The 105,016-nt window shown below is 36.0% G+C and overlaps 13 protein-coding genes across 17 annotated transcripts; 8 read left to right on the forward strand and 5 right to left on the reverse strand.

Moving 5' to 3' along the window:
• The first annotated feature begins 5,673 nt into the window (after window positions 1-5,673).
• LOC126633315 (LRR receptor-like serine/threonine-protein kinase ERECTA) lies at window positions 5,674-12,811 on the forward strand. 2 transcript variants are annotated; one of them, XM_050303891.1, is made up of 27 exons: window positions 5,674-6,285; window positions 6,918-7,059; window positions 7,193-7,264; window positions 7,375-7,446; window positions 7,539-7,610; window positions 7,697-7,768; window positions 7,863-7,934; window positions 8,073-8,144; window positions 8,253-8,324; window positions 8,421-8,489; window positions 8,572-8,643; window positions 8,751-8,822; window positions 9,047-9,118; window positions 9,263-9,334; window positions 9,421-9,492; window positions 9,571-9,642; window positions 9,795-9,866; window positions 9,943-10,014; window positions 10,097-10,168; window positions 10,277-10,348; window positions 10,462-10,530; window positions 10,636-10,707; window positions 10,832-10,905; window positions 11,058-11,186; window positions 11,272-11,622; window positions 11,716-12,086; window positions 12,177-12,811. In XM_050303891.1, exons 1-27 carry the CDS (start codon window positions 6,183-6,185, stop codon window positions 12,552-12,554), a joined length of 2,982 nt encoding a protein of 993 aa, XP_050159848.1. In that variant the 5' UTR covers window positions 5,674-6,182; the 3' UTR covers window positions 12,555-12,811. The 2 variants fall into 2 exon arrangements, with proteins under 2 accessions (XP_050159848.1, XP_050159849.1); XM_050303892.1 differs by having other exon boundaries at window positions 5,675-6,285; window positions 11,275-11,622.
• Window positions 12,812-17,319: 4,508 nt separating this feature from the next.
• On the forward strand, window positions 17,320-31,513 carry LOC126633313 (myosin-15-like). Its single transcript, XM_050303890.1, has 38 exons — window positions 17,320-17,854; window positions 17,966-18,112; window positions 18,680-18,825; window positions 18,922-19,084; window positions 19,400-19,458; window positions 19,983-20,139; window positions 20,415-20,564; window positions 20,669-20,805; window positions 21,156-21,302; window positions 21,399-21,500; window positions 21,924-21,981; window positions 22,079-22,180; window positions 22,663-22,700; window positions 22,792-22,918; window positions 22,995-23,168; window positions 23,740-23,871; window positions 24,296-24,405; window positions 24,670-24,730; window positions 24,816-24,993; window positions 25,119-25,324; window positions 25,608-25,727; window positions 25,815-25,913; window positions 26,362-26,583; window positions 26,973-27,112; window positions 27,279-27,390; window positions 27,579-27,626; window positions 27,723-27,812; window positions 27,961-28,131; window positions 28,383-28,526; window positions 28,711-28,887; window positions 29,460-29,585; window positions 29,905-29,975; window positions 30,069-30,168; window positions 30,256-30,312; window positions 30,401-30,457; window positions 30,575-30,655; window positions 30,740-30,822; window positions 30,942-31,513. Exons 1-38 carry the CDS (start codon window positions 17,735-17,737, stop codon window positions 31,063-31,065), a joined length of 4,536 nt encoding a protein of 1,511 aa, XP_050159847.1. The 5' UTR covers window positions 17,320-17,734; the 3' UTR covers window positions 31,066-31,513.
• A 1,052-nt stretch (window positions 31,514-32,565) lies between these two features.
• On the reverse strand, window positions 32,566-33,783 carry LOC126633322 (putative disease resistance protein RGA4). The gene is made up of 2 exons (XM_050303904.1): window positions 32,859-33,783; window positions 32,566-32,757 (listed from the first exon to the last, which is right to left on the reverse strand). Exon 1 carries the CDS (start codon window positions 33,779-33,781, stop codon window positions 32,927-32,929), a length of 855 nt encoding a protein of 284 aa, XP_050159861.1. The 5' UTR covers window positions 33,782-33,783; the 3' UTR covers window positions 32,566-32,757; window positions 32,859-32,926.
• A 4,260-nt stretch (window positions 33,784-38,043) lies between these two features.
• On the forward strand, window positions 38,044-51,968 carry LOC126632638 (protein FAR1-RELATED SEQUENCE 5-like). Its single transcript, XM_050303083.1, has 7 exons — window positions 38,044-38,124; window positions 48,642-50,805; window positions 50,891-51,057; window positions 51,163-51,285; window positions 51,377-51,436; window positions 51,511-51,577; window positions 51,664-51,968. Exons 1-6 carry the CDS (start codon window positions 38,044-38,046, stop codon window positions 51,556-51,558), a joined length of 2,643 nt encoding a protein of 880 aa, XP_050159040.1. The 3' UTR covers window positions 51,559-51,577; window positions 51,664-51,968.
• A 3,319-nt stretch (window positions 51,969-55,287) lies between these two features.
• Window positions 55,288-56,794, reverse strand: LOC126633324 (protein OXIDATIVE STRESS 3 LIKE 1-like). Its single transcript, XM_050303906.1, has 2 exons — window positions 56,322-56,794; window positions 55,288-55,953 (listed from the first exon to the last, which is right to left on the reverse strand). Exons 1-2 carry the CDS (start codon window positions 56,591-56,593, stop codon window positions 55,476-55,478), a joined length of 750 nt encoding a protein of 249 aa, XP_050159863.1. The 5' UTR covers window positions 56,594-56,794; the 3' UTR covers window positions 55,288-55,475.
• Window positions 56,795-60,240: 3,446 nt separating this feature from the next.
• On the reverse strand, window positions 60,241-64,052 carry LOC126633316 (endoglucanase 16-like). The gene is made up of 6 exons (XM_050303893.1): window positions 63,615-64,052; window positions 62,300-62,509; window positions 62,017-62,217; window positions 61,814-61,891; window positions 61,563-61,712; window positions 60,241-61,140 (listed from the first exon to the last, which is right to left on the reverse strand). The coding sequence occupies exons 1-6, from the start codon at window positions 63,837-63,839 to the stop codon at window positions 60,553-60,555; spliced, it is 1,452 nt and encodes a 483-aa protein (XP_050159850.1). The 5' UTR covers window positions 63,840-64,052; the 3' UTR covers window positions 60,241-60,552.
• Window positions 64,053-65,286: 1,234 nt separating this feature from the next.
• On the reverse strand, window positions 65,287-69,027 carry LOC126633318 (fatty-acid-binding protein 2-like). Of its 2 annotated transcripts, XM_050303897.1 has the most exons (12): window positions 68,865-68,998; window positions 68,636-68,775; window positions 67,788-68,356; window positions 67,474-67,681; window positions 67,295-67,370; window positions 67,092-67,194; window positions 66,820-66,888; window positions 66,393-66,429; window positions 66,235-66,309; window positions 66,105-66,156; window positions 65,891-65,935; window positions 65,287-65,732 (listed from the first exon to the last, which is right to left on the reverse strand). In XM_050303897.1, exons 3-12 carry the CDS (start codon window positions 68,255-68,257, stop codon window positions 65,635-65,637), a joined length of 1,233 nt encoding a protein of 410 aa, XP_050159854.1. In that variant the 5' UTR covers window positions 68,258-68,356; window positions 68,636-68,775; window positions 68,865-68,998; the 3' UTR covers window positions 65,287-65,634. The 2 variants fall into 2 exon arrangements, with proteins under 2 accessions (XP_050159854.1, XP_050159853.1); XM_050303896.1 differs by lacking the exon at window positions 68,636-68,775 and having other exon boundaries at window positions 68,865-69,027.
• A 2,020-nt stretch (window positions 69,028-71,047) lies between these two features.
• On the reverse strand, window positions 71,048-75,548 carry LOC126633319 (guanine nucleotide-binding protein alpha-1 subunit). Of its 2 annotated transcripts, none has more exons than XM_050303899.1 (14): window positions 75,182-75,548; window positions 74,487-74,593; window positions 74,301-74,373; window positions 74,038-74,075; window positions 73,853-73,942; window positions 73,613-73,684; window positions 73,299-73,406; window positions 73,056-73,157; window positions 72,837-72,892; window positions 72,394-72,528; window positions 72,149-72,242; window positions 71,957-72,016; window positions 71,791-71,870; window positions 71,048-71,405 (listed from the first exon to the last, which is right to left on the reverse strand). In XM_050303899.1, exons 2-14 carry the CDS (start codon window positions 74,547-74,549, stop codon window positions 71,228-71,230), a joined length of 1,149 nt encoding a protein of 382 aa, XP_050159856.1. In that variant the 5' UTR covers window positions 74,550-74,593; window positions 75,182-75,548; the 3' UTR covers window positions 71,048-71,227. The 2 variants fall into 2 exon arrangements, with proteins under 2 accessions (XP_050159856.1, XP_050159855.1); XM_050303898.1 differs by having other exon boundaries at window positions 74,487-74,652.
• A 4,564-nt stretch (window positions 75,549-80,112) lies between these two features.
• Window positions 80,113-82,579, forward strand: LOC126633317 (serine/threonine-protein kinase RIPK-like). Its single transcript, XM_050303894.1, has 6 exons — window positions 80,113-80,315; window positions 80,590-80,990; window positions 81,260-81,395; window positions 81,483-81,622; window positions 81,844-81,967; window positions 82,055-82,579. Exons 2-6 carry the CDS (start codon window positions 80,592-80,594, stop codon window positions 82,489-82,491), a joined length of 1,236 nt encoding a protein of 411 aa, XP_050159851.1. The 5' UTR covers window positions 80,113-80,315; window positions 80,590-80,591; the 3' UTR covers window positions 82,492-82,579.
• Window positions 82,580-85,731: 3,152 nt separating this feature from the next.
• LOC126633321 (G-protein coupled receptor 1-like) lies at window positions 85,732-89,271 on the forward strand. Its single transcript, XM_050303902.1, has 9 exons — window positions 85,732-86,081; window positions 86,450-86,481; window positions 86,586-86,755; window positions 86,951-87,045; window positions 87,704-87,805; window positions 87,902-87,958; window positions 88,154-88,297; window positions 88,441-88,511; window positions 88,661-89,271. The coding sequence occupies exons 1-9, from the start codon at window positions 85,899-85,901 to the stop codon at window positions 88,764-88,766; spliced, it is 960 nt and encodes a 319-aa protein (XP_050159859.1). The 5' UTR covers window positions 85,732-85,898; the 3' UTR covers window positions 88,767-89,271.
• Window positions 89,272-89,956: 685 nt separating this feature from the next.
• LOC126633323 (uncharacterized) lies at window positions 89,957-92,099 on the forward strand. Its single transcript, XM_050303905.1, has 3 exons — window positions 89,957-90,281; window positions 91,248-91,406; window positions 91,579-92,099. The coding sequence occupies exons 1-3, from the start codon at window positions 90,015-90,017 to the stop codon at window positions 91,945-91,947; spliced, it is 795 nt and encodes a 264-aa protein (XP_050159862.1). The 5' UTR covers window positions 89,957-90,014; the 3' UTR covers window positions 91,948-92,099.
• A 3,508-nt stretch (window positions 92,100-95,607) lies between these two features.
• Window positions 95,608-97,454, forward strand: LOC126633320 (probable protein phosphatase 2C 72). 2 transcript variants are annotated; one of them, XM_050303900.1, is made up of 5 exons: window positions 95,608-95,778; window positions 95,921-96,265; window positions 96,430-96,544; window positions 96,867-97,090; window positions 97,210-97,454. In XM_050303900.1, exons 1-5 carry the CDS (start codon window positions 95,608-95,610, stop codon window positions 97,387-97,389), a joined length of 1,035 nt encoding a protein of 344 aa, XP_050159857.1. In that variant the 3' UTR covers window positions 97,390-97,454. The 2 variants fall into 2 exon arrangements, with proteins under 2 accessions (XP_050159857.1, XP_050159858.1); XM_050303901.1 differs by having other exon boundaries at window positions 97,191-97,315.
• Window positions 97,455-99,772: 2,318 nt separating this feature from the next.
• On the forward strand, window positions 99,773-103,476 carry LOC126632258 (vacuolar-processing enzyme-like). The gene is made up of 9 exons (XM_050302576.1): window positions 99,773-100,057; window positions 100,845-101,009; window positions 101,099-101,255; window positions 101,663-101,751; window positions 101,824-102,023; window positions 102,157-102,205; window positions 102,390-102,599; window positions 102,718-102,924; window positions 103,028-103,476. Exons 1-9 carry the CDS (start codon window positions 99,833-99,835, stop codon window positions 103,208-103,210), a joined length of 1,485 nt encoding a protein of 494 aa, XP_050158533.1. The 5' UTR covers window positions 99,773-99,832; the 3' UTR covers window positions 103,211-103,476.
• The last annotated feature ends 1,540 nt before the right edge of the window (window positions 103,477-105,016 follow it).

A 105,016-nucleotide genomic window follows, 5' to 3' on the forward strand; every position in this document is an offset into this window, starting at 1 on the left:
TCATATTTTCAAGATAATTTAAAATACCAATAATAGTTCCCATTTTATTATCAATTGTACTCAAATAGTATGTCAGTAAACTCAATTTTTTTTTATGACCAAGTACGATAAACTCATTATTCAACAGGAGAATTTAGAAAATTCATGGAGCTCATTTAGTTTCTTTCGAAAAATAGTTGGCTTCTTCTTACATGTCGATCAATCATTTTTGTACATAAATCTTAATTAAAAATTTTACATGTGATTTAAATGGCTTCTTACGATCATTTTCATTATTTTAAAAGATAGAAATTCTCAATACAAGTGGTTTTCCTCCCTCTTCGCCTAAGATATCAGTGTTGATTATATACATTGTAAGCCAAACAATTTACATGTGTATTAAGTTTAAATTACTTCACACATAAGTACGTGCGTTGAGAGTAATTTCAACTTCATTTTCTATCCTCTTGCATAAGAATTATACATTGCATTAACATTACATCAAAGTAACGCAGATACAGACTTTGCTACAATCAATTCAAGTACTCAATATAATCACTTACTGATATTTAGTACTACAGTTTAATGGTATTCTTCTTCAATTATAAGTGAGAGGTCTTTCTTAGGTTCGATTCTCGTTAACGACAAATTTAAACCACATTATTACTACATTGTGAGGCTAAGCTCATCCATCTCTTAGTGTAGATAATATCGTTTGTTAAATAAATATATATATAATATCACTCGTGACGATTTAACATGATAAATGACTTCAATGTATCTTAACCAATTCTCACAAATATAAGAATTGTGATCCTCTTTGAATCTTTGTGTTTGGACCACTCATTTGAATCCCACAACCTCTATTAGCCCATCCACTGGCCACCTCACACAAACCAAATGTATGAATCTCTATTTCCCTCTCTTGAATGGTCCAAATTTTTTAGTTCGTCGACTCTAGTCTTCGAAATTTAGAAAGGATCTGAATTATGAATACAAGATCATTTGAATGCTTTTTAGCCAAAATGGTCCATAAAATTTACATAACTCTTCACTTTGATATTTGGCATTAAAGATCGATATAAGTGGTTTTTGAGTTTGTCCACCGTCAATTATTTTGGTTATTATGTGAAAATTTTCTTTTAAATTGAGGTCGTTTTTGGTCAATCAACTCCTTCACTTGCTTTTCCAATTAACGAAGATTTTTCATGGAATGATCAAAATGATTGACGGTCGGCAAACTTATAAACCGCTCATATTGATTATCATTATCAAAAATCAAAATAAAGAATTATAACAAGGAAAATTTTATTTAAACCCATGTAATCTCTTTCTACACCCAACTTAAAATTTAAGCGTTAATTGTGTATTTTACCCTATTGCATAATTACTATTAAGTACAAAATGAAATTAATAATAAAACTCAAATTTCTCAATAAACCCAGACACTATAATTAAACCCTAGCATCACCATTTGTTTATCCTACGTCCATTCCAGCTAAAACCCTAATAGTTCTGATAGAGAAAAACAAGCTTTTTTTTATTGATGGATAGTGATTTTGAAGTTTTGAATCATCCAACTACGGTATGGCTTAATTTATAGATATTTTGTTTGCTTACTTCTTCTTTGGATTAAATTTCATACTTATTATATTATATTGTATTTGTTTTTCTCTGACGTCTGTTTGCCCCTAAAACACCATTGCAAGGACTTTTGATTAGTAGTGTAAAGACATATAACTTGATGTGCAAACAACGATTGCCCAACCTCATAAACCTTGACCACTCACTAGCGGGTGGCATGTCTTCATCCAAATCCAAAGCATCAAGGTCAAATGTTTTTCTGGCAAAGTGATGGACTGAACTGGAGCTTACATCGCATTCTCTAGCAAATTCGAATATATGAAATGATCTCTTGGATCCCAAGTCTATGGATGGGTTTGGTAGCAGGAAAAAAAAAACCATGGAAATGCTAGTCATATGTAATTATACAGGGGCAAATGACGCCTCTTTGAAGAAAAAAAAAACATTCAGTTAGAGATGTTATTTTATAAAGAGAATGAGTGTAAAGATGACTTTACATTTTGAATTGGGTTTGAGAAGATAGTTTAGGTAATACATTTGAGTTTATAGAGATAATAATTCTTTAATTAAAAAAATATGAATGAAGAAAATAAATTAGGTGTAAAAAAAAATTAGATGAGTTGAAATAAAATTACCCTTTCGATTAGCCGCGCGTAGGCATGGTTGATGCATTTACATCAAAACATCACCTCACCGTGACTTACGAGGTCAAAAAACACTTCACTATGACTGCCATTTCCCTGCCCAATGCATGTGCTATTGGTCAGATTGTACTCAGATTCTCATCCCACGTGGCGGCCTCTTATTGGCAAACTGAATTTTGTAATTTCCGTTGGATAATGATGGGTTATGTTGCTTTGAGAGGAACATACTCTAATCCAGGAAACATTCGCGGATTAGCGAAAAGCCCGAGGCTGTTAACCTCAAAAATCAATATTATAATACGCAGACTGGACAAATCAATGAAACGACGGCGTTTCGCGTCAACGTTAACGGAGGCCGTCAAATGGCTGTCGTCACTCGACCAGGCTTTTGCCATCGGGCGGGACCCACACCATAGAAATCATGGCGGGGCATCAGACGGCGAGTTAAGGGATGAGAGGACGGATACAAATTGCCTTCCCGAGGCAAAGTGATAAAGGCGGGCACGCAAACAAAATTGTATCGTGGCAAACGTGTTATTGTAATAGGTGATTTAATATTATGCAATTCGTTAACGAGTGATGTTGTTTTATATTAAAAGATAGAATTCTTATCGGATCTTTTTTGTGAACATCTTGGAGATTTTTTAATTACATTTGTACATCGTAATGTCAATTTTTGTCAGGTATTATTTATATTCAATTTTAAATAAAAAAATTTATAATGATTTATAACCATATGTATGTACAATGAACGAATATGATTGAAGATTCTCAAAATCCTTTTTATCATTTTTATTTTTATTTTTTTATCATTTTTATTATTTGTATTTATTTTTGTTATAAACATACATATTGTAATTATGAAAGATAAAATGATGTGAATAAATAATTTTTGGAATTTACCGGAATCCCCCACTTTCACCCGCTATTATATTATAATTAGCAAGAGTAAATTGGGTAATACTCTATTATTCTACGAATTTGGATCCTCGCTGGATCCCCTCCTTGAGGATCCTAAATATCAACGCACGTGAACCATTGATAAAAAATCGTGTGATCATAATTTTTTCATTTTTTTATATTTTTCACGCAAAACAAATATGCTTTACTTTTAATAATATAAAAAACATTTAATTAAAACCGCACGATTTTTTATCAACGGTCCACGTGCGTTAATCCCTAAGATCCCCAAGGAGAGGATCCGGTGAGGATCCAAATCCTTATTCTACTTTCCTTTTGTCGCTTTATTTAATTTACTAATTCACCACTGCAAGGTATGATTTTCTATTTATAAATTAACAATTGTAAAATTAATAATTTATTTTTGACTATATGGAAGATAATTCTAGTTAAGTGGTCCCCTGCCTGTGGCTGGACCAAAGCATGTGTGGTTTACAAGAAGGTTGGAAGGTCCATACTTTCAATGGCATTGCATCTTAAATTCGTGGATTCTCTAATCATGATCAAAGTTCTATGGTTTGTTTTCAGTATTTAATTTGGACCTTAATGGTACAAAACATGTGTGGTTTACAAGAGATTTTCAATGTGTTCGGAACACAAAACAGAACACCACATATCATCATATAGTTAGAGAGACACTTGAAAAAAAATTCCTCCAATTGTAGACTAACATTTAGTATTTCGCCATACGTTCCAAACACATTGAAAAATCTCTAGTAGTTTATTAATCATTACACATATTTATGATCCTATTTTAGCAATGCTCTTGACCTTTGGACACTTTGCCCTGCAAACTTTCAGTTTCGTTTCGAACCCCTTAAGTATTCAAACCTTGCAAATCTTCCCCAATCATCAACTGTGTTACATTTTTTTGGTTAAGTTCGTCACATACAATGCATGTGACTAACTTTTAAGGGCATATATGTTAAGAAATGTTGCATTCATAAGAAAAATTAGGAATGTCACAGTATTACAGTTCATTGATATCCCTCTTGAAGGGTCTTACATATAATCTTGTGAATGACGAGTTCGTAACTAATTTATTTCCTCATACTATTAGTTTAAGTATAGTATATCGCTAATTAAAAAAAATAATATAGAATTTTGATATTGAAGTTATGAGAAAATTTTCAAAAGGAATTCAATGGCTTTTATTGTAAAAATTGGACAAAAATAACTCTATATTAACAGAATAATCAACAAAACTAATAGACAAAGATACATCATCACCCCTTAAGAACTTTGTAATAAAATTCCAACAATGTTGTGGTAGCGGGTGGTTAAACGAAATGTAGACATCTTTTATCATTGTGGAAGACAAAAGCAACTCAAACCAAATTTTAGTTGGTGATTGTTTTTTTGGATTGAAAAGTGAAACATCCCGTTTAGAGAGCGACTACTTAGGTTGGATTGCTACATCAATGTCGCTTTCACAAACATGAAGGTGAAATAAGAGAAATGTTAACGGACTCTTTTAAAAGTTGAACGCTTTATATATTTTTTGTCATCTTATAGTTTAATATTAATTTTTGTGCCAATATTGTAAAATATTGTACAAAAAACATGAGATGACAAAGAGTCTATCGAGAGTTCTACTTTTGAGGGAGTTTTATTAGCATTTCCCGTGAAATAAACTTTAATTTGAGAGATTTTGTGAAAACATGATAAATTATATGGAGTTTTCTGTTTTTAATTAGTGTTTCTTCGTTCCTTATCTATTTTCAAGAAATACAACTGTGAACTTTATTCCATATATCATGGTCCATAAATTGAATTCCCTTTCATCAACACAAATTGTCTTTCCTTATATGGTATTTATTCAATTACCATATGTGTTGAGTGGATGTATTTTATGACATTCCAAACCATGATAATAATTTACTTCAATTTAATGGTGAATGCGGAAAGCACTTCAAACTAACTTTGAGCTCGTTTAGAAATATTATTAGACTGATTGAGAAAACTTTTAGAGAAAATGTTTTTAGGTTTCAAAATCATTTAAAGTGTTTCTTATAGGAAGTACCAGTTATCTGCATAAGTGATGTGCTTCTTGCAAGAAGCATAAGATGTCTTTCTTATACGAAGTATTTCAAATGTTTTTTCATGATTCACTTGCATTTTTACTAAAGATTGATGTGAAAATATTTTTTACAAACAACGCTTTTAGTCATTTTAAAAGTACTTTCAAACAAACTCTTAACTTTATAATTAGTTTTAATTATCGATGTTAGTGTACTTTTATGTTATCTACACTTGTGCTACACATAGATTGATCATTGACTGGTGCGACAAAATGAAATGATAGGATGAAAGAATAGTGGTTTTCACACTTTGAATTTCTCTTTTTTTTCTCGCTTTTTATCAATTAACAATGATTTGATTTACTAATTCAATCGCTAACCAAAGGTGTGCAAGTTAAAAATAGATGTGAGATTACATTTCACAAACCATAAGGTAGCTCGGGCATAAGGACTCATGAAGACCCCAACTTGTGTGTGAGAGAGAGAGAGAGAGAGAGAGAGAGAGAGAGAGAGAGCAGTAATGTTGCAGAAAACACAGAGGGAGACTGAGACGTCTGCCATGTGGCTTCTTAACTTTATCCATGAAAATAATTCTCCTTTCTCTCTCTAGCTCCTCACTCTCCCTCTCTAGTCGGTACAGTTGTATTTACAGGCCTACGCAGCTGCCAGAGCGATGTGATTGAACGATTGCAGGCTTTCGTTTTATGGGTTGAAGAAGAAAAGCTCTCTCTCTCACATTCTGAATATCTCTCTTCGAATCGAGGACTTTCGGGAAAAAGGAAAGGGAAAAGAAATATACCACAGCTTAAGGGGTTGGAGAATTTTTTATTGCCCAAAATGTTCCTCAGCTTGGGAAGCTCTGTTTTTGTAAAGGTAGTTCAATGTAGGCGGGTCCAAGGAGAGGAGGAGGAAGAGGTGGGATTCTTTTAGCTTTTGGGGGTGTACGGATTCTCTGTTTTCTTTGGGGACTGGAGTTTGGCGGGTAGTTTGTGAAATGAGGTTTGATGGGAGGGCAGTAATGGCATTTCAGGTGGAGTTTGTGCTTCTGGTTCTTCTTCTTGGGTGTGTGAGCTTCGGTTATGGGGACTCACAGAACGGTGAGTTGCAGACTCTGTTGGGATTTTTCTCTGTTTGGGTACCCAGAAAATGCAAGAAAGTTTTGAGCTTTCCTCCAACCATTTTATTTTCTACTGCCCCCTTTTTTCTGCAGCCAAACAATGGATAGCCCATCTGTTTTCCCAACAATCTTGTGAGATTATTTCTCCGGGTTGAGTACCATTGTAGCAAGCTTTGTTTAGGCTTTTACTCTGTTTGGCCACCCAGAAAATGCACGACTGCTTTGAGCTTTCAACCAAGCATTTATGTTCTTCTACTGTTCCCTCATTCTGTGCAGCCAAACAGGGTTGTGAAATTGTCACCAAACAAGTTTGTGAAATTCTCTCTGGGTTGAGCTGCAAGCTCTGGTTAGGATTTTCCTGTGTTTGGGTACCTAGAAAATGCACCAAAAATTTGAAATTTTAGTTCAACCAAAGCATTTTTCTGTCACTGTTCCTCTTTTCTCTGCAGCCAAACATTGGATAAATATCTGGGTTTTATTTATGTGGAGAAATAATAAAAAACTGGGATTAGCAGGGTTTAGTTAGTAAATTAATTCATAGGGTTTATCACTTTATATACATTTGTATATTATTTTGGAGCCTGAGATTTTGAATTTTTGTCAATATTTAAGATCAAGGAAGAACACTGCTGGGGATAAAGAAGGCATTTAGGGATGTGGACAATGTTCTCTATGAATGGACAGATTCACCCTCTTTAGATTACTGTGTTTGGAGAGGCGTCACATGTGATAACTCTCTCAATGTCATTGCACTGTGAGAAAACACTATCCCCTTTTTTATTCCCCTTTTGGGGCTGACTTATTTAATTAACATTCTTAAATACTACCTTAAACATGTGTTCTTTTTGTTTGATTAACGTTTGATTATTTTAATGTTTTGTGTGCAGTAATCTATCAGGTTTGAATCTTGGAGGGGAAATCTCATCTGTGATCGGAGATCTCGAAAGCCTGCAGTCTATGTAACTCTTTGTCTCACATTGTCATTTCTAGACATTGCAATTGTTTTAGCTTTTCTAGTTTGTGGTGGGATTTTAGGTTGAGATTGATTGTCATTTTGTTGTTTGATTAGTGATTTGAGGGGAAACCACCTTTCCGGCCAGATCCCGGATGAGATTGGTGACTGCGCAGCACTGCAAAATCTGTAATTTCTTCGAACTTTACCAGAATTTTGTTTAAACATTCGTCATTTTTAATGCCAAGTTGATTGAATGTTTCGTTAAATGGTGTTATTAGGGACTTGTCCTTCAATGAGATATTTGGAGACATACCATTTTCGATATCCAAGTTGAAACAGCTTGAAAATCTGTAAGCTTCTTCAAGAAACTCACTTTTATACATTAATATTACTTACATGTGTTTTATATTATTCTTAATTTTAATTGGACTGGCAGGATTTTAAAAAATAATCAATTGATCGGACCACTTCCTTCAACGCTGTCCCAGATTCCAAACCTGAAGATTTTGTAAGTTCTTTATACAGTATCTTACATTTCATCATATGCATTATTGTTTTATACACGTGACGGAATTTCTCATATTCTGGATTGCTCCTTCCAGAGACCTAGCACAGAATAATCTCAGTGGGGAGATACCAAGGCTTATTTACTGGAATGAAGTTCTACAGTATCTGTGAGTAGACTGTAGACTGATCAATTGCTGATGCTAAATTTTCGTTTCATTCTTCGTTGTGTAGCGTTTCTACATTCATTCGGTGATGTTATTTCTGCTTTGATGCCAATTCAACTACCATTTCCTTTACCATTGCAGTGGCTTGCGAGGGAACAATTTAGTTGGAACACTTTCTTCAGATATGTGCCAGTTAACTGGGTTATGGTATTTGTAAGTTAACATATAACCCCTTCGTTCCACTAGCCTCCTTAAAAATGTTATATTTCCTGTGTAAAGGATAGTTTAACAGTCTAATGTTCTTTCTCTACAATTTGCCAGTGATGTGAGAAATAACAGCTTGACTGGTAGCATTCCTCAAAACATAGGGAACTGCACTGCCTTCCAGGTTTTGTACGTATTTCATCTCACATTCTCACGTATGGAGCAACTTTCTACTATTGCGTTTGTTGGGTTATTCAAATAAGATTCGTCCGTTTTGATTTGCAGGGATCTATCCTACAACCAGCTAACTGGAGGGATTCCGTTTAATATCGGGTTTCTGCAAGTTGCCACCTTGTATGTGCATGGAATTTTCTTTGAGATTGTCCGTATCTTGACATGTCATCACAACATTTGTTGTTTTCTTTGTGCTTGCAAGGTCATTACAAGGTAATCAACTTTCTGGGCCTATCCCATCCGTGATTGGCCTGATGCAGGCTCTTGCTGTATTGTAAGTGCTTAACTGTATACTTCTGGACCTTGTAGAGTTTTATTAAGTCTCCCTTGCTGTATTTATTTTATATTTTGTGGCTTATCTGTTCATCGTCCCCAATCCAGGGATTTGAGCAGCAACGCTTTAAGTGGACCAATCCCTCCTATCCTAGGGAATTTGACTTATACAGAGAAACTGTAAGTATGCATGTAATATGAAATAGTTACAAAGTATGTCGGCGCATGACTCAATAAATTTCAGATCGTAGGCCTCCATCTAATGAGCAATACATTACGAACAATTTTCTATCAACTGTATATATTGAGCGTTATGTTATTTGATTATAATTGACTAAACAACTTTATTGAAAAAATTATATGTTGCTTGATGCAAGTTCTCACTCCAACTATTGTCTGCATAGGTATTTGCATGCTAACAAGCTTAATGGATCAATCCCCCCAGAGCTTGGACAGATGTCAAAGCTTCATTATTTGTATGTGAACTTTCTTACTTCCGCTTTTGGATGTATTTCTTTGGTAGTTATTTGCGCGTATGATTTTTTTATTTGACGAATGGTCCCATTTCTGTTTTCACCTGTAAGGAATGTTCAGAAAAATGAGTTTCGTTGCCTATGCAGGGAGTTGAATGATAACCATCTTACAGGACATATTCCACCGGAACTTGGGAAGCTGACCGATTTGTATGACCTGTAGGTTCTCTTGCCGTGTGAGGTTTGAAAGCGAGAATGGTTTCCTCATGTCCTAAATTTTCAGTAACTAATCAATGTTTTTGCAGTAACGTTGCGAACAACTATCTTCAAGGACCTATCCCTGATAATCTCAGCTCGTGCACAAATCTCAACAGCCTGTAAGCACGTAACCTCAGTTTTTACTTTGCCTTATCAACCTTGTTTAAGTGGCTTATCCCTTATCATTCTGATATCAGCAATGTGCATGGGAACAAGTTGAGTGGAACCATCCCGCCTGCTCTTCAGAGGCTGGAGAGTATGACTTACTTGTAAGTTCCAACAATATAAACATTGGTTTACGGTTAAAACATACCTTACTTTTTGTTATACATTTATCTTCGTGTTCCTCGTGTTCATGAAGCAGAAGTTATGAATCACGGTTTCTGTCTCGTTGCTCTGACAAAAATGTTATCATTTTCAGAAATCTGTCCTCCAACTATCTTCGTGGTCCAATTCCTATCGAGCTGTCTTTTATTGGTAACTTGGATACCTTGTAAGTATCAAGTGTCCTAGTATTTTCCTCTCGTGTTCCTTTCTTTTGTTAACATATATGGATACTTTTCGCACAGGGATATCTCAAATAACAAAATAAGTGGAACCATTCCTTCATCACTTGGGGATTTGGAACATCTTCTAAAGCTGTGAGTTCAACTGCTTGGTTTTCTATTGCAATGGTTTTTCTTTTCTTTTTATGCTCTGACACCTGATATTTTTATGTGGTAGGAATTTGAGTCGAAACCATTTAACGGGATTTATTCCAGGGGAGTTTGGTAATTTAAGGAGTGTTATGGAAATGTATGTATTTGTTAATTCGTAAGATAATTGATTTTAATGAATCAGATCGATAATCTCTTCTATTCTTTCTGCTTTTTCTTCTGTAAACTCGATGCATTTGTTTTGCAGAGACCTTTCAAATAATCAGCTCACAGGATTAATTCCTCGAGAGCTCAGTCAGCTACAGAACATGAATTTATTGTAAGTTTTACCGATCTCCATAATTTTGACCAGTGTTTTCATTGAAAGAAGAGTAGAATGTTACTGTATACATTTATTGATTTTATTTGTGTCGTTAATGCACAATATAACAGGAGATTAGAGCACAATAATATATCCGGGGATGTGGTATCACTGATAAACTGCTTCAGCCTTTCTGTACTGTGAGTCAATTACAATCATTCGAGTTTCTGTTTGATGTCCTCAGTCTGATGGCAGGGTTATCCAGCTTTTATTTTGAAGCACTAAATATCTCTGAATCCTTGCAGAAATGTATCTTACAACAACCTGGCAGGCGACGTTCCCACGAGCAAGAACTTCTCAAGGTTTTCACCAGACAGGTTAGAGATTCTGACTATATTTCCAAAATTTCATTAACATTTAGCTTAGCTTTGAGGGGTTCAGGCGACTCCATTTGGCTTAAATTTTTCCCCATATTTGGCTGATATAACCTCTTGTTTGCAGTTTTATTGGAAATCCTGATCTTTGTGGCCCTTGGCTCGATTCTCGATGTCATGAGTCTCGTCCAACAGAGCGAGGTAAATATTACTATCAGGTGGCATGCTGAGCTTCAAAGAGAACTGATACAGTTTGGACCACAATTTGACATGACCGACTACGTAGTCTGTCATTGAATGTCATACTTTAGTACAAAGAATTTTCACTTTTTTCATTTCTCCTTCTTTTGCAGCCACACTATCTAAACCTGCTATCCTGGGAATTGCTCTTGGGGCCCTGGTGATTCTTCTCATGATTCTTATTGCTGTATGCCGGCCATATAATCCAACTCCTTTTTCTGATGGTTCATTTGACAAACCCGGTAATTTCCTCTGTAAGATAATTATTCTGCACTAAATGTAGTAATAGAAACTTAAGCTAATCAATTCCATTTGCTTGTGAAATAGCAGTTAATTACTCAAATCCGAAGCTGGTGATCCTTCACATGAATTTGGCACTTCATGTGTACGAGGACATCATGAGGATGACTGAAAACTTGAGCGAGAAGTATATAATTGGTTACGGTGCATCAAGTACAGTGTACAAATGTGTTCTGAAAAATTGTAAGCCAGTGGCCATCAAGAAACTCTACACCCAGTATCATCGGTGCATGAAGGAATTTGAGACAGAACTTGCGACAGTTGGAAGCATCAAGCATCGGAATCTGGTGAGCCTCCAGGGGTACTCCTTGTCCTCCTCCGGAAACCTTCTCTTTTACGACTACATGGAAAATGGCAGTCTTTGGGATCACCTTCATGGTAGGTTCACACGTTTCTTGAATGCCGTTGGCCTGTTGGTGTTACAAAGAAACTAATTTTTAATTCCTTATCTACTGAGTTTTTTCACCTCAGGTCCTTTCAAGAAGAAGAAGCTCGACTGGACAACTCGTCTACAGATTGCCCTTGGAGCAGCCCAAGGGCTTGCCTATCTGCATCATGATTGCAGCCCCCGAATCATACACCGGGATGTCAAGTCGTCCAATATTCTATTGGACAAGGATTTCGAAGCTCATCTAAATGATTTCGGCATTGCCAAGACCTTATGCCACTCAAAGACCCATACGTCTACTTACTTAATGGGCACGATTGGCTACATAGACCCTGAGTATGCGCGAACTTCCCGCCTCACTGAGAAGTCCGATGTGTATAGTTACGGAATTGTTCTGCTGGAGTTGCTGACAGGAAGAAAAGCCGTAGACAATGAATCCAATCTCCATCATTTGGTAGGTCACGTTCCTTATTGTCTTGTATTTTGACAATGCATTCAACTTAAACAATGTTTCTCACATAACGCTTCGTATAATTTGACTCAGATATTATCCAAGACGGAGAGCAATGCTGTCATGGAAACCGTAGACCCCGAGATCTTGCCAACATGCACGGACCTCGGACTAGTGAAGAAGGTCTTCCAGCTTGCCCTTCTGTGCACAAAGCGGCAGCCAACAGACCGGCCAACAATGCACGAAGTAACTCGCGTGTTGGCCAGTCTCATGCCTTCCCCCGCACCACCAAAACAACCAACCCCTGCCAACCCGCCATCGTCACAGCTCCCGATCACCAAACTGCCGTGCTACGTGGACGAGTACGTGAATCTGAAAACGCCACACATGCTGAATTGTCCATCAATGAGCACCTCGGATGCCCAGCTGTTTCTCAAGTTTGGAGAGGTAATTTCTCAGAACAGTGAGTGAAAATGAAGCATTTGGAGAGGAAGTATTATTATATATTATATGTTATGAAAATCTTGAAAAAAATAGTGGGAAAGTAGGAAGGCTGAGTAGGTTGAAAATGTGTACAAAGATTTGGCTTTTCAGCTTGTCGTAGGTGGAAAGATGGGAGAAAGATGAACAACTTTTTAGTAACATCTGAGTGTAGTAACTTTGTTCTCTCTTATTCGAGCAATATTCTAATACTAATTGAAAAATTGGTTGAATAACCGTACATCAAATATTAATTGCTAAACTGATTAATCAAATACGAATGCATGAAGAAAAATTTGACGACATATCAATAAGATATTAGAAGTTGAATCATTTCGGCAATTGAAATTTAAAAGATGGTCATTTTAGCCAATTTTTGGTTCTAAAGCGCGGGAGGGGAATTTGTATTTTGGTTGATGGGGGGTGGACATTGTTTTAGTCAACTTAGCTGCTAAAGTGTAGGAACTTTAGCATTCTTATGGTAGTAATTTTGAATTTGACTTAAGCCAATTGGGGCCCACCAACTAATGGGCCGGCATAATGGATGGATTAGTTATCACCATTGCCGATAATTTTTATCATTTTATTTATCATTGTTGGATTAGTTGAATTTTGAGATTTAGGTTTATTCACTATACCGATCTTGAAAATACAGTGTGAAACGGTCCTCAAAATATAAAGGTGAGCATTAGCATCACTTAAGAATGGTGAGTAAAAATATTCTGGCGTAGTGGGGTCAGTATTACTAGGGTTAAACAAGCCCGTGGTCCTGTTGGGGGGTGCATTATATGCCTGCCGAGCAATAATGGAGTGTGGGACGGTACTTGGGTGGACAGTGACAGTCTGAGAAGTTGAAAACTCCAAGCAGGTTTGCCTCTTGCCATTATTCACGGCGCAAATTATTTTTTAAAATTTGAACGTTGGGTGAAAAACTAACGGACGGATTAAATTTAAACAAAGTAGCAAGGATGATATTACAACAACAAAAAGTTCTGCAAGGGTTAGAGTGAAATATAAATGTTTGTGTGCCCTTTTTATTTGAACGGGACTTGGCTGCTGAAGATTCAGCAGTACTCCTGCTGATCATCAATCACGGTTGAACACAGTTCTGCAAAGGTTAGAGTGAAATATAAATGTTTGTGGGCTTTTTTTTTGAACCGGACTTGGCTGCTGAAGATTCAACAGCACTCCTGCTGATCACCAATCACGGTTGGACATACTGTGATTGGTGATCAGTAGGGGTGTTGCTGATTCTTTCAGCAACCAAGTTCTATCCTTATTTTTTGGGGCAACATGTATCAAGAAGGATTATTTTGGTCTTAAACTTGAGATCCAAGGCCCTTAATATGGAGAAATTCTTAGATCCGAACATTCGGACCATGTAAAACCATCTAGTACTCCTCGGAAAGAAAGCGGAGTCCTCAATCTAATCCCATTGAACGCCACATTCTTTCAACGCTTTGAGTCAACTGCTCTACATGGGTGTCATCACACAAGAACCTCTCATGAATGTGGCCCTTGAACTCATACATTTAGGATCTCGTACCTACATTTAGGATTCGAAAGTTGCATTTGATGTGCTTTTAAGTTCATTGTGTTCTCACACTCCATATGAGTTTGCTGCCTTATATAGGCGTCCGCACACAAGAAACTCTCGGGCTCTGAACTCAAAAACGGAGACCCGCAGTTCTACTCGATACCAATACCCTACATTTAGAACGTTGAAAGTTATATCAATCATGAAGCCCGCCGTCAACACGGGCCTTGGTAAATGCGGGCCCACAAATAATCATTTTTGTTATATTTTTTGTAAACAGTATTTTACTGCAGTGGCCTATTTGGTTTGCAATTTGTAAACTGTGTTATTTGAGGGTTTAATGAAAATTCAAATTGTAATATCGATTTTGTTAAAATGAACAATAGGGACCTTCCATGCAACGGAAGAGTCATGCTCTCCTAAAGTCTTCATTTTGAGGATCTGTGAGGAGCAAGTTAGAATTGTATTGGCCTAGATTTGTAAGATAAGACTTGTAACATATGTATAAAAATATGTTAGACAACTCACTCTATTGTGGATTCTATACCTCATTATGCTCAGTCCTGTTTATCTCACATTTTGACACAACAAACAACGAACTGAACACAAGTCTATTTTAATTGATCACAACATATACCATCATGCCCACCAAACAGGCCATAAAGGTATATTAGCCACAATATTATATTAGTTTAGATCAAAAGGCTTAAAATATTTGACAACTTAGTAAAGCAAAACCAACTTAAAATCCATAAACCATTAGAAAACTCTTATTAAGTTGTCAAATATTTTACAACTTTAAATTTAAGTTAATACAATTTTGTGGTTAATATGCATTTGATACTCACAAGTCCTCAAAATGAGAACCTTGGAAGAGTAGGACTGTGCGAAGGAAATGATTTTATCCTCTTGTTTAGAAATATTGGGGATAAAGGTTACATGGAAATAAATTAAAGGTTGTTTTATTTTCCAATAAATGCTTTCATAGGCAATGGAAAAAAATTCAAGAGGGGATAAGCCTATAAGGGTTTCCCCATCGGAAAGGGATCATTTTTGGATTCCTTTATTATAATCCACCAAATAAGGGAATTCATGCTATTAAAATGTAATCAAACGATTACAAACAATGGGAGCAAATGGGAGCATCTTTGCTCACCACCATTTAGTGTGGTGTATGCTCACCACCCTATTTATTACCTTTAAATGAGTTTGAATTTCAAGATTCGTGTAGTGGATAAACACAAATCTCAAAATTCAAACTCATATAACCATGATAAATAGGGTGGTGAGCAAAAATGCACTTACAAACAAGGGCTCACTTTAAAAGTTATAATAACTTTAGCCGTTGAATCAAATTTCAATAGAACGGATCCCCTAATTTGATTGATTAGGAGGAAGAGATCCAAAGATGATCCATTTCCTTCCCCCTCAACTGAAGTTTGAAATCCATATAACATGTCTAACATTCCTATTAAATATTAAGAGTAAACTGCCAATTTTTCTTTTAAACTTTCACTTAGTTTTCGATTTTCGCTTTAAACTTTGTAATTGAAAAATCAAGGACTTAAATTAATTTTTTTGGCCAATTCTCCCCCGACTGTTAGTTTTCCACATATTTCATTTAAATTAACTTTAGCTCTTTTCACATGCACACCATTTGACTCTTTTAAGGACAAAAGTGTCACTTTGTTGGACCTTTAGACACAAAAGCTGTATAATAGCACAAATTTGCATAGGTCGACATTTTAGAAATCTAGGGGTTTCAATTATTTTAAAGATCAAAGCGACCAAAAGAATTGGATGACTTGTCATTCCCCAACATGGAGGGTGCAAAACCTTGTTGCATTCCTCTTGGATCTAAGAAACTAGATCATATTGGGCCTCTCTTGTCCAATCCTGTTGAATCTCGTTCCATTGTTGGTGGTTTACAATATCTAACTTGGACTAGACCGTATTTTGCCTTTGCTGTGAACTAAATCTGCCAATTCACGCATGATCCCTGAGAGCAACATCTTCAGGTAGCCAAAAGGATTCTTAGATTTCTCAAAGGTTCTCTTTCCCATGGTCTGTGGTTCACTAAAGGTCTTGTCCATCTTTCAGTATACTCTGATGTTGATTGAGTTGGCTGCACATTTGACAGGCGATCAACCATTGGCTATTGTGTCTTTTTGGGTTCTAATCTTATCAGCTGGAGTGCCAAGAAACAAAGTACTGTTGCACAGTCATCTACAGAGGCTGAATATCGCTCCTTAGCTCACACAGCTGTTGAAATCACTTGGGTTTGCAAAATTCTCAAAGATCTACACTATCCTCTATCTATATTGCCTACTCTTTGGTGTGACAACATTTCAGTAATCTCATTAGCATCTAATCCTGTCTTTCATGCTAGAACAAAGCATGTAGAGATTGATTACTACTATATTAGAGAATTGGTTCTAGCAAAACTCTTTCAAGTACGATTTATTTGCAGTGAAGACCAATTGGCTGATCTTCATACCAAGTCCATATCTAAAAACATATTCACCTATCTGTGTTCCAAGCTTCCAATTGGACTCATTTCTAATTCCCCTTCTAGCTTGAGGGGGTGTATTAGGGAGAATGACAAGTCATTCAATTATGTTACTGTTAATAATTCTATAACTGAATGCAATTAGTTGTGGTATCTGTTGAGATTAGTTAGGACATCTATAAAAGTAGTCAGGGGTATCTATGTAAATAGCCAAAGGCTATATATATATATATATATATATATATATATATATATATATATATCTACACAGTGTGTAAAGTAATCATTCAGTCAATACAATTGAAAACTTACAGAGGAAGTTTTCTGATTCAAACTAAAATTAATGTAACGTTTCGGGTTCGATACTTTGGATTTGGATTATCGCTGGATCCCCTTTTTGGAGATCCTAGAGATCAAAGCACGTGGATTGTTGATAAAAAATCGTACGGTCACAATTTTTTTCATATTTATATTTTTCACACATAACAATTGCTTTACTTTTAAAAATATAAAAAACATTTAATTGAGACCGTACGATTTTTGATTAACGATCCATGCATTGATCCTAGAATCACCAGGAGGGATCCGGCGAGGATCCAAGTACCGATACTCTATCCATCGTTGCTTGTTTCACTAAAACAAATAAAACCAGCAGACAGAGAGAATCTGTACTTAAAAAAAACGATTTATCTCGAAAACGAAATTGAAAGATTCGGCAAAATGCAAAACTTAAAAACCGGAAATTTCGCAACGTCTCTCTCTGTAAATACCGCCATTAAATTATCCAAATTCTCTTTCTCTCTCCCTCCTCAAGCCCCCGTCTCTCTCTCTCTCTACCTGCTGCGTCCACAGTCGTTGGAGGGTGACGTGTCGAATACGCAATTTAAACCCTCGGTCTCCGCCATTTCGGACTCCTACTCTATACCTGTTAGGGCGGGAACCCAAAATTTTCACCCAAAACTCTCTTCTCTCTCCTCACTTTCTCTCTCTACTTTGTCCTTCTCTGGTTCTTTCTAAACCTCTCTCGATTTCCGCTCTTCCGCCACTTGTCGTCTTGTCGAACCGAATTCTAGGGTTTCTGGTTCTCTGTCAGCAGCTGAAATCTTCTGCCGGGGGTCCTCCGAGATGAGCCTCCGCCGGGGCTCCAAGGTCTGGGTCGAGGACCGGGATTTGGCCTGGGTCCCGGCTGAAGTCGCCGACTGGAAGGGGAAGCAGCTCCAGGTCGTCACCGCTTCGGGAAAGAAGGTGAAGTGAAACGTTTGCCCTCGGTTTTTGTGTGTAATTACTGATTAATGTGTTTGAGTGTTTGAAATTTGGGTAATTTTGTGTTGATTGTGGGGGGTTTTGGGAGTGTAGGTTTTGGCTTTGCCGGAGAAGCTGTTTCTGAGGGATGCGGATGAGGACGAGCATGGCGGAGTGGACGACATGACGAAGCTGACATATTTGAACGAGCCGGGTGTGCTGTATAATCTTCAGAGGAGATACGCTCTCAATGATATATATGTGAGTCGATTTTTGTGTGCAATTTGTATAATTGGAGTGATACGGCTAGTTTGTGAAGGGGCTTTTATGTGCCACATTGTGCTATGTCGTCTAGGATTGATGATGATTTGTTAATCCGTGGATCGGCTTAAATGCTTGCGAAAATTTTCAAATTGGCTATTGATTGTCTCATTGATGGCTTACACTTGGCGTGCTACTGGTTTTCCGTTAGCCCTGGATGAGGCTTACTAGCAGACGAGTTGACGTGAATTGACTTATTCTAGAAATGTTAAGTATAACCCCAAAATATCCTTGATTTCAACCGGAGAGTTGGGAGGACTTAAATTGACTGCTGTTAAATGTATAGGAAAGTGATCATATTGAGTGTTATAATGGAATTGGTATTTCACTTGTCATGTTTGACGCCTTCATTTCTAGATGAGATAATGATAAATTGAGAATATCATAAACCAGCGTAGAAAATGTGGTATACTAAAAATTTTTCCTTTTAAATTTTCATATTATTAAAATTGGTTTACACGACCTACTTTCGGAATTGAAGTGATTGTTTTCTTTTGTCGTTGGTAGACATATACGGGGAGCATTTTGATTGCGGTTAACCCATTCACAAAGCTTCCCCATCTATACAATGTCCATATGATGGAGCAGTATAAGGGAGCTCCATTTGGTGAGCTAAGCCCCCATGTTTTTGCGGTGGCTGATGCGTCTTATAGGTATGCCAATTTTATGATAATCGAGTCTTGACCTTTTTTGTACTTTGCTATTCCATTGAATGACTCAAGTTAGCTTTTCTGGATTTTGTAATCCAGAGCAATGGTGAATGATGGACAAAGCCAATCAATACTGGTCAGTGGTGAAAGTGGAGCTGGGAAGACTGAAACGACGAAACTGATTATGCAGTATCTTACTTATGTAGGAGGCCGAGCTGCTGGTGCTGGTGATGAGAGAACTGTTGAACAACAAGTTCTTGAAGTAAGATCAACCTCCATTCAAACAAATATCAACTCTGAATAAGAGTAGAAATAAATTCACACTGTTATAGATAAGGGTTTTTCATTTTGCCACTAAATTTTGGCAGCGGAGAAGTTATGGTTGAGTTAAATAATTTTTTTTGACCAGTTTGGTCTTCGTCATGGTCCAACACTTGAGAAAAAGAATTGATCTTCTTCATTTTTACTGAGAAAATTGGTCAATTTAGTTTTCTATATTTTTGTTAGAAATTGTTTTTAAATTTTATTGTCTTGTTGCCTTTAATGTGTCACTGATTCTTTTTGGTGCATGGTTCAGTCGAATCCCCTTTTGGAGGCATTTGGTAATGCCAGGACTGTTAGAAATGACAATTCAAGGTGTGCTATATGTTTATTCTTCTCCTGAAATATCACTAATTTGGTATGTAAAAATTTGAAATTCTCACACTTTCGGTTGAGGCACTTGTATGCTTTCTTGATGATAAAAGAATGGGGTAAAAGTTATGCTGGTTAGTTGAAAATTGAGATCAGAGAGTGAGGGCAATGCAGGAAGAGTATGGATTAATGAAAAGAACTAGGTCTTGGCTTTTACTTAGTATAAAGTAAATACCTTGAAGGTAATTATAATTGGAGGATGTAGGGGAGGATATAGAATATAATTACTGAACTGTTTCTGCCCTTTTTAATAGATAACATTATTCATTAATGAACTGGTTGTTTACTGTATCCAACAATAATTGGGATATTTATTATTGTAATTGCTAATCAGTTTAGTAGTATATCATTAACTACTAATAATGATTTTAGTTTTTCTGGCAATTTGGTAAATGTCATGCTTATTTTCATTTTAGTTTTTGAAGTGAAAATGATTTTCCTTCAATTGTCATTCTTCTTTGAGGCAGTCGTTTTGGCAAGTTTGTTGAGATCCAGTTTGATGCAAGTGGTAGAATATCTGGAGCTGCAATTAGAACTTATCTACTGGAAAGATCCCGTGTTGTTCAGATTACAGATCCTGAAAGGAATTACCACTGTTTTTACCAGTTGTGCGCATCTGGAAAGGTACTCTTTGTGACTGTGATTGGATGGATTTATCACACAGTTACCATTGTAAATATCTGAGCATCTATAGTCAATTAGCTGTTTATCATTGAGTGTTTGTGCGTATACATGCGTCAAGTTTTCCTTATGCATCCCAGGATGTTTCAAGTTGTGTATGTGTGTACATGTGTTTTTTACACCCATTTCTATGTATCATCATGGTTCACATATGACCATCAGTCGTGTACTCTATTGAAGCTCATGGATATTGTTCTCTGGATTCTCCATACGTATAGGATGCAGAGAAGTACAAGTTAGACCACCCAAGCCACTTCCATTACCTGAATCAAAGCAAGACTTATGAACTTGATGGAGTGAGCAGTGCAGAAGAGTATACGAAGACAAGAACAGCAATGGATATTGTTGGTATCAGCCGTGAAGATCAGGTTTAAAACTTAATCCAAGTGGATGGCGCTTTAAGATGAATACTTTTTTTTCCCTTCACTTCCGCTCTTGGGTGTTTCTGAGATTCATTTTTCTACCTTTTTAGGAAGCAATATTCCGCACCTTGGCTGCAATTCTGCATTTGGGGAACATTGAATTTTCTCCTGGGAAAGAGCACGACTCTTCAGTTCTAAAGGATCAGAAATCGAACTTTCATATGCAGATGGCTGCTAAACTTTTCATGTAGGTGATTTATATAGCTTGAACTTGAATTTTTACTTTCCCTTACTAACTTTGAACAAACTGAATGGTTTAATATCCTGTCGGTTTCTTTAATATTTTATGAGTGAACATTCAATTCAGAGATTTTTTGTTTTTTTTTTTGTAATTTACTGAGGGAGTATCTTCATGGACTATATAATGCAATCCGTGCATATTATGAGTCAGGAGATACATCTCTAGAATGTTGCCTGTAACTTAATCACTCTATTGCATTTTGTGATAGGAACATGCTAAAGAAAGTTCCTGCCCAAACTATCTCATATATACAACTTGCATTCGATAATTTAATTTAGAGTTGCTTAATAAATCAGGTGTGATGTGGACCTCTTATTAGCAACACTGTCTACTCGTACAATCCAAACTCGTGAAGGAATTATTGTTAAAGCTCTCGACTGTAGTGGTGCTATTTCTAGTAGAGATGCATTGGCAAAGACTGTTTATTCTCGGTTGTTTGACTGGTATGGTTTCATCAACATTCCCCACAGGAACTTCATTTTCTTAACTCGTCTGGGAAGATTCTTCTTTACCTTATTTGGGTTTGGATATTTTCACAGGCTTGTTGATAAGATTAATACATCTGTTGGCCAAGACTCGACTTCCCAAATGCAAATAGGAGTCTTGGACATTTATGGTTTTGAATGCTTTAAGGACAATAGGTGAGATCTTTACCCATATCTATTTCAATTTTAAATATACGAGTCTTAAATTTGGATTTGGAATACTATCTAAGTGCCATTGAAATTTTGTATAGTAAGTGGTCATGTCACTCTTAATTTGCTTGACTTGTCCAGAGGGTATATATGTGTATTGTAAATGAGTTAGTGTCATGTGTGTTTCTGCTTCTTGTTTGTCACTGTAATTCATAAGGTGATTGGACTTTTGACATCCCAGCTGATCTGTTAGTTGGTGATAGTCATAGTCTCTCTCTACTCAAGTTTTACTCTTTCATCCTATATCATCCTTATTATTATTGTTTTATTTCTGTCTTGTCAAAAGTCAAACTCTAGTCTATTATTATAAGAGTATCCTTGCGATTGTACATTATTCCTTTGGTTAATTTAGGTTTTCCTTTTCCACAGTTTTGAGCAATTTTGCATTAACTTTGCAAATGAGAAGCTACAGCAACACTTTAATGAGGTGTGCGGTGCATTAATGTTTTATGAAATTAACATACTCTTATCATTTTATGTTATTAATAATTATTGTATTCTAACTTCGTTCCCACTTGTTCCAGCATGTGTTCAAGATGGAGCAGGAGGAGTATAGCAAAGAGGAAATTGATTGGAGCTACATTGAATTCATTGACAACCAAGATGTTCTGGATTTGATTGAGAAGGTTTTGCCCATTCTGTCTCCTTTTTTTTGTTGACAAATATTTATGAAATGCTGCAAGGCCATCTTCTTCTCCCCTCCCTTTTATTATATGATTTTAAAAGGATAATTAGTATCCTGGATTGATTTCATAGTAGCATGTATGCAAGGAGTTGACCTAATTTCTAGTCATATTTACGTGGTAAGGAATGACCATGTTCGCGAAGTTGTACATATTTTCTGGAATTTGTGGTAGCATGTATGCAAGGAGTGGACACAACTAATTATATGTCATTGAAGCTACCACCCTGCTTTTGGGAAAAATGCATGACGGGCAATTGTAGTCTGAGTTTTGGTAGCCCTATTGCATGGCAGAAGTTGACAATAACTGTATTTCTTCATTTTTATAAATGTTTTGCCTAATGTTATTTTCTATAGTTTTTTGTTTTTATATGCCTTGAGAGTCTGTAAGGCTTGGATCTTATGTTCTCAAACATTCATTTGCAGAAACCTGTTGGGATAATTGCTCTCTTGGATGAAGCTTGGTACAATTAAGTTCACTATAAGTTGGTGCGTGTTACTCGATATAGTATTTTCTGGAATTTTATCCTTATCCTGATTTTCTTATTTTTTCAGCATGTTCCCAAAATCAACACACCAAAGTTTTTCAACCAGGTTGTTTCAGCTTTTACGGCCCCACCAAAGGTTGGAAAAGGCAAAATTTTCGGAAACAGATTTTACCATGTCCCATTATGCTGGAAAGGTATATTATATGTCAATACATATTTGTGTGCAGCATCTTGATATTGGATCATTTATAATATTCACTATTTGTTCAGGTTACTTATCACACAGATACCTTTTTGGATAAGAATCGTGATTATGTTGTCGTAGAACATTGCAATCTGTTGTCTTCTTCCAAATGCCCTTTTGTTGCTGGTCTTTTTGGTCCACTACCTGAGGAATCTTCAAGATCATCGTACAAATTTTCTTCTGTAGCCACTAGATTTAAGGTACATTCCATCTCTGTCCCTTATATGTGATGCGATGTTGATTGGTTGCAACTGCTTAAAAGACTACAGAAGCTGATACATGAAAAGATATTTAATAGGAGAAGGCTCCAGCTGGATATTTTTCTGTTCAAGAAACTCACATCAGATCATTAACTAATTCAAAACTTTATGGTTCAATGAAGAAAAAAATGTCTGTTGTCTGCTGTCTTGCAGGATTTTGGGCTTAAGAACTTTTTTTCACAAATGAATGTCAATTTGAGGATGTCATTGTTTTCTGATTTGGTCTTAGAATTTGTGTCAATAGCTTTAGGTTGAATCTGTACCTTTCTCTTTTCTCCGACTCTTGCGTCCAACAAAATCCTACTTGTTGGATATTGTTCGGATAATGCTTCACGATGTGGTTATCATTTCTGCTTGTATTCAACTGATCATTTACTTTGACCTATTATTACTGCCTTTCGAACATTAGCCTATTTCCCTGATGTAACTCCCTCCTGAAAGCTTTGTATTTAATTACTTGTTTGATGGTCTTTAAGCTGATAATTCCCCCTTCCTGTTTTGGTTATTGTAGCAACAACTTCAAGCACTTATGGAAACCCTCAATTCAACAGAGCCTCATTACATACGCTGTGTTAAGCCGAACTCATTGAATCGACCGCAAAAGTTTGAGAATTTGAGCATCTTACATCAATTACGCTGCGGGGTCAGTGCGTTCAAAATTTTTATGTTTCTTTATGTTGGATCTAGTGTCATACAGAAAAAACAGGGATTGACTACTATTTTTTTTTTTCAGGTTTTAGGGTAAATTAAAAATAAAATTTGAATTTTCATTTAAAGAGAGTATTAGAATGATATTTCAAGTTTAAAGTGAATCTGCGAAAACAAAAAATAAATAATAAATGAAAGAAACAATTCATATATGTGTGCTATCTTTCATATCTTTGTCATATCTGTATTCTTAGTTTTTGAAGAGTTATTTGTATTATCAATACTGAAGCAACGTAACACACGCCTGAACCCAACCACTCTACCTCATGTACTTGTAGGTTTCTGCTTACGCCCACATTGTGTAGTGTTTCTTATTGATGTCACGTTCTTTACACTAATGATTCTTTTATTCCGCTTAGGGTGTTCTAGAGGCTGTTCGGATAAGTCTGGCAGGTTATCCCACACGTAGAACTTACTCAGAGTTTGTAGATCGATTTGGATTATTAGCTCCTGAATTCATGGATGGAAGGTGGGTTCATCATAGTCCTTAATCTTGAAGACTTTGCCTAATAAATTTCAAAGATGTTCTGGTTATATTTATCACATTTGATGTTTTTAGATATTTACTTTACGTTTTTTATTGTGCTGCAAACTAGTGTTACTAAGGTTCTAATTCTCTAATTTTGTTTTGTGCTTTTAATATTTTTCTTTTAAGTCTTTGAAGCCTTTCCTTTTTCTCCCTTTCCTTTGTTCTAATATCTTATGACTTCTTTGATTCGCTATGCTTATGTAGCTATGATGAAAAATCTACAACTGAGAAAATTTTGAAAAAGTTAAAGCTAGAGAATTTTCAGGTATGAATCGAATGATCCAGTAGGATGGTATTCACATTATATTACTGCTGACAGAGAATTTGACAAGGTTGTTCTTTCCTTGAAGTTGGGTAGGACCAAAGTATTTCTTAGGGCTGGTCAAATTGGTGTTCTGGACTCCCGACGGGCAGAGGTTTTGGACAATGCTGCAAAGCGCATTCAACGTCAATTGCGAACGTTTGTTGCTCGCAAAGATTTTGTTTCCAAACGAGCTGCTGCATTTGCACTCCAAGCTTTTTGCAGAGGTCAGATGTTTCTGCCAGACTTCCATGGGAAATGCGAATTCTTATTACCGACACTTTCTTTAGATCCATGACATTTGCTTTTTTTTTATTTTTTTGTTGATGTTTGATGTTTATTATGGTTGAAGGATGCCTTGCTCGAGCGTTGTATACTTTAAAACGGGAGGCAGCAGCTGCTATTTTTATACAGAAACATGTCCGAAGGTGGCTATTAAAGCGTGCTTATGTGGAATTATATTCAGCTGCTACTGTCATACAGTCCAATATTCGTGGTTTTTCAATTCGCCGAAGATTTTTGCATGGAAAGAAACATAAAGCTGCCACCTTGATCCAGGTAAACTTAATTCATAGACTTTTCCTGTGTAATAATTTGCATTGTGCAAGCATGTAGAGTGATGTGTTCTGAATCTGTTGTTTAGAAATTTAGGTTTTTTGGAATATTTTTATATGTGGGTGGAATGTTGTTAGGAATAGCAATATGTTCATTGTGAAGTTGGGTTCTGTTCATGCATAAATGTATTTCTTCTTTGTAATAATTATCTGGCTGGTTGTCTGCTTGATATGTCACTGTCACTTACCACTTTGTTTCTGTTTTGACAAAAAATATATTCTTGTAGGCTCGGTGGAGGATGTGCAAGGTTCGCTCGGCATTCCAACATCACCAAGCTTCTGTTGTAGCAATACAAGGTCTTTGGAGGCGAAAGTTAGCAAGGAGAGAGCTCCGAAGGCTTAAACGAGTGAGTGAAATTATATTGCTGCTCCTGATGAAACAATATGCATGAGAATTTCCTTTATATGTTTATTTATTTATTTACTATTTGCAGGAGGCAAATGAAACCGGTGCCTTGCGTTTAGCTAAGGGTAAACTTGAGAAGCAGTTAGAGGACCTCACATGGCGGTTACAACTTGAGAAACGATTACGGGTATTTTTTTTAGTTGTGTTAAATTTTGTGTTGGGTGGTTTGTGGATTCATCCTATTAAGGTATTAGGTAACCTGTTTTGGGGGCACTCCTGTTATTACTCTGCTTGTGCCAAATGTATGTCAGTAGAGTTTGTAGCTTATTGGCAATGTTATGGCTCATGGACTAAATGAAGGTTGTTTTGACATTACCTCCATAAAATAGCTTGAGCGCTTGCCAATTTCTCTTGATAAAGAACTATATATATTGTGAGTTCGCAAATTATTGATTCCAACATATCTTTATATGCTTGTCACATTTCCTCAGAAAATCGTTATAAAGGTGTTATGTGCTTTTCTGTAAATTATTAGTTGCAAGACTTAACCTTATTTCTTTTGGTTCAGCAACTTGACAAACTGTTGTATGGGTGTGCAGAAGTTTCTTTCTTACTGCAAGCTGAATTGAATGCAGGTATCTAATGAGGAAGCTAAGTCAGTAGAAATTTCAAAACTTCAAAAAGTGTTGGAATCCTTGAGTCTTGAGTTAGATGCGTCAAAGCTGGCTACAATTAATGAGTGCAACAAGAATGCAGTGCTTCAAAATCAATTGGAGTTATCAGTGAAAGAAAAATCATCTTTGGAAAGAGAAATCATTGGAATGGCTGAATTGAGAAGGGAAAATGCATTTTTAAAGGTGAGTTTTCTGATGTTTGTTAAATTATGTTCTTATATCAGTTTTACTTTGTGGGATTTTGTACGCTACATCTTATCTACTCAGAAATTATATCTATCTCAGGCAGGAAATCTAGAGGCACGATGTAATTAGTTGGATTCTCGTAGATTTGATAAATACAAAGTTACGAACTCATTGTTTCATTATTTTTTAAAATCAATTTAAACTTTGCTTTTCTTGACCGACATAGGTATTTGACATTTACTGAAGTCTATTGTCTCTTTTTCTTGGCATGTCTTTCCTTTTTAGAGTGTTTTCCTTTTTCTTTACCCTATCCCTCCCAACATTAGGGGGATGGTTAGGACATTTGCTGTGTCCTTTGAAAATTTTCTCATGTTTTTTGTTTGCAGATTTCCTTGGATGCATTGGAGAAGAAGAACTCAGCTCTTGAAACTGAACTTCTCAAGGCTCGAAAGGACAGTACAGACACCATTCAGAAGTTGCATAAATTTGAACAGAAGTGCAACCAGCTCCAGCAGAATGTAAAGAGGTGTTTTTCCGAAATTCATAGCTATCTTTCAAGTGTTTATTTCAGCTTTGTTAAGTACTTTTGTACATCAGTTTTAGATTTATTTATTGTCACTCCAAATATGTTGTCTTATGTATCGAATATACTACATTTCATTGATGCTTGCTATATTGTATCTAAATTACAGCCTTGAGGAGAAACTCTCTGGATTAGAGGAGGAGAATCTTATCATGCGACAAAAGGCCCTTAGTGTGCCTGCAAAGAGCACTCGGCAAGGTGTTGAAAAGTTGGTTCCAGAGGTAAATGATTATATACATGCAACATATGATTAAACAGTTTGATCTAAACAGTAGGTTGAAAACCTCTTTATATGCAGTCTGATTTTACTGGTTTCAAACTTTGTTGCTTCATAAAATCTTATACCATAGATTTGTGGGTCTAGTCTCAAGTGTTAGTTTTGTATTTTTTTTATTTTTTATGTTAACAGAAAAACCTTGGTGCGGTTATTCCCATCACTGAACAGAAGCCTGCATTTGTAAGACATGATCTCTCTCTCCCTCTCTCTGATTTTTTTTTTCATCTAACCGTCACAGCAGAATATCTTCTTCATGTGTCATACCATCTAATGCAGGAGTCACCCACACCTACAAAAATGATTGCACCCTTTTCACATGTCTTGTCAGAATCACGCCGATCAAAGTTAGCAGTTGAGAGGCACCAGGTTTTGTCCCTTATTGTTTATTTGAACCTTAGCTTTATATTTTGGTATCCACTGTAATCTTTTTATGGACTTTCACTGCTGTTATTTGTCATTTCCATTCTGGGTAGTTGTGCTTGTAAGTTTAAGCATGTCTCTTTGACGTGTACAGGAGAACTATGAATTCCTATCAAGATGTGTTAAGGAAGATTTGGGGTTTAAAGACAGCAAACCATTGGCGGCTTGTATCATATACAAATGCCTTCTTCAGTGGCATGCCTTTGAGTCTGAGCGTACAGTTATTTTTGACCATATAATTGAGGGAATAAATGAAGTTCTGAAGGTAATTTACTTGCTTCAGTCAAATTTGTTTTGGCTTTATGATTTTGTTTCCACTTGAGGCTCGAACTGATGTTTGTTACTGTACCTGAAATAAATTATGTGGAGAGATACAGATATTATGTAAAAGCTATTCTCGATCAATTCTCGATCAACTGTGGAATTTACATGTCTTTTAAGGTTTTTTAGAATTTGAATAAACTACTTGCGAATGTTGTAGAATATTTGAAATTTTTTGTACTACCATTGTTTCAGGTTGGGGATGAGAACATAACCTTGCCCTATTGGCTGTCCAATGCATCAGCGCTTCTATGCCTTTTGCAGAGGAATTTACGACCAAATAGTTTCCCAGCAACTCAGCGTTCTGGGTCTTCTGCTTTAGCTCTCAGGATTGCACAAGTAGGTTATAGAATCAAATGATGGGCTTGTTGAATATATATTCTTTGTATACGTAATCTGTTTATCAAATGTTCAACCAAAAAACAATCTCTTTAGATTTCCCTTGAACTTTACTGAGTTGCAATTACAAAATCATTATTTCATTGTAGTTTATTAAATGTCCTCCCCCTACTTTCATTTTCAGGGACTGACATCTCCTTTCAAATATATTGGTTATGAAGATGGTATGTCACATCTTGAAGCAAGATATCCAGCTATATTGTTCAAACAGCAGCTAACTGCTTGTGTAGAAAAGATCTTTGGCTTGATGCGCGACAGTTTGAAGAAGGAATTGGCTCCACTCTTGGGCTCATGCATTCAGGTGAATCTGATTTATTCTGATCTGGTCAAAGATTCTAATTCAAAGTATGGGTGCAACGTTTACTATTGTTCGCTTTTGGGAAAATGGTAGTTGGTCCAGAATGTTTGTTCATGTTTGTGTGCATTTTTAGTGGTTACTGGCTATAGTTTAGTTAATTTAAAGCAATGGGACAAAGAAGAAATGAATGAATGTGCATTTTCCTTCGTTTTTAGTCATGGTACACCAATGCTTGGGGACAGAAATTATTTAACTCTTGCTTTGAATCAATCACAAGTATTGACCTGCCATCAGCAATTATCTGAGCAAGAACCCATACGTCAGGTAGTACTTTAGCCTTCCCATGTATAGAAGGGAGAAAAGAGATGGATTGTTGCTCAGCTCATTCATATAGAAGATTTACAAAAAAAACCCTGAAGATTCTCACTTCCATTTTCTTGTAGCTGGCTTTCTGAAGCCTAATGTTTGATTTTAATTTCTGAATGCTATCTTTTGGCCAATAGATTTTGTTTTGTCTGTGTTTGATCGATCTACATACTACTAACATGTTATGAATATTCATGGAAAATTTTAAGGCACCCAAAGCTGCGCGAAAGTCATCTAGATCACCTGGGAATGCTCCTCAGCAATTACCTGGAAGTCAGTGGGACAACATAATCAAATTCTTGGATACCCTAATGAGTCGATTATGTGGGAATCATGTACGTGGGACATTTTTCTGATTTGTTTCTTTAAATCTACATTGCTTTTCTGTTTTTATATTATCATGTATTGCAAAAACTGTTGGCATTGGTCACCTAAATCACCAATTTCCATTAGTTGATGTCAAAGCTTCATATCTAGATCATGTAATTATTTGCTAAATTGAAGCTTAATATTTATTTTGTAGTTCCCCGTGATGGGTGAAAACCCAGAATGAATTACGCTCGAGCGCGTATAAGAAGTTGCAGTTGTACTCTGTTATTTCCTTTGTTGACTTTTTCTTATTCTTTTCTGACCTAAACACTGTACTTTACTCAGGTACCTTCATTTTTTATTCGCAAGTTAGTCACACAGGTCTTCTCTTTCATCAATATGTCACTTTTCAACAGGCAAGAGTTTATTGCTATTCCAGCTTTTCATTGCTAATAAACGGAATTTTTAATGGTTTATGTATTAACTCTACCTTTTCTTTCCCTGGGCAGTCTACTGCTGCGACGCGAATGTTGCACATTTTCGAACGGTGAATACGTAAAATCAGGTCTTGCTGAACTGGAGAAATGGATTGGCAACACCGGGGAGGAGGCAAGTATATAACTACCATGTTGCAAGCGTTCTGCGTTTAAATGACTTTATTATGCATTTGTTGGTCTGACTCTTTGTGCAATGCAGTATGCAGGAACCTCTTGGCACGAGCTAAATTATATCAGACAAGCTGTTGGTTTTCTGGTACAAGCTAAAGCTATTTTCTTTGAATTTTAAAATGTACAATCTATGAGAAGTTAGGAACCTTTTCTGTTTGTGCTATTTGGTATAGGTAATACATCAGAAGAGGAAAAAGTCTCTCGACGAAATTAGGCAGGATCTTTGTCCGGTATGATGCTCTTGCATGTTTAGTTTGGCTCAATTTTCTCTTTTACCCGTCACTGGCTTCATGAAAAGTGTTTTTACCTCCGAAATTAAGTCATTTGGCATTGTGAACAATGTACAGGCATTGACGGTCAGACAAATCTACCGAATAAGTACAATGTACTGGGATGACAAATACGGCACTCAGAGTGTGTCCAACGAGGCATGTTTGCATGTTTAGTTTCTTTGTTGTTCCGTAAACTTTGTGATTGGAGTCCCATTGTTATCTGAACGTTATTGCCTGCAGGTGGTTGCTCAAATGAGGGAGCTTTTGAACAAGGACAACCAGAATCTGACCTCCAATTCGTTCTTGTTGGATGATGATCTGAGGTAATCCGCTTCTCGTCCAATTATCTCATCTAATTGCATACAAAACAAGTATTGCTTCTCGTCTGATAAAAAACAGAATCGAAAACCTTATCCTATTTACTTTAACTTTCTCATTGCAGCATTCCATTCTCGACTGAAGATATCGACAAGGCAATTCCTCTAAGCGATCCTTCAGAAATCGAACTTCCATCATCCTTGTCTGGTTATACCTGCGCGCAGTTTCTTGTCCAGCCCCAAACTTAAATCGCGCGCTAAACTCCCAAGGGTTGCGGTGTAAGCTTACGCCAGATGGATGTAAAGGGAAATGTCTTTTATAGGCTTAGAAGTTCAAAAAATGAGCAGCAGTCATCTAAATATTAAGAGGATGACTTGTTACATTGCTCGAATTCGTTAATTAGCTTTTCGGGTTTTTAGGCTTCATCAAGCTTGATGAATTCATTCCCCTCCAATCAGTTGCAGGTTTAGGGATTGGTCATCGTATTGTAATTAAACTACATTTCTCTCCAATTCTTTTGTTTTCTTTCTCTCGGACGACGGGGCCGGGGCCGGGGACGTCGGGGAGGGGTTAAGCTTGGCGTCGAGAGTGACATGTTTGTACTCTTGAAATCGCGTCTATGTTGTATCACGATGTTTCTGTAATTCTTATTTGTACATTCAGAAAGAGGATCAAGGAAATTGCAGGATTCCTTTACCTTTTTAATTTTTTTAATTTTATGCCAAACAGTTATTTGTACTGGTAAATAGTATATCACCACTATCGATCCTTTGTATGAAAAAATAATTGAACGAACTATATTTCTCAAAATTAATGTATGACATTTCGAATATTTTTTGTCATCCAAAATCAATATCGATCCTTGTTGCATAAAGAAAATGCATGTGTCTTTGTAATGCTCATGAAAGATTTCTCTAATTCTGTTCATGTCACATTTGGCGGTATATTTCTTTATAACTTGAGATAAATCTCTTGGGTCATGTAAATTCCTCGTCCAAACATAGCATGTGAGAGATGTTTAATGTTTAGATGATGATACATTAAGCGTCACATGTAATCATGTCTTTGAGTGCTAAACCAAACTTAAAAAAATCAAACCAAGTTTAACTTTTTTTTTCATTAAAACCACAAAGTTAATCCTACTTTAGCATTGTTATTATGAGAAGTGACAATGAGGTATCTTTATTAAAAATACGGAAAATACAAATTGTCAAGGGGGACATAAAGCCTAACATTGACCATGATAACACTCGTAACAAACAAAACTTCGAACAACCAATACAAGATATAACAAGGCCAACAAAAATAATCTATCTAAAGCGGTAGTGTGGTAGCCCTACATAATCATGCTGATAATACGGCAAAATGAAATCAGGAGGAGAATACCACCAAACAAGACCAGCAGAAGAGGAACCGTGATTTGCAAGGGCATCAGCAACTAATCAGATTACCTTTCCTATAAATGTGAGAAGACCGAAAATGCGTTTGTGAAATTCTACGCAAGCGATTCTTCCACTCCACTCTCAATTGCTAAGAAACCAATTAAGGAGAGCGCTGTCATTGCATCGGTGAAGATGATCAAAATTTCAGGTGAACTTCAGTAGGTAAGGTTGATGGTTGACATCATAACTTTTCGCTTCGACAGATTCCCTGAAACGACAGACGGATTCCCGATTCAGCAACATCTCATGAGAAACTTTTGGTGGCTTGATGAAGGCTGAAGGTGAATTCAACTGGCAGTCCTTAATTTGTCTCACACCCAGCTCAGTCCCGTATGTTGTATTCTGTGAAAAAGCTTGTGCAAACTAAGATGAGCTAGCAAATCCTGCTCACGGAAATTTGATATCGAATTTGGTAACCGTATGATAGGCGATAGGAGTACTTTCATGGAGTGATGAATAATTACGTAAAAGCGTCATCCATCTTGTCCGAAGAACCATCTGAAGAGATATACACAGAAGAAGAAAAATAAGCAAACAACATGAAGATAACCGTAACTGATGCATACGTAAAATTTTGAAATATAGAGCGCATATGTTACCAGGAGATGACGTTGGTAGACTTGGCGTGCTTCTCACTCATCAGTTCCTTGCTCTGCTACAAAACAGACTAGAAATTATCAACTTGGATGCTTGGGATGTGAGAAATCTTGGGCCACTCCTCTCCACTGCCTTGTTTACAACGATCTGCAAGCCTGGAACAGTTGTAGATGGCAAGCTCCTGCAGGGGTGTTTTGCAGAGGAAGTCTGACAGTGTTTTTAAGGATCCACAGCATCGAATTTCTAAGTAGGAAAGCCATGGCATGATTGAAATTTCAGAACCCTCTTTGTTCCACCCTTCCGGGCCGACTTCCCACTCTTCCAACTCATCCATTGAGTGAATTAAGAGTTTTTTCAACTTTGGGAAAAATGAGGATGATGATGATGTCAATGACGTTTCATCTTTGTCTATTCCCAGAAACTCACCACTTACCTTTTTCACCTTCCTCATTCCCTGTAGAATCAGTTCTTCAAGGCACGGCAGTTTCCCAAGAGGAGGCAAATACTTGCATTCACTCCATTCATATAGATCGAGCTTTCTTAAGTTGTGCAAAAACATCAACCAACTGGGCCAGGTGTTGCCCGAATGAAACCAAATGCTCAAAGATTCCAGATTTTCGTGCGGTCGCAAGACATTCAGTATTTCTATTGTGCTTCCTGTCTGCTTGTATCTGGCATGCTCACAATTAATTCTGAGATGATTGAGTTGTTTTCTTTCCCACAGTTGTGCTTTTTCAATCTCCCTCTCATCCTCCACATCCCCCTTCAACTCTATAAAGAGATCGCCTTCAAAGTTCAAGAGTTCCAGATCTCCCAGTTGTAATGCTGCTGTAACCTCGTCGCCACCACAAGACACAACACGGTGATCTATTTTTTTCAATTTTTTTGATCTCCGAGTCCCTTTTGGCAAGTACTCCAGCCTCATACAAATTGTACAACCCACATATACTGTCCGGCAATTTTTTCAAATGCACATTCCATGACAAATCAATATGCCTCAAATGTATCAATTCACCAATTTTCTTTGGGACTTCATTTATGTCAGTCCAACTCAATTTTAATGTCCTAAGACATTTCTGTTGTAGAATTAAATTTGAGGCTGTCGTAACAATGGATGAATAAAGAATTGTGAGCGTACGTAGATTTTTGCAATTGTGATATGCATTAAATGGTTGGAATGGCTTACCACGTTCCAACACTAACGTCAAATGGTGAACTTTTTCACCTAAAACCTCTATTTCATTACCAACACCTTCAGCATTGATGATCAAACACTCGTTCTTGGTGAGAGATTGTACAAAGTCATGAACGATATCATGCATTTTTTACAATTGACAATATCTTTCTTAAAATCTTGAAAACAAGATCGTGCTACTAAGTTATCAAAAAATGCTTCACCAATTTCTCCCTTATCTTTATTCTCTTTTGAATTAAGATAATCTTGTGCCATCCAAAGATTAATCAAGTTTTCTTTCTCAAACTCATAATCTTTAGGAAAATTAGCACAGTATAAAAGACAAGATTTAATTGATGGGGCCAAATCATAATAACTTTGTAACAGTGGTTGGAAAACTTTTTGCTCCATCTCTTCTCGATCCCCTATCTTACTATTCAAGACACCTAGCCATTCCTTCTTTGTTGTCTTGTTGCGCATGAGACTACCTAAAGCTTTTGCAGCCAGAGGCAAACCCTTACATTTCTCCACCATTTTCTTACTAATATCTTCAAACGTCTTAGACTCATCTACATGCCCACCAAAAAAGGCCATGTGGTTGAAGATTGACAAACAATATTCGTTACTCAACTCTCCTAGATTGATCATGTCACTTGTTGCTCTCATCGTATCACGTTGTCATGTGGTAACTAGTATTCTACTGCCTTTAGCCCCACTTTGGACAAGTGGTACCCTTAACTGTTCCCACTTTTCATGATCATGAGTCCACACATCATCTAGAACAATGAGAAATCTCTTGCCCTCGATGGATTTTGACATACACTCCAAGACATGGCTCAACTGATCATTTGAACTTGGAGTGTATGAGACACAAACCCACACTCTCTTTTCAAAATAGGCAATAACATTGTCGTCATGATAAACTAATTGGGTCAAAGCTGTCTTACCCATTCCTCCCATCCCTAAAACAGGGATGACAAGGACTCCCCTATGGTCTTCTCTACCATCACTCAACAACTTTGTTATCAATTTTGTTTTTCTTTTTCTCGACCAAATACCTTGGACATGTCAACAAAGTGAGAAGTCTCTTGTCGTTTAGGTACTTGTTGAATGCCGTTTTCATTGGGTTGAAACACAAGCGTGTTTCTTCTTTGCTCATCAATCACACTTAGCCTATCATTCAGATCTTTTATCTTAAGCACAATGTCATGGCGAAAGATTACCTCTCTGGCTTTGCGAAAACAAAAGCAACTAGAGGAAGCAGAGAAAGTTACCTTCTTCTTCTTCTTCTTCTCAAGAACAACAACATTTTCAGCTTCTCATTCTTGCTGCTCAACTTGTTGTCTCAGCACATCAGTGTTCCACTCGTCCAGCACGTCCACCATCTCGAAGGATATGTTCTTCAACTTATCCAACCAGATTCTGACGCCGGCCTCCTTCACTTGTCTTCGCTCCGCATCCTCGAGAACAGCTTGAATGCCTATGAGTTTAGCAGTGAAATCTTCAACTTCTTTGGTGACGTTCAAAAAAAGTTTCACCTCTCCTGCTACGTATTCATAAGCTGTTGAAGTTAACCGATTCAGGAGCATGGAAATGAGCCCGTCATCCATCTTTCAGCCTCTCTCCAGAAATGGGGTGACAGTGAAAGAAAGAAATAGGAAAGTCTGTTAGACAGAAGGATGGATGAACAAGAAATGCAGTGCAGGATATGTGGGTGTGCTGCTGCTTTTGCCTGGCTGTGGCTACTTATATAACTCCAAGTCAAATTAATTTTGAAGGGGACAGACAGGTTTCCGCCTTTCATGGATCTCAATTGGGTAATGTTAAATTTAGAGACTAAACTTGCAAACTAAATGATGTGTTACTAATATAAATAAACACGTTTATCAATATTTAAGTAAGACTAACTAGCCAAAATGATCCCCGAAATGTGCATAATCAATAGAAATGGTCCCTGAGATTGAAAATCAAAAGAAATGGTCCCTGAGATTGTCCACAATCCATGATTTTAGTCATTCCGTTAAAAACTCTTTGGGCAATTTTCAAAACTTGGTAGCTCAATCGTTTCTTAATCAAATTCAACCCATAATATATCAAAATAAAGATAGGAAAGTGTAGAACAAGATTATACCTATTTGGAAGCACAATGGTTGTTGGAGATGGCTGGAAAATAGCTTGAAAGGTGACTGGTTGGAGAGAAAACTGGAAAACTCGCCGGAAATTGGATAAACTTTAAACGTTCATAACTTCTTCAATACTCAACGAAATTGAGTGATTTAAAAACGAAAATCATACTTCTTGATGAGATGAAGAGAAAGATACTTTTCTCGATGGCTAACTCCTCGTGTTTTGGACGGAAAACGGCTCGAAAGTGGCTAACTCGAAAATGGTTAGCCATTTTCGAGCAGTTTTTCGACAAAACCACGACTAGTTAGCCGTTGAGAAGGTACCATTCTCTTTGTCTCGTCGAGAAATATGATTTTCGTTTTTAATCACTTGATTTCATTGAGTATTGAAGAAGTTATGAACGTTTAAAGTTTAACCAGTTTCCAGCGAGTTTTCCAGTTTTTCTGTTGACCAATCACCTTTCAGGATATTTTCCGGCTATCTCTGCCAACCATTGGGCTTCCAAATAGGTATAATTTTGTTCTAAACTTTTCTATCTTCATTTTGATATATTATGGGTCGAAATTTGGTTAAGAAACGATTGAGTTATCAAGCTTTGAAAATTGCCCAAAGAGTTTTTAACGGAATGACCAAAATCATGGATGGTGGACAATCTCAGGGACTATTTTTATTGATTTTCAATCTGAGGGACAATTTCTATTGATTATGCAAATCTCAGGGACCATTTTGGCTATTTAGCCTTTAAGTAATAAATCAATCATCAACTTTTTAAGTATTTTAGTTTTCAAAATTTTGTATATGAATTTAATTTCCTTAATATTACTTATCTTAATTATAATATAATCCAAAGTTTTAACCTTTTTAATGACAATTACTTGAAAGTTATGAAGAAAAATACAATAAGGAATATAATTAGGGAACTTTCATGAAAAGGGCTTGGACTAAGTTTATTTTAATAAAAAACCATGCTATAACTTTATTTAATTAAAAAGACTTAAATTTTAATGAAAAACCCTTAAATTTTAATAAAAATGACAAAAGAACTTAAATTTTAATGAAAATGACATAATTTTAATATTAAAAAAATTTAAAAAAAATCTGATGCGCGGACTCATGTCCTCACATTGTTTATGAAACTTTTACACTGTTTATGAAATTTACAACACTATTTATGAAACTTATTGCACTGTTTATGAAAACTTATGACACTGTTTATGAAACTTACTACACTATTTATGAAACTTAACGCTATTGCACCACTGTGTTGTGTTTGTAACCTGGCCCACTCTGTTTTCTTCTCCTTTTCTTTCTTCTTTTCCTTTTCCCCCGTGAACACTCCAGAACTCTCTCTTTTCGAACTCTCTGCATTCTCTCTAAACCACCATAGCCAAAAAGAACTCCAAGCACCATCACCACAACGGGGCCATCGACAAAACGACCCAAAAGTGAAGCTCTTGCTCATCACTCAATTACAATCATCTACAATGCATGATATTTCCAAGAAAATGGACTGCCCTTCTAATTGCGATATCTTTTGCCTGGGTTCCGCTCTGCAACTACCAGATCCAAACTAACTCCGTGGTGGATACTCGGTTTGTTTCGAAACCGCAGTAAATGCCGGCTCAAGATTTTCGTTCACACTCTTCTTTGACCTCTTCGGCCTCTTGGGTTTCGTAGCTTGTGGATCAATATTTGGTAAGGTATCATCCAACTCATATGTATCAAGTTCGTCCATGCTTTGTGAGTTCTTCGACCTTGTAGTTTGCTTGCCGTTGCCAGTTTCCTCTGTGCACACGTGATAATAAGCAGAACTCAAAGGAACATATATAAATACCAATTATACTTTGCCAGTTGTTATCCTTATACATACAACGGATTTCGTCGCCATGGCGGTTGCTGGTCGGGAATCGGAGGCGAAGTTCGGGGAGGGTGGGGATGCCGGCGGTGAAGGAGTTAGTGCGGAGGAGGTGAGCTTCGAATAGAGGAGGCTGAAGCACCAAACTTTTGTTATGTATTTTTTTATTTTTTTTTCTTTTCTTCTTATCATTAAATAAAGTTAATAGGTGGTTTTTGATTAAAAGTTAAAATTCTGAAGCCCTTTTCATTGGTTTTCCTATATAATTAATGAAACGTGAAAGGTCACAGAAATTAAATGAGTGCCTGTGCCGACTACCGAGTCCACTTTTGGTCCTAGAAATTGTTTAACAATTGAAACCGAAAAATTTGAGAGAACAGAGAAACGCGTGATGGTTGTGATGTCTTATTCTATGGAGGACAACTCCAATTCACATCACACCCTAGTAATAATGTAATTGAATAGATTGAGGTTTTTACCGTAAAAACAAGGTTATTTTTCTTACATTGTGAAATTTATTCTTAACATAACTCTTCACGCCTTGCGAATTTTTGAGTGACTAAATGACGGGTATTTTTTGGGTTGTTTGGATTGTGATAGGATGAGAGCACAATTCGTGAGCCAAAATCTTGAATTTCATGATTTTCACAACCTGTTAATCCAGAATACGTAAATCACATACCTTAATAATTAGCTTATCAAATGTGATCTACAACTTGTATCACGTAGACGAGCCGTTAGTGTGGAGGAAATTGAGTTTCTCTCTCTACCCTTGTTTGCATGCTAAAACTCTAATACGTGTTTTTTAGCATATAATTAATTATCATCACAGCAACAAAATTGGAAACCAACTTCATAATTTGACCAATAAAATTACTTTCAAATTAACTAATGGTCCCCAAAGAATGTTATTATATTATAATTTAGATCCATCAAAGGCGGAAGGCTCTTGTGAGAATATGAGCACGCCTGCTTGTGTAAGAAAATTTCAATATTTTAGTGTGGTCCATATGGAATAATTCATGTGTGATATATTAGGTTCAACGAATATTGATTTGGAACACTTAGTATTATAATCTTGTAGTATTTTTCTTTACTTGGAAATGAGAAGTTTTGGGTCTGAATCTCGTGGAAGGCGAATTCGATACCAAACCAGGCTGCTCATTGTGTTGTTTTGCCGAACTTCCCCTCCTCTTAGTGTAAAAATATCAATGTACTTAAATTAATCTATGGTTCTATACACGCTTAAGAGAAATAATACAACTTGTGTTACAATTTAAATAGATAATTAAATTAAAAAATAATAATTTAATTTATTCGGTTCGGTTCAGTTCAGTTCAATTTTTAGACCACTGAAACCGAAACCGAACCAAAAGAATTCGGTTCGGTTTGGTTTTTTTAATTCGGTTCTGTTTTTTCAGTTTCGGTTTCGGTTCGATTTTCGGTTTTCAATTTTTTGAACCCACCCCTAATCTCAAATATACTAAGATTTACACAATCATATTTCTATATTAAATATGACTGCAACATATTTGTCAAATTAGATGGATTATTCAATGATTTAATTGATAAATGAGTTTTAAATAGGGCCATTGGTGAAAAGAGATTAAAGAAATTTAAAACACAATTAATGCATAAATTATGGTGCAAGGTGGTAAGTCCATATGGCATCCATTGAGTGGGAAATGCAAATAAGAGAAGGTAAGTGGAGAAAATAGCTAAAATTCCTCTTTCCACATAATTAATTTAATCAACGCAATAATAAAATTAAAAAAATTTAAAAAAAATTGCCCACACGCCAAGAGGCTAGCTGTAATAATTTGAGAAAACCCTTTGACAAAAAAAAAAAAAAAAAAAAAAATTGAGAAACCGAAAAGATCAAGGAACCGCACTTTTACTATCTAAAAAACATTGAGTTAATTTTGCATTCAATTTAGGAGTTACGCAGCAAAAAAAAACTGTTTAATTTATTTGTCATTATCAAGAGTGCTTAATATATGAAGATCATTCCGAAGCATCTTACCTTAACAAAAGAAAAGCATCAACATACATATATAGATATATATCACAAAAGAATAAGAAAAAGAATGGGAAGATTAAATAGTTCTTCAGCTACTCTTACGATCTTCATTTTCGTGATTGCACAAGTAATGTTCATTCCAGGATTTTCAACCTTAACACCTTCTCCATCTAGTTCTGAGTCTTTAGACGAATGCAAGAGACATTTTTCTACCACTTGTAAAGAAGAAGTATTTGATTATGTACGCATTGAAACGCCATGGCGTGTGGATCTATGGTGTTGCTTCGATCTCATTGACCTTGGTCAATCTTGCCAGAAAGCATTAGTGAATGAAGCTCTTCACAAAATTCATGCCAAAGTAAGCAAAGATTATGCTTTGAAATTAAGTAAAGAAATGTGGGATAATTGTGTTGAAACAACAGATGCTTACTTGGGTTACCACTAATTCGATCATTGCCTATATAATAAAAATCTTGCAATGACATATTATTCTTATCCTCTAACAAAGAATAATTGATTGTGAGTTACTTATGTTACTGCATTCTGTATGAAGTGCTTTGAAATTAATGATGAAATGTAAGATTTTGGCCTGAGGACTACAATATAAATCTATATCTTTTCCGTATATTTCCCTTGCTTCTTTTACTTGGTGAGCACTCACTATGTTTGGGTTTTGGGTCTTATATTTGGTAACCTCAGAGGCTATAATCTTTCATTAGAATCCCAACTTTTGTTCCATTTTCATTGCACTCGATCTCTATTGGTGTTTCGTGTTTTCTTTGCCTTTTTTCATACGTCTGTCCATTATGTCACTCATTTATAGATGTTGAAATATACGTCTCATATCGAAAATCTTATAAGTGAATCTTTCTTATATTGGATGGTTCCATTACTTATTTTATTGGAGAATTGATCATATCAGCCATACAACACAATAATACACGATTAATAATAAGAGTTTTTCAATATAATGACTTAACTAGTTTACGTTGTGACTCCATGCACTGGAGGATCCATAAGGGGCAAGGGGAGTTAGCCGATCCTCCGAACTTTGATAAATCTTTATACATGACATGGATGCCCTTCGGAGGTTGGAGTTGCCCTTCATGCATGTCCTCCAACTGCTTAATAAAAGGCTTCAAAGAGGAGTTGCCCTCTTTTTTTTTTCTTTTTTTTTAATATCAACTTGGGCATGTATTCTTGATATGCGTTTGAGCAGTGAATTTTCCGAGTTGAAAAGAATTGGCAGTTGTTGCAAGTAGTTTATATTGAGAGCAATGTTTTTTTTCTTCTATTGATAATGAAGCTACAATGTAGCGTTTTTATATTTTAAAAATGCAACATGGACAATTGTAAATTGTATTGTTATTTGTTCTATAAATTATGAATTATGGAACTATGTTTTAGTTTTTAAGGCTATTATGTCTAAGAAATGTTTGAAATTTTTTATATGTGACTCTCCAAATAATTTTTGCTGGATCTGCCATTGATCCCATGGGGCCACTCGAGAGATAGTGTGTTGGAACAACATCAATGATGTTAGTAGGTAGACATAACAAAGGGTCACAAAATATTGAAAATTCGTCACATAATGATATATATGACGAATTCGACGGTCACAAGGGTTGTCACCTATTAGTCGATGCGACAAATTTGTGATTCATTACCCGTTCTCAATATGCGTGACGCCAGATAACATATTTTAAAGCTCAAATACCAACCTGAGTCATATTGTGGCGACCTAGGCACTAGGCGTCATAGATCCTTTAATTATGTGACAAATATATATATCGTCACCTACTCCTTCGAAAGTTTCCTCTTTTATTTTTATTCATTTATTCTTTTAAATTTATCATTTTAATAATTAAATCAGCATTTCAACTTACTGTAAATGGAAAGCGAAGTAAATACTATGAAACTTCAATGCAAAAATACTCTGTAATTGAAATATAGGTTGTTTTTATATTAGACTTTTTAGTTAAAATGGTCATTACGATTTGCATAACACATCACTTTAGTCTATGAGATTTGAAATCAATAGAAGTGGTAATTGAGATAGTACATCATCAATCATTTTGATCATTTCGTGCAAAATTATGTTAAATAAAGATCAAAATGGTAAATATACCCTCAATTTAATAAACAATGAGTCAAAATAATTTGACATAAATTAATGGTATTTTGGTTTTTTCACAAAATGACCAAAATGATTGATGGTGGACAAACTCAATAACCAATTTTATTGATTTCAAATCTCAAAGACCAAAATGAGAAGTTATACAAATCTCAAAAACTATTTTGGCTAAAAAGCCTTTATATTAATGTGCCCAAAGTAATTAACTCGAAGACAAACATCCCAATCATAGCTTAAAAAGATAATATCATAACTAAAAAGAGCCCACGAACTAGAGTTGGCCGATACAAATGTGTAGCATCAATAATACGCAACCTAGAAGAAACTAGCCCTTGAATAAGTTGATCTTTAACTGCAGATGCATCATCACTTTTCATTTTGTAATTCATTCCAGTATACTTATTAAAAACTTTTTCACTCAAACAAAAAGATTAGGTAACCCAAATGTTGTTCAAACGCATATATAACTAACAAAAAATCATTATAACAAGAAAAAAAAAAATGCTGATACTCAAGATACATCACATCCCTCCTACAATACACCTGATCAAAAGGTTGGCACCCATTTACGTTATAAATCACTTTACCTGTATATATTTGTCACCACACTTGGAAATATAGGTGGTGGTCAAACCGATTACCATGATCGATCTCCAAATAACAAAAATGAATTTGCACAAGTTATTTGATGCCCAAGTTATTAAACAAGAAGAGGCCGTTGCTAAAAAACAATGAGACCCAAATACTCAATCATAAACGACGACTAATTTATAAATCAAGGCAAGCAGACTTGGTGAGAAACAAGAATTCAAACAAAAATTCATCACAACAAAGAGAATACAACACACACCCAATTCCTCATATGAGCTAATAAAAGGGTTAGAAGTCAAGCAAAAAATGAATTAACTAAACACCCAGAAAGATCCAAATGTAGAAGTCCAAAACCATAAAAAAAATAATAATAAATATTGAAGATCATGGATTGATAGTGATCCCAAAAAACGAAGGGAATTGTTATTAGAACTCCAAAAATTTCATTTGGCACTTCAAACTTTCTATAATTAGAAAGAAAAATACACTTGTGATGAGTGTAGAATGAGATTTTTGGAATGCTAATAACAGTTCCCAAAACCAAATATACCCAATAAATTTCCATCATTAGTTGAAACTGATCAATTCATTGATTTTCTTATGAGTGATACAAGTATTGGTATACACAAGTTATATGAGGAGTGATGAGTCCATATTATACCATATATTTTACCATATTCTTAGTATTAATTTATTTGTTGTTTTGGTAGAACTTTGATACTTTGTTATATATTTTCAATGTAGGACATTCGATTTCCTCTGGAGCAAAAAATAACCAACCGGATGACTTTTGGAGTATTTCCAATTGGAGGATGTTCGTGAGTCTTTCAAGATGATTGTATCAAAATTCCAGATTTTTCTACCAAGTCGTTTGACCGTGGCAACGAAATAAAGACCCAGTGTGCATCTTTCTCAGATTGACATTAACGGACGTTTTAGGTATTTTGGAGGTCAAGATGGCATATTTTGAGGAAGATTCATTCTGATGATTTGTAGACGACATCTTCAGCTTTCAAAAGAGACCTTTTGGGACTAGATCGAAGTTGATTTGATTGGTCAAAAGTGTGATTTTCTGAGAAGTTCGAAATTTTAGTTCAAATAGGAAACCTTTTATTTTCTGTTTTATGATTTTATTATGTTTACTAGTATTATTCTAAGACATTTTCTAGGTAGGGTTTTATTTTGTATTAGTATAAATCAGGCTTTTTAGCCATTAGAAAAAGGGGGGGGGGGAGAACACACACACTATTTGGAGAATTACTTTGGACGATTCAAGTTTATTTTCAAGGTATTTTCTATCCATATTCTTAATAATATTTTATTTTATGATTGTTAGTAACTAGTTTCGTTTGCTAGGGTGAGGCCACGAGCCTTAACAAGAATATGTAGTTTCTTTTTAATTTTCTTATGATATTATGCATGCAAGTTTTGAATTATTAATCACTGTGTTTGAAACTATCTAATTTTCTTGATGACTAGTCACCATTAGGATATTTTAGAAAAGTAATTTGATGCAATTTTGGCTGAGGGCTGTTCCTGGAATTGGCACTGGCTTCTTGTGATTAATATGTGTAACTTCTTAGGATGGACGACACGTCTTAAGGGTTATATGGTTTGTCAAAAGGATTTCACAAAATTTAATGAGTCTCGCATGTTCACATTCAATCTAGATGCCACGGACAGGTTACATGTTAGATATACATTCTATGTTGGAGGTTCAAAGTAGGGCATACTTTAGGAAAACCTTACCTTCAAATATGCATGTGTAATGCATAAGTAATTAGAAGAACTACGTAGGATGGTTAAGGTGATGGCGGAACCTAGTGCTCAAATTTATTTTCAAAACTATTTTCTTTTGTTTTCTTTATTTTGCCAATTTATTTAATCGTTTTTAATTAAATTCATTTTCAATATTTTAGGTCATAAAATCAACATCTTCCAAACTTTGTCTTCAAATAGTTAATTAAGATTTGGTATTTATATAAATTATTCATTCATTTCCTGTGGAAAATGACCTTACTTGAGCTACTATACTATGATAACCTTGTTCTATTACAAGTGTGTTTAAGTGTTTTTATCCATACTTTTATAGGTGGTAAAAATCTCTATCGATCGGAGATAAGCCTCCAGGACACGTAGTATTACAATGCAGAGCAACTAGAAGATAAACATTACAATTGAGAGCATATCCTAATATTCGATAATTCCACAATATATAGTCCCAATCTTAATCAACAATAGCTTATGCTTTTAATTTTTAATTTTGTCAGATACTATTTAAGTTAATACTACTCAAGTTAAGAGCACTCACTGCTCTAGATTCAAGGAGAACCTCATATTATAAAATCGCTTCTCCATAAAACATAAATGATTAGCTCTAGCAATTGACTGCATAGTATAAAGTGGTAGCTTAAACAATTATGTACGATTCAATTTCATAGCATCTACAAAGACAAAAAAAATACTAAACCTTCTTTTTAGATTAATTTGTATAAGCAACAAGCCGAAAAAATTTACGTTTAAACAGCAAGAAAAATAAAGTCATCCTACAAGTTCACGATGATAAGCTCATATTTATACATATTTTACATCAAATTCACTTGTCTTTTCTTAGTTTGTTCCTTATATTTTTGAACTATTTACCTTGTTTTTGTGTTTTGTGGGATTTGTCAAGCAAAGAAAAGAAAAATAGCACAAGTGAGATTTTAAGTAACAAATTCGTCAAAACTGCATGTGCAGATCAGCTGACTTTGAAAGCAAGTTGAGAACAACTCAAAATGAATTAGAGAATGAGCCTTATATGCTTAGAAAGTTACGGATGTTTATTTTCTAGAGCATTTCACGGATTGTTAATATCATTTGTCTAGAAGAAGCTATGGCCGTTTTAACACTGAAAGGTTACCAAGAGGCTGAGCAGTTTGTAACTGCAATGAAAGCAATAAACACAATAAATCTAGCAGCCAAAACTGATGCAGCCAAGAACAAGTCAGCTGACACGTATTCAAATATAAAAGTGAATGAAATTAAAGATGAGGATTAAGATGGAGTAATTGGCATAAAGGCTACCCAAAGAGTTACAATTGTTTTACCATTTCCTCTCACTTATTGTCATCACTAAATGGTTATTAGTGGGTGAGTTAAGGAGAAGAAAAAGAATTGGTTTAAAAACAGCGTTAGGGAAGGAAGGAAATGAAGGAGGAAATCTTGGCATTCTCTTCTTTCGGTTTTATCTTCTCAAACTCATGTCTTTCTTTTGGTTTTATTTAAGGATTATGTGTAACTAATTTTTATTAGTTAGGGGCTGTTTTGAAACCCCGAATATGATTACAAGTTTGTTATGACATTTCATTTGAATTACTTTTTTGAATGGATGAAAATTGGTTCACTACTTATGTCAGTGATTAATGCTTTATTTGTTTTCTATGGATGCATACTTAGTAAGCATATCTAGGATTCTAATGCTATGAATATGTGTGTGTCTGCCCTAGTTGAATGAGGACCTACATATGTTCTAGAGTAGTATTTATTAATTGCGATTAACATGTGAACTAATTTCTATGATAAGTAAGACACCATTAGTACTTACGATACCTTATTATGACTCAAACTCTTTTCGTTCTTAATGATTTCTACTTGTTAAATCTATGAACACGTCATTCTAGATTGCATGCTAGAGACTAAGTTAAGTTAAAAACGTCATTCTCTTAACATACTACATAAGAAAGAGCAATAGGTTGAGTTCTAACATTGAGCTAACTTAAGCATCTTCATCCGGAAATAAAAGGAATTTGAATGAAACATAACATGTTTGCATGATTATTTGGTGGTGGATAACAATTCCCCTAATTCGTTTTTTTTAATTTGTGAACTATTTAAAATATGTTTCTGTTTTGTTCGATTTAATCTAAATATCAAATCTACTCCAATAATCCCAAAAATTTGTGTGAGTGTAGCTCTGTGTGTCTAGTGTCTACATATAAATTTTCATAGACTTTAGATTAGTGTGAGTCGGTCTAATAATTATTTTTCGGTGACTAGTCAGTAGGGACAGCAACCAGTTTGTGTGACATTTTAATAAAACAATCTTCTGTAGAAAGATCCTTATTTTCATATGCTACAATTGACAAATCTTAGTATTAATAAGGAAAATCAATAGGACATTTGTGTGCTACTTTGTGGTGTGCTTTTAATTCTATCACACAACAACAAGAAAAATATCAAAATATAAAAAGCAATTAGGAAAATTTATTAAAAATCCTCCAATAATAAATCATGTTATGATCCCTAACCATATAATAAAAAAGCCAGAAACATAGAGTTGTTTTATTAACACACGAGAGAGGAGATCAGCTTCATGTGTGAAAGAAGTGAGTAATCCAAAAGACAGAGAGAAAGAAAGAAGAAAGTGAATTGGAAAGGTCTAGATTTCACTCATTTGATATTTCATGGAGGTGCTATAATTTCCTGTTGTGGGCATTTGTAAGAGAGGTAAAAAGTTTATCTGACGCAAATTCTATTTGTCATGTATTTCGAGAATACTTGATGAATCCACTCGCTTGGTAGCCGAGTAGTCATTTGGGACACAATTGAATAGTTTATCACGTATCCTTACAATAGGTGACAAATTTTTAAGCGCCACAATAAATTCCGTCATCTAATCCATATATATATTTTTTTTGTGGTGATCTCGAACGCTTGAGGAGTCACCAACTAACGTCAACCCACTAGAGTCAAAGAGTACCTGGCTTTCTACACAATATCCCCAATAATAGAAGATACTCTTCAATGTGTCCGGAATACGGGGCGGTATGTTATATGCTATTATACGAGAAATTATTAGATGGTACAGTATTACCACATGGCACTGACAGCTGGTAGTACCCACCAATAAATTCATGACATGTGGCAAGTTAATTATTAAATAAAAATTAATGGCTGGGTTTTACAAGATCCTAACACCGTTAGGTCTCTGCTAAAAAACTGATGTGACTGTCTGCCTCTCCTCCTTCCCGATGCCTTTCTCCTCCTTTTCCACCAAAACTGATTTCTCGTATCCCACCTTTTGGTTTTTCACCAAAACCAAAAGCTTTTGTTGCGCTCCCAATCGAATCTGTCCTTTCTCAAGAAAAGGAAAGCTCTGCAACGTTCAAAGAAAAAAAAAAAAAAAAGAACCTCATCCCTGTTTACTTGAATCAAAACCCAAAAATCTCATGCTACAGGTACTGGAAATTTTTGCTTGAATCTTACTGCAATTTGGTATTTTTTGCTTGAATCTGACTGCGAAAACCAAAAATATGTGTTTCTGTTATTATTTTCTTCTTAAACCTGCAACTGCAGGCAGTGATGTAAAACCCAGGCAGTGTTATATGTCATTTGGTGTTGAATTTGATAAGCTAGTATGTGTTTGTATTGATCATAAAGAAAAGTAGGACAAGAGATAACGCATACATGCAAAGGAGAGAAGGAACAGACTCCTTCAATGATTTTCAAGAAATTGTTGCTTGAATCTTACTGCAATTTGGAATTTTTTGCTTGAATCTTACTGCAATTTCTTGCTTGAATTTTGTTTTACCCTTTTTGATTCCAGCTTGTTTAAATTCTGGGACCATTCTCAAAAAGTAGGCTCCGCACCATTCACAAAAAAGCAAAGCTTCACCAAGGAAGAATATGGATACTGGTAAAATATTTAACCTATCAGCCTATTTGGTTTGTCTTTTTAGCAATTTCTCTTTTCATTTTTAACTTTTTATTCGACTGCTATCATATGTCTGTTATTTTTGCATCCATTATTTAACCGTTCAATTACATACAAATTTTTCATTCACGTACAAATTTTTCTTGTACAATATTCATTGATACCGATAGTGATGAAGAAAATAATCAGAAAGAAGATCCAATCATTGATATAGAAAGTGATGAAGAAAATAATAGAGAAAAAGATCCAGTCATTGTGAATCGAACGGAGAATTTCGATGACATTTTCGTGGGAAAAGTTGTACTAAATGAAAAGGAAGCTTATGATCTCTACAACAACTATGCTACGACATTTGGATTCAGTGTTCGTAAGGGACAAAAGAGATATAATAGAAAGAATCAACTAAGACAAGTTTGTTATCTTTGTTCAAAAGAAGGTTTTAAGGTAGATGGTGACCCGTCAGAAGCAAGCAATTCTTATAAACTAGAGACAAGAACAGGATGCAAAGCTGGAATTCGATTTGCAGTACAAACGGATGGTACGTTGAAAGTTGCTCAATTTTTTACTCAACACAATCACGAGCTTGCTAAACCAGAAGAGAGGCAGTTTTTGAGATCAAATAGAAAAGTTTCTGAAGCCCAGTTGGGTGTGATTAAAACCATGGCAGCTGCAGGAATAAGAACTACAAATACATATTCTTATTTAGCAGAAGAAGCTGGTGGGTCTCAGAATGTAGGTTTTACACAAAGAGATTGCTACAATGTTGTGAATAAGGAAAAAATGGTCATGTTTGAAGCAGGGGATGCTCAAAGTTTGATCAACCTTTTCAAGCACAAGCAAGCAGAAGATCATATGTTCTTTTACACTGTGCAAGTGGATCAAGAAAATCGAATGACAAACTTTTTTTGGAGAGATGGAAGGTCGCGACTTGACTATGAGTGCTTTGGGGATGTTGTAGTATTTGATACTACATATCGTACCAATAGGTATAACATGATTTGTGCTCCTTTTGTCGGCGTTAATCACCATTGGAAAAATGTATTGTTTGGTTGTGCATTTTTACTGGATGAGAAAACAGAAACGTTTACTTGGTTATTTGATACTTTTTTGGAATCAATAGGAGGTCAAAAGCCAAAGACAATTTTTACTGATCAGTGTCAAGCTATGGCAAATGGCATTGAAAAAGTTTTTTCTGGGGTATGTCATCGTTTATGCTCGTGGCACATTTCTCAGAATTGTGCAAAAAATATGTCAAGTCTCTATGCGAACCCTGATTTTAGACGTTTGTTCAATAAATGTCTTAAATATTATGAGACGGAATTGGAATTCCAGTCGACTTGGGATGAGCTTGTTGCAGAAGTCAACCTTACAGGGTGCTCACGGATGTGCTCACGGATGAATATGTTGTATGCGCTTCGTGCCAAATGGTGTCCGGCATTTAGCCATGATACTTTCACATGTCGGATACAATCTTCACAAAGAAGTGAGAGCACGAATAATGTTTTCCACCAAATTTCTACCAAGACAATGAGACTTATTGAATTTGTGCATCATTATGATAAACAAGCAGCAAAAATGCGTACAAGTGAATCAGAAGAGTCTTATTGTTACAATCAGGGTCTCCCTTCTAGAGTTGCCCAAATGAGTGGAATTTTGAAGCATGCTGCTACTGTCTACACTAGGAAAATGTTTAAAATATTTGAAAAAGAGTTTTTGAATAGCTTAGCAGTGACAATGCATGAATATGAGAGTTGTGGTACAATACACTCTTTTGAACTTAATGCGGAGGGTCACATAAGAGTTTACCTTGTCCAACTTAACTCATCAGATGGCACGGTTTCTTGTAGCTGCAAAATGTATGAGTTCGTGGGTTTGTTGTGTCGTCATGCTCTAAGGGTACTAAACGTCAAATCTTGGACTGAAATACCTTCACAACATATATTGAAGCGTTGGACAAAAGATGCAAAGAAAGGATTGCATGCAAATGAGCATAGTCAATTATTGCAGGTAAAAGGTGAACCATCTGTTACATTGCGTCGAAATGCTTTGATGCGAATGGCTTATAATATATTGAGTAAGGGAGCAGAGTCCGAAAGTGCTACTAGAGTTGCCATGAAAAAATTGGGAGAGATGGAGGAATTGATTGAAAAGGATATGATCAAGTCAAAGGGTGAAGTTAATAAAGAGAGCAATGATAACAATGATGATGATTGTAATGAAAATGGTTGCTCAGGTGATGAGCCACCAATATTGAATCCTCCGTTGGTAAGGCCGAAAGGAGTAAGCAATGCCAGATTAAAAAGTGCTATGGAGAAACGAAAAAAAAAAGCATCTAAAGATACTGTCTCATCTGGTAAATAAAATTTTATATTTTTATTGACTATTAGATGTAATTCTAATATTCTTTTTTACTTAAAAATTTTAAATTTGTTTTGTAGGGAAAACCAAGAAGCCAAGCAATATAGGCCCTTCACATAGTTCAACACCATATGATTCAAATTTTCTTCAACAACTCAGTGTACCCACTAGTACAAATGTTACGCAGGTTTACCCAACTATGAGCTTGTTAACAACAAATAGTCATGCATTGCCTCCATCAAACCAAGTAAACTAATTTGTTAGTTTACAGTGATGTATGTTTTAAGACCTTGAATGCTCTTATCTTCTCTAAATTCGACTAATTGCATATCATCTTATAAATGTTACACAGGTCTTCCCAGCTGTGAGCTTGTTAACAACAAACAATCATGCATTGCCTCCATATAACCAAGTAATCCAACCTAGTTTTTCATTTACAACTATGCTACAAGATAGTCAATTTATGGCGAGTCAGGTATTGATCGATTTACTTTGAGAAGGCGGAATTTATGAATACACATGGCAATTCTTGTTTGTTTTATACATTTGTTATATACATGTGGCAGAATTCATCCTCAAGTTTTATCGCACACGAACCCTTTGGACTAAATCCTCAACTCAGCCAGGTTTGATTTGTTTATCACACAAGGCATATTTGTTTTTTTAGCATTTAGTTAATGTGAAGCCATATGTAATGCAGGACTCACATCCATATGTTTATGGGCGACAACATAATCCAGAGGAGTAATTTCTACAATACATTAAGAGTAAATCACTTTTAAATGCTTTTAAGTTACCCTAAGATTTTTCTTGTTTTTCACTACTAAACTTGATTTATTATTTTTGGGTGCAGGTGGAAGGTGATATGTTTTGGGTTGGAAACCTTTAAATCTTTTTTTTTTTAATTAGAAGCCTTTACTTATTTTGATTTTGAACCGGATGTATATTGTGGTGAATATTTGTTCGACAACTTTGTTATTTTGGAGGGAAGGAAGCATTGAGATTACAGTAACTGGAAACAATAACTTTGCTCTTAATTTTTTTCCATATCTTTCTCGTTTTAAGATAGAGTGCGCATGTCATTTGAGTAATGTACTGTCATATTATATATCATAGTGAATAAAGCATATAAGGAGCAAAGCGCTAAGGCATAAGAAATCATGTCAGCCATACATTGAGTTGTATAAGATACCATTTTGTCTCATTACAATTTACAACCACATGCTCACTTGTACTTACAATAGCAAAAGTCTATTAACACTTTGTATGTCACTACAAAATTGTAGCATTTGATACAACAAATCCAATTCTATACATCTAACCCAAAATGAACGGTAGCTATAGCTGAAAGTAGTAATCTGAAGCAACCCAAAATCCAATTCAAGCTGTCTTTCATTCTTGCAATCTGAGACCTCCCCCCCCCCCCAACAAAAAAAAAACAGTAGAGAGAAAAGCTTAATCAAATGAAAAAAAATCCCATAGAAGTTCTCTTTTAATCCATAGGCATTATACCCAAAGGACATAGGGCATTGCCTGGAGTTTCATCAGATCTTGATAGACATTCTTTTAATTCCTGGTACATACCAAAATCCCACTTAATCAAATACAATGAATTAGTAAGAACACATCCACTTTATGAGTGTAGTTAAACAAATTGCCAATTCATAAGATTTTGTCTCTTGTCCTTCTTTTCTTTAAGAAGAAAATAATAACAGAAACACATATTTTTGGTTTTCGCAGTCATATTCAAGAAAAAAAAATACCAAATTGTAGTAAGATTCAAGCAAAAATTTCCAGTACCTGTAGCATGAGATTTCCGGGTTTTGATTCAAGTAAACATGGATGAGGTTTTTTTTTTTTTTTTTTTTTGAACGGTGCAGAGCTTTCATTTTCTTGAGAAATGAGGGATTGGATTGGGAGCGCAACAAAAGCTTTTGGTTTTGGCGAAAAAGGAGGAGGTGGGATACGAGGAATCAATTGCGGCGGAAAAGGAGGAGAAGGCGTGGGGAAGGAGAAGAGGCAGACATCAGTTTTTTGGCAGAGACCTAACGGCGTTAGGTTCTTGTAAAATCCAGCCATTAATTTTTATTTAATAATTAACTTGCCACATGTCATGCATTTATTGGTGGGTACTACCAGCTGTCAGTGCCAGGTGGTAATACTGTACCATCTAATAATTTCTCCTATTATACAAGTAGAGGAAAGTTTTTTTCAAGTGTTCATTCAATGTATAATGACATATAATGTATGTGCCCGTGTTCCAAGACAAATTGAAAAATATCTCGAACAAGAGATGCAAAATGTTTTAAAATTGACTTTTAGTATTTTATTTTATTTTTGTTCATTGGAAAGCTCTCCAATGAACAGAATATGAAATACACGTTTGATTCATAAATGTAAATATAAAATGTACACCAACTCCTTTACTAGTGAAACCTACAATACTTAAACTTCTTATCCTCAAAAAAAAAAAAAAAAAAAGCATCGATGACTCAGAAAACCGAAAAGATCAAAAAACAGCATTTTTACTATCTAAAAAATATCGATATACTAAAAAAAAGCATTGAGTAATTTGGCATTCAATTTGGATTGACACTAAAAGGGTTTGGGGCTTCAGGTACTTAATCCTTTATTTTATCATCGTCAAGAATGTTCAACAAGTAAATAGTGTTGTAGACATAATTTACCGAACAATCATGGAGGCCATAGAGAGAGAGGGGGTGCGACACATAGAGAGAAAGAGAGATGTGTAATTGTGGGTGTGTGTTATTCCACCTCATTATGCCTTTATTTATAGTAGTAGGAAATGTTAATTCATTACCCTTTAGGATTACAACATTTAATAGGTAATCTACTCCTAATAGGATTATAAGATACATTCACATATTTACTAGGACTTACACAATCACATTCTTATTCTAATAGGATTGCAACAAATAGATATTTTTTGCTTTTTAACTTTAGTCATCCCAAAGCTTTTTGTAAACATGAATATTCCTGTGATGAATGGAACAAGAACACATGTACAAAATAATATTTTGTATGAACTTTGGGGTTACAATCTCTTTTTACAATTTGATCATATGAATCTATCTTCGTAAGGTGTAGATTTGTGGATGAGTTGTTGATCCAAAGGGTCGTCGATGCTTGATCTAGGGATGAATGGTAGTGCAGATTTGTTGATGTTGTTGATCCAAATGGCTGTCGGGGCTTGATCTTAGATGAACGAGGATGAACGGATCTTCAAGGGCCTTCGGAGCTTGATCTTGATGAGCAGTTGTGTGGATTTCTTCAAGGGCCTTCGGGACTTGATCTTAATGAACGTTTCTCCAAGATTTGACGAAGAACAAAGAGAGCCTTCTTGATCCTTCGGGGTTCTTGGGAATTTGGGAGGTTGGGTGCTTGAAAGCTTTAGAGTTTTAAAGCTTCAAGGATTTGGGGAATTCTCTTCCAATTTGGAAGTAGAGAGGTGTATTTTGTCAAGTGAATCGGTGAAATGAAATGAAAGGCTTGGCCTTCTATTTATAGAATTCCAAGACTTGATCTTTTTGGATTTAAATAATCAGATCAAATAAATCATTTCTGCCAAGTAATGACACATGTCCTTTTTTATGACTTTTCCGATTTTTGTTAAGTCACACACTACTTGTACAATTTATACGATACATGAACGTTGAAATTTTAATGCATTGGTCAACATTTATTTCACCGAAATTTCGATGTCTACAAATGCCCCCACTTCAAGGCACGTCGTATACATGTGTTTGTCACATGTAGAAGATGTGTTTTGAAGTCCCTTAATGTAGGTGCCGATCCAAGAGCTGTTGAGTCTTGATCTTGAATTGGGCTGGAAGTTTTTTCAAGAGCCATCGAGGCTTGATCTTGAATTCAACTGAAAGATTTTCTGATTTCCTCCCATTGTTGATTTTCCACAAGCTTAATCTTGAACTGGGCTAGAAGGTTTTCTGGTTTCCTCCAAAGTTCGCAAAGAAATAGGGTAACTTGCTTATGTGGATTCCCAATCTATGGACCTAATTCAGTAAGGATTAAAAATTGGACTGTTCCCATAGAGACTCCTAAAAATGGACTTACATCAAGTTTCTGTGTTTTTTTCAGTAAAGCAATAGTGTTTTAGTGGGTTAGATAGTTAATTGTTAAAGATTTAGTAGAGCGATAGTGTTTTAGTGGCAGTATGTTTTTTTTCAGTAAAGCGATAGTGTTTTAGTTGGTTAGATAGTTAATTGTTAAAGATTTAGTAGAGCGATAGTGTTTTAGTGGCAGTTTGTTAGACAGTTAATTGTAAAAGATAAAATAATCAGCAGAGATTGAGCGCGCACTATTATGCATAGAATCGGTCTCTTTATTGTTAGTTAATTGTTGTTAGTGCTGCCTAATCCATTGCTTCTGTCAAAAGCTCCCCTCTTGAGAAACATTCAAAATTCTAAGCAAATTAACTATATTCGTGATTGCAAATCAGTTGTTGTAATATTGGGTTCTTCTACTCATTCAACATATGTACAAATAACATCAGATTTTTGAAATTCTTATACCCCTACACTTTCAATCAAAGGTTAATTAGACAAGAAAAACCATATTTCCTGACAACACCATCGCAAACTCAGCTCGATACAGGCAAGAACACCGGCAAGATTCAAGTTAGGGTTTCTACACGTTCGGTTTCGTCATGGAAGCCGCCGAGAATCGTGAAGTATTTGCAGTTGTAGCAGTGGTACATTCTTGCAGATCAGCCAATGAATACGATCTCCAAGCTGCATAACTTCCTAGTGGACAAGCGTAACCCGGTGGGAGAGGTGGCCGCGGCGACGTTGGATTTGAGCTCGAATTGGATTCCTCACTTGTGCTAGTAGTACTGCTTTCCGAGCAGCTGCCCAGCTTCACAGCCAGAGCCAATGCGCTTCGACTGGATGGAATCGGTCTCTTTGAAATTCCGCCTCCATTGCTTCTCAGCGGGAAGGAGGTTCGGTTCTTCTCCCACATGTGATTGGAGGCAAGGAGGTTCCTGCGTTTTCGGGTGTAGGCATTGTCTGGTTTTGCAAGCTCCTTGATGTTGGAAGAAGATGAAGCTCCTACTAGACTTGTGAAGGACTTGGATTTGTAGTTGTAGTATTTTGAGATCCCTCTCCTGCAATTTTTTCATAATTTCATCAGTCAAAAAGCACCAAACAAACTCGATTACAAACGTAAATTAGGTCAGTTGATCCGTTTAAATTACGTTACATACATTAGAGTATATTAGAATATCGCTTTTTGTAACATGAATAACACCCAACAAAAAAAAGTTAAAAAGAGTATTTTATCATTTTGATCTTATTTAAAGGAATTTTTTTTACGAAATAACCAACATGATTAACCGTAGATAAATTCAAGAATCACTTTGATTGATTTTAAATGACGAAAGTAAGAAGTTATGACAATTTCATAAACTATTTTGAGCATATAGCGAAAGTAAAATTTTCAGTTAAAAATGAAAAAAAAGATTTAACTGCTAACCTCATGGGTAAAACTTCCTCCAACTCGTTCATCATATCCAACGGACCTTTATACGAGCTCTGAGCCTCATCATTTTCGCCGCCATCGTATCTCTCCGATTCATCGTCGCTGTTCTTCCCGATCGACGACGAACTCGAAGAAGAAACCGAAACCTCACCGGCGGGAACTCTCCGGCGTGTTTCCGGCGAGTCGAAGAGCAAACCACCACAGGCGAACCCAGACGATGGCGCGATGCCAATCCTGGCGGCGGCGCTATTCAATGCAGTCGACATTAATATATCACAAACGCAAACCAAATCTAACAAATCAGGCAAAGTAATCGATTTGGGATTTCAACGTAGAAATGGGATCGACCGGTATCAATCAATGAGCGGCGGCGGATCTTGAGATTGTCGGTCGAGAGCGGCTTAGATTTGCCGGAGGAGGAGACGTATCGTGTTTCTATCTTCATGTACTTTGTTGTCCGGGGATTAATTTGTATATATAGCTTTAAGGTGGTTGAGATTAAGTTGTTGGATAATGATTAATTAATGCTTGATTATGTGATTAGGAGAGGATAATGTTCCTGATTAATTAATTTTATAATTAGTAAAAAAATGATGGCACTGCACAGACAGCACAGACGTTAGGTCTTATCCTCGAAAAGGGATCCTCTACGGACCTGTTTCCACCTAATACATCAAGTTCGTGATTCCAACCGTTGAAATTTAATCAATAACTACAAATAGAAAATCTTTTTATAAATTATAATAACTATGACAGTTCGATCAAATTTTAACAATTCAGATCTCAAACTTGATGAATTAAGTAAAAAGAGATCTAAAGAGGATCACTTTCCCTTACCCTCAAATCCCTTTGCCAACTACGATGTACATTGCAATATTTTTCAATGAGCTGTCATCCCCCGCTTCGCATCCTATTCTGCTTGCGCTGTTTCCATCTCCTATTTTTTTTTATTCACCTTCGACAATAAGTGTGTTCTATTGAGTTTTTGTTTTCTCTTCGTGCTTATAAAGAGGTTGCGCTTCATGTAGCATCTTTTACCGTGCGTAGGGAGGGAGAGAACAATTATGTATTGGCTTTGAGCCGGATTAGTTGTTTAATATTTTAGCATCGGATATAAACATTCCAATTTATCTTTAATAATATCTACTCTTTGACCAAAAAAAAAAAGTTTATTTTGGTTTTTTTTAATTTTAATCGAATAAATCAAAAATGAATCGAGCAATAGAAAAAAAAGGAATGTGATATCAACACATCATTTTTTACTTCTCTCACATCTTTTTGGTTTTCTATCATCGGATCCGATAAATTGCAGAAAATCAACAGACATAAATTAATAAGAAGTATGTGAAAATTAAAATTGAATGTGTGAATAGCACAAGGGATTTTATTGGTCGAGATTAGGGCCCACCAAGAAAAGAGTTCCACCGGATAAAAATGGAATCTCCGTCTCCCTGTGGGAGTCATAGACTTGGGGCGCATCCTATCTGAAAACACCGCCCACAGTTTGTTCTTGGCATGCCACGTTGAGTCATCAGAAGCTTCCACGTCGAAGAATATGGTCGGACCTCGGGAGGGAGAGAGTATTTATTTTTTTTAGGTTTGTGTCGGGTTGGGAAGCCGCTGGTCCTTCCTATTGAGGATAATTTTCGGATAATTTTTATGAGAATTCTGATAATTTTATGTTAGTTCGTATATTATGTGATCAAAAATTATTTTAAATATTTTTACTTAAAATTAAAAATAAATACTACTTGATTAAAATTAACTCTATAATAAACGAATACAATTTAAAAATTATCAAAATTCTAACAAAGAAAATTCAAAAAATAACTCCTTATCCTCGTGAGCTGTGACTGGTTAAGCTTATCCAAAACGGAGTGGGTCCCCCCACCTTCCCCCTCTTTCTAAACCCACTTTTGAAAACGAATTCGGATAAGGTTTAGCTTCTTTGTCTACCGACCTTGATAAGTTAATTAATTCGCGGGTCTTATCACAGATGATTTTCTGATTCACCAACTTATTAGTTTGGCCATTGACGTTTTAAACTCATCGATCTAACTTCACTTCTCTATATGGTTTTTATCATCCAACTTTATTAGTAACATTGTTAATATGCTGACTTGGAACATGTGGAGCCCACCAAACCAATTAATTGTCACGCGTATTAATAAAAATTTAATTTTATAAAATTGCTTAAATTTTTTGAAAGTATTGTGAATATAATTATTAATAGGAATATGATGGTGTAAAATTAAGGTAGAATCCAAGATATAATTGGGTGATCAAATCTTCATAGATCTGTATTATTTATAAGATAAGAAAACTCATCATGATTACTATAAATAAAAGTGCAAGATAAGGGGTGAACGCAAAATTATCAGAAATTAAAATGGATTTAAGTTTTATTTTTTCTTGTAGAGAAAGGCATTGGTTGATATTCCTTGTTGTGGCCTCTTGCCGATGCTTGTAGACAATGATGGAAAAGCAAGGATTGATTTGTTTATGTAGTTGGTATGATATACTTTTTGTAGAAGTCCCTGCGAATCATGGAGATTAATTAATCAATCAACAGGGGATCTTATGGAGAATTAAAATCGTATAGAGATCGGAGAAGAAACAAAGAAAGAAAAAACAAATTGGGTTTTAACCCCAATTGGGCATATTAACCCAATTGGGCATGTCATATTACTTCACAGTTGTGAGATAGCTTATCGTTATAGTGACTTGACTACTACACCAACTTGTTCGAAACCATTTTGATTAGAGAGTTTTAACGGAAGGCTCGCGGTAATGTTTATTTTAACGAAAAATCACATTTTCACACTAAAAAGTCAATTCTGATACTATTCACTTTACTCTTTATTTTATTTTTATTGTTAAAACTCAAAGTTTCAAGATCTTTTCATTAATTTTCCTTTTTGATTATGCTCTCTAAAAGACACATTGACTGTAACAACTTTGTCACCAAAATACCTTAATTAATAGAACCAACTAATTGACTTCTAATCGAGTGGTACTTTTCTTTCTGATGTTCAAAATATGTCTCAAGATCTACTCTCCACTTATCCAATAATAAAATAACAAAAAAGATACAATAAGCCAATTAATCAATCCAATGCAATATCAATATTTGTTTGAATATATAGGAAGGCTATATATTTCTTCCTTTCATCATTCATTAATGATCAAATGTTAAAGCTCAGCATATTTTAGACGAGTACATATAAACAATGCAACAATTCGAAGAAAGAGAAAGTTATAACTAGAGACGGAATAATGTTAGTTAATTAGCTTCTTCTTTTTTTGCTGGTTAGGTGTTGGTTTCGTCGTTTGTTTGTCCTCATAAAAGACTATGTGGGCATTTTTGTGATGTCTCATAGTAGAGCTTCGTTGTCGGAAAAGTGTTGTCTTTTGCAAGTTCATCAGAAATTGATGCAAAGTTTGTCCTGGTGAGCGTAAGTTATCTCTCCATTTGTTAAATGTGGTTATGTGGGGTACATTTTATATTTTCTTTTTATTGCGTTTGTAATCATAAAATTGTATTCCTGATGGATAATATTCCTCAGTTTATTTGATTAGTAAAATTTTTATTACCTTAAAAATACAGAGATACATATTCAAGTTAGACTAGTTAATTAGAGTAATGTGCTCGTCTCTTTACTCTTTTTATGCTCAAACCCCTTACCATACAGGATAGTTTCCCTTGTAAGAAATAAAATAAAGAAAAGAGTAATGTTATTCATACCATATTTTTATACCATATTTTTATACCACCTTAGGTGGCATCTGATATGAACAGTCATATCATTTGAAAAATTTGCAAAACCCAAGGAAAGAAAGGAGAAAGACTCCTTGTATACTACAATCATCATTTAATTAACTAGTTTTTCTTAATTATTAGTTTATTAAATAATGAACTAAATTTAAAAATCTGATTAATTCAAATGATGTGGTACAAAAACATGGTATGAATAAGAAAATACAACCATTAGTTAACATTTTTGGAAGGAAGAGAACAAAAGGAAAACAGTTCATTAACTATTTTATATCACCATTTTACACCCTTCTTTCTACAGCTTTCCCTCAACAGAGGTCCATTTTGTTTCCAAAAGTTTGCATCTATATCCCAAAACCACTTTCTCTAGGTAAAATTGTATGTAGAATGGTAATGGGATTAGGGTTAGGGTTTTGGACAACACATCACCGGCCGTGCATGGATCTTTTCTTAGGCCGCAAGCTTCGCCAGCGGTCCGACCGCGAGCGAGTTCACGTACGTGCATGGCTCGGTATACGATGACGCCCAACGTTTGTCCTCGAAGTTATCAAACCTATCGGGCCCACCGACGATGGCACCAGTCAACTCATTAGGGTTTGGCACATCCTTCTTGAACCAGTACACGAAGCTCATGGCGCAGTTAACGAGGCTGTTTTCCGACTTCGGAACCGAAGCTCCTCTGTGGTGGGGCTGTTGGGGCGCGTTGGGTCCAAACCCGACCATGTAGGATCTTTTTTTGGGATTATCACCCAACAAGTAGTCCATTTGCTTCTTGGCAAAGGCCATGAGGGCGGCAGAGTCGAACTGTTTGCCTCCGCAGTTGACTTTTTGGTTGTGTTGAGCGAGGATGTCGCTGTAGACGGCGAATAAGTGGGCTGTTCCGGTGACGTATTGGGTGTTGGCTCCGTCTCTCAAGTGGATCATACCGCCCGGTGTCATTGTGATTTGGTGGTAAGGGCTGTCGGGGATGTTTGAGCAAATGTAACTGTCAGCACCGTTTTTGTAGTTTTCTAGGGATTTTTCACCATCAAAGAACAGCTGCAATAATTCACAAAGTAAGACAATCAAATTAGTTCAATTAGCTAATATTGTTACTCTTACTATCATGGCTGATAATGAAATGTGTCAAAAGAAGTCTTGTAGACAGTAAGACCAGGTGGATAGTTTGACAATCGGATCAGGTGGACTGTCTAATTCATGCATTCACGAAGGAGAGGTGGACAGTCCAACAATCGGATCATCTAGCCTATCTAACTCATTTATTCACAAAGGAGTGGAACCTTTGCATTTGAGTTAATTTGTACCTACATTGGGCCAAGTGGTATCTAAATCCAGAAATGCCCATTTCTTTGTACAAGGGTCAGACAATTCATCTGGTTTGATTGTCAAACACAAGAACTTTCCGTGCGGTACGACGAATGATAAGTTGAGATGGTACGAATTTATTTGTAGATAAGTACCTTGGCGAGGAGGACTTGTGCTCCGGCGTATTTAAGGTCCCAGCTAAACTCAGACACGGTGGCGCTTATGGCTTCTTCCTGAATGTACTTGAGATACACGGGCCTCTTTGTGGCAATGTACAACCATGTTGCTGCCCACAATAGCTCATCCTACATTTTCCAGCAATTCAATTTTCTTTTAGTACGAGAAAAAACATTCAATAATTTAAACTAAAATTGAATTTCAGAGGGAGAGAGTTGAAGAAAATTACATTATAGCCAGAGTAAGAGCAGTAGAAAGGGCACTCTCCATCGTAAGTTCCCTTATGCGCCTTAGCCATTTGAAAGAGCTACAGAGAAAAACAATGATTAGAAGAATTTGATATATGTACACATTGATTAGTATATGAGCAGTTGAAAAGTCTGTAATCGGTTTTATTTGTGCATATATTATGCCTGAAAAAAAAAAACGTACGAGTTTAGCTTTGTTGAGTAGCCTACGAGCATAGGCACGATCTGTTTTTCTGAACACAATTGCAGAGGCAGCCATGGCGGCTGAAGTTTCAGCTGCAATTTCAGTTCCAGGTGTTTTATCATCAATCTTCAACACAGTTCTTGGTGTTTGCATATCTTCTGGTCTAGTCCAACATTCATGGTCTTTATTTGGGTCTCCAACCTTTAAGAGTTTGATAAATAATTAGCATTAATTACTTTATAGTTTTAAAAATAATGAATACCAACTTAATTAATTCCTATACCTGAACGTATAATCTGTTTTTGCTGGCGGCTTTGAGAAAATAATCGGTGCCCCATTTGATGCCGGCAAGAACGTTTTCCAGTTCTCCAGTAGCTTGGAGCTGTTGCCTGTAAAACATGGCAGCCCACGACAGAGTTGTGACGGTGAATGCCATCGGAAGACCGTACTTGACGTTGTCCCCGGCATCATAGTATCCTCCAGCAAGGTCGACCTGCATTAAAAGCAAGCATTCAAATTACAAAAATTTAAGGGGTTTTTCAACATTAATCCTTGCAAAAGATTAAAATTAAAAAAAAACCTAGTGCTAGATTAAATATTCAATTTAATCCCTTGAGTGTACTTTTATCAAAATTTACATTCAATTTTTTTTATTTAATGTGTATTTTTATTTAATCTCTCCATATTAAATTTTAATTTTATTAATATGCACATATTTAGTTTTTTTTTTAATTAGAAATGAATGTAAATGAGAAAATATTAAAAAAAAATTGTGATACAAAAATATATAAATACATAAGTGTTCAGAAATGATTGTGCCAAAATATATAAAATTGACTTTTTTGTACCGAAATATATTATAATGAACCTAAATGTATGTACCGAAATGTATTATATTGAATTAATGTACCTAAATGTCAATACCGAAAATGTATATACCTAAATATCAATACCAAAATGTATGTACCTAAATGTATTTACCGAAATATAATAATTGAATTAATGTACCTAAAAGTCGATACTCAAATGTGTGTACCAAAGTATACGTAACGAAATACATTATATTGACCGAAATGCATTATATTGAATCAATGTAATTACATGTTTGTACCAATGGATATACCAAAACATTCAAATGTATTAATGTACCTAAATAAAGAACATACAAAATTGTTATCGGAATATATATTATAAAAAAATTAGTTGCCTAAATGTAGACATTAAAATATATTATGATGAATGAAATAAAAATTAAATTTAAATGTAATTAATACATTAAAATAAAAATAAAAGGATAAAATAAAACATCAAAATACAACTAATAAATGATATGATTAATGTGCTAGGGACTAAAATTGGATTTTAATCTTACATATGGTTATAATCTAAAACTCATCTTTTTTAGGGATTAAAATGAAGTTTTCTAAAAATTTAAACAAAAGTTAGAGAAATTATTTGTATCTGACCCTCATACATGACTTGCTCACGAACGTTCATGCGACGGTAAGATACAAAACGTAATCATTACTCAAAGAAAGAGCGAGAGAGAGAGAGAGAGAGAGAGAGAGAGAGAGAGAGAGAGAGTTAGAGAGACGAACATTTGCTTCTTTGCCGTCATCGAGGGCGGAGTCGCCTCTCCATGCAGGTCTATGATTGGGAGGGAGTTTCCCTGATCTTTGAGCCTCAAGGAAAATAATGGACTTGGTGAGGGCGTCCTTATAATTGAAACCAGTGCCATGAACGCTAAGAACAAGTCCTTGGAAGATAGCGAGGCATGCCACAACCACGGCGACGACGCCTCTTCTTCTAACAAACATTACCATATAATTTTCGAAAACTCAGGTGCCAAAACACCTTTGAAAAGAAAAGAAACCCAACTTCACAATTGAGAAAGCTGAAAAAAGAAGGGATGGGGTGAAGAAGGCCACAGATGATGCCTACTTTAATAATCAAACTAAATAAGAGGGAAGAAGATCAAAGTGATTGGTTGTGTTTTTCTGGTTGGTGGTTAATTTGTTTTGGGAAAATAGATGATGTTATGAGGTGGTATTTAACTGGCTCTGGTTAATCAGTTTTGGTTTGTGATGGCGGGAAAATTGAGAGTTGAGCCAGGTTAGAGGTTTAGAGAAGATAAGCTAATTTTGTGTATGGTCGTGGGATATTGGGTGGAAGAGGAAAATTGTGGGTTTGGAACCAAACATTTTTAACTTAAGGTTTTACTATACTTGAATATATGGTAGATATTTACTTGGTTTGGTTGGTTTTTACCTTTTTTGTTAGCATTAGAGGGCCCTTAGCTAGCATTAGAAAGCCCAAAATAGTAAGGGGGCGGAGAGAGTTCGAAACTATTACAAAAATTTAGGGGAGAGAGGAGTTTCAAACCTGAGTGCATGAGTAGAAACTCATCACCCATCCACTGAAGTTTTCATAAATTTTGAGAGATTTAATTCGAACTTTGAATCAAGTTATAAGTGAGTTCGAACTTTGACATAAATGAGGTTATAAGTGAGTTTGAACTTTGACATAAATGAGCGAAAATATTGTTTTAATCAACCGACCCAACTCTAACAGGAAAAAGTGTGTGAGAACTTCATTGGTTTAGGGAAGGCCAATGACGTAACAGCTTAGTGATATCTCTCCGATGCCTTGTATTTTGAGTTTTTGACATGAAGATGTTGAATTCAACTCCTAGTAAAAAGGTGTAACAAGTCACATGTTTATTGCTTCCATATTATGACGGCAAGCTTTCAAATTTGACTAAAAACTATGTTTATAGACAATTTATAGCCCATGGGAAGCATGTAACATGAGGGACGGCAAAGTTTCGACAGAGATGGTTCTAATGAGTCAAAGAGCCGTTTCACTCTAACTAGTTCTTGGTATATTGGTCATAAGTTCGGATCTGCATGCCTAGTTGATTAAAAATTCATGAGTATGTCTCGTTAATTGGAACGTTAAGGAAAAAATTGAGCGGGAAGTTGTTCTAAAACTGCTAGCCCGTTGAGTAGCAGGCATAGACCTTGTTCGGCTTTTTTGCCAAGATCAAGTGTAGGATATGTTTTCCAGTTAAATATCTAATACGTGGGCCAATAGCACACAACAGTTCATCAATATGAGTTCCTGTATAATTACATTATTGTTTTTATATCGTTTTGCATGTTGATCAACTGGTATCAGTATAAAACAATAAAGCCGAACAATACCCATTTCCACCAACTAGGGTAGGGATGAAGGAAATAAGAAGTTAAATGAAAAACTGTGTAGCATATGGTAAAAATATGTATAGACTATATACCATTGAGAAGAAACCAAACTATTCTTATGGGACTTGTACCTTCAGTAGCTACAATTCGAAGCTGATGATTTTTTTTCTAGGGGCTGTCATCTAACGTGTGCTAAGCTATAAAGAATGGCGCATTTCGTAAGAAAATAATCACTATCCTAGGAGCCGGCGAGGGCACTGATTGCCCTTGTAATGCTTTCCAGCCACATCAACGTCTTCAACATCTGGCACTGTTGAGCTGATGTCTGCAAACGAAAAATACGGCTAAGCACTCAGCAGTTTCACCGGATTCGCAACCACTTGCCCTTTAAAAAGATAGGCAAGGGAGACACATTTCAGCAACTTCGTATAATATTGACGACGTTTCTGCCAATCTCCTCTTTTGTTTGCTCTGACACGGGAACATCTCCAAGGTACATGTCAAAGAAAGCCCCTGATAGTAGAACTTTGTGCATCAGAAATCTATCCCCGGAAAAGTATATGATTGGATTCTTTTCACCATATTCATTGAGACTTGATGAGATATATATAAAAATGTACCAAGGAGAGTATCGAAATAAAACGGATAGTTCAGAAGGAAAATTCACTTACTGCATAGATCCTTGCTGTGGACTGCTCCAACCTGATTACCTTCAACTGCAAAATTTCATAAAAAATGCTAAGCAATCAACAAATTTAACTGCAAATTTAAAGCATTACAATGTAAAATAGAAATGTGAAAGGAAGCGTTGGACAGTTCTGGGGACTTGTCAACCCTGTATACTTTGTGCTCAAATTGACATTTGGTTAAGCAATCACCACTCACTTTTAGTAATTAAGTTTCCATCGGCTGTGCGTTGAAAATCGATTGTTGTTCCCTGAAATATTCGAGAATGTTAATGTAATTCAGTGAACAAAATGGTATAAGAAAGGATACAAGAATAATATAGTATTACCAATGGCAAGGGAATATCTTGTGTAAAGTTTGAACCAAATGTTCTTATGCAATGATAGTCAGTCTCTGGGTTTGTCTGAAAGAACCAAAGGACAAGAATTAGCAAATAACAGATCAGAAACTCTAAAAAGAAAGATTCTAGAAAGGGAGATGATTTACCTTCACTAATCGGTCTCGAAGGGATTTCTCAAAGACACTGCATCAAATGTAATCAAAAGTACATAAATGAGAATTAACAAATTTCAATTTTCAACATTGCTGTAACATGTATATACTAGGGTACATAGCGAGGAAGGAACAAGGCTAACTTAGCAGAAGCTAAGCTTACGGAACATGGCAAATTAACTTGCAAAACCACTTTCTCACAAACACACCACCCGTTTCAAGGCCTATCCAAGCCACTACGAAATATGGAGGGAACCTATATGGTGTACTAAAAATGATGATATCAGAGACAGGGATTATGAGTGTTTAAGAACAGTAATCCTAATGAAAGCCTCAAGATTGTCTCTCATCTCAATTAAAATAGGGACATCCAAAACCCAAATAAATATCCAAGGATGCACAGAACAGAAATGTAACTTACTCTCTCACAGTATCGATTTTCATCCCGTTGCAATTAACCACAAGCCTAACTGTCATATCAATATCCGCTCTATAGGCAAAAAGAAAAATGCAATAAGTTGTGGAAATCTGATCAAATACAGGAAACTTAGCAGCTGGCAATAAATAAATAATAAAAAATGTTAAGTATTTAGTATCCACTGATTTAATCGATCTTCATTTACCAGAAAAAAATGGACAAGAAAAATAGAGAAAATTACACCGTGTAGCATGGATCGTGATAGTTGTCATTACCTGAGAAGATCCTCATAGAAATCATGGCGTTTGTTTAGTTCATCAACTGAAATGGATGCGTATTTTGCCCCCAATTGCTTGCAAACCGAGTGAGGATGGACATCTACATAGAAAGAATGGATAAATAAATAAAAGAGTAAGTAAGACAATGGATGCAAAAAGTATTGCAGACTGGAAGTAACATATAAATACTAATAACTTACAAAACCCAAATGCATATATCTTCAGAGATTTTATTTTGATTATCGTCATTGTTTTGGATCCAGTTCCCACAAGGACCTGCAACAGTATACAATGTCAATATTAAATCATGTAACTGAGAAGATCTGAAGATAAACATGGCAGCCTTGCACTAAAGAAGAACAAAAGGACAAGCCCCAACCTCTGAACTTAAACTGGAATTACTCTCTTGTGTTAAAACATTGTCCAAAATCATAGGAAACTCAGTGCCGGTTTTAGGTTCCACTGCTTGTTTTCTCCAGTCCAAGTCGGGAAATGGTAATCCTGCACACCTGTGATGCTCAACTTCACAAGGCTTTTGGTCCATGACATCAGTATTCTCCAATGGAACAGCTAGTACATTTGATGATCTGGTGGTAATTAACAAAGAAAACGGTTTGTAGTCAACGTCAAAAGCAGAACCCATGGGAAATTTACACATCAAATCTACTCCGTGGTATAGGCTTAAGGACTTACAAGCTGCCGAAAGGAGGTACAAGTCCAGCAGCTAACGAGAGCATGGGATGTGAATGTAGCTTTTCACCTTCTCTGTGTAGGAATTGCATCACAAAAGCCGAAATCTTTCCAAAAACAACTGCATTAGCAGATTCTCCTCTCAATGCAAATCCAAAGTGAAATCCTTTAAAATTATGTCGACCAGAAGTAAAATGTTTAACTTGTGGAGAAGACGTGGAGTGTCCAGGTTCAGAATCATGCAAATTACCCTCTTTCTCTCTAGAAGCATTTGTATTGGGTCCACTAGAGAAGAAGAATGGTAAAGAACCGGCAAGTTTAGAAACGTGGTTAAATGCTCCTTCAAGGGCTAAACTTCCGGGAACATGAAAGTATCTACACCGGTGCAATGAATTGTCCGCCAATGAAGTAAAATGTGAATTGTATGGAGACCCTTCATCGAAATCCATGAACCCGAACCTCTTAATCCCCATGTTTTGTTATGGATCCTACCCTAATTGGCTCTTAAAACTTCCTCAACACAAAATTTGAGTTTAAGATATAAATCAAGACGGATACGATACGATATACACCTGCAGAAATTCACATGGAAGTTCAGAAAATGAACAAGAAAATTCATGCATAACAACATTAACAAGAAATGTAACAGTGCAGTTTATAAACATTGCTTCTGGGATCAATTCATATAAACATTTTCAATCAATTCCATTGACATAAAGCAAATAATTTGATATTAACGGATACAATTCATAATCCAAAACCCAAATTCCTAACCATTAATTTCAAGTTTCAACATTCCATCAGAACAATTTGATAAAATAGGACAAATTAATGAAAAACCAAGGTCACACCTTTAATCAAAAGCGAATCAGTTGTTCTTGGAAAGAATTACAGAAAATTGGAAATGGGAAATGGGAAAGCGAGAAAATGCATGCAAATGGATATGGGAAAAGCACTTTTCTTTGTCATTCTCTGTCGGCTTTCACGTTTTCTGCGTTTGCATTTCCTCATTTCTCAATAACCAAACAGAAAACAAAAATCACCCAGATAAAAGAAAAGGAAAATCACAAGATTAAGAACCTGGGATTGCAGCAATCGAGCTTCTGGGGCGAAAGATCAATTGGTTTGTGTTCCTTTTGATCTTCGGTGCTTCTTCTGCATGCAAAAAGTTGGGTTTCTTCTGTAATTTTAAAATTCGGGAATAAAGCGGAGAGAGAAATGAATATATGCTTTGGCCACGAAAGTTTTCTGTGAACAAATAAAATTTCGGCTATAGCGAAATGACGATTATGTCCTTGGGTGTTAGCCGCCAAAGTTGTCTTCAACCTTCTGTCTTCTTCGCACACGTGTGTTCAAATCCAGTTGGCAGGCGTGGTCGGTTGCGATTGCCTTTTACTTTTAAGGAGCATATGTGCCCACTGCCATAAATTACAGAGTATGCTCATCATACATCTGATTATCCATCACGTTGTGATGTATTTTCATTTAGTTTTGATTTATTTATTTTTATTGAAAAGTAACATTTAACGTGAACTCTCTATAAACTCTTTATCACCTCACAGTTTAACGTTAATTCTTGTGATAACGTTATAAAATATTATGCAAAAAACATGAGTTGCAGAGAATCCATAAAGAGTCCTACTTTTTTAGGAAGTCTCCTTAGCGTTTCTCATTTTTGCTCAATACTCCCAATTGATGGTGATGTTTACCATCCTATTTATCATTGTTAGAAGATTTTTAATTTCAAGACCTGTCTAGTGAATAAACATAAATCTTAAGTTTAAACTGTGCATTTATCACTATTTTAAGGTAGTGAACAAAATGCACCCATTAAATAAAAGTACCTCCCAAGAAATTGGAACAAAATACATGGAACTTGGGGAATTTTGAAAAAATGATATTCTTACTATCTACTTATATCATCCTTCTAATAGAGATGAGACCTAAATGTGTCGAGGGATCCTACCTTTATTGAAGAGATGGTATAAATAATGATACAAATAAACAGTAAGTGTATCTATAATTTTGGTTTGGACTTCTAGGTAATATAAAATATCTTCAAAACTTTGTTCCTTTTTGGGGGGAAAAAACTAATGCGCACGGATGGGAAAAGTAATAAAACCCTAAAACATAAGCATGCGAGGGGTACTAAACTCAAGCTTTTCATGTTTTTAATTTTGCATAAATACATGGCAATGGCATGTGTTGTTGCAAATTCTCATCGTGCATTTGAAGCTAATGTTTCGTCAAAATTGCTTTGTTCCTTAGATACCAAACTATTTTATTCTACGTCTACTCTGGTGATTAATCAACACCTTAAAGTGCATTTCTCACGTGTTTTTGATCGATTAGGGTTTTTAAAGAACATAGATAAGAGTAATGAAGAAAGATTGCTCAAATACGAAACATCTGAGTTTGATGATTTCATGTACGAGAAATGATATTCGTGCTTTTGTTTGCTCCATTTTATCTCTTCTCTTGAATCATTTATTAATTTATTCAATCTAACGAGAGATTTTTCAATGTGATCGACACACGATATGGTACACTACATGTTACTTTGCAAATTATGGAATATGTGTGTTAAAAAGTTAATAACTTAAAAAGTAAAATTTCTCACTACTTACATAAAAACATGTGATATATCATCCGTATTCCCGTCACATTCAAAAATTTCTCCAATCTAACGGCTAAACAAAAGAATATAACATTAAATAAACAAAACAAAAAGTGTGCGAAAAATATTTTCCTCGAAAACGTGTTTGAGCACGAAGAAGAAACTTTATTGGTAAGAAAAATACTTGGCATGCTTTATTGGTGGGTTTCTTTTTCTGTTGAGTCTTTTGACCAACCTATCACTTAGAATTATTTGGTCGGAATCTGCCTGCAAGTCTGGAAGAATCATATGATCTTTGACAAGTACGACATATGACACAACCGACCTGCCTTTATTTGTTTTTACTTTATTTTTATTTGTTTTTACTTTATTACAAAATGAAATGGACCTACTAATTGGGTCATTAACCAACTAATTAGGCCATTAACCAACTAATTAGGCACTGTAATCTGCTAGTGTCCTGCTAATAAAACAACTTGAGAATATAAGGAAGAACCGATGATATTGATCTTGAAAACTACAGGGACGGAAGTGAAACTTTGTGAAAAGTACAAAACTAAAAACGTGTTTTCCCTTTTTTCGACGCATGCGATATCGGGATTTGGGGCGGAGAGAATCGAATCAGGACCTCGAGCGCAAAGATGAATTCTCGTAACCAACTTAGCTATAGGTCCTTTGCAACAATCATTTTTATATGTTATAACATCTGTCATGACACTCGTTAAGTGGAACAGGATTTTAATTGAAAATATAAAATGCTAAAAATCAAGGAATCTGCTGAGGGTGATCAGAATGTCTTCTTCAAAATACAACTTGGTGTCCCCGGTCACAATAATCCGGCCTCGAAGAGATTTCTCCGTCTCAACGTCTCGTCTACGAGCTTGAAAGTCTTCTTCACAAGCTTCTGATCAAGGGCAGTGGTTCTGTAGATCTTAAACACCCTGTCTACGCGGTCAGGGGCCGTGCTCTGAAAGTACAGTTCCTCGAATTTCTTCTTCACAAACCTGAATGCAAACATTTACAATGTTTAGCTTTCTCGTTTATCGTAGATTTACTATGGTAACTAATCTATGCAAGAAGGTGAAGACAGATACTGGAGGTTTAGGAAAAGACGATGAAGTAGGTCCGGGGTTCGGCCACAAATAATCGAGTAGGTTTGTCCCTGTATTGGATGTATCAACGACAGTGTTTTTATTGTGAAAATGATTGCAATATGGTGGTGAAGCTTTCAGACAGCTATAGGCCTTTTGGCAACAATTTGGACAAAAAGACAGGTTGGCAGGGTTTTCAGGGGCTCGCTATAGCTAAATACGTGCACGCGCACGCTTTAGTAATTTTCCTTTCATCCAAAGCAAAGGACCACAACAAAGATGTAAAGTATATGCTTACTCATACGCATGTTCGATCTCTTGCTTTCCTGTTGACACCGGCTGGTAATCTTTGAACCACTCGCAGACGTTAAGTGGCACCTACACAAGGAAATTTCAACGCCCCATACAGGATGTTAGTTTGTTGCCACGAATGAAAAACCGTACACTGATTTATTAACTCTTACGTTTAGAACTTTCTTCTCGAATATATCGAACTTGTTTAAGAATAGCATGAACGACGTTTTCTGCACCCAAATAAAAAAAGAAAGAGAAGAAAAAAATGTTAAAGAGCCCACCCGGGTTAGAAGAAGAAATCTGTGCAACCGGCAAACCACACATGCGACACAAATTTGCAAGAAAATAGAAGAAATGAAAACCTCAAAACACGGTTGCTTCAAGACCCACTCAAAAAGTTCCTTTGTCTCCATCATTCGATTTTTGCTTTCATCCTCGAAGAGTGTTTGATCATACCTGAAACACAATCGTCAATAAAAAAGTACTTCATCTCGGCAGAGGTATCTTTTAAAAAATGATTGGTGACTAGTCAAAGACCAGGATCATCACTACCACACTGCATGCCTATGATGATAAAGTGGATGACTGAAAGTAAGGATGATCTTACTCGCTAACTGCGGCACAAAATATTACAGCTGTAACGCCTTCAAATAGATGGATCCATTTCCTTCTCTCATTTCTCTGGCCTCCAACATCAAAGAGTCGATATACTTCACCGCTTTTCTTATTTTCTCCAACAGGGCTGCAAATCATAGTCATCAACGAGTTGTTTGTTAGAAACTTCAACGGTTCTATAAATGAGTCGCACAAAATAGAAATTTGTTGAAAATAAATGCATCATTCTAAAATGTGCATGGGTTACTAGAAAATCTTGAACTAAATTAAATTATATTGGCATCCCTAGGTTGAATTTCTACAAATTCAAGAATCAGCTGATTTAGAACTGATAATTGGCCCGGTCAGGATAACAGTACAACTACAAATAAAATGTCAAAGTTCCAAGAAAAAGTCTACACAAGTCTTTATGAAATAAAAGAACAGAATAATTACCTGAACTGGATCTCTACGACACCAGTTGTACGAACTCTCGCATGAAGAACATCCTCCTGCAATACGAAAACATGCCACTTTAGAGCTATAACTTCGTAACTTTTCCACATTAGTGCAAGAAGTTCTTGTCATGCCTTAGCTACAAACCGACATACATATAATATATTATAGTGCTTCATTCAATTTGAACAATGAGTTACAACTGTGAGCTTTAGGTACCTTGGTTGGAACATAATCTGGGTCAGCTAATCTTTGAAGATTCTCCATGAAATAGTGGGCACAATCAGGAACTTGGAGTTCATTACCACGAGCACATGTTTCCTACAATTGTAGAGTGGGGGTGCTTCACTTAGAGCATTGGACAAAAGGCAAAAGCAAAAGTAAAAAATATCTGGATTTCAACACTAGGATTGATGTCAAACAAATGGTATATGTCAGTCAGTTGCACGAAGTAACAGCTACCTGAATTGCCGCATCTTTCCAAAGAGTCTCTATATCCTGTGCAAGCTCTTTAGTGAGACATGGATAATCCAATCTGCTGCCAAATGTTGATAGTTTCTCTCCAATTTCCTAATAACGAATCCAAAATTCAATAAGACTCAAGCAAAGGGCTGAAAAAGCCAAATTTTTTAAATAAAAGAAACTTGTGCATTAATTTTTAAGTATAAATCATATGTTAAGAAACGGTTAAATCAAAATCCGTCAACTTGTCTGCTAAATTAAAAGACAACATGAGAAAAGGCAATGTAATAGATAATCAAGGGATGAGCTCAAACCTTATTTTCACTGGATATTTCAAACGTTTCTCTGTCGTTCTGAGCAAGCTCCTTTGACCCATCATACAGTACCTATTCAACGATATCATGCATACGTTAGATAGAAGCATTACATTCAGATTCTTTTTCTCTGAATACAAGTCCACAAGATATATTTTCTTCTATAAAGAGTGGGCTCCAATACTCCTTATATAATGCAGAAAGGGAAATAACCAACACACCCTTTCAAGTATTGCGTACTTTTATGGTCTGATATACATTGGCATGGATGACTGAGATGTAGCTCTTGAGCTCGGACTCATCAAATCCAGTTTGAAACAAAAGCTTTATCTACAAATAGATCAAGTGTAACGAAAGTAAAAATATTTACGCTGTTAGTATAAAGGACAGTATACTTAAATACAGAAGCGTATACAATGTCTTACCTGCTTAAAAATTGTGGACTTCCCGGATTCCCCAGCACCTTAAAAAAAAAAAGGTTGATCATATTAGTTGTGGAAGCGAAAACCATGGTTAATGAGAAAATTAAAGCTGTAATTCTCGAAATGACCACGAAAATGCACCAGGTGCAAACTCATTAACATCAAACAGGAAACATACTAAAGTTATATTAGTTACTTCCCTGAGATTGGAAACCATCACCTCACAAAAGGTAAAGTTAACAAGAAACCCATTAAATGATATGTACCAAGTAGTAGAAGTTTCTGAATATGCTTTTCGGCCTTCGTTTCTTGTTCAATTCGCCTTTCAATTTCTGCAGTCTGGAAATGCACGCATTGACAATAAATTAGAGCCTAATAGTAAACGCAAAGTTGCTCCAGCAACTCTTGGTTAATAGCTTTACAAAATTTGTATTCTATCATGCATAATCTACCTGAGCATTCTCTTCGTCGTCCGCTTCGTCGTAATGTTTGTTTCTACTGCAGAGTATGCCCATATTTCGATCAAAATAGACAGCATAGACAGTGCACGACGAGTCTTCTGCACGACGTGTACAAAGTATCTTCAATTCCCTTCCGAAAAATTTATATCAAATGGACCTAATCACAAACCTTAAATGTCAATCAAGGGAGGCACTACAGAACATGGGCAGAAATCCCAAAAACAAAACAAAATATAACAATTAAGATACAATGCCACCATCAATACAAAATTAAGAATAAACCCATCAGCCAAGGCCCAAGTTAGGCAAAGATAATTAGTTAGCAAATATTAACTACAAATTTGCATTTGGTCTACCTATAAATTGACAAATATATATTGTTTTCCTAACAATTTAGCTGGACACCAAACAAATTAAAAATAAAAAATTGCCCACCAACTAAAATAATTGACATTCCGCAAAAAGGAAAGATTTTGAAAGCAACCCATCAAAGAAAACTAAATCCAAAAACAACCCAAAATCATATTCAATCAAACTAACATCTTAATCCAGTCAAGCAAGATCAAAAGCAGAGATCTGTTCTCCCAGAAGAAAAAAATTCCCAAAAAAGCAAAGAGCAACAGTAGAACAATACAACACAAAAAGAAGAAGCTTTCAGTTAGTTAACCCTATGAAAAAGAAACCACCTTTCGTTTCTGGGCAGTGGAGTTTTGCACTGAAGCACCAGCAGCAGAAGCAGATTGAGCTGAATCGCAATTGCTTTTTGTATAAGTGCTTTTGTGTTAAACGTGGACAATAAATGGTGCTTTTTGGGTGTGTATTTAAATCAGAATTTTAATAAAAACAGAGCCGAAAATTGGAATTTGAAACCAATGAATGTTGTGGGAATTGTATATAAATGTATGAAAAGTTATGAGGAAGCGAAATGGGTTATCGAAGTGTTTGCCAATTCTGGAAACAAAAAGGGAAAAAATAGAAAGAAAAAGAAAGAGCGCCGAAAGCTGCAGAGCTCTGTTTTCCTTCTCGGATGATTCTTCTCTCTTCTCTCACACTCTTCAGTCAAAGTTAGAAAAGACAGGCCCCAATTAAAAATTAAATATTATGTTATTATTTACATTTGTAAATAAAAAATTGGATTCTAATTTTTGTATTTTATGTAAAATAGTGTATATTATCTTCTTGGGAGAATAGACGGTCGGTTGACTGGACCGTACTAAGCTCGATAATATATTTAGATGATAAATTTTCGGAAATTCTCTTAAAAGTGAGACGAATTTTTATAAATTGTCATCTAATATTTTTGTTATAAAATTTTATAATGTTGGTATAAAAATTGATATTAAATTATGAGGTGACAGAAAGTCTATAATTTTTTAAATTGGTTTTGCAAATCATTTTGATAACTCTATTAGCTTTCTGTCAAACTTTTTGTTAGTACTAATATAACATACGAGCGAGTCTCACCTATTTAATCATATTACGGTACGTGAAAAATAAATTAATTTTTAATAATATTTAAAAACTAAAAGTGGAAAAGTTAAAAATAAAAATAAAAAGATGGATCGTTCATGGTGTATATTTTAGGGAGTTTGATTTGGAGTTAGGGACAAGATTGCCGGTTGCCACCAAAATGGTGGGTCATGGAGTCATAAGGGGATGCTAGTAGCTTCTCCCATCCTTATCCTTAAAAAGGTTTGTGACATTAATTATATTTTGGCATATGATTTGCCAGCCTATCCATCATGGATTGGAATGAAACTTTTTGTGTTAAAAGACCTTGGTTTAGGGGAGAGATTCCCTCCAGATCTCTTCCACCAAATCTTAGAGATCCGAATATCTGGATTTGTGAAATTTGATCAAACGACTACAAACATGAGGTCCCTCTAAAAGTTATAATAATTATAACCGTTTGATTAAATTTCAAGGGTCCGAATCTCCGGATCCCTAGAATTTGGTGGGAGAGATCCGGATGAGATCTATTCCCCTTGGTTTATTCTTCTGAATAAACTATCGTTTGACATCCTAATCTATTATTTCAATTGAAATTAACATTGACACTTTGAATTATTTTTTTCGTAAATTAACTCTTAAACCATTTGGAATAAACGAACTAAGATCTCATAGATTCAATTAAATTTCATTTACTTTGCTGTTAAATATTGGCACGATTTTACCCTTAAATGTAAATCATGTGCTCATCATGTGCTTGTATTTGATGGCAAACTAGAATATCATTAAATCTAACAATGAGGAGTTAATTGGCTAATTTCAAATAGATCATAACGGTTAATTTACCAAAAACATAGTTCAGGTGACCAACTTCAACTAGGGTAGTAGTTCAGGAAGTCAAACGACAATTTACTCTTTATTCATTTCATCCACGTGATGAGTACAATTCAAAATTCATTTAAATATTGGGAAGGATAGTATCACTAAAATAATCGTTAGGAATAAAAACTCGTTTTTGTTTGAAGGGGACTAAAAATTATTATGCATCCAATTCCCCTGACATGTTACAACAAAACTACGTTATCATAATTATACACTTGAACTTCTAAGGTCAGTTTGCAATTTTAATCAATTTGCTTATACTTTTTAAATTTTTTGTTACGAATTTTCATCTTGTACTCCCTCAATTTTTACTTTATATTTTATTACCACAAACAAATTGAGAAGAAACATTTCGAAGTGCCAATAATATTCATAAATACTTGTTTGCTCTAAAAATGAAATTGGGCTGACTGAATGATAGAGACAAGTGAGCCATAGTTGGGTCGGGTATAAGTCCATTGGGCCAAACAAAAGTTTGAACTGTTCTTTGCAATAATTTTAGAAATTTTACCGGTGCGATGGTAAAACAATTTTATTGGGTTGGTGCTTTATTTAAGGAAATTTTAACAAAACATTTTTGATATTGTTCACTTTTAACAAAAATTACATTTTTACTTTAAAAAATCACTACTGGTACTATTCACTTACATCACCTTTTTGTCATTTTGATTAAAACTCAAAGTTTTTAAGTCATTTTCATTAGTTTTCCTTTTATTTAATCGCATGTGATTTTGATAGATTCTAACATTTTTATAGTGCTTAAAAAGCGTTGTTGCCATTTAGTATTACGATTTAATGGTATTCCTTTTCACTTATAAGTGAGAGGTCTTAGGTTCGATGATCGCCAAATGCGAATTTGAAACACATTATTGTTAGCTCATTGTGAGGCTAAGCGCACACATTCCCTTTAGTGTAGATAATCTCGTTTGTTCAAAAAATAAAATAAAAAATAAAAAAATACGTTTTATGCCTTCTAGATGATTTGAAATATTTTTGGATTTGATGATTGGTGGTTAATTTTTGAATAGGTGAGAAATTAAATTCCTCAAGGTTATATGATAATTTGGAAATCACATGAGATGAAAGTAAAGGTCATTACGAGTCTGTTGCATTTTTTAAATTAATATTTGGAGCACAAAACAAATGGTCATTTGTCACGGTGGTGGAAAGGTATTGTGGCGTTGCATGACGGAGTGAGTTCAAATTCAGTCGGTGGCTAATCTAACATCTAACATCATACAAGTGCAATATCCGTCGGTGGCTAATCTAACAAAATATATCGTTTGACCAAAAAAAAATGTTTGGAGCCTGAATAAGTTTTGAGTGAATTTTTGGATTTAACAGATGATGAGTGGTTGATTTCTACGTGCCAACAGCTGGAAACGCTGTTGGGGGTATTATTGGGAATTGAATCCGCTCTGGACCTTAGTGTCTGGAGCCTAAGGATCAACTTATATGGGCCGCATAAATTGAATCCAACGGTCTTCATTAACTTATTTTGTTTGCCCACCAAACACAAACCAACAACTTTGGTTTCTTTTACACTAAGTTGCATCCTAGATGAATTGATCCTTAGGTTCCGGACACTAAGGTCCGGAGTGAATCCAATTCCGTATTATTGTACTAAGATGACACGTGGCAAGTGTGATCAAACAAAGAGAAATCAGAATTTTTCTCTTTGTCTTGCCACTTGGCATTGACAAGCCACCATTGGACTGAAGAGAAAAGTACAAGGAGAAGAAGGTGGATCATATCAGATGGAAATAAGACCATGGGACGTCATTGCATGTACTTTACTATATAGTTAGGAACAAGTCGTTTTATTTTATTTTTTTTTTTTTTTGACATTTAATTGATAATATAATGTGTGACAAACTAAGATCTAAATGTGGTTGACACATGGCAACAACCCACCCATGACTTAATTCTGTCTCGAAAGAATTTGGGTTTCAGTAATATGGCACCTACTACAACTTTGAATTCGTATATAGTGATGGAAAAAGCAAGGAGAGAGGGATCAAAGGAAGGTTTTGACCATATTAAAGGGAAAATCAAAACCGATATTGCACGCAAGGAACTTAGTTATACCGCGATTCAAATCGTTCAATTTTGTGTGGAGCGATCATGAGTCAACTTATTATATGAATATTTTGCGCGTGATTAGTTTCGGATAATAAAATTTTAAGTACCTCGTAATAAAGTTTGCATGGATTGAATTATGTATGATTGATTCTAGTATTTTATTATTTGTAAAAGTAGAACATCGTTTTTTTAGATCATAACTATTATCATTCTTGCAACTAGTTTAATAATTTTTCGATGTAATTTTGCTGCTCATGAGGTGGCTTCGTTTGCTACCAAGCATGGCGATGAGTTTCCTTGGGATGAGATTAGCCCGGATTTTTTATTTAATATTTTTGCAGCAGATATAAACCTTGCCATTTGGCTGTAATAAATTTCTATCTTTTCGACAAAAAAAAAAAACGTTGATTTGTATTATTTAGGTTTGGGATAATTAATTTTAATGTAGAATCTACTATTTTTTTTTTTTTTTGTTCTTTATGAGTGAGTAAACGCATGATATGTCAAAAAGAGAATTATATAAACCTCAGATACTCATTCCCTACACGTAAACATGTCCCAAACGTAATATGCTCATAACTAATTAAACTGTCATTTTTCAAAGCATGCGCGAGGAGTTTGGTAAAATTCCCATGAATTTGAACGCTAATAGTTGCAGGTAGATTGATTTGTTCACCCCCTTCCCTCCCTTTTGACTATGACATCTTCGGCACCTTCCAGTTTTTACCAGCTTCATCAATTCGCATGCATGACTCGACTCTGACTGACTACGAGACATATACGTATAACGTATTAGACTTGTAGATGACATGCATCATATTATTAATCTGTAAATTAAGCAATCTCGACATGCTTGAAGGTAATTAAGTACTCAGACATTTTTAAATTCCTGCATGCATGCCAATCCTTATCTGATCTTGACGTGCTAACACCTTATTAACCTAAATAATTCAGCACTGCCAAACTGACCTACCCCGCAAGGCATGATAATTAAATTTAAAAACGAAAAAAAAGTATAATCCCATGGATTTTAGGTTAGAGTGGATGTGATACCGCTATGCACTCGAACTCGTTCTTTATCTTAGAGATCGCTTGTATTAGAAGTATAACTCCATAGAGTCTTTTATATATATCAAGTAATACGTATAACTCCATGTATAGTTTGTATGAATTTCCAAATCCTATAAAATCTATTGCTATTAAAATCTTCCTAAATCTTAGGTTGACTACAACCCTAAACATTGCCAGTTTATTATTGGAATTTTGGAAATTACACCCCTAAACATTGCCAGTTTTATATTCTGGAAATTAGGACTTTTTAAAACTGGACCACTTGTTTGGTGCTGATGTAGTCTGTAAAGCTGGTTTCTCAATTTGCTAATGGAGTCTGGTGTACAAGTCAAAGAGGTAGGCAAGTGATTAGCCGTCCCTAAAAGGCTACAAAGCAGCACATGGTTTGGTAGAATTGTTACATATAGAATATATAATCCCCTGTATAAATTCTAATTATTTATATAAGGATATGCATGCATAGATATATACATAAACATATACATATATATATATATATATATATATATATTTGTGTGTGTATATATAATAGCAGCCTTCACGTTCGTATAACAACTTCCTCATCAATACAACAAATTAATTAATCTCCAAATCTTTTTTTTCCCTCAAGATATGACTAGAACGAAAATCCTCACATGGAAATGCATTATCCTAGGCTGTTACAAGAGCACTACAGATCCAGAGAGCCGCCTGCCGCAGCCAGTTCTAAAGCAAACCCCTTTGCTGCAGCCGAGAGTCTCCATCTCGGATGTAAGCGATGATCCGAGCTCGACTCTCTTCGCAGACGATCTCTCCAACCCCCTCATCGGCCTCAACCTTCACGTGTTTTCGCTCGTGGAGCTTGGAATTGTCACAAGAAATTTTTCACGTAGTCGTCTACTCGGGGAAGGTGGGTTTGGACCAGTGTTCAAAGGGTTTGTTGGTGACAAGCTTAGGCCTGGATTGAAGGCTCAGCCCGTGGCTGTCAAGCTGTTGGACTTGGATGGTTTGCAAGGCCACAAAGAATGGCTGGTGTGTTTCCTACATGTGTATATATATTTCACGTCTAAAATGATTTTTGCACTCTTATTTTCTTCTCCATCCTTCTTTCTTTTTTCTTAATTGTATGATTGAATAAAATGAAGGAAAATAACAAAAAAAAAAAAAGGGGGAGGAGAGTGTTGATCAAGGAGAAATTGAGAATGTGAAAATCACTACGCTTGAATGTTTGAATTTTAAATGACCATAATGGCCTTCTTCAGTTAAATGGCATTGCATTTTTTTTTTCTCTTTGTTTGTAGGCAGAGATTATATATCTTGGGCAACTGAGGCATCCAAATCTTGTGAAGCTGATTGGATATTGTTGTGAAGACGAGCAAAGGCTTCTAGTTTATGAATACATGGCAGGAGGAAGCTTAGAAAATCAACTCTTCAGAAGTGAGTTGTTTTTCCATTTTTTCTTGAAAAAACTTGTGTTCATTAATCAGCTGCAAAGTTTGTTCAACAAGTACTATAAAAATGCAGGTTATTCCACTCCTCTGTCGTGGTCGAAAAGAATGAAAATCGCCATTGGGGCAGCGAAGGGCCTTGCATTCCTCCATGAAGCAGATCACAAGCCTGTCATAATCCGAGATTTCAAGACTTCAAACATTCTGCTGGAATCTGTATGTTCTTTCGGAACTCCCTTACATTTTGCTGATGTATATGTGATCTTTGTCACTTCTTTTTTCATGCTACATAAGTCTAAAAAAGTCCAAAACAACTAAGCAATAATCGAACGTGACTCTATCATCATGAGTAATAGGATGCAAACATTCAGGAGACTCATTCAAAAACTGCAAAATAGTTGTAAGATTGAATTTGAATTAATTTGTCCCCCTTCCAGGATCATACAGCTAAACTTTCAGATTTCGGGTTAGCAAAGGACGGTCCAGAAGGAGAAGACACACATGTAACAACACGTAGAATAGGGACACAGGGGTATGCAGACCCTGAATACATCATGACTGGTAAGCCAATCAAGTTTAGTACTTAATTAGTTGTTTAGACTCTCATTAGTCATAAACTAATCAAGTTTAGTACTTAATTGATTAAAGGTTGCTTGACGACCAAGAGTGATGTCTATAGTTTTGGAGTTGTTCTACTAGAGCTATTGACAGGTAAACGGTGCATAGATAATAGCCGTCCCAAACGCGAACAGAACCTTGTGGAGTGGGCAAAACCTCGCCTGAAGGACCCCAGAAAGCTCGACCAGATTATAGACCAGATGATGGAGGGACAGTATTCAACACGAGGGGCTCGAAAGGCGGCTGCATTGGCTTACAGTTGCTTGAGCCACAATCCAAAGCAAAGGCCTAGGATGAGTGATGCGGTTGTGATCTTGGAGGGTCTTCAGGACTTCAATGAAGGGTTAGTTGTTAGGCCATTTGTTTATGTAGCACCAAATGATGAGGATAGTAATAGTAGCATCAAAACCATTGTAACAACATCTCCAAATGAGATGTCAAATTTAAAACATGAAAATGATATTTGATGGCTTAGAGAATCTCCAAAGGAGAAGTCAAAAAGTCTGTATCAGAAATAACAACAAAAAAAGCAGCTTCAATGTTTTATAACCGAAATGCCAATTCCTACGTAACATGACAAGGATTGACATCAAAGGTGGTTGCTGTCAAATTTGACAGAAACTCCAAATCTATTTTTAGTGGTTAATAAATGTCTTTTTTTACCATTTTTATCATTATTTTTTGTTCTAGAAAGATTTATTACAATTGTAAAAATTAAATAATGCAATAAATAATAGTTAAATAATATATCGGGTGGAGAACACAATTAAAAAAAAGTGCCACATAAGCCTTCAAATTTAAATTTTATATTTAAAATTTGACATCTCCTTTGAAAATGTTCTTATCTGGCAATTTGACATTTGCCCCACCCGATATGTTAAATAATAATGTGATTCTATAATATTTTTCATCTTTTTGTGCTGTTCAATTATTGAGACAATCAATCTAATGCATGGAATACACAACAATATTTATTATATAGTTCATCACATTTATTAAAAATTTGTTAAATGAATTTGATAGCAGAAGGTTTTGTTTTCAATTGGTTTTGCGCTACGTAAGAAACTGAAGGCTTGGTTGGAGAAAGTTTGCTGCTATTTTTTACTGTCACATGTCTATGTGGCAGCTTTGACATTTCATTTAAAATTGCTCAAACAAGTGAGACAAAAAATTTAACAAAAATAATAATAATTGCATTGATTGAGAGAAAAAGAAAGGAATTCAAGTTTTCAAAGTAATATTGTAATTTGCAGAGAACATTGTTTGGTTTTTACGGGTAAGGAACTACATTTTTTCCTGACCTGCAACTTACAAGTTGAAATGTACACTAAAGCGACTCTTTAAAGTACAAAAATTAAAGTTTATTACTCGTGTCAAACGAACATTTTGACTTCTTATCTATAATGAGTCATTCTTAATGACTTACAAATTATTAATCGACGTGTACTAAAATGATTCATTAAAAACATAAAATAAAAAGTTTATGCACTCCTATCAAAATAAATACTGCTTGGCTTCTTTCGTGTAATTCTTCATGACCTACAAATCACAAACTGACATAAATAAACACCGTAATCGCTCGCTAAAACTACGAGAAAAGTTTATGCACACGTGTCAAACTGTGATTCACTGTAGGAAGAAATGTCATTTTTGTTCACAAACTAAAATAATGATATCATGTCGACTAATGATCCAGGATTAAAAAAAAAGGAAACACTTGAGAATAGACCAATACCTAATCACATATATCTTAATCAAGGCAGATTCCCCAAGTTCCAAACAAAATATTTTACAAGAGAAGAACGCAGACCCCTCCTTTTCTGATTACGTCCTCACAGTAATCTCAGGAATTTCCACAACTGCCCCACCGATTCCTCGCTAGGGAATAGTATCCTCTCTCCGGATTCATTTCATTCGGATCTTTTAATCATGTCCGTTCAACTGAAAATCGAATTGTCAGGATTTAATTCTTTGTCCACCTTTACCTTCATTTTCTCTCATTCATCTTCTTCCATCTTCACCTTCTCCTGTTTACCTTCTTCCTTGTTCACCTTCTCTTGCTCATCTTCTTCCCCATCTCTCTCTTCAGCTCCAAAATTAAAAGATTTGAAAGATCCGGATGGAAGGAATACGGAGAGAATCCAGTCCCTGGCTACCTTGAAAACTATCCTTCCCAAAGAGGAGCCTAACTTCAATATTTTTTAATATTCACCATAATAAAATTATAAATTAAATGAGAATGTCTTTTTCTGGATGTTCCTTTTGTGTATAATTAAGTTAACAGTGAAAAAATTAGTTAGAAATTATTAGGGGTTTCTTTCAGGAGAGAATATACTTTGAGGACTAAATTGAAGAACTGGTTAACTACCACCACTTGACGTGAGATAAAAGCATATGACACTTCTTTGAAAAAAGTTTCACATGATGGGTTATATATTCCCTTTCAGAAGTCTAAAATGGTGAAATTTTGGACTCGTTTAAATGCTTTTTTTTTAGTAGAAAACATTTCTGTTCATAATCATTTTAAAAGAACTCACTAAAAGTGTTTATTAAAAATTCAATAGGCGATTTTGGATACAACAAAATGTTTTTCATGGAGAAGTATCTAATGGGCAATTTTTTTTCAGAAATATAAGTGCTTTTAGATTTATGTCAAAAGCAATTCGAAAGTGTTTTTAGTCTTTCCAAAGCAATCTCAAATAAGGTTATTAGAAGTGGTTATGCATGGAGCCTTTTACCCACACGGACCATGCTTTTGTTAGAAGCGTTTGTGGTAAAAGCACATGGATGCTTCTCTAAAAAGTTTTCAAAAGTGCTTTCCATCTTTAACTTTTTTTTGTTAAACAAATCATAAACATTTCAGTTTTAAATAAATGATCAAATTCAAAAGTGATTCATGCGCATAACTATTACTTCTTGTATGAAACATTTTAATTAAAATCTAAAGCATTTTTCATAAAAGTGATTTTAGTCATTTCAAAATTATCGAAACAAGTTCTTAACTTCCTGAAAGCAAATCTCAAAAGTCATTAGAAGTGGTTATGCATGAAGCTTTTTACCCACACCATGCTTTTTTGGAAGAGCTTGCGGTACAAGCACGTCGATGCTCATCTTAAAAGTATTGAAAAGTGCTTTCCACCTTTAACCTTTTTTATTAAACATAAACATTTTTGTTTTATAAAAAATTTTTTAATCATTTTAAAACCACTCTTAAATAGACCACAAGCATAAACACAATACAATCGCCAAAAATACAAAACAAGTTTGTGCATATTCTCATAATCTCATTAAACTAAAAGTTGCAATAGCTTATGATAATGACTTGATAAATAAACTAAATTACATTGTACTATTCAGTCAAATAAATATCCACTAGTGGTTAAGGACGAATTTCACGCTCGTATTTCACATGACACGTTCGATCTTGGCACTGGTGAATCACACGATGATGACGAGAAAGAGGCTGAAATGCCTCTGAGTCTTTTTGGTGCCTAAAAAACTAGATTGTCGTGGTAAAGCCACCAACTAATCATTTTTTTCAATAAAAATAAATAAATGATCAAATTCATATGCATATAGTTTAATTTATGAAAGCAGCCCAAAATGGTCACAACAAAATTCAAATTGACACATTTGCCCACATGAATCATATTGCATACAAATCGACAGCAGTCTAAAATTGTAATTAAACATGTAAACAACACAAACTCCTTCGCCTGTAAGATTCGAACGCACGCCGAACCATAAAGCGACCACTGCCGTCAAAACACGAAACGGAGCGTTTTGAAGTTTCTGTACCGACAAATTCAGAGACTGAGGGAGGGCCAGTATTCGAGACTGTATTGGCGTGATCGGAAGAGAGTGGGTGAAGAAAATGGCGACGACGGGGCAAGTCGCCGGAGGTCTGACGGCGTACGATCGCCACGTCTTGATGGCAGTAAACGCCGGAGCGGCGAGCCTATCGTTCGTTGGGTCGGGGTTCATCGTCCTCTGCTACGTCCTCTTCAAAGAGCTCCGCAAGTTCTCCTTCAAGCTCGTCTTCTACCTCGCGCTCTCCGTACGAATTCTTTCTCTCTCTCTCTCTCTAGAATTTGCTGAAAATAATAGGAATTGATTGCGTTGTTAAATCTAATTGCCGGTGACGTGGTGTGTTCTGTATCTGGAAACTTGTAAAAACTCGAAAATTGAAACAAAATATATAGAAATTAGCATTTAATTTGATATAGAATCGCTAGAAAATGTGAAGCTCTTAGCTTTAGATAGTGGATTTACCTTGATGACTTGAGCCTGAAGGATTCGGGATAAATTTTCGGAAAATTTAGGGTTTAGGGCTTTGTTGTTCTCCAGTTTTTAACTTAAATTTTGAGTAAAATAGAAGCAGAAAAGAAAAACCAACTTTAATGTTATTGCTATTTTGGAATGCAGGATATGCTTTGTAGCTTCTTCAGCATGGTTGGGTAAGCTCAATTTTCTCTCCCAGACAAGTGCATTTAGATAATGTAACAGTTTTTATCTGATTCGGGTTCAAAGTGATTAGAAAGTAAGTTGCTTTCGTGCGCAGGGATCCATCGAGAGGATTTTTCTGTTACTCGCACGGCTATAGCACTCATTTCTTCTGTGTAGCGTCTTTCTTATGGACTACCACGATTGCTTTTACACTCCACCGTACGGTTGTTAGACACAAAACTGATGTTGAAGATATGGAGGCAATGTTTCATTTGTATGTTTGGGGTATGACTTTGTTATCTGTTAATGAAAGATCTCTCATTTTACTTTCAGTGATGCAGAGTTAGCTTCTTTTTTTTCTGAATGATTGATTCTGATTTCGTTTTTGGATTTCGATCTTCGTAATGCATCATGCTATTAGTTATATTTAATTTGTGAAGCGCATTAGAGTTCAGTTGCTTCTTTTTTTCCTCTTCACAGGAACTTCATTAGTTGTGACGGTTGTGCGCTCTATTGGTAATAACCACAGCCACCTGGGTACATGGTGTTGGTCACAATCAGGGCGTAGTGGAAAGGTAAAACATACTACTTATTGGTTGAAATGTTTTAGTTTTCCAGACTGTAGGATCTACAATTCTTCTGCAAATTACAACAACTCCTTGAACCTCGTTTTTGGTTGTTTGGTTATTACTGTAGTGCAACGTGCTTGTATAAAAAGATAGAGGGGAAGTGAGGAGTTTTATGATGTCTGGGAGAATATTTTTAATGTCAAACCTGCTGTCATCAATAATGTATTGATTGATTTGTTGGTCAGATACCATAACTTTGGATTAAACATGTAATAACTGATGATAATGGGGTAAAATCTGTGCCCCACTCGTGGTAGTAACTGTATTAACAACAATATCTGTACTTAGACCAAAATTGATCATGAAGATTTATTAATGTTTTTATGTGTGGTTCTTTGCATCTTAATAGTTGCATTTCATCAATTCTCAATATTTGTACTACTTATAGATTCTAATTTCTATAGTAACCTGTATCTTTACAACCTTACATACAATAACAAAACTAATAATTCATTTATGTAATACCTTGCAAGTGTAAGCATCGTTTGTATTAAAACTACCTCGTCATTGTTGTGCAATTCCCCCATTTGGATTTCTGACTATAGCCGCCTGATGTATTTAAGTTTTCTTTACTGCACTCTAATTTTCCCACCCATTTTTACAGGCACTTCACCTCATAACATTTTATATGCCACTCTGGGGTGCAATTCTTTACAATGGTTTTACATACTTTCAAGTGATAAGCATGCTGAAGAATGCAAGACGTGTATGTATTCCCGGTATCATTTCTTTTTTTTCAAAAACATAATTTCCTATTGCTTTTACACTTGTTGAGATCGTAGTTCTGGTTTGGAAATTATAGATGGCAGCTGGCATGTCAGACCGGGCTTACCAATCAGATGCTAGAGCAGACATGAAGGTATATTGTGCTGCAACTGATTTCCTAGGGTCAGACTCAGACTGTGTTCCCATATATAGAGGCATAGAAATCCGTAAAAATCTATATTTATTTATCCCTTTTTTTGTAGTCTTATGTTTCGTGTATGTTAGATCATTTAAATGTACATCCAATAGCGGTTCATCTTAATTGTTTTCCATTGCTTTCATTCAACAGGCTTTGAACCGGTGGGGGTACTATCCGCTCATCCTGATAGGATCATGGGCTTTTGGCACAATCAACCGCATTCATGACTTTATTGAACCAAGTCATAAAATATTTTGGCTCTCAGTTCTTGATGTCGGGACAGCTGCACTCATGGTAACTTACTAATTTTGTATGGCAAAGTGGGCATTTCGTGTTTCGAAGAACATTGTTCATGTATAATTGACGGCTACTTTACTAGTTTTTATTTATTTATTTTTATCGTCCTGATAAGACATCTATTACTTTCATACTTATAGGGCTTGTTCAATTCAATAGCTTATGGCTTGAACTCCTCAGTGCGACGGGCAATATATGAAAGATTGGATTTGTAAGTCACAGTTGCTTTGTGTTTTTTCCAATTATCAACCTCTTAATAGTTGAAGAACAGATTTTACTGTGATCACTGTTGTAGAGTTTTCATTATCGGGTTTAGGATGCAGTATTCTTAACTAAATGGTTGTGTTTGGAAACCATTAGGTTTTGGCCAGACAGGCTTAAAAGATGGTTCCCCAACAGTTCAAAGTTTAGGAACCAAGAGCAAGAGAGTGAACTAGTGGCGCTGAAAATTGAAGATCAGCACTAGCAAGTTGGACATATTTGACTTGCCGATTTTTTCAACATTGTCCCATTAACTTAACTGAGCGTGGAATGAACGGAAGAGGTACACAGCGATGCACATCAGTGAAGGGTCGATTGCTCTCCTCCTCTCCATGGCAATTCCGAGGTGACTAACATCTTCAAATTCTACTTGTTCCATATTGAGACTGATTGAAATTGTTGTGGTAGATGTATCCGTAGATGGGTTGGTTCGAGTAGAACTTCGTGTAGAAGTTGTGATTATATGCAAAGCTGGATTCGTCAAGGTGTACAATTTACCTGTAGAGAAAAGTCTTGATTGATCTTTGATTAGGAATTGTCCCAAACTTTTCACTGTTATTGTCATGTATTCGGATTCCGACCGACGCCAATCCAAAAATTGGACGATTCAAATTTGAAGTCTGAAATTCCGAAATCAAGAACGGAAATGAAATGTATCTGAAAATTCAGAAAAAAATTGAATTCCAAAATTACGATTTTCTGGTTAGAAATTTTTTGAAGTGGAATTGTATTTCTGATTCAACCCGGCCGGAAATGCCTATAAACTCCGGTTGTGCGTTGTTAGTTTCGGATGAGGATTCTCTGCATGTTTTTTGGGGTGCATGATTATGCAAGGTTTTTAATCTCAGCCATTAAAACTCATTAGACGGTTCAGATTGCACCAACATGTTAATTTCTGATGCTATTTCTCACATCTTTTTTTACTTTCTACACGTCCGTATTAATTTATGCCATTTGATCGTTTTCTATTCATTCTATTTGACAAGCAAAAATTAAAAACTGAACTTGATATACCTAGTACCTACTTTGCTAAGACGAAAACCAAATTGTCCTCCCACGCTGCTTCCCTTAACTCGACGTGGTCTAACATCTTGCTTTCCTTGCCCATTCTTTTTCGAAATAATTCAATGTAATTTATGGTTTGTCGTTGACGACTCCTTCTCAGTGTGGCAAGAGATGGGTAAATGAAGTGCTACGTCAAAAAGAATAAAAATTAACTTGACGGTTAGACTAACAGATGGATCAATCGCGTAAAGATTGTAAATTAAGGGTTGCAAAGTGTTAGTTTTGTAAAGATAGTAACCAAAATTGTAACGGTTCAAAACTAAAAGGTGCAAACTGCAAAGTGTGATTATTCCAATTTTAATGGAATTCCGAAAATGCCCAGTGTTTTCGCAAAGCTTTCTCCTTTGCTTTCGTTTGGAAAGTTCAGGCGCACCGAGGTCTGAGAGAGATGGAGGGAATAGTAGAGGGGGGCGGATCGGGTGCGGGCAGATACACGCTGCGGCCGGAAAGGCTGAGCAACGAGGACATACTGTTCTGCATAGACGTTGACCCAGAGTCGATGGTGGAGATGAAGGCTGCGATGGGCCCGAACGGGCGACCCTTAACCCGATTGGACTCGATCAAGCAAGCCATACTTCTCTTCATCAACGCCAAGCTTACCATCAATCCGGAACACCGATTTGCTTTCGCCACTCTCGGAAAGGCCGCGTCTTGGGTAGGTTTTCTCTGTTTTTTCCGTCCTCTTTTGCTTGGTTTCTGTTTGGTTTCCGAGAAAATGTGCGATCAGGGGAAAAAGGGTTTTCTGGGTTTTGTGTATTTTTGAGTAATTAAGCTTCTGGAAACCATGATTGTTGCGTTGGGTGATTGTTTGGAGTCTTTCTGTGATATATAGCTTTATGGGTAGATTGAATTTATCAATTGTGTTATCGTTTATAGTTTGCTTGGCGGCCGAGAAAATGTAAGAAAATTCCGCGGCTTGTATTTTGGTTGCTGGATGAATGCAGGAAAATTAGTTTTCAATCATAATTTTGAAGCAACCCATCGTACAGAATTTGGTCATTTTGACTGAATGTGGGTGAGAAATCAATTCCTTCACTAACTTTTAACAAGAATCACTCAGATACCTTGTTGTAATCTTGTGTTTTCAATTCATAGGGCTAGGAAATCGGCGTTGAAAAGCCTTATCATCAGTTCTGTTGAATCAGATTTTTGGATACGAGCACATATGTCTCGGAAAAAGAAGTCCATCTGCCTCATGTTTCTTGCACATCATCCCAAATTTAGTGATAAATACTTGGGGATAATTTGTTTTCGATCAAAAAAACGTTTTCAATATTAGGAATTGATGAGAAACTATGTTTGAGGTCGCACTTGGTGCGATGGCAAGTGTCTTCGCCCATGAGCGGTAGGTTTCGGGTTCGAGACTTGGGAGCAGCCTCTCCATAAATGGGGGTAAGGCTAGCCGACATTCACCTCTCCCAGACCCTGCGTAAAGCGGGAGCCTTGTGCACTGGGTACGACCTTTATGAGAAACTATGTTTGCATATAGCTTTAGGCCAAAGTAAACCAAATTTCCTAAATTATCTATGCAATGTAAGCACACACTGTATTTGTCCCTTGTGTCTGTTGGTTTGCTTTAGGTTTCTGTAATTGATTTGGAACCTTTTGTTTCTGCACGAAGCTTCGAAGAGAGTTTAGCAGCGAAGTTGAGTCTGCTCATGCTGCACTACGGATACTCTCAGCCATTCCTTCTTCTGGTAATGTAGATCTTACCGGTCTATTTCGAATAGCATCTCATGAAGCAAAGAAATCTCGCGCTCAAAACAGAATTTTGAGGGTGGTAAGTAGCACTTCGCTTCATTGTTACCTGCTTTTTCATGTGTCGTCTATACCTATATGCTAATGCAGTCATGCAAATTTGTTACTTACCAAATGAGACTGATTATCCTATCCCTTACCGGACACTGAAATTTTATTTGTTGATTGCTAAAGCCTGACATGCTTGCCCTTAGGTTCTGATCTACTGTAGATCGTCTGTACGACCCCAAAATAATTGGCCAGTAAACCAGAAACTCTTCACCCTGGATGTTGTTTACCTTCATGACAAGCCTGGACCTGACAACTGTCCCCAGGAGGTCTACGATGCACTTGTGGATTCCCTGGAACATGTTAGCGAATTCGAGGGATACATCTTAGAGAGTGGACAGGGATTAACACGAGTCCTCTTCCGTCACATGTGTGTGCTGCTATCGCACCCTCAGCAGCGATGCCCGCAAGACCACCTGGACATACCCAAGGCTCTCACAAAACGGTTGCCGGCAGCAGACACAGTGAACGGTGAAGATAGTGTAACTGTATCCGGGGGCAAATCCGATCATTAGAAATTAGTTCTACAGAGGTCGTGTTGCTTCCGATCTTTAAATCCCGTATGTATGTAGTTTTAGTGTAGTTGGTTTGATCTTAATTGCATCTGTATGAACAAATTGTGAAATATTTATCATGGTATTTTGAATGGATTATATTATGAATCTCAGTGTTCATCTTAACCTATAATGTTTTCTGTTAAATATTGATAAGCCTTGTTACGATTCAATTTCTCACATAAATAACCTGATTGGAAGTTATTTTTTGTTTTCAAATCAGCAATATTCATTAAAAGACTTCAACAGTGTCATTTAGTACTAACGATCTAGTGGTATTATTTTTTTCATTTGTAAATTGGAGGTTTTAGATTCGATTTTTGTGAATAGCGAGATAGATATCAAATTATTATGATAAACTCATTCTATGACTTTAGCCGAATCTCCAACTTTACAGTGTAAATATAAAGTTGGAGATTCGGCTACACCATAGCAACCTGACAGCATAGGGTGGTTACTGAAATGAGTCTTAAGTAGGCTATCTGATCGGAGTGCATATGCGTAGGCACTCCATGTCACACCTAACCACTCTCCATTGAGATCCCATAAGTCACCAGTCAGATCCCAACTGCCAAATTCCAACTTCATTTGACGAGCTGTCAACGAACGATCTCCGCCCCGAACTCTGAGCAAACAGGTCTTGGAGGCCTAAAACAACGAGGCCGAGTACAAAGAAAGCGGTCATCTTCGGATTATTAGATTTATTCTGTAGTCAGGCTTTGGATCCATTTAGATCCGACATCCTAGTATACATAAATTCGCAGCTGCTTGTCAACCAGCTATCATGAACCCTCCGGGCGAAGCATGAACGAATGGCTACCTGAACTGGACTCAGCAGTGGAAGAACTCGCTCCAATGCAGCATTCGAGGGAAGGGGGCATTGATTGACCGTGGCACTCTGACCCTTCTGCACTTGTTGCAAACTGCTCTGAGCCATGCTTCTGACTTCAACTGCCCTAACACTTCAGGCAGCTGGCAAAGCACTCAAGAGATGAACTCTAATCGCCTATAAATAGGCCTCTCGACTCCTCAACAATACCGCAAACTCAACTCGACGAGACAAAACTAAGGCGTACAAAAACTACATAAAAAATTAAACATTCCGAAAATGAGGAAGTTGTAAGCTAATGTTTGCCATACAGAACTAAATTCTTGTAATACAACTCAGCGGCCACTTTGCTACTCTCACCACGGGACAAGTGTTCGAACCTCCTTGCTCTGAACAAATAAAATATGGAATTAAAAAGGAAAAAAGAAAAGAAAACAAAAGTAAGCCCTCTTCATGGTTTAATAATGCAACTAGATTGAAAAGGAGAAAACCTCGATAGGCTTTGAAACTGAAGCTTCTGGCAAAGAGAAAAGCTTGCTGGCCCCTTGGAGTTGGGTTAAAGGTTTTTCCCTTCGATATTAATCCCAAAAATACAAAATTAAAATAAATTGGTCAAAAGTCAATATATTAGTTAGCTAATTGAATAGCATCATGCAAACCCAAAATTCATTATCCATGTAATTATTTTAAGTAGAAGTCAACTTTAGAGGTATGTTCCTATTCACTCATTTTATCTTTGACATCTCTATAATTAGTTTTAATAATTCAATGAATTCTTAAATTATATAGTCAGATTCATATTATGACAACCCGTCCCTAATTTTACGATTTTATTAATTTTAAAAGAGAAAATTGACGAAAATGCCCTCAGAGGCGAGGATGTTGACTTTTGTTGACCAGCGTATTGTGAGATGTGTGAAACATTCTTTTAGCGTATCATTATAGTGCTTGTCACTACGAACGCATAGGCGCAAGCGGAATCGAATTTGGAGTTACGGAGGAGATTTTACGAAACTATGAAATATTGTGCCGTATTGAATTCTTGAGATATTACAAGCTATGGTAAGTACTTTCTTACTATACGTAGTATGTATATTTTAAAACTATACTTGTTTTACGACGAGGGGTTATTATGTTTTCGAAAAGGTTTTTACAACGCTTTATTTTCAGGCTCACTCACCCTTGTTTTTCGCCCCTCCAGGTTCTAGTAGTAGAGTTTTCGTATCGACGATGATTCTATACAAATCTTGGTATAAGTGTTACCTTCGATGGAATAATTCTCATCCTATTTCACTGTACTTTACTTATGTTCTGATATCACATGTGAAATGAGTTCATTCTCGCTCACTAGCACAGTCTTATATTTAGGCACTTTTAGGTTTAAATTAATACACATTTTCCACATCACTACACTTTATGGCTTCGTCACCTTCCAGGTGTCGGCCAACACAGCTCGATTCGGAGTCCAAGTGAACATTTCAAATCGGGGTGTGTCACATATGATATTCTCTTCGATTCTAAACAAATATGAGTAAGATGTCCGTTCTTAGATTGTAAGGTCAGATTTATATTATACGATTTTAGATTCATATGATATTCTCTTTGACTCAAAACAAGTTTGAATAAAAGTGTCCGTTTTTAGATTGTAAGGTCGGATTCATATGATATTCTTTTCGGTCATGAAAAACTTGAATAGAGAAATTCGTCTTAGTTTAAAAAATCTGCCGGCATGACATGTTTTGAAGTGTGCATGCTTGATTATATTACTTTTAATTATTGAAATGATGGAGTTTTATATCTATTTAATTGATTATTATATTCTTTTTAAAACTTGATCACCGGTTTTGATCTTCTTTTCTATGCACAAATTATTGGTCTATTTTTAATTGCAATTGCCAATCTCCCTTCTCTGTAAAGTGCTTATCAACGTATCAAGTTGTTCATGTCAACTCATTCCTTTCACTAGTGATTGTGGGGTTAACAAGGTTAACACCTAAACAAATTTGCAGGTTGTGCCTTGCGGGTCACTTATTCTTGTTCAACCATTTGACTCTTCACAATTAAATTATTATCGTATGTATTTGTAACTCATAATTTGACATATATGTATAAATAATTTACTACGCGAATAAACGAAGAAGTTTATGTTCACATGTCAAATTGTTTGTTAGAGAATGTAGAAATCGAATACAAAACCTCAAACATAGAAATAAAAATACTCTTAACCACTCGAGTCATAAGCTTGTCTAATCAGTTATCTTAGACCAAAATCAAAGTTAAAGCCATTATGAGTGGCAGTCCAAGTTGGTTAGCATTTTACAATGTTTGCATGTGAAAGTAATTGACTAACATATACTAAATTACTAACCCTAATTTGTTTATAGCAAGTTTAAAGTCTTTTCAACTTAAGTTGGGACATAGATCCTCTCCGGATTTTATCGTCCAAATTCTAAAGATAAGGCAATTCGGACCATTAAATTGAATCCAACAGTCTCATTAACTCATTTTATTGGTCTACCCTGCACAAATTAAGGGCTCCAATCTCCCATTTTTTCATCCTTAGACTAAAAATAGTAAGATCCGGAGAGAATACAAGTTCCCTTTCTTGTATATGAATATTGGGTTAGCACATAAAATAAACAGGTACACGCAAACCACTAAAATATACTCAATTAATTAATTTTAACTAATTAATTAGATTCAATAGATAATCATTCTGCTAAAATGTTGTTCCCTTTATATTCATAGGAAGATTTGATAAGTGGAAAATTGACCCCCATTTTCCATTTCTAATGGGACTCTGCATATCTTGTGCTTCTTCATCTCACAAAATTCAGGACGGCAATCGAACTTCAATGCCATACGAAGAGAACAATGATTCTAGTGGGATTCCTATGCTTGGTTCCCTTCATTCCATGGAAGGAAGCAAAGGAGTAAACCAAGATAGTGCCATGCTTTGCCAGGTTTGTTAATGCCGAACCGGTATAAATCCTCGTGTTTTTTTGTTGGTTCCAAAACCGAGCCAGTAAAAATCCCCGTGTTGTTATGTATACTTTTTTTTTTTTTTTGTATATTTATTGATCTCATATTTGACGCTTTGGATAGGGCTATGGGATGGAAGGTGAAGCTCTGTGTGGAGTTTTCGACGGGCATGGGAAATTCGGGCACCGGGTGAGTCAGTTGGTGAGAAGCAACCTTCCATCTCTTTTGCTGAACAAAATGAAAGCTCTTGATCATCAACGAGTCACTGCAGAAGCCGAGGTTGATGGTTCCCAAAACCCCGTCAGTTGCAAGGACAACGAACCAGAAGATTCAGAAACGAGCAAGAAGTTTCAGAAATGGAAAGAAGCATTTGTTAGCTCCTTCAGAGTTATGGACAAGGAGATTAAGCTTCAACAGAATTTGGACAACTCTTGCAGTGGAACCACTGCTGTTGTAGTTGTAAAACAGGTACGAAAAAACTACAGGAAATACGCACAAACAGAATCGGTTACAAACTTTTTAATCAAAAACATAACTCAGAAGACACTTTTTAATTCCTTATTTACGACTTGTTATCTGTTTAGCGTCCATCAGTTCTATTTTTGTGCGGATTTTAATATAAGAATCAACAGGGTGAGGATCTTTTTATAGCAAATCTGGGAGATTCAAGGGCAGTTCTAGGAACAATTACAGAGGACGGAATTAAGGCCATTCAATTGACCACTGATCTCAAGCCCGGTATATCTAGTAAGTTCTTTCATCCTTGCTAAGCTAAGCTACTTTCTTAGGTGCTTTTCTTGTAAGTGTTTTTTTTCCTTTTTTTCTCTATGTTTTATCTAAGAGGTCGCACTTAGTGCGATGGCAAGTGTCTTCGCCCATGAGCGGTAGGTCTCGGGTTCGAGACTTGGGAGCAGCCTCTCCATAAATGGGGGTAAGGTTAGCCAACATTCACCTCTCCCAGACCCTGCGTAAAGCCGGAGCCTTGTGCACTGGGTACGACCTTTCTCTATGTTTTATCTGACTGATGAATGTTTTTTATCTTTTTTTTTTTTTTTTTTTTTTAATGCAGGTGAAGCAGAACGAATAAGGGCATGTGGCGGTCGAGTGCTTGCACTAAAGCAAGAACCTAACATCCAGAGAGTGTGGCTGCCTCACGTTGACCTCCCGGGACTAGCCATGTCCCGAGCTTTCGGAGACTTTATACTCAAAGACCACGGCATCATTGCCACCCCAGATGTCTCCCACCACCGTCTCACTTCCAACGATCAGTTCGTTTTCCTTGCAACCGACGGGGTAAGGCCTGTCGAAAACATAACGTTTACTTGATAAGAGTTTTGGTGTTATGCAAGTAGGGCACCTTTACGTTCTCTGTGAACCGGGTTTTTTATCGCAGTTCTGTGCTTTGGTTTTAGGTTTGGGACGTGCTCAGCAACAGTGAAGTTGCGTCCATTGTGTGGGAGGCGGAGAGCGCACACGCAGCAGCGAGGGCGGTGACTGAGGCAGCTTCGGCGATGTGGAGGAAGAAGTTCCGTAACGCTAAGAGGGATGACTGCACTGTTGTTTGTTTGTTTTTGCAAGAAAATATTACCTGATCTTGTTGTGAATGTAAAGATACGAGTTTTTGAAGCAATCCCTTGTGATCTTGCGTACATTTTAATACGACACTAGCAAGTGGTGTATCTCTGGTTCAAACTCTCCCCTATTTAGTCATATGTTTCGATGTATCTTTCAGATGCACTAATAAATGATGTTGAAATGAATATGGAAGAAGACTCATTGAAATATTATTTTTAATCACAATATCGTAAGTTCGTAACGCCGAAATGGTTCAGTAAAACTCTTTCACGAGGGGAAGAACAATTCTATTGCCTCCAGGCCAACATAAACAAAGAGAATTCTCTGCATATGAAGCTCTTTTACTTTTCCCGTAGATTGGGCTCTTTTATCTTTCCCTTAGATTGGGCCTTTCCTGCTACAAAAGCCCAATGTGTGACATTCGTAGAGCATGATTATTACTAGTATTATTTTTACATATTTTTTTCTTCTCATTTTTCATACAAACGATAGTCTACAACAACAACAACAAAAAACATTTTCCCAATGATTTTTAACTGCACGATATACAATGAACAACTGTGATTGATTGATTTCCTGGACTGGATTCCCACAAAGAGGATCCGGAGAAGATCCTTTTCCTTTCATTGAATCCGTCCACACAGGATTATAACGAGGGGCCCATCTCCCATTGGCAGTCCGAGTTAAGAAGTCCAGAACAAATTGGAGTTGATGTGAATGGTGGAGCATGAAATATTGAATTAGAGAAAGGGCCAGCCAAGTGAGGCCCTGGGTGGGCCCCCTTTCATCCTATACTTGTTCTCCTTGAGCACGCAATTACGGAAAATGATCTTTGTCGGATCATTTTTCATAATCTCATAATTGTGTATATTCATTGTACATCATGTAACTATAAATCATTTAAAATTTAAAATTTAAAATTAAATATAAATTGTATTTAACGAAAAGTGACTGCACGATGTACGATGAACGGACACAATTATAGAATCCTTTGGATCCCCAGAAAAAGGATCCGGCGAGGATCATTTTCCCGCAATTATGTATAATCTTGTCTTCTACTTCATAAAATCTAGTACATAATTAAGTGATATTTTTGTATCATATCTCGAAATAAGTTTCATTTTTAAAAAGAAACAAAACAAAAAATTTGAGTTATATTTTTATGGATCGAAAGTGATGTAATGTTGTTTATCAAGGTTTAGTCGTTTGACATAAACGATATGTATGAGCAGAGAGGTAAATAGAATACAAAATTTCGAATACAGTGAAAGTAGAATTGTAACATCTCACATCGACCAAGAGAGAGGGGGTGATGTGCCTTATATGTACATGCCCACTTCTATATAACACGAGGCTTTTTGGGAATTCACTGATTTCGGATTCCATCATAACTCTGAAGTTAAGCGAGTTCGGGGCAAGAGCAATCCTTGGATGGATGACCCACAAGGAAGTTCTCGTTTGAGTTCCCAAAAACAAAACCGTGAGGGCGTGGCCAAAACTCAAAACGGACAATATCGTGCTACGGCAGCTAAATTTCAATAGGTAGGACACGGTTGCCCATTTTAGCATGAACAACAATACTAAACCATATCATGATTATTGAGCACTCATAATTGAAATGGTTAAAAACTTGGAAGTTTTAAATTCGACCATCCATCCTCTAGCACCCGTATAAAAGAACATTATAAATACCGGCCGAAAAACAATTGGAAATTACATGCTACGTAAACAAAATTGCAGCTTGAAATCACATCAATTTATGTTAAACTAATTCATAAATAATTTCGCAATTCAAGTCAAGACTTTATTACATTAGCTAAAATCTTGTGCTCCTCATTTGCACTTAAGTTTAAATCCGAACCTAAAAATTATAGATTACTTTGATGCACCATCATTTGTGTAAAATAAATATAGAAATATAGAAATAATTTAGGAATTTACAGTCGAATTATACGGGAATTCAGATTCTCTTTGTGAGATTTCAGATATTTGTAAATTGTGTCCGTTTATTGTCATCTTGCAATGATAAATTTTTTAAAAATATTTTTATTTAAAATTAACCACAAACAGTACTTAAAAAAAAAAAAACTAATCGCACAATATACAATTAACAAATACCATTTACAATTTCCAGAATCATCCGGAGAGAATCCTGTAGGATTATACGGCGCCAATGCTTGCAATTCCCGCAATATAATAACATGTTGGCGGTGGCGGGGGCGGGGGCGGGGGCGGTGGCGGGGCGGGGGGAAAAGATAAAAGCACGTATCCCCAGACGTTGCGCTGACGTGTACGTCCCAGATTGCACGAACTCCACAATCAAAGCGTTCTGATGGGGCCCGCAACTTGATCCTGAAAGTCTTATTGACACGGATAGGCCCACGTGATCACCAATAAATACCTACCCTTCAAACTTTCTCTCTACCAATCAGACGCCCCCAATTTTCACCGGAAACAGCCATGACTCGGTTGGCCAGCGCCCTCGTCCTCCTGTTCCTCGCCTCCGTCTCGGCTTCTGCAGCCGGTAGCCGGGACCTTAACGGAAACGTTTTGCGATTACCTTCGGAAGCTTCCAGATTCTTTGGGAGAGGCGATAACGCTCCCGATCAGGACGACGGCACCGTCGGGACCAGATGGGCTGTTCTGATCGCCGGCTCCAATGGATACTGGAATTACAGACATCAGGTTATAATCCCCATCCATATCAATCATATCATATTTCTTAATTTAGTTTTGAGTGAAATTTGAGGTAATTTTGGATTGTTTAATATCTGAATTTCTGTATTGGCAAGTTTATGATTGTATAATCTCGTTTAATTTGAGCTCGTGATTGTATAATATCGTTTAATTTGAGTTCATGATTGTATAATCTCGTTTAATTTGACTTTAAATGATCCAATTTCTGTTTATTTCGCCTTTTTGCTTTTGAATTTGTCAAATTTAATTTAGGAAAACTGAGTTTGTTATGGAAGTGGAACTAATACGAATTAAGCTCAAGCTTGATTCTTTCTTATTTTCCTTGAACACGTCGTGATTTGACATTGACCTTGGTTTATAGATAGCACAGAGCTTGAATTTACATGTGGAATTTGTTCTAGAACTAATATGAATCTCATCACCGTCCGAAAGAATCGAACTTTGACATAATCTTTAATTTGTAGGTAGCAAAGTATTAAATTTACATGTGGTAAAAATTTTCTCTCAGTTTGCGATTCGAATTTTTGTGTCAAAGGAAAAATTGATACTTTAGTGTCTATCGGCATGTCATGAATGTCGATAACTATGTTCTGGTGTTTGTATATCTTCTTGGCGCAAAACCAAGCGCAGTGGTGGGATATAGGATTCATACAGCCAACCCCACTTAGTGGGATAAGGCTTTGTTGTTGTCGTTGTTTGTATATATTCGAATGGAAGAAACCCATATTTCTTAATTGATATTCAGACTGACCTTTTTGTCTATTTATGTTCTTAGGCTGATATTTGTCATGCCTATCAACTACTGAAGAAAGGAGGGTTGAAAGATGAAAACATCGTTGTATTCATGTACGATGATATTGCTTACAATGAGGAGAACCCTAGGCAAGGAGTCATCATTAACAGCCCGCATGGGAGCGACGTTTACAAAGGAGTTCCAAAGGTCTGATACCTTCCCCCTTAGGTGTTCACTTAATTTTGAGTTGTTAGTTGTAAAAATTCCCCTCATGTCGGTCGATTTTCTTGTGGCAGGATTACACTGGGCAAGATGTTACTGTGAACAACTTTTTTGCTGCTATCCTTGGGAACAAATCTGCTCTTACAGGGGGTAGTGGGAAGGTTGTGGATAGTGGTCCAAATGATCATATTTTCATATACTATTCCGATCATGGTGGTCCTGGAGTTCTTGGTTAGTAGCTCTTGAGAAGCAACTTCTATAAATTTATTTGGCCTGCTTTAGGTGTTGTTTGTAAGGGCGATATTGGTGGATGGCTTATGCTAGTTTGGTAGAGCAATTACCCCAAACACTTTCATATGTATTGTGGATAGCATAGCGCTCCCACAAATACCACAACTTTTTGTGTAGCCTTCTACCCGTAAATTTAAAAATTGAAACTGATAGGTGAAGCATGGTAGGGGACTGCAGTGATTAGATTTAAAAATGGACATTGAAATATATGTTCAAGATTTAATAGTTTATCAATGTTGTTATGACTGTTATTTGTTGTGTTTGATTAGGAGATATCAAGTCTATGCATGAAAATACTGATATTCTTTTACCCGATCGCATATCTTATCTACTTACTCTTTCCCTAGGGATGCCGGCGACCAGTCCTTATATTTATGCCAACGATCTGATAGAAGTCCTGAAGAAGAAGCATGCTGCAGGAACCTATAAAAGCATGGTAAGTTATTAGTTCAACTGTAAATAGATGATGCATGTACCAATAGAGTTGGCCTAATTCTTGAAACTACAGGTATTTTATCTCGAAGCTTGTGAATCTGGAAGCATCTTCGAGGGCCTTCTTCCTGAAGGTTTGAATATCTTTGCAACCACTGCATCAAATGCAGAAGAGAGCAGTTGGGGGACGTACTGCCCTGGAGAGTATCCCAGTCCTCCTCCAGAATATGAAACCTGCTTGGGTGACTTGTATAGTGTTGCGTGGATGGAAGACAGGTATGAGAGCTAGAAATTTCGAAACTGTATCAGTTCCTTCCATTTGTTTTTTCTTTTTGAAACACACAAAGAAGCCATTCAAATTTCAGTTCTACTTATCACGTTGTGATTTGACATCTTAATTTGTGAACAGTGACATACACAACTTGAAGTCAGAAACCTTGCACCAGCAGTATGAACTGGTAAGAATTTGTCAGTCACTTGATAATTCAAGCAGACTGGCTGTTTATTGTTGTACACTTTCGATAAAAAAATAACCTGTACTCAGAGGATTTTTGAGTGTCTAGCCAATAAGTATCTGATAGCCTTCAACGTGTTTTTGCTAGTTGCTAATGGCAATTCTTTGGTTTCATTGTGATGGCCCAGGTTAAAACAAGGACAGCAAATGACAATTCTGGCTTTGGTTCTCATGTCATGCAATACGGCGATGTAGGGCTCAGCAAGAACAACCTCTTTGTGTACATGGGGACAAATCCTGCAAACGAGAACTTTACTTTTCTGGGCCAGAACTCCTTGAGGCCATCTTCAAAAGCTGTCAACCAGCGCGATGCTGATCTTGTTCATTTCTGGCATAAGGTTTAGTCTCTTTCACCCATGAATACTTCTCTTGCCCTCTCTGATAATTTGTATACTGGTCATGTTTAGGAAGATCTAATCCCCTTGGTTTCGTTTTCCTCTGCCTTTTTGGATGCAGTATAGCAAGGCTCCCGAAGGATCACCAAGGAAAGTTCAAGCTCAAAAGGAATTTGTTGAAGCAATGTCTCATAGAATGCACATAGATGAAACCATGAAGCTCATTGGGAAACTCCTGTTTGGAATTGAAAAAGGTCCAGAAGTTCTCAATGCTGTTCGACCAGCTGGCCAGCCGCTCGTTGATGACTGGGACTGCCTTAAGACAATGGTAACACTTCTGCTACTCGATATTTTTCAATGCTTTTAAAACCTGTCCAATTCTATAAGATTACACCAATTATTTGCCTTCATGATGGGACTTTGTCGTGCAGGTGAGGAGTTTTGAGACACATTGTGGATCCCTATCTCAATATGGAATGAAACACATGCGTTCCCTGGCAAACATCTGCAACGCCGGCATGACAAAGGAGCAGATGGCGGAGGCTTCAGCACAAGCCTGCGTCAGCGCCCCTTCTGGTCGCTGGAGCTCCCTGCACATGGGATTCAGTGCGTGATGCTTTCAAGTAGAATGTGGAATTTGAATAACCAATCTGTGGTCACAATCTATATGCAAAAAAGACATCTAAGGTTGCATTTCGATGATTGTTGTTTCGATTGCTTGGGTGTAACTTTGTAAATACCAACTCAAGGCTCATGCTCCTCGCCTGTACTGGATTGCTTTGTCATGGACGTACTTATAACTTGTAAGTAATATTTAGCACGTTTATGTATGAATCTATACCTGGTTGGTTATAAAAAGGTTTGCAATTTATCAGAGTAACTTACCCGATACAATCTTCCGTTCCCATCTCCTGTACTTAACATGATAAGTTCATCGGTTTTGTTTTGGCGTATCGTTTGATTTGGAGCTAAAAGTAAGTCACCAGCTTTATTTTGATTTGATTCGGACCTAAAGTTACGTCATTGTCTCATGAAATACCAGGGCTACATAAATGCACCCGATCCCCAAATTTCCTTCCTCAACTTGCTCCAACCTGTAGCTGCCGAAACGCTGTGGGTCCTACAAAGCACCATATACAAATTTGTCGAGAATATTTTTGTTCATCATCCTTTTGTAGTATATTGGATCGTGTTTTCGGCATATTAGAAAATTTCTCCAAGTGATATTGATACTCATCATTCTATTTATCATTGTTAGATGAATTTAAATTTCGATATATGCATAGTAGATAGATACAAGTCTCAAATTTTAAATTCATCAGATGTAATAAATAGGATGATGAATATTACCACCACTTGAAGGTGGTGAGCAATTGTGCTGGTTTGACCGTTTAAGAGCTTGATGAAAAAATGTTCTTATTTCTTCGTATGTGCAGATTAAGGGCCACATAAGTTGATGAGAAGGGGCTGGGGAAAACTTGAACCCAATTCCTACATAGATAAATATAATACTATGTATGGATGAGAGAAATAAACTTGAAATTTGGATAAAAGTCAGAATTTATAAATTCACATGTATCAAATCCCTTGTTTGGATTCATAAACATAGGAATTTAGAATTTCCGCGTGGAAAAATAACTTGGAATTTAGGACCTCCAATTCCCAAATTTAAATTCCATGTACATAAGTGTAATTTCCCAATTTCTATGATTGAGAGTTTAAAAATAATAAATTTCGTATTCAATTTCATTGTTCTTTTAAGTTAACCAAACAATAACATTCACAACTTCTAAAATATAAAATCTCGTCATTTTAATTTTCGTCGCTTTAAAATTTCCTAGTAATCTTAAAAAAAAATTATCTAAATATTGTGTAAAAGTAATTTTAATTCTTGGAAAGTTACACAAGATCATTTACTATTTATTGAATCTCAATCTCTCCCAACCATACGACCAAAAGAAACCGTGAAAACTTGAAATGAAAATATAATGAATTTATAATTAATAAGATAAGTGGGAATCTAACTCGTACAATGTAAGCAAAAGATAAGCTCCTAATAATGCATATCTTTTGTCGTAAGCCTGTGACAATGTTCACACCAAAAAACAATGTATTAGCTAAAGTTGATGTTACCTGGGACGAAGTTAGAGATTTGTATAAATTGTAACATCTTTAACCAATAAAGTCATAATTAAAAAACTAAAATTTTTACTGAACAAACACTTGTATATTAATCCATAAGTTTTTCATACAAAACACTTGGAATCATTGTTGGAGAAATCAATCATATTGATACCAAGAGAAATGCTAGAGAGACTCTCACAAAGTGGGATTCTCTATCGACTCTTTGTCACCTCATGTTTTTGGCACAATGTTTTATAATGTTGATACGGGAATTGGGCCAAAAACATGAGGTGACG

Source organism: Malus sylvestris, chromosome 8, assembly GCF_916048215.2.
Source record: "Malus sylvestris chromosome 8, drMalSylv7.2, whole genome shotgun sequence".
Lineage (NCBI taxonomy): Eukaryota > Viridiplantae > Streptophyta > Magnoliopsida > Rosales > Rosaceae > Malus > Malus sylvestris.

Coding starts and splice junctions, on each gene's coding strand:
- LOC126633320 (XM_050303900.1), top strand. CDS start 95,608: ATGGGACTCTGCATATCTTGTGCTTCTTCATCTCACAAAATTCAGGAC. Junction 95,779..95,920: donor ATAGTGCCATGCTTTGCCAG/GTTTGTTAATGC, acceptor CGCTTTGGATAG/GGCTATGGGATGGAAGGTGA. Junction 96,545..96,866: donor TCTCAAGCCCGGTATATCTA/GTAAGTTCTTTC, acceptor TTTTTAATGCAG/GTGAAGCAGAACGAATAAGG.
- LOC126633321 (XM_050303902.1), top strand. CDS start 85,899: ATGGCGACGACGGGGCAAGTCGCCGGAGGTCTGACGGCGTACGATCGC. Junction 86,482..86,585: donor AGCTTCTTCAGCATGGTTGG/GTAAGCTCAATT, acceptor TTTCGTGCGCAG/GGATCCATCGAGAGGATTTT. Junction 88,512..88,660: donor ATATATGAAAGATTGGATTT/GTAAGTCACAGT, acceptor GGAAACCATTAG/GTTTTGGCCAGACAGGCTTA.
- LOC126632258 (XM_050302576.1), top strand. CDS start 99,833: ATGACTCGGTTGGCCAGCGCCCTCGTCCTCCTGTTCCTCGCCTCCGTC. Junction 101,256..101,662: donor TGGTGGTCCTGGAGTTCTTG/GTTAGTAGCTCT, acceptor CTCTTTCCCTAG/GGATGCCGGCGACCAGTCCT. Junction 102,925..103,027: donor GGGACTGCCTTAAGACAATG/GTAACACTTCTG, acceptor TTTGTCGTGCAG/GTGAGGAGTTTTGAGACACA.
- LOC126633313 (XM_050303890.1), top strand. CDS start 17,735: ATGAGCCTCCGCCGGGGCTCCAAGGTCTGGGTCGAGGACCGGGATTTG. Junction 20,140..20,414: donor AGTTGTGCGCATCTGGAAAG/GTACTCTTTGTG, acceptor CCATACGTATAG/GATGCAGAGAAGTACAAGTT. Junction 25,728..25,814: donor AGCTCCGAAGGCTTAAACGA/GTGAGTGAAATT, acceptor TACTATTTGCAG/GAGGCAAATGAAACCGGTGC.
- LOC126633323 (XM_050303905.1), top strand. CDS start 90,015: ATGGAGGGAATAGTAGAGGGGGGCGGATCGGGTGCGGGCAGATACACG. Junction 90,282..91,247: donor TCGGAAAGGCCGCGTCTTGG/GTAGGTTTTCTC, acceptor TTCTGCACGAAG/CTTCGAAGAGAGTTTAGCAG. Junction 91,407..91,578: donor AAAACAGAATTTTGAGGGTG/GTAAGTAGCACT, acceptor GCTTGCCCTTAG/GTTCTGATCTACTGTAGATC.
- LOC126633317 (XM_050303894.1), top strand. CDS start 80,592: ATGACTAGAACGAAAATCCTCACATGGAAATGCATTATCCTAGGCTGT. Junction 81,396..81,482: donor AGAAAATCAACTCTTCAGAA/GTGAGTTGTTTT, acceptor ATAAAAATGCAG/GTTATTCCACTCCTCTGTCG. Junction 81,968..82,054: donor CCCTGAATACATCATGACTG/GTAAGCCAATCA, acceptor AATTGATTAAAG/GTTGCTTGACGACCAAGAGT.
- LOC126632638 (XM_050303083.1), top strand. CDS start 38,044: ATGGCGGTTGCTGGTCGGGAATCGGAGGCGAAGTTCGGGGAGGGTGGG. Junction 51,058..51,162: donor CATTGCCTCCATCAAACCAA/GTAAACTAATTT, acceptor AATGTTACACAG/GTCTTCCCAGCTGTGAGCTT. Junction 51,286..51,376: donor GTCAATTTATGGCGAGTCAG/GTATTGATCGAT, acceptor TACATGTGGCAG/AATTCATCCTCAAGTTTTAT.
- LOC126633322 (XM_050303904.1), bottom strand. CDS start 33,781: ATGAGGCTGGAGTACTTGCCAAAAGGGACTCGGAGATCAAAAAAATTG.
- LOC126633318 (XM_050303896.1), bottom strand. CDS start 68,257: ATGGGGATTAAGAGGTTCGGGTTCATGGATTTCGATGAAGGGTCTCCA. Junction 67,195..67,294: donor GATATATGCATTTGGGTTTT/GTAAGTTATTAG, acceptor CTTTCTATGTAG/ATGTCCATCCTCACTCGGTT. Junction 66,430..66,819: donor AAAATCGATACTGTGAGAGA/GTAAGTTACATT, acceptor CATTTGATGCAG/TGTCTTTGAGAAATCCCTTC.
- LOC126633324 (XM_050303906.1), bottom strand. CDS start 56,593: ATGTCGACTGCATTGAATAGCGCCGCCGCCAGGATTGGCATCGCGCCA. Junction 55,954..56,321: donor GAGGAAGTTTTACCCATGAG/GTTAGCAGTTAA, acceptor AAAAAATTGCAG/GAGAGGGATCTCAAAATACT.
- LOC126633319 (XM_050303899.1), bottom strand. CDS start 74,549: ATGGGCATACTCTGCAGTAGAAACAAACATTACGACGAAGCGGACGAC. Junction 73,407..73,612: donor AAATATCCAGTGAAAATAAG/GTTTGAGCTCAT, acceptor ATTCGTTATTAG/GAAATTGGAGAGAAACTATC. Junction 71,406..71,790: donor GAGATCGAACATGCGTATGA/GTAAGCATATAC, acceptor GTTTGCATTCAG/GTTTGTGAAGAAGAAATTCG.
- LOC126633316 (XM_050303893.1), bottom strand. CDS start 63,839: ATGGTAATGTTTGTTAGAAGAAGAGGCGTCGTCGCCGTGGTTGTGGCA. Junction 61,892..62,016: donor TACTCAACAAAGCTAAACTC/GTACGTTTTTTT, acceptor TTTTCTCTGTAG/CTCTTTCAAATGGCTAAGGC. Junction 61,713..61,813: donor GCTCTTACTCTGGCTATAAT/GTAATTTTCTTC, acceptor TGGAAAATGTAG/GATGAGCTATTGTGGGCAGC.
- LOC126633315 (XM_050303891.1), top strand. CDS start 6,183: ATGAGGTTTGATGGGAGGGCAGTAATGGCATTTCAGGTGGAGTTTGTG. Junction 10,708..10,831: donor TCAAGGTTTTCACCAGACAG/GTTAGAGATTCT, acceptor TCTTGTTTGCAG/TTTTATTGGAAATCCTGATC. Junction 11,623..11,715: donor TCTTTGGGATCACCTTCATG/GTAGGTTCACAC, acceptor TTTTCACCTCAG/GTCCTTTCAAGAAGAAGAAG.